A 137,307-nucleotide genomic window follows, 5' to 3' on the forward strand; every position below is an offset into this window, starting at 1 on the left:
CACAAACCCTCCACAAGGACTCCACAGCCTGTTTTGCAGCTGAGCCTGGCTGTGACTCAGCAGCAGGGGGATGAGAGGGCTGTAAGCACAGCACATTCGCTCCGTGAGCATCTCCCAGGGCTGAGACTCCTCCAGCTGAGCTGTGCCACGGAGCTGCTGCAGCACAGCCAGGCACACCTCGTTAATGCTAATGAATTAAGTGTCCAACACCCAGCCAGGAGAGGAAAGCAGAGCTGCTGCTGGGCTGGGGGTGAAACCAGCACACAGAGATGCTCAAGGGAGGGAAGGAGATGGCAGGAGTGGGGATCTCCAGCACCCTCTGCATCCCTCCCAGCCAGGGGCAGCTGCAGCTCTGGCTCCATGACACTGTGGCAGCTCAGACCCTTCCCATGTTTTACATTCCTCCACGATCTCCTGGAAGCAGATTTTCTGCCCATAACCCAGCACAGTGCCAGAACTCCTGCTGCTGAAGGAGTCCTTCCCCTTGTCCTGTCCCACAGGACAGCCCCAGGGACACCTGTGGCCACCTCAGCACCTCGAGCAGCACAAGGAGCTCGATATCATCTCTGGCAAGACAGGAAGACAAATGGGGACAGCTGGCAGGATGCTGTGTGACAATTGCCCCTTGGAGGACACCTCCTCTGCAGCTCTGCCAGCCTGCTGCTCTCCTTCAACACTTCCCAATCATTGTAATGGAGTGAAACCTTATTTACTGCCCTCACCTACCCGTGGGCACACAGCAGGCACCCTTTCCCTCTCTGCTAACAAGAGCCCTAATGGCTCCTCTGCCACAGCACAAAACAGCCCCAAATAAATGTGAGCTCTGGGGGAGGGCTGGAAGGGGGAGCAGAGCTGGGGAAAGGGAAGGCAGGAGTGCTGAAGGGTCCAGCACGGAGCAGGGGACAGGGACCTGGGCAGGGTGGCACAGGGTTGATGTGATGGCACATGCAGCCGTGTGTTAAATGGCTCAGCTGGGAATGAAGGGCAGACACCAGCAGAGATGGGAAGATCACACTGACCAGGCACAGACTCATCACACACAATGGCAATCACTGGCCATTGCTCTGGGGGAGGCTTGGCACAGCACTGTGACCATACCAGGCTCTTGGGAAGCCTTGGGATGTGCTCTGTGTCTCAAGGACGTGCTGGGACACAGGGGCTCTCTGTGGCTGGGGATGCTCACTGGGCAGGAGCTCAGCACCAGGCAGATCAGGAGGGTGGGAAACGTGACAGGCAGCACTGCCTGCACCCAGGACTTCTCCTAAAATGGGACTCCTCAAAGCCTCTTCTCCCAGGATCTCAGAATCTTTTGCGGGTTGCTGTGACCCCGAGATTGTTAAAAGTCTCTTTTCCCAGCCCAGCGCTTGAAGAAGGAGTCAGAACTCTTCGTTTCTCGGTCTCAAGGCTTTTTATTGTGTCTTATCTATAAAAAAGTTTTTCCTGCCCTGCTGAGGTCTGTCCAGCAGGACAGTCCAGGCACTCTGCCTGCCCCCAGGGCAGTGTTATGTCTTTATACTAAAAACTACCTGTACAATGTTTACAATTACCTTCCAATACCCATCACCTGTGTTAGACAGTGAGTTTCTACTCTAAACCAATCCAAAAGTGCCAACATCACCCAGAAGATGGAGGCCAAGAAGAAGAAGGAGAAAGGCTGGACACGCCCAGTTCCCTCCATCTTACCTCCTGAGCCCCATACCAAAAACCCCAAAATCTACTTTTCCACCCCATGATAACTTTACTATTATTCTACCTAAACTGTTGTGGCTTGCTGATCTTCATCTAAGGTTGGTAATTTGCTCCACGGGTCACAATCAAGCCCACAGGTGTTTTGGGCTCTGTGCCAGGGTCTCTGAGCTCCCTGGCAGGGGTCCAAGCTGTCCTGGACAGCAGAGGGATGTTCTGGGTTCCCACACCAGGAGATGTGGATGCAGCAGGGGCAAAGCTGGGAAATCCCACTCTCCCATCCATGCTCTGGTCCTATGTGGGGCCACGCTGATGAGATGGAAGAGTGGGGGTACCCAGGCACCTGTGTGTCACCACAGCAGGGGATGGGGACACACCCCACTGGAGCAGAAACACTGTGCCTTGCAAGAGCATCTCCTGCTGAACTCCTCTGAGGATCTCCTTGGACCAAATCTCCAGAGTGTCAGAAATGCAGGAACATGTCCCTAACCAGCAGCTCTGCCAGCACAGGGGACACCAGCTCTGACACAGCCTCTCCCTTGCCATGCACCAACCAAGGCTCCACTGAGAGTTTCACCAGCAGAGAACCTTCCCGACAGGAGTCAGGGTGGAAACATCCGTGCAGAGAAACACTAATGCCCTGTCAGAGGCAGCACCTCTGGCTCAGCTGTTCTGACACAAAACCGCCCCAGAGAGGATTAGCAAATCGGTGTTCAGAGGGCAGACACACCCTGTGGCCAATCCCCAGCAGGGAACCCCAGCCCAAGCCTGTCTGTCTGTCTGTCTGTCTGTCTGTCCCTGCTGGGGTCAGTGGTTTGCCAGGGCTCATCCCGCGATCCGGGATTCAGCAAGGAGCCGTCTCCGCGGGTTGCCATGGCGATGTGCAGCACTGCCACCTCCCTGCTCTGTCCCTGCGCTGGGACAGGGCCCTGCCAGCAGCACATCTCCCTCCTCGGGGCACCTTTGGGCTCGTCGTGCCTGCTGGGACAGCTCTGGGGTGCACTGCCCACCCTCTGTCCCACCATCAGACACAAACCAGGGCTCAGTGCTAGCCTGGAGAGGGAAGGAGATGCCAGGGTGAGCCATGTGGGTTCCCTCCATTTCCCTTCTGTGCTTTTCTCATCTCCTTTCTTGCCCTGCCCAGGCCTGTGGCTGGAGCAGCTCCTCTCCCACCAGATGTGCATCAGTGGTGGCAGGAGGAGAGTGGGGTTTGCAGAGCTGGGGAAGATAAAACACCGATGCCCCAGAGACTGATTCCTCCCTCCAGCCAGCTAATTCCTCCAGGACTCCCCTCCTCGTGTGCCCCAAATCACAGACACGTTCTGCCCAGGTGTGCTCAGAGGAATGATCCCAGCCTTGGCACTCCATGGGTGCTCTAGAGGGAGTCTGAGATGTACAGCTGCCCCGGGAGGGCTGTCCTGATGCCCCAGGGCTGGAGATGCCCTGGCCAGCAGGGAGGGCAGGTCCTCATTCCCCCTCCAGGGACAGGGACAGCACTCAGCCCGAGGTGACATCCTCCTGCCCCTCTGCCCCGGGAGGGGACACTCTGCTCCGGCAGGGATGAATTATTCAGCAGTGGTCACTCCTCCCTCTGCCGTGCTCTGCATAAATCACATTTCACACGCACCTGAGCTGCTGCCAGGGATGTGATGGGGAAATGGGGAAGCATTGGATGGGTGGAGCCGGTGCAGGACCCTCCTGTAAGGACAGAGCAGCAGATGCTGGTGCCCAGCCTGGTGTCACCAGGTGTGTGTGCAAGAAGCTGGGCTGTCTGGGATGCCACCAGTGCCACCAGGGAGCCCTCCTGCTCAGGCTGGCCTTGCATTGCTTTACCCTTTGCCCACCTGGCCTGTGCTGCCCTGCTCAGGGTGAACCATAAGCTCAGTGGACCTGCATCTGCTCCATGTCTTCTCATCCCTGGACCCTCTTTGCTCCCTCCCCTGCTCTGAAAATCACTTTGAGACCCCATGTGTCCCAGCATATGCCACAGTCAAGACAGCCACAATACAGAGCGCCACCATACAACTTCAGAAGGCTTCAACCCATACAATGTGACACCAAACCTCATCAGAAGGCTTCAGGTGCCTGCCCACACAGAGTGGCATCATCTCACCTCAGAGGGTTTCAAGCATCAGCCCTGCTTGTTCTTTAGCCCAACCCTTTACCCCCCTCATGTTGATGCCCTGCCCCTGTGTGCCCTCTGCTCCCTTTGGTGGTTGCTCAGCACACCTGGGCACCCCATGGCTCATTGCTGTCAGTGCTGCTCACCTGCTGCTCACAGCTGTGCCCACTGGGGATGGGGCTGGGCCAGCCCATCCAGTGACCCCAAACTGTGCCCGCAGCCCCATCCCAGTGACCCCAAACTGTGCCTGCAGCACAGCCCCATCCCAGTGACCCCAAACTGTGCCTGCAGCACAGCCCCATCCCAGTGACCCCAAACTGTGCCTACACCCATGACTAAACCCCTGTGTAAGTGGCCAATGTCCATCACCCTGCAGAAGCTGTACTGCAAAATAGGGCAAAAACGGTTTGGGCTCTGCAGCACGCTCCCAGATTGTGTGAGAAATTATTTCACAATTGTTGAAGATTCAATGCAAACTAGTCACTGAAGGTCAAGGGCTCTTGTAACAAAATAAAGAAAGAAAGCTTTTCTGAAAGCAAGAGCTGATTCATACTGACAGGCATGGCCATCTATTTAGGAAAGCTTAAAACCTCACAAACCACCACTTCTGCTGCATCTAGCAGGGTTATAAGCTCTGCTGCAACCTGTCCCTTCAGTGAAAAGAACACATTTACAGAAGTCTCCCTAGTCCTGGTGTCTAAACAACCATAAATCCACATGCAAAGGAGGTGTGGTGGTGAAAGCAGACAGGATTCAGGCAGGGCTTGACACAGAGTCAGCACAGAGGGGAGCAGGGCCAGCACCATCCTGGGGCAGGGAGCAACAAAACCCTCCCCAAGCAAACCTGCCCATGGCCTGCCTTGCTTTAATCTGCATTGCAATGAATTAAACATGGTTTAATATCAAAAATGAAGGCTCCAGGATCAGCAGCAATAAATGCTCCACACTCATTTTCCATATTAAGCTGGTGTGTAGCCAGGGCAAGTGTGGTAATTAGAGTCACAGTGATTTATTTGGAGGAAGGAACTGGAGGCATTCAGACATTGCCATTCCCAGTCTTGGCACGTGTTTATTCCCCTGTTGCATGATAAATCCCTCCAAGGTGCAGGGCCTGGAAGAGCTGGTGGCAGCAGGATTGGGGCTCTGGGGTGCGCAGGGAGCCTCATGTGTGTAGGGGGATAGAATATAAGAGAATAAAGATAGTGTGGAAAGTAATCTTACCCCTAAGGAGCTGCATCTGGGACAATTATCAAAGATTATGAACAGGCCAGAACTGTACCCAGTGAGAAGAAGATGCTCTTAAAGAGTTGGATGGGTGGTTGAGAGGGGAACTGGAGTCAGGTGGTTGCTCTGTGAGGAAGAAAGAGTCAGTGCTCTGAGGAGCTGTCCATGAGAAACACCAAGAAGGTGTGAAACCTTTGTGATAGGAGATAACAGTGTGCAACCCCTGTGATAAGATGACACCACAAGTGTTGGGTGCTCTCTGCCAGTGAGGATCAAAAGGCACCCAACAGGCTGAAAGAAAGGCTGTGCTGGGGCAGAGAGGCCTTTGCCTGTCCCAGGAGCATTTCAGCTGTAACACCAGCCAGGAAAGCCCCTCCACTAGGGCTGGCTCTGGCAGGAGAGGCCTGAGCTCCTTCAGGCACCTCTGAGACAAGGAGTCATTGGCGTTTTCACTTCTGTGCCCCCTGCCCAGGCACTTTCAGGGACCCCCACCCTGGGCTGAGGACATCACTGTCCCCAGCATCACCCACAGCCAGCAGTGGAACACTTTCCTGGGCATTTCCCAGGCTGTGGCTGCAGCACAGCAGGGCCAGCATCAGGCACCTGCATTTCAGTCATGCAGGTGGTGAGGAAGCCATGGTTACACAGGGTATTTCTATTCTCAGCAGTCATTTTTTGAGTTGCTTTTAACTTTGTCCTGTCTTTTCACCTATTTGGATAGGAGAAGGCTTTCTTCTTTTTTTCTTTTTTTTCTCAGTGTGGCTGCGAATTCTTGTGGGTGCATTGAAGGCTGGAGAGGTCTCTTCTTGCTGGGGAAATGAGGCTGCAGGCTTTGCTCCCCAGCCATTCCAGCCCAGCTGCAGAGGCTGTGGGGTGGGATAGGTGTTCTTTTGGTGGGTTTTTTCTGCTGAAAACCTGAATATTCCCCCAGCATCTTGGTGAGGCTGTGGGCTTGAAAACATAAATTAAGAGGACTTTCAACAGGGCTTGCAAATACCTGGAAGCTTCATGCCAATGATTCCACAGCTCAGGGGCTGCCCCATCCCTTGGCAGCCAGAATCTGCATGTGAAAGGCTTTGCAGATGCCACTGAGATTTCTCCAGGAGGCACAACGCCCTCTGGAAATTTACCCTTGCACTTAGAGGCTTCAAACACTTCATCTTTTCCTTACCCCAAGAAATAATCCATGGACACTCGGGCTATGTGGATCACAAGGAGCCCTTGCCCTGAAGGAAGTTAAGGGAAGGATTTTCTTCTCTTAACACAGGAAAAGGGGGAACTCAGTAGCTGCCCAAAGGCTGTGAAAACCCTCACTCAATCCACCAGATAAATGCCTCAGGCTGTGCATGGCTGTCACTGCCCCAAGGGGACCAGCACAAAACACTGCTGGTTCTGATTGTCTCAGAATGTTTATTTGTTCCTCCAGGCCTCAGCCTCCAAAATCACCGGACTGCACAAGGAATTGAAGTTTTAATGTATTCTTCAAGGATTAAATTTCAAGATCTCATAAACACCCACTGAGGCTTGGGGATATGCACCCAGAAGCAGAGGATGAGAATCCAAGAGCTGGTATTTAAAAGTGAATTAATCTGGGATTTTGAGTCAATCCTGCTATATTTAAAAGCCTCATTCTGGAGGGAACACTGCCACAAAATCACTCTGTCCTCAGTGTTGGCACTAAGTGTGACACCCTTGGTGGAGAGCAGGGCTGGTGCCCCATACCTGTTCTGTAACCTGCCCCAAGCACCAGGAGCCCAAATCTGCTCAGGGATGGGGGCTGCAGCTTCCCCTGGCATGGCACTGAGGGATAACAGCTTGGCACAGCTCCTGCTGAGGGCCAATCACCTCAAAATATCCTGGGGAAAGGCACAATTTATACAAAACATTCCCAAGTCTCATAAAGACCCCAGAGGGGGACGGCAGGACAACCCATCCTCCTGAGCCTTGGAGCACCTGGAGTGTGTCAGATCCTCAATTAAATCCAGATTTTTTCCCTTGCTTGAGGCAGTAGAAAGAAAACAAACCTCTCTTGATCATGGTTTAGTCAATGTCCAAAATCCTTCTACCTAGTGTAAGAAAACACTAGAACTATAATGCTAATTTTTTTTTTTTTGCTAATGACAAAAAGTAGCATTTTCCTTCCTTAGCATCAATGTACTTTCCAAAGGAATACAACTTGTCATATCCTTTTACCCAATACTGTCTTACTTTCTCCTGCATGGAAACAATTTTTTTTAGTTTTAGACTTGCTTTTCTGATATTTTCTGACCAATTCTAGTGAGTCTTTTAATCAAAGAAAGACTAGATTAACATTACTCAGCTAAACTGAGCCGAAAACAGCTGATTTACCAAATACTGTCTGGTCAAATGACACCATTATTAATGTAAGAACAATGACAAAAAACACATATTAAATATTAATGCTTATGGATAGGCTTCAGTGGTGGGCACAAGGCTGCTTCTTCCATAAAGGAGGTGGAGAGAAGCCTTGAATTTTGGGCAGGGCCTGCACAGGTCCCTGTGAGGGTGTCAGGGCAGGGAGATGCTTCCCCTGCCCTCAGAGGATGGGAGAAACCTCCCATGGCTGTCTGTGAGAGACTGGGCTTCTTCCAGGTTTTAAAATCCTCGTGAATCCCCATGACTCCAGCAGCTGGAGCTTACTTCAGCCACAGGATATCACAAACTGATGTTTCTAAGGCTGGCAAAGATGGACATACCTCCTGCCATTAAATCACAGTCTCCTTCAGCTGGTTGTGGCAGGTGCAGGGCACCTGGCCCTGCTGGGAGCCCAGAGAACAGCTCTGCAGAGCACAGAGAGAGAAGAGGAATAACTATTTTAGCCACAGAGCATTTGTTTTTTTTCTATTTGGCAGAGATGGGCTGGAAGCAGTGAGAACCGTCCATGGTACTGAACTCCCCATCTAACACCCGAAGTATTGCCATCAAAGTAGAAATTTATCTGGGATCTGAGGGAAATGGATGGGATTGGGCCTGTCTTCCCAGCACAGCCCTGGGCTGAGCAGAGCTGGGCATGGCAGGGAAGGGGCTGGGCTGCTGCACTTGGAGCAGCTGCCACACTTGGCTGGGAGCATCTCTCTGTGCCTGTTGACACGCTGAAATAAATAGAGATGCCTTTTGATGTTGCCTTTGAATTGCTACTCTCTCTTCCCCCTTGTCCCCAGGGTATTTTACTGGACTTCATAATAAAGCTGGAGGGGAGGGGCAGAAGGGGGAAAGTTCTTTGAATTTATTGTAAATGAGCAGAATTTTATCATACCTCTGCTCCCATTTTAGATTTACCATGTAATCTTATTTACAAGCTGAATACCAAGTGCTGGAGTAATCAGTAGCTGATCAATAACACCAAGAGGGGCTCCTTGAGCTGCAACCATTGAAAGCCAATCTGTTCCCTTGCACACAGGTATGGAAACTGTGTTTTGTGAGAGCCCAGCATGGCCCCCTTTGTGCAGATTGAACCAGGGGTCTGACAAGCCCCAGCCTTCCTCCTGGGAGCCACCAGCTTGGCCACAAAGTGAATGCTCAGCATGAGCCATGGTTTGGAACGGTGTTGTCATCTTATTATAAAAGTTCCATACCTTGGTGACTTCTCATGGACATCTCCTCACAGCACTGACTCCTTCTTCTTCACAGCACAACCAATAAACTCCCACTCTCTCCTCACCCAGCTAACCCCCTCTTTTGTAGCACTCATCCTCACTGGACACAGCTGCGGCCTGTTAATGGCAGGCCTGTTCCTAACCTTTGGGGATTGGCACAGCTGCACCTCCTCAGGGGTGAGATTGCCTTCTGCACTGTTATCTTTATTTCCTTACATTCTATCCCCCCACAGGGTGGGATGCACTCAAACCCTCCCCAGTAGCCATCCCCTTCAGGGCAGGGGCACCACAGGCAGCAGCTCTGCTTGTCCTGACCCCAGTGCAAACCAGGATCAGTGATCCCTCAGCACAGAGATGTGCCTGGGGAGGCAGGACCTGTCCCTAGAGCCACAGGAAGTTTGGGCTGGTGTGCTGGGGAACACATCAACCCCTGTCTGCTGCTAATTAGCACAACTGCCCCCCCTGGGATCACTAATTTTGTTACTTCCTACTGCCCTCTCTTTTGCATTCAGCTTTGTATCAAGATGCTGGCAACCCCAGTGCACTTCTAATTCAAAATTAATAAATATATCTGAGTTTTAAAAAGGGCTGCAGAGAGGACAGAGAGAGGGCTTTTGCCATCTCTTGTTTTACTCTGTAGTCCAGACCTGGCAAGAACCAAGTGCCTAAATTCAGATGTTACCTCTTGTGTGTGCACCCTGAGCAGAGGGGCCAGGACATGGGTACTTGCCCAAACTGCCTGCCCACAGCCTCCCCCTTCCAGCTCCCACACTGCCTGGTGTGAAAAATGCATGGTTTATGATTGGCTTTTTGCAAATATTAAAATGAATATGTGTTATGTTCGAAAGTTATGCTGTATTAATTTTCTTAAGTAGTGTGTTAAATATAGTTTGAGGTTATAACAAAATGTTAAAATAGAAACTATGTATGTGGGATATTTTTTTAAAGAAAGGAATGAGGTGCTCATACTGAGACAGCAGCCACAGGACAGCTAAATCTTTCAGAGAAAGAGAATTTATTGCCCCATTATTAGGAGAAATTAACTTCTTCCTGCCTTGCTCAGCCCTGAAGACCCTGCTAGGATTCACAGGAAGAAGCTGACACTGACCAGACAGAATCCTGTATTTGAATAGGATTTATGCATCATGTATGAGATGTATGAACATACAACAGGCTGTTGCTTTTAAGGGTTAATCCTCCATTAACGTGGGTCCTTTTTTGGGTTTATTTTGCCCAGAAAGAGGTACCTGGACTGTCCATAACTCTTTGTTTCTGTTATCTCATATTGTCCTAATCCAAGTTATCCAAAATATAATTGTCTAATTATATTACTATTTTTATAACCATTTTATTACTATTAAACTTTTAAAATTTTAAAAACAAGCGATTGGCATTTTTCACACAGGGAAAGTGCCTGCTGGGTCCCAGCCTGTTGCTGCCTCCGTCTCCCCTCGCTGCCTCCCCCTTACTCAGCAGCAGCAGCATCTCCCCCAGGCCATCCATCACCCTGGATTAGCCATTAGCACAGTCACCCATTGGCTCCCCTGGATGGTGTTAGCATTCCAGCCACCACGATGAATGGCCTGACACCGGAACCCTTTTGGATCACAGGGAGAAGCCAATCAATTATTTCACTCCCCTGCCTGCTGCCAGCACCCAGGGCTGGAGCATGCTCTGATCCCTTAATGGCGTTTTGAAACACCGTCAAGAGAGTGGTGCATTTCATTTCCCTCCGTGCATGGCCAGTGCCAGGAGGGTGTTGTCACAAACCCTTGGTGGGACAGGCTGTCCCCTGATGCTCCTGACCATCCCTGCACCCTCTGCATCCTCCCAGAGATCACAACCTGCAGCCATGAGAAGCATTGCAGGTACTCCAGCCTCCCAGGCAGGCAGAGGAAAAGGGAGGAATTGTGTGCAAAAAGGAGAGAAAAAGCCTTAATTGGAGTGCCCTGTCTCTCAATTCACCTAAAGCCATCAAGTTCCCAGCAGCAGCGTGGCTCTTGCTCACTTCCCTTCTCTCATGTACAAATATAGCACAATAATTAGATGAGGGCTCTTTGCCCTCTCGTTGGCATCTTGTCCTGCGTGGAGCAGGGTCAGGCAGCTAGCAGGGTGTGTGGGGCTGGGCACAGCATCCTCTGAGCACACAGCCTCACCCCAAACACCCCTCCCTCCTGGGAAGTTGGGGGGATATTCCCCAGGTCTTGGAACCCAGGGCATGGGGAATGTTTCTCTGCCTGTCCTGAGATGTCCCGACGCCCAGGTGAACGCTGCTTTCAGCCTTCACCCATGGAGAACGCTCCCAAGGCTTTGGGATGAACTGGAATCCACGAGTGTGTGAAACAGACAGTGGTAGTGTCCTAGGTTAGAATATAAAGCTGTATTCTATTCCCATCCTCAAGAGCTGCTGAAACCAGGAGGGGCATTGGTTTTTCCTTGTCTCCTGTTAATGGGCCTTTCCATGACTCAGAGATAACTCCTTCCAGAAGCCATTTCTGTTTAATGAACCCACCCCATGGCTCAGAGAATGATACCAGCCCATTGTGAGATGCTCCGCCCAGGGGGAGGAGCTCAGCATTCCCACCTGGATACAATCTGGGGTTTGGGACACAACAGTCAATTTTTCCACTGGATTCCCCAGAGGAACAGCAGCTGCCTTTTCCACTGGGTCTTCAGAGGAAGAATCCATCCTTCTCTACAGGATCCCTGCTCCAGCAGAGCCACCCCTGACACTGCAGGAGGGCTGAGCCACAATTCCAATGGGACTGCTGCCAACACCCTGACCCACAGGGTGTTAGGTTGGGTTCTGACTCTGTCAGTGTTTTTTCTTTTGTATTATTGTATGTATTTTGGTTTTCCTTTTCCTAATAAATTGTATTTCTGACTTGGAGTCTCTCACTGGTTTTGCTTTCGAACCAGAACATATCATTTATCACAGGGTGAAAAACTTTGAGTTTTGGGTTTTTAGTATGGAGGTAGATAGGAGACAAGATGGAGGATTTTGGGTGTTTTCTGATCTCCTTCTCGTTCTTCATCTGCTCCATTTTCTGCAGTGTTGGTGGCACAGGGCGATTGGTTAGAAAGAGCCCCAATGCAGATGTTGCGTGAACAGACAAATAATTAGTTATTGGTAGAAAGGCAGAAATAAAATTCATTCTAAGAGTTAATGGGACAAAATAGTTTTAAAAGACCTTGAACCTGTGCATCTTGTGACTTTTGGTGCCTTTCTCTTTGTGTGCCAAGTCTGGTGTGCAGGCAGCATGCTGAACTGTTAAGAGAAAAAATAAACAACAACCTGAAGACTGAAAAAAGCAAAAGCGCCGTTCATCTCTCAATCCTGGCACAGAACTAATTAGGGGTCTCCACATCAGGGGACCCTAGAGGGGGTTTCTTCATCCAGACACCCCAAGCTCCAAGGGGACACCACACAGCTGGGTTTGGCTGCTGGGTGTGGGTCACTGCACCATGGTGTTTAAAGCACCATGTCCTCCAAAGTCTCCCCAGATAATTATCCCAGAGCCATGATCAGTGAGGTGGGATGAGTGGAAGGACAGTTTCCCTGCCCACTGCCCCATTTCTGCAGGGCTGGTGGGAGCACAGCTCTTGCTGGTGCAGCCAGAGCTCACTGAAGGAAATCCTTGCAGCATTTTCTGCTCCTAGGGCTGTGTGTAAAGGGAAACAACAGGCTGGGGAATGCTGAGGCTACTCCCAGCTCCCTTCAGCCTACATTTCAGGACAAACCATCCCATCTCCTGGTTTACAACACTCACATACAGATGTCTCAAGCCCTTTGGGATCCAGAGCAGATGCTTGGTCCCCTCACTGAGCTCTGCTCCCACCCCCAGGAAAGAGAAGCAGAGCTGCTCTCACACAGTCAGGGGACTCTCAGCTGCTCTCTCCTCTCTGTGGTGGCTGTGAGAGCTTTAATGTCTTTGTACACACTTAGAATGAGTTTTTCACTCTATAAGGATGATCAAAGTGAAGGAATTGCCAAAACTGAGCTCAACATCAAGGCAAGCAGTGTGGGGCCTGATGTCCTCCTGGAGATCACATCCCAGCTGGGCAGCAGAGCATTGCAATCCTCCTGAGAACAGCAGGACAGGGGAGAGCATTGCAATCCTCCTGTGAGCTGCAGGAATGGGGAGAGCATTGCAATCCCCCTATGAACAGCAGGGCTTTTCTCTGAGCAGGTGTGGAGAAGTAGCCTGGATGGAAGGCACCAGCTAAATATAAACTCTGATTTAAAAGATAAGTGATGGTAAGTGGTTTCATTGTTTGGGAGCAAGGACCTCCAAACCATGCGCCGGAAAAGACTCAGCCAGCCTCAGCAGAGCCAGTAATTAAAGGTAACTAGCCCAAAGCAGTCACAGCACAAATAAAGTAAGGAAGGAAGATTGCACTCCTGTGGTGAGCTGACCTTGGTTGGATGCCAGGTGCCCACCAAGCTGCTCTATCCCTCCCCTCCTCAGCAGGAGAGGGAATGGAATAGGATGGGAGGAGAAAATCAGGTGGAAAAACCACTCATGGGTCAAGATGAAGACAGTTTAACAAAGTGAAAGGCTAAAACCAGCAAAGATCTTAAAGATCAAACCTCCTAAAGATCCGTGTGCCCAGGGAGGTCACCCCTGACCATCTCAAGCACCCATGGCAGGGCTCTGTGCAGCTGGCACCACCCTGCCCATGGGCACCCCAAGGGAGGGGGATCCATAATCTTGGTCATGCTCAGCCTTTCCAGGTCCTGCACTGGCCTGCAGTGTTTAAACAAGGTGAAAAAAGAGATTTAAGAGGCAGCAGGAGGCCCCTTGAAGAGGATGAAAGGAATAATCTGTGACGGTGTTCACAGGGGTCTGAGGAGGAGGGAAGAGATGAGGATCTGACTCCATGTTTCAGAAGGCTGATTTATTATTTTATGATATATATTATATTAAAACTATACTAAAAGAATAGAAGAAAGGATTTCACCAGAAGGCTAGCTAAGAATAGAAAAAGATAGAATGAATAACAAAAGCTTGTGTCTGAGACAGAGTCTGAGCCAACTGACTGTGATTGGCCATTAATTAGAAACAACCACATGAGACCAAGCACAGATGCACCTGTTGCATTCCACAGCAGCAGATAATCATTGTTTACATTTTGTTCCTGAGGCCTTTCAGCTTCTCAGGAGGAAAAGTCCTAAGGAAAGGATTTTCCATAAAAGATGTCTGTGACAATAACCGACAGAAATGGAGAGAAGGGAAGGGAAGGGAAGGGAAGGGAAGGGAAGGGAAGGGAAGGGAAGGGAAGGGAAGGGAAGGGAAGGGAAGGGAAGGGAAGGGAAGGGAAGGGAAGGGAAGGGAAGGGAAGGGAAGGGAAGGGAAGGGAAGGGAAGGGAAGGGAAGGGAAGGGGAGATCTGGCTCTGTGAGCCAGTTGGGCACTCACAGCTCAGGGGATGCTGTACATGTTCAGTGTACAGCAGAGCACATCCCCTGAGCTCCTCCCAAAGCTGATTTTTCACCCATCCACTGGTCAGGAGTCCCCACAGGTCCTGGGGTACTTCACTGTCCCTTGAAGCTGCTCTTCAGAGCATCCAATGCCCTTTATCTGAAAGGCAGCTTTGCCACAGGGGGAGCGGGCCAAGGAACACCTCCTGGGTTTCGGCAGGTACAAATCCCCAAGCGTGTGGGACATTAGCACTCACAAAACTGAGCTCTCCAAACCTCTGCCAGCCCTTTTCTGCACAAGGTAGAAGCACTGGGCCAGGGAAACTCAGGTTGTAGCACCTCTCCTGTGGAGGCAGGCTGAGAAAATTTGGATTGCTCAGCCTGGAGAACCCTGGAGAACCTCTTCTATCTGGAATACCCTTCCAGTATCTAAAGGAGCTCCAAGAGAGCTGGAGAGGGACTTTGAACAAGTGCATTGAGGGATAGGAAAGGGGGAATGGCTTTAAACTGACAGAAGACAGGTTTAGATTAGGGAAAAATGGTTTACAGGGAGGGTGAGGCCCTGGCACAGGGTGTCCAGAGCAGCTGTGCCTGCCCCATCCATGGAAATGTCCCAGGCCAGGCTGGATGGGGCTTGGGGCAGTCTGGGACAGGGGAAGTTGTCCCTGCCATGGCAGGGGATGGAGTGAGGTCTTCTTTGAGGTCCCTTCCAACCCAGCCATTCTATGATTTAACAATTTAAGCCTCCTTGAGGCTGTGGGGCTTTGCAGCCCGGTCCCTGTGCTCTCAGCCATGCCTGCCTCCTCTCCCTCCTCTGCACTAAAGCTGGACCCTGACATCAGCAGAACTAAGCACCTGTCCAGGAGAGGAAAGCAAGATTGATTTGACTCCAAATGCTGCCAAGTGCATAAAGCCAACACACTGGGAAAAATAAGGCAGGCAATTTCATCCTGGTTGCCTTCAGCAACAATGACATTAGGTGTTATTTGATACAAGAGAAGAGCCAATATTTCCAGACTGAAGGGCAATTCTTTAAACCTGTGTGTTTAGAGGGTCTGGAAGCTGTTCAGAGCAGGAGCACTGGAAATAGCTTCTGACTTGGGATTGTGTGGGCCCAACATTCTTCTTGATGGCTTCACCCATCCAGAATTCATATTTAAAGCAAACTTGGGGCAAAGTTTCCAAAAGCAATGTTATCTCGATTATTCTCCACCATCCATAGCCATCAGCTGGATCAGCACTAAAAGTCAAGTGCCAGAAGTTTTTGCCAACCCTGTATTTGCAGCTAGGAGCACAGGAAGAACCCTGCTCACCTCGCTGAGCACAGGATCTGCAGCCCCAGCCTCATAATGCCAATGTCAGTGGCTGAACCTCCAGCCAGCCTTTGTCTCTGGCACAGGAATGCATTGCTGGGGCTGGGAAATATTAAATGAGGCATTGGAGTCAAAAAAGAACAAAATTACAAATCCAGAGGCTGTTTTCCAATGCCCCTGGGCTTGGCTGGGGCTGCCTGTGAGGTAACCAGGGATGGATTTATGGCAAAGGCACCAAGCAGGGGCACCAGGGCTGCCAGGGGATGGGGCCCTGCATGATGGTAATAGTGAGGAAATCCCAAGGATGGGTTGGATTATCTAATCTCCAGAGGTCCCCTCCCACCCTAAGAACTCTGTGATTTGGTGATTATGGCAGGATAGGAATCAGAAATAAATTCCAAGCAGTTTTTCTGCTTGCCCAGGTGAATTCCCCACAAGAACTGGAGGAGTTCCCACTGCAGCCCCACCCCAGCCCCTCTCTGAGGGCTGTAAGGAACCCTTAGCAGCTGCCTCACTGACTGTATATTGCCCTACCACAGGCTCATGTTGTGCAACTGCTCCTTTTGATTTCTGCCAAGCGTCTTTTAGGACTGATCCCTTCATTTGCAAAACCTTCACAGGTATTTTTATCACTGACTCTTCAGACAAAGTTATTTCTGCATAAACAGTCCCTGCTCTCTGCTGCAAGCATTGCGCTTGGACTGGAGAAAAGAAGGTCCCTGCAGCCTGGACACCTCTCCTTGAACCTGAGAGCACCATTTCTGACAGTGCCAGGCTTCCCTCAGCCTAACTGGGTCTGAGTGAGTGAAATCAGTCCTTCCCTGTGCAGCCAGATGCTGCATTGTGATGCTAGCCCAGAGACAAAGCAAGCAGCTTAGACTGTACTGACAAAAGTCCTAATGGAATAATTAAACTCAAATAATTCAATTAACACTGCAATTGAGTAATTGCATTTGGAACATGGCTGTAATTGAGCAATATTTGTATTGTCCCAGCCATGAGGATGGGCAGAGTCTCCTTTCAGCAGGCAGAAGGAGACAGATGGTGCTAATAAAGGGCAGGAGATGGATGTGAGGTCACCAGATTAAGTGTGCATCCTTTTTTTGGCCAGAGAAAGAAGTCAAACCACTGTGCTCCCGTTGCCTTTAAAAGCCTAAGTAACAGAAATAGAAGAGACTGCAGGATTGCAGGAGTCTGCTTTACCATTAATTACTTTTTATTGAAAGCTCCCAGCCTGCCTGGCATTGCATCAGCAAGAGGGCAGCCGTGTCCCTGCCCACAGAGCCTGATCTTCATCGAGCTCAGACAGCAGCAGCAGGAGCTGGGACCTGGGGAGGAATGTCTGCTTCCCTTGGCAACTGAGCCAGCCTGCAGAGCCCAGGCCAGGAGGCAGCAGACAGAGCTCAGTGAGATAAAGCAGGGACAGGAAAATAAACCAGAGATTTGGGGCTGCCTCCCTTGTGCTGGTGTGGCTGCATGCTGAGATTGCTCAGAGCAGGGAGCGGCTCTGGGGCAGGTAAATTCCACCCCTGACAGCCCCACTTGCACTGCAGCCCAGTTTGAGGAGTGTCCAGAGAAACTGCTCCACTGCCCACTAACTCTTCTTTCCCTACAAAGCAGCAGCAGGATTCCAGCAAATGAAAAAGCCACTGCCCCCATTTACCTGTGAGTACAGGGGCTGCAGGTGCTGCATGTGGATCTCACACAGAATTCACAGAATCACCATGTTGGAAGAGACCTCCAAGATCATTGAGTCCAGCCCTGCCCCAAAACTATTGTAAAAGCAGATGACCAAAACGTCTGGGAAGAATGATGCATCTGACTCCATTGAAATCAGAAGGCTAATTAATTACTTTATTATACTATATCATATAAAAGAGATACAGACTGTACTGTATTACACTACATCTAAACTGAAACTGCACAAGCACTCAACTGAACAAAATCTTGTGTCTGTCTGCTGACCGACATTCTGCACACGTGTTTGACCCTGACAGGCCAAGGAAACAAAACCCAACCACTCTGGGTAAACAATCTCCATATTGCATTCTACTTTGGCACAACACAGGAGCAGCAAATGAGATAAGAATGGTTTTGATCATTCTTTTCTCTGCTTCTCTCACTGCTTCTCTCAGGTTCAGAGAATGTGAATCGCACACACCTCAGCTAAACCCTGGCAACCAGTGCCACATCCAGGCTTTGTTAAACACACCCAGGGATGGGGACTGCACCACCTCCCTGGGCAGCCATTCCACAACTTTATCACCTGTCTGTAAAAACCTTTTCCTGCTATCCAGCCTGTATTTCCCTTGGCACAGCTCGGGGCTGTGTGCTCTGGCTGTGTCAGTTCCTGCAGACAGAGCCCAGCCCCAGCTGAGCACAGGCACCTTTCAGGAGCTGTGCAGAGCGATGGGGGCACCCCTGAGTCTCCTTTTCTGCAGGCTGAGCACCCCCAGCCCCCTCGGGGGCTCCTCTCAGGGTTTGTGTTCCCAGCCCCTCTCTCTGGATGTGCTCAGTGTCCCAAGGTCCTTCCCAAGCTGAGGGGCCAGAGCTGGGCACAGCACTCGGGGTGTGCCCTCACAGTGCCAGGGACAGGGGCACGATGAGCTCCCTGCCTCTCTGCTCCTGCTGGGCATTCCTTTGAGACTCAGGCCTTGGGGAACACAGGCAGTTGGGCTTTCAAGGATTAGTCTCAGCCAAACCCCAGCTGAAGCTCACAGCCTGCCAATATTTGATGATGGGGTCTTTCCTGGGAACTCAGCTTTATCTGGTAGCCTGAGGTGCTGGGAATGGAAAAGTTAACAGCTTGGTTAACCCCTTCCAGTCTGAGAAGTCACTGCAAGCATGATGTCTATCTTCTCTAGCTATTCTGAGCTAGGCTCTTGGCAGCTTTGTTAGAGTACCACAAATCTGCCTCTCTCTTCCTTCCCCAGAGTAATTACTTTTTTTTTTTTTTTTTTTTAATTTCCAACTCCCAAAGCTTTCTAAGCAATTTAAACTTGTTTGGCAGATTTTTTTTTTTTTTTTTAAGAAAGAGGCAGCTGATGCCAGTATGCTGTTTGCAGCTCATCTCCCCTCCCACTCTCAGCAACATCTGAGCTTGGTGGTTAATGACTGTGAGACCTCTCTGCCTCTGTCAGCATTAGCTGGAATGATGGGTTTACACCATGCATGTCAACAAGCATCTAGATGGAAAATAAACCTACTGATGCTCCCACTGTTGGGGAAACGAGTGTGCTGATTCAGGCATCTCCATCCACGTGGATGACAGGCACATCCTGCTCTGATCACTGAGGGCCCTGTTGGATCCTCCTGTGTGCACTGAGGGACACAGTCATGGAAAACAGGCTTTGGTAACTCGGCTCCTTGCTCTCATTTCACAGAGGTTGTTCACACATGCAAAATTGACTCTGTTGAACTTTTCCCAGGCAGAAAAAGTACGGGACCACCTCTATGTGGGAGAGGGCTAACACTCCCAGTTTCTCTGCCAGCCCGTGCCTCAGGAGGGCATTTTCACAGGATTCACAGAGTGACTGGGTTGGAAAAAACCTTCACAGAATCACAGAATAATGAGGTTGGAAGAGACCTCTAAGATCATTGAGTCCAGCCCAGCCCAAACACCTCAGCTAAACCCTGGCACCCAGTGCCACATCCAGGCTTTGTTAAACACACCCAGGGATGGGGACTGCACCACCTCCCCAGGCAGCCATTCCACAACTTTATCGCCTTTCTGTAAAAAACCTTTTCCTGCTATCCAGCCTGTATTTCCCTTGGCACAGCTCGGGGCTGTGTGCTCTGGCTGTGTCAGTTCCTGCAGACAGAGCCCAGCCCCAGCTGAGCACAGGCACCTTTCAGGAGCTGTGCAGAGCGATGGGGGCACCCCTGAGTCTCCTTTTCTGCAGGCTGAGCACCCCCAGCTCCCTCAGGGGCTCCTCTCAGGGTTTGTGTTCCCAGCCCCTCTCTCTGGATGTGCTCAGTGTCCCAAGGTCCTTCCCAAGCTGAGGGGCCAGAGCTGGGCACAGCACTCGGGGTGTGCCCTCACAGTGCCAGGGACAGCCATGGGCATCTCCATTCCCACACTCCCACTGGGATTTGCAGCAAGAGGAGGCAGAAGCAGGTCAGCTCCTTTGGGCACAGAGTCCTGCTGCAGACCTGGGCAGAGTAGGGCTCAGAGCTGAGCAGGGGCTCCTTTTCCTGGAAGGCACAGGGCAATGCAAGGGGACAAACACGTGCTTGTGACGGGAGAGCCGCGTGATGGTGACGAGTCTGCTGTGACTCACAGCCCAGGAGATGCTGTGATATTGCACCACTGGTCTGCTCTGTCCACCTGCTCTGAGCACTGAGGCACAGCTTTAGCATTCAAGGCCATATTTACTCTAGGATCTCATTTTCCCACCACAAGAGCAATCCCAAATCAAGGGGGAGAGTTGACCTTGCTCACCATAGCGGCTCGTCTTCTAGTTAAGATCCTGCACACAAACTCATTTCCAGCTCTTTTGGAGTTTCTTCAGATGGCTTCAGTCAGGCTCTGTGTGCTTTGGTTTTATCAGGTGTTTGACATCAGCCCCATCTCCAGCTCCTTCCAGTGGGTACCAAAACATTCTGCTTCCAGGTGACAAATTCCATGGAGAATATGCCACACTACCCATATGGGTTTTTCCCCTCTTTGGTAGGGCATTTGAGCAATTTTCTCATTCTTTTTTGATCCATACCAACTTTCTCCTGTTTCTGTGCTGCACTCTCTTCTATTACCCATTTTTATACCAAAAAATACTATATAACAAACATGTATTTAAGCTGGTCCATGATCCTTCCAAGGAAAACAATTTCAACAGAAAGAAATTTAGCTTGACAAATGCTGCCCAAGACCTGCCCTGATCATCCTTATGCTGCACTCCACAGCTTTCATTAACTTATGAATTAATTCCTGTTGTGTCTCATGGCTTCCTTCAGATGTTATTATGCCAGCTCCCAAGGACATAAACAATTCTCTTGATTTAAGAAAGTAGACTGAGATGCTGCTTGGCTGTGGTTTGGAACGGAAACAACATTGGAAAACACATTTTATTCAAGAAAACAAGAATATTAGTTCCAAATAGAAGCAGTGGTCCAATTTAAATAAACTCACTGAGCATAAACTTGGGAACTCATGATGCAAGAGAACAGAAATGGGGTTTTCTATTACTGCAGCCATTCTCTTCATTCAGCATCTGTATCACAGCAAGCAGTTAATCACCTTCAGCCCTCTTATCCACTGGCTCAAGACAACCTTGCAGAATCTTTGTGAAACTTTTCCCTTCATCTGAGGGATGCCCTGCCCCTGGCCTGAAGGTAGCTCCAGAATAAGAACAATTCTAATGCCCTCATTTATCTATTTACCTCCTGATCTTAGAGCAGAACCTTGTGGTATTTATTTGGGTTTATTTCTGTGGGTGGGGTTTTTGTTTGTTTTTATTTTTATTTATTTTTTGAAAAGCATGGGGTGCTCTAAATAGGGAAAAGGACGGAGGCAAGCATGCATATGCATGTAGGCCTAAAACGAGATGTGACATCCCCTGTTCCAGGTCGGGGCACAGCAATCTGTCACCCAGGCACTGCACACACAGCCCTGCTTACCCAGAAATAGGTGCTGCAAGGACAGCACAGAGACTCAGGCTGTTGGGAGCATTTGAGAGGGTTCATGAACTCCCAACACCAATTCCCCTTTCATCTGCTGTTGATAAAAGTAATTGCAATGGGCCACCTTAGTCTGACCCCCAGAGTGAGACAAGGCTCCCAGCCCAATAAATCTCCATGACTCAAGTGTCCAGGCCCTCTTGGAGACCTCATAGCTATTCCAGGCACAGTCCCCTTCCCACAGCTTCCTTTGGCACAGGATTTTCAGTGCTGGTGACATTCTAACAAAGGTGTCTCATCAGCCCTGAGCTCAGGGTGGCTGGCTGCTCTGAACTTCCCTTTCAACACAGTGGCTTTAAAGAAACTTTGATCATGTCTTTCTTCTCCCACTTGTGCTTTTGCCCAGTTCACATCATTCCCTCACTTTCAGCTTCTCAATCCACACCCACCATTTAGTTTGCCCTAAACACAGTTTAAGGCTCATCTAGTTTCTCACAGTGCTGCTCCTCACCATTTACCTCATCCTGGATGGAATCCTTGGGCTCAGCTCAGGTGAGAAAAGGTATGGCTGACTATCCCAGGTGAAGTCAATACCTCATCCCCCTCTATATTTGTCACCAGTGCCCCCCAAGGGCAGTTTTGGGGACATAAGTAGAGGAATCTGGGTCAGGTTCCCAGTCACAGAAATCCCCAGGGGTGTTAAACTCTCATTACCTGGGCCCCTGTCAGGGGTGGAACCCACCCAGAGCTCACAGTATTCAACTCAAGTATTGGTGCTTGCATTTGTACATTTCCTAATCTGTTTGGCAAATGTCTGCCTTGCCCACATCACTTGAGTTAACAAAATCAGCTGTGTCCATCTCCATTCCCATCCTGTTCCTTTTTACACAGCTTTCTGACATGACAAGAGTTTTCCAGAAGAGGTGTGTGGCTCTTTTTCTCTCTGCTCAGCAGCTGCAGGAGACAGTCTGCCAAATAGAATCAGAGAATTGTTTCAGTAAATACAACATAGCACTCTTGGAAGTGTTTGCTGGGTTGTGATACCATCAAGTTAAAATGGCATGGTTAAAAAAAAATATTGATCAGCATCAGAAGTGAGTTTGCAGGCTGCTGAGCTGCACAAAGGAGACACCCAATTAAAGAGAGATGGTCTCTAAGGACTGGAGGTGGACAGTAGCTGCTATCATTCTGGCAGCTTTCTATGATCTTCTCTTCAGAAATGAGTGTGTGGAGGCAGAGAAAAAAGATGAAAGGGAGGCCTTGAGATGAGAAAGCCCCAAATGATCAAAGATTCCCATGGATTGAGAGAAGTACTCCAGAACCAAAGGCATTCCTCTGTTGCCTGTGTCACTGTTGCCCTGGAGTGGATTTCAAAACCTTCTTTAAGCATTCACCTGGGATGTGGGGACACACATCAGGAAGCAGAGAGAAACTTTTCAGGCCTTGGGGAAGGCTGAAATTCTGAATGACTCTGACTTTTTCTGAATTGGTTCATTTCTTTATGACCAGATCCCACTGGGGACGTGTGGCTACCTTTGAAGCAAGGGCTCAAGAGGCCTCTCAATTATGTCAACACTCCTGACAGCCTGCAGCATCTGCTGCTTTTGTACCATGGTCCTTCACTAGAAGTGCCTTAACACCCTCCAGGTTCTGCTGTGGTGCTCCTGCTTGTGTCCCCTTCAGACAGGTGACACATCAAGGGAGGACAGAGCTCTTCACCAGCTCTGATCTGAGTGAAGGGAAATGAATCACACCCTTCACCCACATCCAGCAAGGGTCAGATATGCCAACTGCAACCTGCCAGGAGGCTCTGCTGAGAAATGTCCTAATGGGAGAACAATCAGGGGAGATAAAGCACTCAGGAAAGGAGAGAAGAGATCAGAGTCTCCTGAAAAGAGCACAGAACAAACAATCTGTGATGGGAAGGGAAAAAGAGAGATGCTGCTCACCATCCTCTGATGAATTCATCACAACCTGAAAGTGAATTTTGCCCGAAGGAGAAAACAGAATGAAGAGAAACACCAAGACAGCAAAGACAGATACCAAGAGAAAAATCATCTCCTGTTTGTGAAGATCACAGGAAAAAAACAAACCAGCCCCCAGCATATTCCAGGCACCCTCCCTGGAGCCAGGACCACAGCCTATCTGTAGCAACAGCTCCTGAAGGGGATCCCAGGGAACAAGGAGGAATCCAGGCTGCAGGTGCTGCAGAGCAGAGGGTGAGAGCCCACAGCAACAGCAGCAGGTTGAAAAGGAGCTGCTGCAGCAGGAGGGAGACAGATGTGTCTGTACACGTAGGCACAGCTCAGTCATTTTAGATAAACTCGGTCTGGAGGGAAGGATAAACTGATAAAGCAGTGTTTCACACAGGGCAAGAAGTACACAGAGTTTGGATGCAAACTTCAAACTGAACAGCAGAAAAATGAAGTAGTCTTTTAAGACAAACAGAAGGGGTATGTGATGGTATCAACAGCAGACCTGGAGGAAGATGAGAATGAGAGCTTGCAGGTTTAAGGGAAGAATCTAAATTTAAGTTCTTGCACTATCTCAGGCATTTACATGGAGCAGCTCATCTGGGTTTTCTCTTCCTGCAGCTATAGAATGAGGCAAGTGTCTTGGCCCCAGGGCAGCAAGTGGACAAAGGGGAATATGAAAAGAGGTGAAATTCAGAGAGTGAGTTGGGCCATGTATTTTAGCACACCACCATCATTCTGAGAGAAGGCAGGAACAAGTCTGCGACGGTGTTCACAGGGGTCTCAGTTTGAGGGAAGAGATGAGGATCTGACTCCATGTTTCAGAAGGCTTGATTTAGTATATTATGATATATATTGTATTAAAACTATACTAAAAGAATAGAAGAAAGGATTTCATCAGAAGGCTGGCTAAGAATAGAAAAAGAAAGAATGAATAACAAAAGCTTGTGGCTCGGACTCTCTGTCTGATCCAGCTGACTGTGATTGGCCATTAATTAGAAACAACCACATGAGACCAATCACAGATCCACCTGTTGCATTCCACAGCAGCAGATAACCATTGTTTACATTTTGTTCCTGAGGCCTCTCAGCTCTTCAGGAGAAAAAATCCTAAGGAAAGGATTTTTCATAAAAGATGTCTGTGACACAAGTCAAAATGGGGATGGTGGCTCTGCAACCACAACTGGAGGGCAGAATGTGTGGACAAGGTGAGATGAGAACCTGCAGTTTATTGGGATGCTGCTGCAAACAAGCCTATATCCCAGTTCCACATCTGCAGTGCCCTCCACTTAACTGTAATACGTTTAATCAAGCTGCTTCTTATGGGAACCAAATAAAGCTTGATGATGCTTAATGGCTGGGGCTTAATGGCTGGGTTGTTTAACTGGGCTCATAATTTTGATTAATTAAGATGCTTGCAGGTGTTGGAGAGGCACTTCCACATCAGTGTTCATGTTCAGAGGCAAAGGGGGTTCCCCTCCTGGAGGATTTCTGCCAGTGCTACTTCAGCAAAGCAAAGCTGCCCTCAAACCTGTGCAAAAATGTCAACCCTTTTAGCTGGCAGTAGCCTCCAGATTTCTGGGAATTCTGACAATCTGTGAGTCGTTTTGGGAGGATATATGGAAAAATCCAAACCCCAAAACTCAAACTTTTGCCCAGGGCAGCCTCTTTGTCCTTGACAGGAAGGAAGTGAGGATGTGAGAGGCACTACAGGTGATGGTGGTGCTTTCAGGCAGAGGATCCAACCAGCCCAGCAATCTGCCCACCCCCAGAGCAGTGTCCCTACTCCAGTGAAAAGGGCAGCAGAACTTGTCCTGAGTGGAACACACAAAGCCTGGCTGCTCAGGAGTTTGTGCCCTGTGTTCCTCTATCCTCACTCTGTGATTTCAGCCTCCCCCTGCCAGGACATCACCCTTTCCTATCCACTGTCACCAACCTGCCAGTTCCCCATCATGGGTGACCTACAGGAGCCTGGAGGGGGATGCACAGAGAGAGTGGCCAACAGGTACAAGAAATCACATTACAACCTCCCTCCTAAGCAGTACAAATTTGTATTTCCCTTTTCTATTTCTTACAGAACATACTTACCTCAGGTTTTTGTCTCCTGAATGCTGATAAAATGCCCTCAAGTTAAAAAATATTTGGAGATAAATGATGATATGGATACCAGTGTGGCATATGCTCATTTCCATAAGAAACTAACACTGGAGGGAGGCACAATGAGCCAGACTCATCACTGTTTTCAGTATCAAACACTGACATTAAATTAAGCAGAGCTTGATGATTTAAGGCTTAGTAAATTACTACTGCCAATTATAAAGGCGATATAACCTTGTGGATAGAGCACTGGAGTAGGGCTCAGAAGAGTTGTACCTTGCCATGGATATTCTGAATTAATTTGGACAAATGTTACCCTCACATGCACATCAATACTGGTCAATCTTCCACTTTTCTTGTAATGTGTATAAGAAATGCAAAAATGAAGCGGCATATTGTCTAGGGACCACAAAGACAACCTTTTTCCAAGAAACAGCTTGTTTGGCAAGCACAGGAGGGAAAAACTGAGTCAGGAGGAATGATGTCAGCCTTTTCTCATGCATCCACATTGTCCTGCTCAACCACAGCTTTGGAATAAGAGACATTCAGATCTAATTTATGGAAGCTTAAGCAGATACCAATTGGAGTAGCCCCTGAGTGTTATCAGCATATTTCTTAGCTTGTGATGAATCATAAATGAACTATCTGCTTTCCAGTGCATTAAGGCTACAGCAGAAGTTGATTAGGAGTATTCTGACCCAAGCAATGGTTCACTTTTCAGGGAAGGGGTTGAAATGTCCAGACATCAGCCCAATTTGTCCTGGAGTTATAATGCAGTGGATTACAAACATACAGTGACTGCACCTTTAAACACAGTGTCTGCAGTCCATCATGGAGTTTCCATCTTCTCATTACAGCCTGCCACAAGTTTAGCTGCATGGCTGCTGTCTGCAGCCTAGCTGGTCAATTATTTTCCTCTACTTCACCCCAGAAGAATGCAGGACTCAAAGCCATTTTGCTCTGAAAGTACTCACAGGCTTTTGGTTAAGTGTGCCATTAACATGGGCCTGCTTCTCCCCTCCACTTTGATCATTGAGCAAGTACCTTTGCTTCCTGCAGGACCAACAATGTTAAATTTATATATTTGCCCAGCAGCTACTGAGAGAAACAGCCTGGTTACCCAACTCTGTATCTCCAGATTGGACCTGAAGGCCAAAGAACAGATTTTGCAGCATTTCAGCCCTGTGAGAAAACCTTTGTTATGCAAAATTCCTCTTATCTCAACTTTTATGAGGTCTCTCAGAGCATAATATAGAGAAGGCAGACTCAAAGATAACTGGAACTGTTCCTTAGAACCTATTATTTTATTAATCAAGAAAGATCAGAGAAATAGGTGCAGGGACAGCAGATGACTAGACAACACTGAACCATAAATTGTCAAAAACCTGTTCAAAAGAGCTGAGATGTTCAGCAACTCAACTATAGCTGGTTAACTTGTTCTGCCAGTGTAAAGGAGCCTCAGGTGTGGGTATGGATCCCTGCAGAATGATCTCCTCACCAAGAAATAGGCAAGAGAAGATTCTGAACTGGCCCCAGTCCCAGCACTGGACACCAAGCAAGGACAGTAGCACTTGCAAGGCTTGGAATGGAACCAAAGCAGCAGACATTGTCCTGAGCCTCACTGTGCTACCTCAGCCATGACCACACAAAGGCTTCCTGTGGCTTTTGAATTGAAATCTCCCACTTTCTGACTCACAGGGGCTGTTCCAGACTGCAGGAAGCAGAAAGTTAACCAGAGCAGTGTGAGGGTCAGACAGCATCAGCTGTTAGAAGCTGTGGTGCTGTGCTCCTCCTGACTCATTTCTCCAGAGACATTCCCTGGACTGCTCAAGGGAAGCCATCTACTATTTCAGAACAAGTTGGGTTTCCAAAAGCCTTCAAACTAGAACATTAGTTTTTGCAAACTTTCTCTATCTTTCTACCCATCAGAAAAATTGATGAAATCCAACTTCCTTGACACTCTCAAGGTGACTTCCAAGATCTCCTCTTCAGAGAGAAAACGAGCTCTGCCCTCCTTGCTGTTCACAGGGTAGGGGAGGTGCAGCAGCAGCTTGCTGTAAAACAGGACACAGGGGATGTCAGTGTCTCAGACCAGGTGAGCAGTTGAGAAATCATTGCAATTTACTCCTGCAATTCCTCAGTCAGTATGGCAGGGAATCTTATCCCAATAAATCTCCTTGTTGTGATGGGGTTCCTGCAACACTTCATGCACAGCAAAACTGGATATTGATAGAAATATTGAAATATTTTTATCACTTAAAAGCAGCCTGGCTTAGGAGCAGCCCCAGAACTACAGAGCTGGAAGCAGTTGCTTGGAGTCTTTTTACCCATCTATGGGAGAATAAAGTTTTTCAGTATGTAGAACTTGACATCTTGATTGTTTCCCTCATACTGAGACTTGCACTTATATTTGTGAAAGCAGCACTGGTTCAGGCTGTACCCAAGCAACCATCAGATTTATGGTGAACTTTTTATTTGCTAGGCTTGTGACTAGAGACAGCTGGGTACTGAGAAGATAATGGCAGATCTGAGTCACCAAAAAATAGAATTGCAAAAGGAAAAGGATGCTGAGGTTTTCCTACATCTGCAGCATTGCATTAAGCTCCTTCTTTTACTGCCCATAGGTTCAGCAAGTCATTAGCTGAACAATTATTTCTCCCAATTTTCCAGTTTCAAAACAAACATTCCCAAACCTTCTTCCACTCCTGTTGCATCCTTGGGTTAAAACCAAGCACAGGGTAACTGATTTTGCCTGGTTTTGGCAGAGAAAAAAGGCTTTTCTATAGTTAGTCTGCTGGGGACTTCTTTAGGCCTTAATCCATGGCCTGCTCCTGGAATTCATCTGCAGAAAGCTATTCTCATATAGATCTTCCCACACCCCATTCAGTGCAGCAAGTCAGCCCAGAGAGGATTAAGGTTTCTTATAAAAACAGCCTTTGTGAAGAAGGACTTTGAGCAAAACAGACATGGGAATTATCAGGAAATCTCAGGCAGAGGAATTACACACTGAGGGAGAGATGGAGGAAGACTGAGAAATCCAAGAGTGTATTATCAGTTATCTTTGTAGGCTTGAAATAGCCCTATTAAAAAAATCAAAGGAAAACTCTTTAGAAAACCTTGTAACATTTCCAGCTCTGCATTTTTGCTTGGGTATGTCCATAATTTGGCTTTCAGCTATTGAAAATTATTCTGCACTTTTTTTACCACCTTCAGTCATACGCATTTGTACAAATTAGTGCTTTGGAATACTAGACTAAGTCTTTCAAGATCTTGGGCAGCTTTTTGCCAGGTGTTTTGAGCCCCTGATACTTGTTGTTTAAGTAGCCAAAATCTGTCCCAAAGCTTTTTACTGGACAGCATCACAGATTCAAAGCCAGCAGATTGTGCACCTATGGATGGACTATGAGTGGTTTTTCTGTATTTATTTTTCACAAGCAATTATTAATAGTACAATCTTTAGCTTTGCTTTCCACACAGACTGCAGTTAAAAGCTTGGCTAAACCCCATTTCAAACAGGATATTAACTGGACTTTTATCAGTTGTGCTGCACTTACTTTTTGGGAGTTCGAAGGTCAAGAACCTTGTCCTGGATGTCTAATGTGATGTCTGAGTACTTGGTCTCTGGCAGCTTGATTTTAATCTGAAACGATGGGCAGAGGTAAAGCTGTGATTACATATGTTGCCCTAAAAGCCATAAAAGAGCTCATTTTCATGAATATTTCAATGCTAGTATCAAAGAGCAACGTTTTGAGTAGGTAATTTGTATCAGAGCAAATCCGACAGTGATAATGACTGCTTTCAATAGCTTAGTGATGTGTATTGATATCCTATTCTCTTCCAGTTCCTGAGCTGCTAATGTGCTTGACAGGTGTTCAACACTCAGCAAAGCCTCGGGCTTTGTGCATTGCAGGGACAGTTTGCTTCTGCTAGAAAGATAACACAGCACTTCTACCTGTCCTGGAGCTCAGAAACCAGGGAGGCCTTTGATTATATAATGATGAGGCAGGATCTGATAGCTGGAACTTTAAAGGCTGTCAGTATTGTAGCATTTTGCTAGCCCACACAGCTTGTAAAAAATGCAGGAAGATGAAAAAAAAATCTCCTTCCCAGCTCCTCTCCTCTCCAAAAGTGCGTCCAAGATGAAACTTCATCTTAGAGCTACATTTTATTCTCTTTAAGTTTATATGGGGCATATGCATTTGCAGAGATTGCCTTGAGCACACTTGGTCCTTGAGGAGATACACAAGTTCCTCAGGTTAGCAAGTGTAAATGCCATCTCAAAATGCCTTGAGAACCACGAGATAGTGCTACAGGAGGTCAGTCAAAGGCAGCAGTGGAACTTGGTGTTTACATTCCATCCCTCAGAAAGATGGGGAGGTGGGAAAGGCAGAGAGAGAGCACAGAGAAGGGACCAGAGCTCCAGGCTCAGCTCACCACTATATCTTCACAGCAGGCAGTGGAGGGATCTTTCCCAGTCATCCCAAAGAAGACATCCTCTGTTCCCACGTGCTGCTTGAAGGAAATCTCATACCTGCCAAAGAGAAGCCATTGCCTAGGAATTCTGGAGCAGGAGGCTGAAGGAGACTGTGATTCTCAGAGGACTCTAAATCCTCCTCACACTGCCTCTCCTCCTTTGCAGTCTCCCTTCAAGGCTCCAATCCATCTGCACTGGGTTTCTGTTCAGTGCCATGACTGGGACAGCTGGAAGATAGGTGAAAATCACTCACTCCACCTCCCAAAGCTCTCACTGTGCTGCCTCTGCTTCCCCAACCAGCCTTGGTAGGATCAGGAAATGCTTCCTAATGCTTATCAGCAAGTCAAACAGCACAAACTCCTGGGAATGGATTTGAAAAGGGAGATGCCACAATTACATGTGTTCTGTTCTGTCCTTTAGCATATTCTCGCAGCCTGAGCATTGCACTCTTAAGCCAGACTGTAGCTTTGCATTCAGCTAGCATTTATTTTCTTTTTCTTCACATCTACAAAATGTGGAATCACGTATTCCCTTGCTCTTGGTAATTAATGAATGAGGAAAGGAAAACTGAATTTGTATTTATAACATATGCTACTCCTACTAAATTCAGCAAAATTACTGGGGTGGATCACTTGTCTAAGCTGTTTGAAAATCTTTCACATCTCCAGTGTGCATCTGCATATGTAATAATTCCTAAGTCAGTGACAAATGTGTCTAATAGCTCTGGATGCACCTCTGTGGCCATCTGTTTTCCTTTTAGCACTTTTTCTTTGCTTCATTTGATGAACTATTGTAAAGACTTATATTCTCTCTCTTCATCTGTGCAACAAGGGTCAGAAGTGCTTGAGGCTGGAGAAGCACTGCAGAGGGGAAGGGTCAAAGAACAGCACAAGAAAATCTCTGTGTCCACAATACAGACAGCGTGTTCTGTACCTGACAGTGACCATTTCAGGGACAACTGTGCATGAGGGTGAATTCCAAATTATTTTCAGAAAGGCTGAGTCTCTGCTCAGGTGGGTCTTAAGTCCTGTGTTTAATTGGGAAATTGAAAACCCCATTTTCAGAAAGGCTGAGTCTCTGCTCAGGTGGGTCTCAGGTCCTGTGTTTAGCTGGGAAATTGAAACCCTCATTTTTAGAAAGGTGGGTCTCAGGTCCTGTGTTTAACTGGGAAATTGGACTCCTCATGTCCTGACTTACATGCAGAAAAAAATGAAGATTCTGGTGCACAATGTGCAGCTTCATGGGCTACTGGCCATGTGCTCCAGCATTTAACACTTCAGGACATTGAAACAGTGATTGGAAATGCAAAATCTGCTTTATGGACTGACCCTCAGGGCTTTCTGACCTCTACAAACTCCAACTCACATGCCTAATTTCAAGAATGTTTTTGCTACTGTTTTTCTGTGAGCAAGGGAAAAGCCTCTGGTTTCAAGTTGTGCTTTGACAGGCTAAGATTGAGTGACAAGATTTAAGAGCTCAAAATTGCCTGCACACAGTTTTCCTTCTGCAGTGCTATTTGTCTCTAAAGAGCTTAAATCTTTGAAATGCAAATATACATTGGAGTACTTTATGAATTTATGAGTATGGAAAAATGGATGCAGCTCAGTTGCAGCAGGAAAAAGCAGGTATTTCACACAAATGGCATATTTTAAAGTTAATAAATCGTTTTTCTGACCTACTTCCCCTCCTAATCCCACTTTATACAAGTAACTGACACTGCACATAAACTTATGCTGGAAAAACCAACACTAAGTTTCTGTTCTGAGATCAGAAGATTTCAAGAGAGGGGTTAAAACCATTCTTCACATATTGCTTTAGATGCAACTCTGATATCTTTCTTCTTGCACGACACAATCTTTTCAGATGGCTGCAGATGCTGTTTAAGTCTCATTTCCATTAATGCCATGTGAAGCCCACACAGGCAGTCTCAGCTTTCTTACTCTGGTTTTTCTCTAGGGTCCCATGTGTCATCAAATTCAGATCCTTCTGGGACCTCCTCTGTATTCCAAATGGTTTTCTTGTTTTCAGATTTCACTTGAAAAGTACCTGTGAGTGAGGAGAAAAATCTCAGTGATACATTTTGAAATGTCTCTGTTCCTCAAGTGCTGCTGAAAGCTTAGAATATTTTTCAAGAATTAAAAAAAAAAAAAGAAAGAAAAGCCTTTTCTAAAGCCTGGAAAAGTATTTCTAGGCTTTAGAAAAATCTTTGCATTAAAAGCATTCTAGGTAATGATTACAGTCTTCTTCACCTTACTCTCTTATGAATGAGGATTTGCAGAGGGAGGATGTTTTCCTTTCACTTAAATCTTCTTTACCCAACCTTTATTTCCTGGAAATCCTCCTTTCTGGCATATAATATCTAGCACTTCAAAATCAGTAAAGTGTAGAGGGATGAAATACTAATCTTCCACAAGCCCCCTGACAGGAGATTTTCAGTGAGCAGTCATTCACTAGAGGATCACCTCCTCACACAGAAATCCAGCTCTTCCCATTAATTACTGGGCACAGCCCAGACAAGGTGCTGGATACACGTGAAAGTTTTTGGGCAGAACAGGATGATTTATGTCTGTCCTGCATAGAAAAACATTCTTTTAGTAAGCTGGTAAATGTGAAACTTGAAAGTTTTAGAGTAGAATCTCTGGTTATTGTTGGATAGCAATAAAAGCAAAAATAATCTATTTTATTTGCCACAGTTCCTTTCCTGCAAAACTCACCCTGGCCCTTGTTGGCCTTTCTTAGGGCTCAATAATATGACAACCTCAGCTCTAAAAAAACTTAACACTAACTTTGCCAAGTCTCCACCAAAACTGCCTTCCTGTCTTTCCTGAGTTCTTATATGGAGCTTTTGCTGCTCAGTTATGATCCCTGCAGCCCCTGACCAGGCTGTGCTCTGAACTGCTATCATTTCCACTGGAGGCTGCTCTGGCATTGCCCTTTCTGCTCATCTTTGCATGTTTTAGAGTTAAACTTTCAGGAAAGGAATAATTTTATAGTGTAATTGTAAGGAATGTCATGCTATGCCCATCTCAAACATCACTGACCCTTCTTTTATAGCTGTTACAGCTTGCTGTAACTGAATTGTAAATTCAGCAGAATTTAAAATTTAAATTTTAAATTAAAATTAAAAAAAGGCTGAACTGTAGATGAGACTGAATGCCAAACCACACAAATGCTCCTCCTTACTGGTGGTCTCTTTTTTGACTGGTCCAACACTCCCAGGAGTCATGGCACCAACAGAACAGCGTGGCTGCAAAGAAAGGCAAGAGCATCTTAAATCAGTTTTTATAGAGCCAAGCTTGGTTACAACAATGATGTCAGTAAATACAACACATCATCTAAGGTCAAACAAACCCCTGATAGAACTGAAAACACATTATCCCACAGTTTCATGAGTGAACCACTGGAAATTCTCTTTTCTTCACTCTGACACAGCAGAAAGTGACCTTGACACACTGGGCTGAAGCAGGACTCACAGAAGCCCAGTCACACAGACAGATGTGCTTTGTGAGTTTTGGTTTCCATGGCATTTTGGCAAAATTTCCATGCTTTGCCTGCCATGAAAATATTACAGGAAACCAAGGGTGCTACATGAAAGCCCCATCACAGCACTTGGATTGCTTTTTACTGTAGAGATCATGAGACAAGAACATTTTCTTCTAATTATGAATCAATTTAGTGCTAATAGGCTAAAGTGAGGCATTTCTCTATATATGAAGATTCCTTGGTTCAATAAAAGTGCCTCATATGCACAGAGCATTAAATTAAATCAAAATAAAGATTTCAATTTACCCAGATTGACTCAGACTTAATTGACATCTCTTGTGGCAACTTTCCATTTCTGTCTCTGAAGTGTCATTCATTTTATTAATAAGATGTAAACAAATTCCTTTTAAAATCAGGATGTTTACTGCAGAGATGTACAGCAATAATGCAGGGTTTAAAATGCAGGCATTAAACAGCTGGAGGATAGTTGGGGTGTGAAGGATCACATCTGAAACCACTGAAATAAAACTTCAAGGGATTTGCACCCCTTTTATCCCAAATATCACTTGGATTGCCATTACTGGGGCTGGTCAGCTCTTTGTTGAGGAATGACTTGGAGGAACACTCAGGCATTTCCATTTTTGTTATCTGGTTTTTGGGTTTTCTTTTTTTGGTTATCTGTTTTTGTTTGTTTGTTTGTTTGGGGGTTTTTCTGTTTGTTTTAGGGATTTTTTGTTGATTTTTTGTTTTTCTTTTTGTTTTTTGGGGTTTTTTTTGTTTGTTTTTGTGGGTTTGTTGTGTGTTTGCTTGGTTTTTTGTTTTTTTGTTGTTTTTTTTTTTTGTTTTTTTTTTTTTGTTTTTTTTTTTGTTGTTGTTATCCATGTCATAATATGACCTGTTAAAAATTCTGACTTGGCCAAGTTTGGAGCCTTCACAGAGGCCTTCTACATTGCTGCCACCTTTGGGGCTCCTGGGAATATTTCTTCCCAGCACACAGGCAGGCCTGGATAAAATCAGGTGTTGCATGTTGCAGGAATAATGCATGTTCTCCCAACACTGAGATTTTCATCTGCTCCTGAGAGGAATTGATACAGAAGAACACAATCAGATATTTCTCCAATTATTCATTCAGATTATGCACCTTAGAATGATTGTTCCCCTTTCCCTATTTTACAACCACCAAACACCAGTTGTACTTCAGTGATCAATTATCTCTGCAGCTCTTCAATGCCTGACCTACACAATTAATACACTCAGTTGCCTCTGGATATTCTGGTCCTTACTCAGAAGCTGAGCAGCAAATTTTTCCCCTCATATCTGGTTGTAATTGCCTTCATCTCCAGCAGAGTTCAGGGAAAAGCAGGGGAAATCTGAAGTATCTAAAGCTCTTTCAAGTCCATGTTCTCTTTTCCTTCAGGCTGAAAAACTAAACCTCACTCACATGTGGTGCTCACAATGTCTCCTTGTTTTCCTGGGGCATTTTGCTCATTCTCAAGAGCTTGTTACTCTGAAAGGATCCTTGAGCTGTTTCACTCAGACCAAAACCTTCTAAGGTTTTCTGTCACAGACATATTTTATGAAAAATCCTTTCCTTAGGATTTTTCCTCCTGAGAAGCTGAGAAGCCTCAGGAACAAAATGTAAACAATGGTTATCTGCTGCTGTGGAATGCAACAGGTGCATCTGTGATTGGCTCATGTGGTTGTTTCTAATTAATGGCCAATCACAGTCTGGCTATCTCAGACTCTCTGGTCAGTCACAAGATTTTATTATAATTCTTTTCCATTCTTTTCAAGCCTTCTGATGAAATCCTTTTTTCTGTTCGTTTGTATAGTTTTAGTATGTAATTTTCTTTTAATATAATATATGTAATAAAATTATAAATCAGCCTTCTGAAACATGGAGTCAATATTCTCATCTCTTCCCTCATCCTGGGACCCCTGTGAACACCACCACAGTTTTCATTGTGCTTTTACTCTGAAGAAAAAGAGATTTGCTTCTCCTTGATTAACAACATAAGGCTATGGCACAATATGTAAAAGAAGCAGCAATTCTCATGAAAGGCTCACCACATTATCATCATCATCATCCTCCTCTGGAGCATCACGTAGCAGTTTGGCAAGGCTCTGCAGGGAAGAGCCTGAGAACATGCTGTCCAAATCCATAGTCACTGCTCACCTGTGCAGGGAAAACAAGTGGCAGATGAAGCAGGAACCAAATGTGCTTGGAACAGCCTGCAAAGCACAATTTTGCTGCTGCGTGTTTGGGAAGGAAAAGTTTAGCCAAGTTCCTGTGTGTGTGATGACAAAACATGTAAAATGGAACATAAAATCAAAGAATATGGAACATAAAATCAAAGAATATGCTGAGTGGGATGGGACCCATCAGGATTTCCTGGCCCTGTGCAGGACAGGCCGACCCCAGCACGTGCCTGGGTGTCACCACATTTCCCTTCACAGAGAAAAGCAAGGCACAATTCTTCCCAAGAATATTTCTGGGATTCACATTCTCTGAACCTCAGAGAAAGGGAAAACACAATTCTTATTTGCTGTGCCTGTGTTTCTGCCAAAGCAGAATGCAACAAGGAGATTGTTTACCCACAGTGATGGTGTTTTGTTTCCTTGGCCTGTCAGTGCCAGGTGTGTGTGTGTGTGTGTGTGTCGGGACTGCTGGGGGACAGGCACGAGATTCTGGGCAGCGTGTGCAGGGTTGTGTGCTTGGCAGATTCAGTTTAGATGTAATGTAACACAGTGTAATATAATATAGAATAATATAGTATAATAAAGTAATTAATTACCCTTCTGATAAGATGGAATCAGATACATCATTCTCTCCCCTCATCAGGGGCAGAAAATAATAATAATACAATACCTGGGAGTGCCGTCCAAATGCTCTTCACACTCCGCCAGCCTCGGAAATGTGACCACTATGGGGGATCCTGTTCCCGTGCCCGACCACCTCTGGGGGAAGAATCATCCCAGACACCAACCTAAACCTCCCGAGGGAGCTCCAGCGGCTCCCTCGGCTCCCGATGTCCCCTGTCCGGCACCCCGTGTCCCGCAACCCGGCCCGGTGTCCCTTGTCTCTCACTCCGCTCGGTCTCTCCCCCGTCCCTCACTCCGATCTCTCACTCCGCTCCGTCTCTCCCCCGTCCCTCGCTCCGGTCTCTCCCCCGTCCCTCGCTCCGGTCTCTCCCCCGTCCCTCGCTCCGGTCTCTCCCCCGTCCCTCGCTCCGGTCTCTGCCCCGTCCCTCACTCCGCTACCGCAGCCGCGTCCCTCATCCCCACAGCAACCCCGACACGCCCCGCCCCTCACTCCCTCATAGCCAATCGGAGCCGCCATCGCGCGAGTGGCGGCCGCGCCACCCAATGGGCGCGGAGGCGGGAAGGCGCGGGGGCGGGCGGGGCGGGGCGCGGTGACGACATCGCCAAGCGCGGTCCCGGTGCCGCGGCGCTGCCGGAGCTCGGCCCGCGCCGCCGCCGCCGCCGCCCGGCCATGAGCCAGTTCAGCTTCGGGGCGGCCGCGCCCGGCGGCGCCTTCGGCCTGGGCGCGCCCCGAGCCGCCGCCGCCGCCGCCACCACGGCCACCAGCGGCTTCTCCTTCTCCGCGCCGGCGCCCGCCCCCGCCTCCACCGGCTTCAGCTTCGGCAGCGCGGCGCCGGCGGCGGGCGGCAGCCAGCCCGCCGGGCTCTTCTCCTTCAGCAGGCCGGGCACGGCCGCGCAGCCCTCCGGCTTCAGCTTCGGCTCGGCCAGCGCGGTCCCCGCCGCCACGACAGCCGCCGCCTTCTCAATGGGGTGAGAGCCGGGCCCGGGCGGGACGGACAGAGGGACGGAGGGAGCGGGGTCCCGTGGGTGCCGGGCGAGGGCTCTCCGGGCAAAGCTGCTCGGAGCGAGCCCTGCCCCTTGTGCCGGCTCCTCCCAGCGCCCTGCAGGGCTCGGCGAGCCCCGGCCCCGGCCCCGCTCCGTTCGCACGGGAGCCCCGCGCGTGGGGAAGGGGATGTGCCGCGATCCCGGCCGGAACGGGGCTGCAGACGCCAGCACGCAGAAATGCCGAAGCTCTGCTGCCCAATATCAAACGTCTCGTTCTCTCTGACCCGGATCCGGAGCGCTCTGAATGCTTTCCCGGCACTTTGGGAGGGATTTGCCGATCGGGAGAGGCGGCGAGCTCTGGAGCGGTTCTGCAGAGCTGCTGCTGGCAAAGCTCGCCAGATGGGAGCTGTGGGAAGGGAGCTCAAATGGGGACGAGCAGGAAAAAACAGCCTTGGGTAGAGGGAATGGAAATGGTGAGCTGAGAGAAGGAGCAGCTCCACGTGTACTCCATAAAATGCCCTGTGGTACCTGGGTGGGTGGAGGCCGTGAAGGGACAGGCAGTGGAATGAGCCCTGAGGGGGATGGCAGTGGCAGCAGCTGGATGGAGTCTGTTGGCAGAACTGGGACACAGCCTGGCCAGCTGTGCATTCTCTGAAAGGAGCTTTCTGCTGTCAGCAAATGCTCAGGGAGGAAGCCAGCTGTGCACTTGGGTGGATGTGTGTCTCAAGGAGAATGGCTTCTTTTCTTTTCTTTTCTTTTCTTTTCTTTTCTTTTCTTTTCTTTTCTTTTCTTTTCTTTTCTTCCCCAGGGCAAACACCCCAAAAGTGACCTTTGGAGCCAGCACTGCCACTCCAGCTCCTGCAATCACGGGGGGCTTTTCCTTTGGTGCCCCTGCTGCAACCAGCACCCCCTCGAGCCAGGCAGCAGCCCCGTCTGGCTTTGCCTTTGGCTCTGCTGCCAGCAGCAGCAGCAGCACGGCTGTCTCTGGGACCCCAGGAGGCTTCACCTTCTCCAGTGGCAGCACGAGCCAGGCGGGCACGGCCGGGTTCAGCATCGGCACCGCGGCTGCGCCGGCCACGGCGGCCGGGCTGAGCTTTGGCACGGCCCCTGCGGCTGCTGCCAGCACCAGCACGGCCACCCTGGCAGCTGCCACCCCCACAGCAGCGCCCTTCAGCCTCGGGGGGCAGCCCTCAGGTGGGTGAGCAGCCTGGGGGGCGTGGGGTGTCACACTGGGACACGGGGACACAGTTTGGGGTCACTGGGATGGGGCTGTGCTGTGGGCACAGTTTGGGGTCACTGGGATGGGACTGTGGGCACAGTTTGGGGTCACTGGGATGGGGCTGCAGGCACAGTTTGGGGTCACTGGGATGGGGCTGTGGGCACAGTTTGGGGTCACTGGATGGGCTGGCCCAGCCCCATCCCCAGTGGGCACAGCTGTGAGCAGCAGGTGAGCAGCAATGACAGCAATGAGCCATGGGGTGCCCAGGTGTGCTGAGCAACCACCAAAGGGAGCAGAGGGCACACAGGGGCAGGGCTTCAACATGAGGAGGGTAAAAGATTGGGATAAAAAACAAGCAGGGCAGATGCTTGCAGCCTTCTGCAGTGGTTTGGTCTTACTGTGTGTGGGTTGAGGCTTTCTAAAATTGTATGGTGACACTGTGTGTGTCCTGGCTGTCACAGCTGTGCCCTGTGCTGTGACACAGCCTCGGGGGGCAGCTGGGGGCTGGAGCCTTTGGCATGGGTGTATCTGGGGATGCAGTGGGGGTTTGGCTCTGCAGCCCCTGGCTTGTGCTGGGGCCAGAGGTGTTTCTGACAGGCCTGTCCAGGGGCTGCAGTGCTGGGCAGCACTTGCTCTTTAGCCTGGAGGAAGGAATTCCATCTTTTCCTTTTGCTCCTGGTTCCAGGCCTGACCTTTGGGGCACAGCCTTCAACAGCAGCCGCCAGTACAAGCACAGCAACACTGACCACAAGCACCAGCCAGGCACCCACCCTGAGCTTTGGAGCCAAGCTGGGAGGTAGGGAGCTGTTCCAGAAAACAATTCCTCAAGGCTTTGGGGACTCTGCTCTCCTCCTGGCTGTAGCTGTCTGTTGGAAGCAGACAAATCTCTTATACTGGGGTGTGGGAAGGGGCCACAAGTGTTTGTTCCTGTTGGTTTGCCTTGGCAGTGGGGATCTGTGACAGTTCCCAGAGCCTTTGGACACTGTGTCCTGTGGTTCTGATTGTGTCCCACATGCCAGATTCTGTTCTGTGCTTGTTTGGGGAGCACAGCGGAAGCAGGCACAATCTTAAAGGGGCAGATGGTGCAAGACAAGGAGTGGAGGGAGAATAAGAGGGTAAGGAGGTTGAAATGCTGACATGGCCCAGAACCAGGTGTGGCTGGGCAGTTGGTGTCACCCTCCCAGCAGGGCTGTTGTGCAGGGGGTGGGAGCTCAGTGTGCTCTGCTTGTTCACCTGGAGCTGTTTGTCCCTGCAGTGACATCCACAGCTGCCAGCACGGCCTCCACCACCAGCACCACCTCAGTGCTGGGCTCCACGGGGCCCTCCTTGTTTGCATCTGTGGCAACTTCTTCAGCCCCAGCCTCCTCCAGCACCACGGGCCTCTCACGTGAGTCTCTGCAGGCAGGTTTGGCCCTGGGGCAATGCAGGGGCAGCCAGGGGGCTGGGGGTGCTCCCCTGGGGCTGGGGGTGCTGCTGCTGCTTCCTTAGGGCTGCTGCTGCTCTCCTGGGGCTGGGGCTGTTGCAGGGAGAGAGGAGCAGGCTGGGCACAGCTTCTCCAAGGGCCCCGCATGCCATGGCTCATGCCACCTGGTGATGGTGTCTTCTCTTCACAGTGGGTGCCACCTCCACTGGTTCCACTGGGACAGCCACTCTGGGGACACTTGGCTTTGGATTGAAGGTTCCTGGAACCACAGCTGCCACCACAAGCACTGCCACTGGTAGGAACAGGGTGCTGAAAGGCACCGAAGGGAAGGGACACTGAATTCAGTGCTCTGTACAGGTGTAAAGGGCCATGTTAGAGTAGGAGCAGAGCAGCTGTGATTTCCAAAGCCCTCAAGTAACTGAAAACAGCACAGTCTGTCTTCCTCTGATCCTTTTCCATCTCCTTGTGAAAACACAGAAGTTCTCTCATGCACTCAGAGATGCAGGGGAGGAGCTGGGTGTGCTGGCAGTTCTTGGTTCCAGCAGTAAAACACGGGGATATTGACAAGGGGCTGGGCTGGGCATGTTTGCATTCCCTCCTTGACTGATGTAGGATTTGCTGCTGTTCCCTTCAGAGGGATCTGCTGCAGCTCCTGTAGCCATGGGCACCCTGGAGCTGCTCTGGTTTGAGAGGTGCCAGCTGTGTCCCCTTCTGCTGCCTGACTTGGATCTCTTCCTGCAGGGACAACTTCTGCTTCTGGCTTCCCTTTGAACCTGAAGCCATTGACCACCACAGGTGCCATTGGAGCTGTGACCTCCACAGCTGCCACAACCACAGCCACCACAGCCAGGTGGGAGTTTGCTGCCGTTGACCCTTTCCTGCCTGGGCTGGAGCAGCTGCAGGGCTCAGGCTGGGCTCTGGAGGAGGGAGGGGAGATCAGTGAGAGCTGTGGTGTTTGTCTGTGCTGACCTCGTGTCCTGTGCTGCCCTCCCTCCCCTCAGTGCCCCCCCAGTGATGACTTATGCCCAGCTGGAGAGTTTGATCAACAAGTGGAGCCTGGAGCTGGAGGACCAAGAGAAGCACTTCCTGCACCAGGCCACACAAGTCAATGCCTGGGACCGCATGCTGATCGAGAACGGGGAGAAGGTGAGGAGGCCTCCAGAGCAACCCCCTTCTGCTGGCTTGGCTCCTGCATGGCCCTGCTACAGGGGCAACAGGCATCTAGAACATGGTACAAATAGCTGGGAGCTCCCCTGGGTGCTTCTCACAGTCTCTGTGTGTGTCTGCTCTGGGCTTTAGGCCTTGGAGCTGGGAATTGTGCTGTGCCTTTGCTCTGTGATACCAGGTTCTCTTAGGAGGGATCATCCCAAGCTTATTCCATTATTGGGATGGAATAGGGATGAGGAATAAGGAATAAGCGAGAACCGTTATTCCCTTTTTCTTTCTTGGGTCTATGAATTTTTGTGGCCATCTCTTGTTTCCAGCAGAGCTTGCACAGCACTGTTTTCTCCCTCCCACCTCTCTTCTTTGCAGAGCTGACTTTGTGGTTTTCAAGGTGTAATGAAATGTCTTCTGTTTCCAGATTACTTCATTACACAGAGAAGTAGAGAAGGTGAAGGTTGACCAGAAGAGGTAGGAGACCATGAGAACTTGAAATGATTTTATTTCTTCTCTGCATTGTCCTGCTTGGCTGTGGAACAGCTCTGCCATGTCTGCAACATGAAAGGGAAGCAGTTGGCATTTCTCTTTGCAGACTGGATCAGGAACTGGACTTCATTCTGTCCCAGCAGAAGGAGCTGGAGGACTTGCTGACCCCTCTGGAGGAGTCTGTGAAGGAGCAGAGCGGGACCATCTACCTGCAGCACGCGGATGAGGAGCGGGAGAGGACGTGAGGCACCGACCTGCTGGGGCTGGGATGGGCACTGGGCTGGCTCACAGCAGCCAGTGGGACATGGAGCTGGGATGGGGACAGGAGTGAACAGGCAGTGGCTGCTGTCAGATACTTAATCCTGTTTTATGCATGGCAACTTAGATTTTACTCGTACTCCTCACCTCTCCTGCTTGTCTGTAGATCAAGGAGGACAGGGGTTGGGAATCCCTTCACATGGGTTTGGAGCCTCTCTGGCTGCTGTTCCCAGGTCTCTGCAGATATGGAAGCTCGTTCTGATTGCCCACAGCTGCTGTGACTGCAAGCAGCTCTTCAGAGTTTTCTTTACCCATTCTGATATTGGTTCCTGTGTTCTCTGCAGCTACAAACTGGCTGAAAACATCGATGCTCAGCTGAAGCGCATGGCACAGGATCTGAAGGACATCATTGATCACTTGAACACATCAGGAGGCCCAGTAGACACAAGTGACCCTGTAAGTGCAAGCTTTTATTTTATTTTGCTGAAGAGGCAAAGGATATTGAAATCGCTCTCACTCTTCATTTGTCCCCATGGGGATACTCCACTCGTACTTTATGCTGTTTTTAATATCCTCATAAAACAAGATCTGAATAACCAGCTCCTTCTGATATCTATTAAATTGATTTTGATGCTCCTTATGGCTTTACTGAGAAGCTTTTTTTTCAGTAAAAATTTCCTTTCAGTATTGCAGACTGATTTTTTCCACATTCATTTTGAATTTTGCCTTCTTCAGCCTAAGGTGATCAATGGTTCCTAGGTCTAAATTAAAATATGCCAAAGCCAGAGGCATATAATCTAAACTGTGCAGGCATATCATCTAAACTTTCTTGCTGGTATGGAGCAGCAATGTAGCAGCATTGCTGCACAAACTTCCCTGGCCAAGTGGCTGCTGCCTTAGGGAAGCTGGGCAAGGAGAAACTTGCCTTTGACTCCTCTTACTGCTTATGCAGTCTCACAGCTGACTTGCACCTTCTCTTTCTGCTCAGCTTCAGCAGATCTGTAAAATTCTGAATGCACACATGGATTCCCTGCAGTGGATTGACCAGAATTCAGGTGAGCTTTGTCCTGCAGCCTTTTGGGAATGTGAATGGGAAGCAGGAGCCTGTGTGTGAGTGTTTGCCCATCCCTGAATTCCTGAGGATGCCTGAGGAGTGTTCCTCCTCCCCTTCAGTGGCACTGTCCCTTCTGGGCTTGAATTCTCCTGCTGTGCCTGGTTAGGGGCCTCTGCTCAGAAGTTACTCCTGGCTGCTGGTTTTTTTTACCCAGAAAGCCCTCCTTGAAATGTGTCCGTGCAAAGCAGAGAACCTAAAAACCTTATTGATGCTGTGAAAGTAATGATAAATAGTTCAGCTTCTAAAATAGTGTGGGGTTTGCCTGTGGTGCAGGAAAATTGGTGAGGGGAAGTGTGTGTGTTGAGTGTTATCATCCCTTGAATCTGAAAATGGGAAGCCACATCCAGGTAAGATGGAGCAGCCTGCCTTGATCTGCAGGTGGGGTAACTGGAGGAATAATCTGGGAATTTCACAGTTTCAATATCCTGAGATCCAGTGCTCAGAGGGATGTACTCAGTAGTGAACATTTGACAGTGGAGTCATACTAAAAACAGACAAAAGGAGTTTTTCTCCCTGAGAGTGCCTCCTGGTGAGGGATTCTGGAATTCCGTGCCGTTTGGATTTTAACTTTGAGCAGCCACACGGGGGCACGGCAGAATAAAGCAGCTCTCCTCTCTGCAGCCCGAGTGCACTGCCTGGCTGCAGTGCTGGGAAATGCTCACACCTGGGGTAGCTGCCTGTGTGAAAGCAAACCTGCTGTTCTCCGTGTTCACACAGGATTATTGGCTTAGGGCAGGGTCTAATTGGGTGTTTTCTTTCAAAACATTTCTGCTAAGCTCCACATTCCAAACATGCCTTTTTAGGAAATTTGGTACAGCTCCTGTGCCACCTGAATTCTTTTCAGAATGTGTGTGAAAATAGCTATCTGTTTCCTTTAAATTTTCCTGGAGAGGAGAGCCATTTTTTCCTCTGCCACTCAATAATGAAGTTTTCTTACTGGCAGTGCTTTGGGTTGTATTTTCCTCCTGATTTGTCAAATCTGAGTGACTGTCATCAAGAAAATATTTTCCATTCTGCAGGCAAAACTGTTCAGGGTTGTGTTCTGGGGTGACTGTGACATTAATCCCTTGTTTCTGCCACAGCTGTGCTGCAGAGGAAGGTGGAAGAGGTGACCAAGGTTTGTGAGAGTCGCCGCAAGGAGCAGGAGCGCAGCTTTAGGATCACCTTTGATTGAAACATTACCAAGTTCAAAGGATGGATATAAAACCTCCACAGAAAATAGAGGTGTTTTGGAGCTAAGGACTGAAATGATGACCTGGCTTTTGTTTTCTTTTTTACAATAAAATATGTGGTTTGTTCAGAGCCAATCTGTGGTGTTGGACAGGATTTCACCTGCTCCCATCAGAAACTGGATGAAGTTTGTACTCTTTGTGCTTTAGCTGTGCCTGCAGACTGGTGAGGTAACAAATGTTGCCTTGGAGGGCTCTGTGTGGTTTTGCATGGCCTGGTTTTGGGAGGAGGCTGCAGGGGTGGCTTCTGTGAGAAGCTGCCAGAAGCCATGTCCACCATGTCCAGCAGAGCCAGTCCCTGGTGGCTCCAAAAGATGGACAAATTGCTGGCCAGGGCTGGGCCAGTTAGGGTGGCAATTCCTCTGTGAAATTTAAGAAGAAAGAAAAACAAATTTGTGGCTCAGTTGTAATTGTGGCCAGAGAAGAGTGGGGTGAAAACCTGTGAGGGAAACAAGTCTGCAGTCACCAAGGGAAGGAGGGGAAGAGGTGTTCCAGGCCCTAGGGCTGAGATTGCTCTGCAGCCTGTGGCAGAGGACCATGGTGAAGCCCATGGGGATGCAGAGATCCACCTGCAGCCCATAGAGGAGCCCCAGGGCAGAGCAGAGGCATGCCTGAGAGGAGGCTGTGAGCATCTGGCTGAGGTGCTCTGCTCCCAGGCTGGAGCAGCTGTCCTGGAAGGCAGAGTGACCCACACTGCAGCAGTTTGAGGGGGGCTGTTGCCTGTGGGATGGACTCATGTCAGAAGTTCAGAGAGAACTGTCTCCTATGGGAGGGACCCCAAACCTGGGGTGCTGAACTGACCATGACCCCCAATTCCTGTCTTCTTGACCATGATCCCCATTCCCAACTCCCTGTGTTGCTGGGGTAGGAGGGATGGGTGGGGGAAAGGTGTTTCTAAGGGCTGATTTACTTCCCATTATCCTTCTCTGCTTTGGTTAGCAATATTTTATTTAATATCTCTACTGTGAAAAATGTGTATTGTATGACTGGCGTTTCACAAATATTAAAATGAGTATTATATGTGTGATATGCTGTGATATAAGTAATGCTGTATTAATTTTCTTAAGTAGTGTGTTAAATATAGTTTTAAGTTATAACAAAATGTTAAAATAGAAACTGTGCTGGGTAAGATACTTTAAGTAAGGACTTGCAGCAAGATAGCGGCCACAGGACACCTAAATCTTTTAGCGAAAAAGAATTTATTGCTCCATTATCAGAAGAAACGAACTTCTTCCCGCCTCCTCTGGTTTAACGATGCTCTTAGGATTCAGAGGAAGAAGCTGACACTGACCAGACAGAATCCTTTGTTTGAATGGAATTTATGCATCGTGTATGAGGTGTACGAATATGCAACAGGTTATTGTTTTTAAGGGTTAATCCTCTGTTAACGTGGGTCCTTTTTCGGGCTTATTTTGCCCAGAAAGAGGTACCCGGACTGTCCATAACTCTTTGTTTCTATTGTCTCTTATTGTCCAAAATTATTATTATTTATTTTTTATTTATATTGCTAATTACATTGCTATTTTTATAACCACTTTATTACCATTAAACTGTTAAAATTTCAAACCCAAGCGATTGGCGTTTTTCCCCTCTCCGCTCAGCCCGTTGTGCCCGTGACGCCATCTGACGAGCGATCTCTTCCGGTGCCTCTCTCAGCCCCGCATTCAATATTCCCTCTCCGTTCAGCTGCAGAGGGGTGCGGCTGTTTTTGGGGTGTGCCTGTCCCCTGTCCCCGCTCACCCCACAGCGGGCACCGCTCGGTGCAGCAGCCCCGGGGCCCCGCTCCCTGCCCGGCCCCGCGGCCCCGGCCCGGCCGCTCCTTCCGGGGCGGCTCCCGCCGCTCCCCTCAGGCGCTGGCGGTGCGGAGCGGCGGGGCCATGCGGCGGTGAGCGGGGCAGCCGCAGCTCCCGGGTGCCCAGAGAGCCCACACGGGCTACCGGGCACGGCCTGGGCCCGGTGCCAGCCCCGGTGCTGCGGCCGGAGCGGGGGGAACGGGAGCGCGGCACGGCCCGGGCGGGGCTGGGGCCGAGTCTGGCTGTGGGGTGGATCTGTCTCTGGGCTGGGTTTGGGGTTTGCGGGCTCTCTGCTCCGGAGCAGGTGACCCCGGAAAGGGAAAAGCGCTGCTGAAAGTCTCAGTTTCGTTTCGGCGTCGCGGTTTCGCTTCTTTCTTGCCTGACTCATGTGAAACTAGCCAGACACTGCTAGATGCTGTGTTTGAATGGAAGTTATGCATCATCTTGCATCTAGATGCATATGATTTTGGTCACTAAAAATGATGGCATGCCATTTTAAAGTGAACAAACAACCACCCCACCAACACAAAAACACCCGAAGATTCCTTGGGGTACTTTAATGTTCTCAAAGGAATCCCAAATCTGTTGACTTTTCTAGTAATGTTAAAGGGAGTTTTGGTCAAGTACTTTTGGTTCCTTGTGTTTTTAAATCCCGTAAAAACAGCCCAGGAGGTGGAGGAGCTGTAGCAGGGATGTGTGTTGAGCAGTGTTTCTCCTGTTGCCCGATTTCTCATGCCTGTGCTGTGTTTGTGTGCCCAGGGTGAACAGCAGCCTGTCCAGCGATGAGCTCCTCCTGGAGGACCTGGAGACAGAAGGGGAGAGGCAGCTCAAGAGCCTCCTCCACCACCAGCTGGACACCAGTGTCTCCATCGAGCAGTGAGTCCTGATGTGGTGTGCTTTGGGAGACAGCAGCCCCTTGCTGCCCCCTGTGCCTCAGAGCTCAGCTGTTTGTGCTGTTCCTTTGGCTCACAGGTGCAAGTCCAAGCGGAGATGCTTTGGCCCTGCAGCTTTTTACAAACCCTTTGGGGAAGAGGCTGCGGGGGCTTTGAGCCTGTCCCAGTTCCAGGCCCTGCAGGAGAGTGACAAGGAAACCTCCTCTCTCCGGGAGCTGGGGCTCTCTGACTCAGAGATCCTGCTCTGGAAGAACCAGGATTCAGCAAGGAAGGTGGGTGTGCTGCTTTCTGGGGTCCCAAAGAAGGAGGAATGGAGAATCTGACTCCATGTTCTCAGAAGGATATGATATGATATGATATATTATATGATATTTACAGACATCTTTTATGAAAATTTTTTTTCTTTAGAATTTTTCTTCCTGAGAAGCTGAGAGGCTTCAAGAACAAAATGTAAACAATGGTTGTCTGCTGCTGTGGAATGTAACAAGTGGATCTGTGATTGGTCTCATAGAGTTGTTTCTAATTAATGGCCAATCACAGTCAGCTGGCTTGGACTCTTTGTCCAAGCCACAAGCTTTTGTTATCATTTTTTTTTCTATTCTTAGCTAGCCTTCTGATGAAATCCTTTCTTCTATTGTTTTAGTATAGTTTTAATATAATACATATCATAAAATAATAAATCAAGCCTTCTGAAACATTGAGTCAGATCCTCGTCTCTTCCCTCATCCTTGGACCCCTGTGAACACTGTCACTATTATATTATATTATATTATATTATATTATATTATATTATATTATATTATATTATATTATATTATATTATATTATATTATATTATATTATCTATACTAAAGAAAGAGAAAGAATACAGACAGAAGGCTTAACAAGAATGATAATGAAAAACTCCTGACTGACTCCTCAGAGTCCAGCACAGTTGATGGTGATTGGTGATTAAGTTAAAACAATTCACATGAAACCAATCAAACAATGACCAGTTGATAAACAATCTCCAGACCACATTCCAAAGCAGCAAAGCACAGGAGAAGCAATCAGATAATTATTGTTTTCATTTCTCTCTGAGGCTTCTCAGCTTTCCAGGAGAAGAAATCCTGGCAAAAGGATTTTTCCAGAAAATGTGGCAGTGACAGGTGGGCATGGTCTGCTCTCACCTGAGGGTGGTCAGCTTCCTCTGACCCTGTGGCACTCTGGTAGAAAATTCCAGTCCTTTGTAAGCCATTGGTAAAGAATGGCCACTCCTGTATCCCAGCACTGTCCTACATTTCCTCTGGCCTCTTTTCTTTGGTGGAATGGTTGGTGTTAAAAGCTATGGTGGAGGCAGGACTGGGTCCTTTGGAACCCAGCAGGATGTGAGGATATTCCTGCCTCTACCTTGATCTGAAACAAATAATTTCACCTGTTTATATCTATATATGAAGGATTTAAATGCTAGAAGAGAAGGAGAAAATATTTCAAAACACCTCAACATCCTGCTTTGAGTATCCTGACAGATCCCTGGCTCCCATTGATGATTTGGGATGGCTCTTTGTAGGGAGCGCTCTCCTTAGGGGCTTGCAGGTCCTTCAGGGGCCCTGGGACAGCCACATGAAAATGGTGCAGAGCTCTCAGACCAAGAGTGTGGTGGCACTGCCTGGGCTCCTCCTTGGGTCTCTTCCAGCAGGTTTTTCCTTTTCCCCCACCGTCACCTTTATTTTTTCACATTCCAGACACAAGAGGCTTTTGTGGTTGTCCTATGTCAGGTGCACTGGGGTGTCCTGCTCTTAATTTGCCAAACTAGAAAATGCAAACCAGGACTTGGGCTGATCCTTGGCTTCCCTTTGTCTCCTCTCCCTGAGTGATAGCTGTGTGCAGGAGAAAGTTGTCTGTGGTAAGCAGGGCCTTGCCTCTTTTCAGCTGAAGTCATGACTTGCTTTGGTGTTTAAATGCAAATCCAGCCCTAGTGTGGCCTGATTAAAGCTTGGTGCAGAGAGGAGTGGTGTTAATTTAGCAATGAAAATCAATGTCGTCAGTACCAGCTGTTATATTTAGTATGAAATGTATTCTGGGACGTTCAGAAAAAAATATTTGTATGGAAAACACTCCTCTGACAGAAAAAAAGAGGGTGACATCAGGGTATGTCTTCTACAGGTTCTGAGAGGAGAATATTTATGGATAAAGCCTAAGTCAGGTAGTGATGTGCAGCTTTGGAGGTGGAGGCCCTGAGTGAAATATTCCACCATGAGTGATGAATAATGTCAGCTGAGACAGAACTTCAGATTGCCTGGGGAGCTCTTGGCAGAGTACTGAGTACAGATTTCTGTTATTTTCAGCTGCTAAGTGGCAGCTTTTTTGAAAACAAAGTACAACAAATGATTTCCGGGAATTGCTTTTCCTATAAACAGCTTTTGTGCCTGGGGGAAGCTGTGCAATGGTGAATGGCAGAAGCTGTGCAGATGTGGGGCAGAGCTACCATGGGGAGCTCTGTTGGGCTGTGCTCAGTGCACGGAGAAAGCCTGGTTTGTTGCCTGAGGCAGAAGGATCTGCCACAGTAATTCTCAAAGTGAGTTTGAGAGCAGAAAACGCACCCCCAGCCCCATGAAAGCGTGTTCTGATGGAGCAGAAGTGCCCTTCCAGCAGCTGGAGTGTGCTTTGGCAGCATGAAGTGGCCTCTGCAGTGAGGTTTGTTTGCCCAGGGATGCTCCCTGCTCTCAGCTGTGCTGCAATTCCTCGGTGGTTTCTGGAAGCTGGCTCAGTGGTGCTGGTTGGGGTTTAGTGCTCAGCATAAATCTCCTCTCAGGTGCCAAGCAGCAGCTGGGGGTCCACTTTTCAGCAAATAAGGTTCTCAGGGTCACAGAATAAGAGCTTGGAGATGCTGTAGGTGTGGGGAAGAACTGCCAGAGGATGGTGGTGCAGTGACTGAATTAGCCTTCAAAGAACATGGAGTCAGATTCATTCATTCCTTCCAGCAGTGGGGATCTAAGAAAATACCGGAGTTGCTGCTCCCAGCTGTGCTTGGGATCGGGGCTGTGCCGTTTGGCTGGCTCTGTGGAGGACCCCGTGCTGTCGCTGATGTTGCTGTGCTGTTTTGCAGGGTTGGGGCATTTGGCTGGCTCTGTGGAGGACCCCGTGCTGTCGCTGATGTTGCTGTGCTGTTTTGCAGGGTTGGGGCATTTGGCTGGCTCTGGGGAGGAGCCCGTGCTGTCGCTGATGTTGCTGTGCTGTTTTGCAGGGCTCGGGGCTGGGGGCAGCCCCCGAGGCCACGCAGGAGCGGCTGGATGCCATCCGGGAGAAGCTGGAGGAGCGGCGCCGCATCCTGGCGCTGCCGCAGCGCTTCGCGGGCAGCAAGCAGCTGAGCCGGCGGGAGATGGAGATCGAGCAGGCGCTGTTCCAGGGCACAGACCGCCACTCCTTCCTCAGGGCCCTCTACCACCAAGGTGCCGCCCCCAGCCAGGGCTCCTCCTGCACACACAGCCAGCCCCACACGGTTCTGTCTGGCCTTCTGTCCCCGAGGATGTGGTTCTGCTTTGGTGCTGTGTGGGAGGGGATATTTTCCTCTCTTACAGGAGCAGGCAGAGTTGGTTCTCTTTTAAGAGAAGTTAGAGGGTTTTAAAGTGTATTTCTAGGTCTCCTTGAGGTGTTGCATGTAGTGCAGAGCAGCTCAGGGTGTGGGAGGGGAGCTGGGTGATGCTTTGGTGGAGCCTAGAGGTCTGAGTTAAGCAAAGTGCCTGGTTAAGCAAAGTGCCTGCTTTTAAAGTGGGTCACAGGCATCTTTTCATGAAAATCCTTTCATTAAGATTTTTTTCCTGCTGAGAAGCTAAGAAGCTTCAGGAACAAAATGTAAACAATGGTTATCTGCTGCTGTGGAATGCAACAGGTGCATCTGTGATTGGCCCATCTTAAATGTTTATAATTAATTGCCAGTCACAGCCCAGCTAGCTCAGCTCTCTGTCTGAGCCACAGACCTTTGTTATTCATTCCTTTCTATTCTTAGCTTAGCTAGCCTTCTGAGAACCTTTCCTTCTAATCTTTTAGTATAGTTTTAATGTAATGTATATAATAAAATAATCAAGCCTTCTGAAATAAGGAGTCAAATCCTCATCTCTTCCTTCAACATAAGACCCCTGTGATCACCATCACAAAAGTGCATTTCTGGGTCTCCTTGAGGTGCTGCATGTAGTGCAGAGCAGCTCAGGGTGTGGGAGAGGAGCTGGGTGATGCTTTGGTAGAGCCTGGAGGTCTGAGTTAAGCAAAGTGCCTGGGTGGGACTGGAGATTGTTCCTTATCTGCAGGGGCTGAGGGAAGCAAAGGCACAGAACAGGTAAGAGGAGGAATGACTTGTTAAATCTTCATCCCTGAAGGGGAACTGGGTCCAGTTGAAGGCTGCTCTCACATTTGCCCTCATTTCCACTAAAGAGAATTAAAAGAGATCATTGATGAGTCCATGTCATGGACCTTTTTAAACCCAGGAGCTTAATCTGATGTCCTTGGAAGCTAAATGTTCCTATTCCAGGTAGTGGTACAGGAGGGCAGCATGGCCAATCCTTGCTGCACATGCAGGAGGAAGATGTGTTGAAGGAGTCACTAGAAAGTGTTGTAATGTGCCTGCAGATAGCCAAGTGAGGGCATCTCTGAAAAGGGCTCTGATGTAGCACAGGTGGAGCTGCTGCTCTCTGCAGGTTCATCCTGAGCTGGGGAACCAGCACTTGCTGGGGCTGTTTTAAACAGCCTGCAGGGCCTGGGCACAGAGGCTGGGGTGAAATGGGGTTTCTCCTGTGTCTCTTCTTGCAGTCTGTGTGTTTTCCAGGCTATTGGTGATGGTTACCATGTATCTCTGTTCTGAATTAGATGACACTCAGAAGAGGGGAACAGATGAAAAGGACCCCATGGTTCATCTGGAGAGTGTTTACCAAGAGCTGCTGAGCAAGAAGTGCCCTGAAAAAGTCCAGTCTGCTACAAATGACCCCTGCTCGTCCCCCACCCCACAGGGGTCTAGGACTGAGGAGTCACCACTTCCTGAGCAGGAGGAGCAAGCAGAACAGGCAGCAAGTCCCAGTGTTTCTGCAGCAGAGCCCCAGCAGTCCCCTCCCAGGCCTGTGGTTATCAAAGAGCCAGTTGAGTTTGTCCCAGAAGAGGAGATCCTCAGGAACCGCCTCTCCGAGGAGGAACTGCGGAAAATCCCCAGGTTCTCATCCTACCATCCAGGGGAGCCCAGCAGGGTAAGCTGACATGAACCAGGGTTTATCCCTGCTCAGCAGGATGCCCTGAAGCTGTGTCAGGAGGCAAAGGCTCCTCTTTGCTGTTGCCTTGGAGTTGCTGGGCTGATCCTGCAGGCCAAGGGGGAGAGGAGCCTCCAGTGTGGGGGGAAGAGGGACTTGGGGCTCTGATGGGAAGGCACCAGCCTGGCAAAGAGCTGTACCTGTGAGCCCAGCCTTCCCTGCCTCCAGCAGCTCACCTGTCTATGTGCTCTGTCTGTTTGGGCCTGGCTGAGTCCTGCTGTCACTTTATTCAGACTGTTCCTGTCAGGTAACTGGAGATTATTGCATTTTATAAATAAACAGAGTGAACTGAATAAACTGTTTTATAAATAAACTGAACTGTTTTATAATAAACTGAAACTGTCAATTCTTGATGCAGGCAAGCAGGGTGGTGCCTTGACTTCAGAGCTGCCTTTCTCTGTACACCCACGTGTCCTCTAAATGCCATCATTAGCATGTGGGTGTGAGGGTTGAGCTAATTCACACCTTGAGCTGTGCAGGCTGGAAGGTGTGTTTGCATGGCAAAGGCTGGCTGACCCTGTGTGTGTTCCAGGTGCTGTATTTGAAGAACCTGTGCCCCCGAGTGACAGTGAGGGACCTGGTGTCCCTGTTTGCCCGGTTCCAGAGGGAGGACAGTCCCCTGATCCAGTTCCGCCTCCTGAGCGGCCGCATGAGGGACCAGGCCTTCATCACCTTCCCTGGTGAGTTCCTGCCTTGTGCCTCTCTGTTCTTCCTGACTCCCAAAGGTGCCACATTCTCCTGCAGGGCACTGTGTGCTGCCAAGCCTGCTTTCCAAGGAGAAGCAGGGGACTTCACTCCTTTTATCTTTCTGTTGTGCCATGCTGCTTTCTCTGGGTTGGAAGGGGATTTACCAGGGCAGAAGTGATGCAGTCTGTCATGTGCAGTGTTCATTCAGCATGTCAGAGCAGGCTGAGGGGCCAGCAGATGGGAACACCCATAGGATGACCCTGTTGTCCCCATGCCAGCAGGTGCCTGTACCCACTGTGCCCTTTCCTTGCAGACACAGAGTCAGCCCAGAGAGCCCTGCAGCTGCTGAATGGGTACAAGCTGCAGGGGAAGCCCCTGGTGATTGCCTTTGGGAAAAGCAGGAAACACTTGCCAGAGGCTGACTCTGCCATCCCCAGCTCCTCTGCTGCAGAGAACGCTCCTGCCACGTGAGGGATGGAGAACCAGCAGCCTTGTGGAGTTCAGTGAGCTGTGGGTGAACCTGGGACAATGCAGGACTGCTGGGAGCCCACATGCAGGACCAGACTGGGAGGAGCTGGGCTCTTCTTGAGAGCTAGGCAGTGCCCACACACTATGGCAAAGAGGGAGGGAAGAAGCCAGGTAAATAAATGCACTTATTGTGATATTTCTGTAGTGTGTGCTTATTGCTGTTCATAGTCCTAAGTCATCTAGAGCCAAGTGTGCTGCATTCTGCTGCTGCAGAACTGTGTCCACACCTCAGTCCTGGGAGCCTCCCAGCTCTGCTGGCTCCTCTGGAGACAGAGACTGCCCCAAGCCCTCCAAAGCAGCATTTCTGTATCTCACCAGTCTGCGTGCAGAGCTAAAGCACAGAGACCAGACTTCCCCACAAACGTCAGGCAGCTACTCCTGTCCAGCACAACACAGATCACCTTTGGGAACAAACAACACATTTTATTGCAAGAAAAGGAAACAAAAGCCAGGTCATCATTTTGGATCTCAAAACCTGCACAGAAAACAGAGGTGTTTATGTCCATCCTTTGAACAGGGGAGTGTTTCAATCAAAGGTGATCCTAAAGCTGCGCTCCTGCTCCTTGCGGCGACTCTCACAAACCTTGGTCACCTCTTCCACCTTCCTCTGCAGCACAGCTGTGGCAGAAACAAGGGATTAATGTCACAGTCACCCCAGAACACAACCCAGCACAGTTTTGCTTGCAGGAAAAAGAAAAATATTTTGGGAAGGCTTTTTTGGTAAAACAGCAGCAGTTGGCAGCAGTAACTTCTGAGCAGAGGCCCCTAATCAGGCACAGCAGGAGAATTCAAGCCCAGAAGGGACAGTGGCACTGAAGGGGAGGAGGAACACTCCTCAGACATCCTCAGGAATTCAGGGATGGGCAAACACTCACACACAGGCTCCTGCTTCCCATTCACATTCCCAAAAGACTGCAGGACAAAGCTCACCTGAATTCTGGTCAATCCACTGCAGGGAATCCATGTGTGCATTCAGAATTTTACAGATCTGCTGAAGCTGAGTAGAAAGAGAAGGTGCAAGTCAGCTGTGAGACTACATAAGCAGTAAGAGGAGTCAAAGGCAAGTTTCTCCTTGCCCAACTTCCCTAAGGCAGCAGCCACTTGGCCAGGGAAGTTTGTGCAGCAATGCTGCTACATTGCTGCTCCTTACCAGCAAGAAAACTGCACAGTTTAGATGATATGCCTGTGGCTTTGGCTTATTTTAATTTAGCCCTAGGAACCAGGAGAACATTGATCACCTCAGGCTTGAGTGGCAAAATTCAAAATGAATGTGGAAAAACTCAATCTGCAATACTGAAGTGAAACTTATACTGAAAAAAAAGCTGCTGAGTACAGCCATAAGGAGCATTAAGATCAAATTAATATAAATCATAAAGAAAGAAGCTTGCACTTACAGGGTCACTTGTGTCTGCTGGGCCCCTGGATGTGTTCAGGTGCTCAGTGATGTCCTTCAGATCCTGTGCCATGCGCTTCAGCTGAGCATCGATGTTTTCAGCCAGTTTGTAGCTGCAGAGCACACAGGAAACAAGATCAGAATGGGTAAAGAAAACTCTGAAGAGCTGCTTGCAGTCACAGCAGCTGTGAGCAATCAGAATGAGCTTCCATGTCTGCAGCCAAGGCTGGCAGAGACCTGGGAACAGCAGCCAGAGAGGCTCCACACCCACACGAAGAGACTCCTAGCCCCTCTCTCCCTTGATCTACAAACAAGCAGGAGAGTGGAGGACTTCCTGCAAGGCTTTGTGGGGACTGAAGGAAGGAACAAGCCTGGATTCAAGATGCCTTATCCCTTGAACCAGACAAACACTGCCTTTAATTACCCTGCCATGATGCATCCCTAAAGCCTTACGAGGGGGCTCGTGCCACACAGAATTCTCTGCTCTCACCACTGCTGGCGCTGAGGAACCATTAACTTTCTGAGATTATGCCAATATTAATAACCTCTTCCCAGAGAGCTGATTACACCAACATCCAAAGTGCTTTTCAAGCTGATTCAAGGGCTTCCACTCACTGTTCTGGTTTCTAAAGAGTAAAATCTAATTTGCAATGCATAAAACAGGATTAAGTATCTGACAGCAGCCGCTGCCTGTTCACTCCTGTCCCCATCCCAGCTCCATGTCCCACTGGCTGCTGTGAGCCAGCCCAGTGCCCATCCCAGCCCCAGCAGGTCGGTGCCTCACGTCCTCTCCCGCTCCTCATCCGCGTGCTGCAGGTAGATGGTCCCGCTCTGCTCCTTCACAGACTCCTCCAGAGGGGTCAGCAAGTCCTCCAGCTCCTTCTGCTGGGACAGAATGAAGTCCAGTTCCTGATCCAGTCTGCAAAGAGAAATGCCAACTGCTTCCCTTTCATGTTGCAGACATGGCAGAGCTGTTCCACAGCCAAGCAGGACAATGCAGAGAAGAAATAAAATCATTTCAAGTTCTCATGGTCTCCTACCTCTTCTGGTCAACCTTCACCTTCTCTACTTCTCTGTGTAATGAAGTAATCTGGAAACAGAAGACATTTCATTACACCTTGAAAACCACAAAGTCAGCTCTGCAAAGAGAGGTGGGAGGGAGAAGACAGCACCATGGAAGTTCTGGTAGAAATGAGAGATGGCCACAAAGATTTACAGACCAAAATAAGGAATAAGGGAGGAATGATCCTCCCTTATGCCTTATTTCTCCTCCCTATTCCACTCCAATAATGGAATAAGCTTGGGATGATCCCTCCTAAGAGAACCTGGTATCACAGAGCAAAGGCACAGCACAATTCCCAGCTCCAAGGCCTAAAGCCCAGAGCAGACACACACAGAGACTGTGAGAAGCACCCAGGGGAGCTCCCAGCTATTTGTACCATGTTCTAGATGCCTGTTGCCCCTGTAGCAGGGCCATGCAGGAGCCAAGCCAGCAGAAGGGGGTTGCTCTGGAGGCCTCCTCACCTTCTCCCCGTTCTCGATCAGCATGCGGTCCCAGGCATTGACTTGTGTGGCCTGGTGCAGGAAGTGCTTCTCTTGGTCCTCCAGCTCCAGGCTCCACTTGTTGATCAAACTCTCCAGCTGGGCATAAGTCATCACTGGGGGGGCACTGAGGGGAGGGAGGGCAGCACAGGACACGAGGTCAGCACAGACAAACACCACAGCTCTCACTGATCTCCCCTCCCTCCTCCAGAGCCCAGCCTGAGCCCTGCAGCTGCTCCAGCCCAGGCAGGAAAGGGTCAACGGCAGCAAACTCCCACCTGGCTGTGGTGGCTGTGGTTGTGGCAGCTGTGGAGGTCACAGCTCCAATGGCACCTGTGGTGGTCAATGGCTTCAGGTTCAAAGGGAAGCCAGAAGCAGAAGTTGTCCCTGCAGGAAGAGATCCAAGTCAGGCAGCAGAAGGGGACACAGCTGGCACCTCTCAAACCAGAGCAGCTCCAGGGTGCCCATGGCTACAGGAGCTGCAGCAGATCCCTCTGAAGGGAACAGCAGCAAATCCTACATCAGTCAAGGAGGGAATGCAAACATGCCCAGCCCAGCCCCTTGTCAATATCCCCGTGTTTTACTGCTGGAACCAAGAACTGCCAGCACACCCAGCTCCTCCCCTGCATCTCTGAGTGCATGAGAGAACTTCTGTGTTTTCACAAGGAGATGGAAAAGGATCAGAGAAAGACAGACTGTGCTGTTTTCAGTTACTTGAGGGCTTTGGAAATCACAGCTGCTCTGCTCCTACTCTAACATGGCCCTTTACACCTGTACAGAGCACTGAATTCAGTGTCCCTTCCCTTCGGTGCCTTTCAGCACCCTGTTCCTACCAGTGGCAGTGCTTGTGGTGGCAGCTGTGGTTCCAGGAACCTTCAATCCAAAGCCAAGTGTCCCCAGAGTGGCTGTCCCAGTGGAACCAGTGGAGGTGGCACCCACTGTGAAGAGAAGACACCATCACCAGGTGGCATGAGCCATGGCATGCGGGGCCCTTGGAGAAGCTGTGCCCAGCCTGCTCCTCTCTCCCTGCAACAGCCCCAGCCCCAGGAGAGCAGCAGCAGCCCTAAGGAAGCAGCAGCAGCACCCCCAGCCCCAGGGGAGCACCCCCAGCCCCCTGGCTGCCCCTGCATTGCCCCAGGGCCAAACCTGCCTGCAGAGACTCACGTGAGAGGCCCGTGGTGCTGGAGGAGGCTGGGGCTGAAGAAGTTGCCACAGATGCAAACAAGGAGGGCCCCGTGGAGCCCAGCACTGAGGTGGTGCTGGTGGTGGAGGCCGTGCTGGCAGCTGTGGATGTCACTGCAGGGACAAACAGCTCCAGGTGAACAAGCAGAGCACACTGAGCTCCCACCCCCTGCACAACAGCCCTGCTGGGAGGGTGACACCAACTGCCCAGCCACACCTGGTTCTGGGCCATGTCAGCATTTCAACCTCCTTACCCTCTTATTCTCCCTCCACTCCTTGTCTTGCACCATCTGCCCCTTTAAGATTGTGCCTCCCTTCCGCTGTGCTCCCCAAACAAGCACAGAACAGAATCTGGCATGTGGGACACAATCAGAACCACAGGACACAGTGTCCAAAGGCTCTGGGAACTGTCACAGATCCCCACTGCCAAGGCAAACCAACAGGAACAAACACTTGTGGCCCCTTCCCACACCCCAGTATAAGAGATTTGTCTGCTTCCAACAGACAGCTACAGCCAGGAGGAGAGCAGAGTCCCCAGAGCCTTGAGGAATTGTTTTCTGGAACAGCTCCCTACCTCCCAGCTTGGCTCCAAAGCTCAGGGTGGGTGCCTGGCTGGTGCTTGTGGTCAGTGTTGCTGTGCTTGTACTGGCGGCTGCTGTTGAAGGCTGTGCCCCAAAGGTCAGGCCTGGAACCAGGAGCAAAAGGAAAAGATGGAATTCCTTCCTCCAGGCTAAAGAGCAAGTGCTGCCCAGCACTGCAGCCCCTGGACAGGCCTGTCAGAAACACCTCTGGCCCCAGCACAAGCCAGTGGCTGCAGAGCCAAACCCCCACTGCATCCCCAGATACACCCATGCCAAAGGCTCCAGCCCCCAGCTGCCCCCCGAGGCTGTGTCACAGCACAGGGCACAGCTGTGACAGCCAGGACACACACAGTGTCACCATACAATTTTAGAAAGCCTCAACCCACACACAGTAAGACCAAACCACTGCAGAAGGCTGCAAGCATCTGCCCTGCTTGTTTTTTATCCCAATCTTTTACCCTCCTCATGTTGATGCCCTGCCCCTGTGTGCCATCTGCTCCCTTTGGTGGTTGCTCAGCACACCTGGGCACCCCATGGCTCACTGCTGTCAGTGCTGCTCACCTGCTGCTCACAGCTGTGCCCACTGGGGATGGGGCTGGGCCAGCCCATCCCAGTGACCCCAAACTGTGCCTGCAGCCCCATCCCAGTGACCCCAAACTGTGCCTGCAGCCCCATCCCAGTGACCCCAAACTGTGCCCACAGCCCCATCCCAGTGACCCCAAACTGTGCCTGCAGCACAGCCCCATCCCAGTGACCCCAAACTGTGCCTGCAGCCCCATCCCAGTGACCCCAAACTGTGCCCACAGCACAGCACCATCCCAGTGACCCCAAACTGTGCCTGCAGCCCCATCCCAGTGACCCCAAACTGTGCCTGCAGCCCCATCCCAGTGACCCCAAACTGTGTCCCCGTGTCCCAGTGTGACACCCCACGCCCCCCAGGCTGCTCACCCACCTGAGGGCTGCCCCCCGAGGCTGAAGGGCGCTGCTGTGGGGGTGGCAGCTGCCAGGGTGGCCGTGCTGGTGCTGGCAGCAGCCGCAGGGGCCGTGCCAAAGCTCAGCCCGGCCGCCGTGGCCGGCGCAGCCGCGGTGCCGATGCTGAACCCGGCCGTGCCCGCCTGGCTCGTGCTGCCACTGGAGAAGGTGAAGCCTCCTGGGGTCCCAGAGACAGCCGTGCTGCTGCTGCTGCTGGCAGCAGAGCCAAAGGCAAAGCCAGACGGGGCTGCTGCCTGGCTCGAGGGGGTGCTGGTTGCAGCAGGGGCACCAAAGGAAAAGCCCCCCGTGATTGCAGGAGCTGGAGTGGCAGTGCTGGCTCCAAAGGTCACTTTTGGGGTGTTTGCCCTGGGGAAGAAAAGAAAAGAAAAGAAATGAAGCCATTCTCCTTGAGACACACATCCACCCAAGTGCACAGCTGGCTTCCTCCCTGAGCATTTGCTGACAGCAGAAAGCTCCTTTCAGAGAATGCACAGCTGGCCAGGCTGTGTCCCAGTTCTGCCAACAGACTCCATCCAGCTGCTGCCACTGCCATCCCCCTCAGGGCTCATTCCACTGCCTGTCCCTTCACGGCCTCCACCCACCCAGGTACCACAGGGCATTTTATGGAGTACACGTGGAGCTGCTCCTTCTCTCAGCTCACCATTTCCATTCCCTCTACCCAAGGCTGTTTTTTCCTGCTCGTCCCCATTTGAGCTCCCTTCCCACAGCTCCCATCTGGCGAGCTTTGCCAGCAGCAGCTCTGCAGAACCGCTCCAGAGCTCGCCGCCTCTCCCGATCGGCAAATCCCTCCCAAAGTGCCGGGAAAGCATTCAGAGCGCTCCGGATCCGGGTCAGAGAGAACGAGACGTTTGATATTGGGCAGCAGAGCTTCGGCATTTCTGCGTGCTGGCGTCTGCAGCCCCGTTCCGGCCGGGATCGCGGCACATCCCCTTCCCCACGCGCGGGGCTCCCGTGCGAACGGAGCGGGGCCGGGGCCGGGGCTCGCCGAGCCCTGCAGGGCGCTGGGAGGAGCCGGCACAAGGGGCAGGGCTCGCTCCGAGCAGCTTTGCCCGGAGAGCCCTCGCCCGGCACCCACGGGACCCCGCTCCCTCCGTCCCTCTGTCCGTCCCGCCCGGGCCCGGCTCTCACCCCATTGAGAAGGCGGCGGCTGTCGTGGCGGCGGGGGCCGCGCTGGCCGAGCCGAAGCTGAAGCCGGAGGGCTGCGCGGCCGTGCCCGGCCTGCTGAAGGAGAAGAGCCCGGCGGGCTGGCTGCCGCCCGCCGCCGGCGCCGCGCTGCCGAAGCTGAAGCCGGTGGAGGCGGGGGCGGGCGCCGGCGCGGAGAAGGAGAAGCCGCTGGTGGCCGTGGTGGCGGCGGCGGCGGCGGCTCGGGGCGCGCCCAGGCCGAAGGCGCCGCCGGGCGCGGCCGCCCCGAAGCTGAACTGGCTCATGGCCGGGCGGCGGCGGCGGCGGCGCGGGCCGAGCTCCGGCAGCGCCGCGGCACCGGGACCGCGCTTGGCGATGTCGTCACCGCGCCCCGCCCCGCCCGCCCCCGCGCCTTCCCGCCTCCGCGCCCATTGGGTGGCGCGGCCGCCACTCGCGCGATGGCGGCTCCGATTGGCTATGAGGGAGTGAGGGGCGGGGCGTGTCGGGGTTGCTGTGGGGATGAGGGACGCGGCTGCGGTAGCGGAGTGAGGGACGGGGCAGAGACCGGAGCGAGGGACGGGGGAGAGACCGGAGCGAGGGACGGGGCAGAGACCGGAGCGAGGGACGGGGGAGAGACCGGAGCGAGGGACGGGGGAGAGACCGGAGCGAGGGACGGGGGACAGGGGAGAGAGAGAGCGGAGTGATGAACAGGGGTGCGGGACAGGGGACACCAGGCTGGAATTGCGGGACAGGAACACGTACCTGCCAATACCTGCCTCTCATTCAAAAGGCGACATTAAATCAGGAACTTTCTCCACTGCCTGCTTTCTTTGATCACTGCTTGACCTCTTTTTTCCTGTTTAGAATAACAGCCTTTCATTCCAGAGGAATCCATCGATTTCAATGAGATCATTTCTGGAGAATTGGGTGGGTTTTAGTTTAATGTGCTGATGGAGTTACATTCCAATGGCAAAACATCAATAGAAAAATTATTTCCTGTTGAGAACTCCTGACTTGCTGTAGTACAAGAAGTTTTACTTCCTTACCAAAATTTCAGCTCAAATGCTATGTGGAAAGAACTGCTAGAGTTTGGACAATTATCTGGATATTACTGAAAGAAAATTATTTCTCTGATCAACAAATTCCAGGGTGCAACCAGTTCATATGGCTTAATGGCTGTTAGCTGTTGAAGTTTAGCATTCCATAAAGCCAGATAAGATAGCCTTTATCATTAAGTAGAAAGGAAACCAGCTGGCTCTGGAGGCCAAGAAGTAAATTTTTATAACTTAGAAACCAGATAATAAAGGCACTTTTCAACAGAAGGAAGCAATGTCAAAGTTAGCAGCACTGTCTGAGATGGGGACCTATGAATGTGTTGGAAAGTTCAGTGAAAACACCTTTGTAGTACTTGTGGCTGCCAGAAAAATGATAATTACATTTCTGTTCTAAACCCCTACATGCCAGATTTTTACCTTGTGCTTCAGGATACTGACACAAATGGACAGTGGTGCCCAGAGAGAATTCTCCTAACACTGTTTCCTTGTCACTCCTGACTGTGCTGGTGCCTTCCCCTGGAATCAGCTGTTCCCAGTGCTCTGTGCTGCACAGAAAGGTTAAATTGCATTTCTCTGTGTGCTCCTCTGGGATCACTCCACTTTCTCAGGTGCCCTTGGGTCAGAGATACCAGGCTCTGCAAGTGGAACCAGTGCTGAGGACTGTGCTCCATTGAGGTTGGAGGCATCAACAGGGTTAAGCTGACCTGCATTCCATATCAGAATCACTCCTGTGGAGAGAAAATACAGGTTATTGCCATAGAGACTGATTTCTGGGGGAACAGAAGGCCCAGTGTGTGGACTTTGGAAGCAAGGACAGGTTACACAGGAAAATGAGGGAGATGCTATTCAACAGTTCATGTGGCCAGAGCTTGATCAGTGTTCAAGCTTGCCAGTGCTGTGAAAGACAGCAAAAAGGACTTATTAAAACATATTAACAGCAAAAAGAGGTTCAGAGATCACATCAGTCTGCACTTGATGAGGTCAGACACCTCACAAACAGGGACATGGACAAAGCAGAGATGTTTAATACCTTCTTCCCCTCTGTCATTAACATCAGATGAGCCTTGGAGCTGTGATTAGGGGCAGGATAAACTCCCAGCCCAAACTGGACGTGTTTGAGGCTTGCTGCTCCAACTGGATGCACACAAATCTATGGGGCACAATTCTTAACCCCATAAATCTATGGGGTTCATCCCAGGGTGAAATGAAAATGCTTGGGCCGTCATCACAGGATCTCTCTCCATTATTTTTCAAGTCTTGAGAGCCTGGAGAGGTCCCTGCGCACTGGAAGCTGGCCAAAGTCCTGGTTTTCAAGATGAGCAAGAAGGAAGACCCTGGTATTTACAGTCCTGTCAGTCTCACTCCAGCGCCTGGTAAAAGAGAGTTATTTTTCTGGGCATTATTGAAAATCACTTGAGAGACAACACAGTCTTTTGGCTTCCAGCAAGGAGCAGGTTTCTGGCTGAGAAAATTTCTCTGGATAAATCTCTCATTCTTTTCAAGTTTTGGGACAGGGGGAGGGTGAGAGCTGCGTTTATTTATAGATGTATGTGTTTGTGTTTCCAATTTCTCTCTCTCACGGTGCAGAGCGCGCTGCCCGTGTCCTGCAGAGGGAGGTGACCCGCTCCCACACGGTGGCACTGCTGGCCTGCCTGTGTCCCGCACGTGTCCCCTGCAAGGGTCCTCAGAATGGCCCTGTGGACGCTGGCATCTCACAGAAGCCCAGCGTCGCGGCCCTGTGCAGCTGGCTGGTGAATCACAGAGCGATCTGGGTCACCTTCTGCTCCTCCCTGCAGCATTTTGGGGAAGGGGAAAGGCTGGGTTACAGCAGCACTGAATGGTGTGGTGAGAACAGTCCTGCTCATCCTGCTCATCCCTCGCTGCCTCGGGGCACTCATGGGGCCAAACCCCTCCTGCTGCTCCTGCTTTCCCTGCCTCAGCTTCCCCCAGACCCCTCTTGTTTCTCCTCACTGCTGCCATGCTGAGCCACTTTTCCAACATAAGCTCCATCAATGCCTTTTCCCTCAAAGCCTGCTCATCTCTCCCAGCACCCCTATAACTCCTCTGTAGCCCCATATTTCTCTTCACAGAGAAAAGCAAGGCACAATTCTTCCCAAGAATATTTCTGGGATTTGCAAGGCACAATTCTTCCCAAGAATATTTCTCTGAACCTCAGAGAAAGAAAACACAATTCTTGCCTTATTTGCTGTGCCTGTGTTGTGCCAAAGTAGAATGCAATATGGAGATTGTTTACCCAGAGTGATGGTGTTTTGTTTCCTTGGCCTGTCAGGGCCAGGTGTGTGTGTGTGTTGGGACTGTTGGGTGACAGTCACAAGATTCTGGGCAGTGTGTGCAGGGTTGGGTGCTTGGCACATCCAGTTTTAGATGTATAGAATAATACAGTAAAATAAAGTAATTAATTCAGAACTGGCTGGATGGCCGGGCCCAGAGAGTGGTGGTGAATGGTGTCACATCCAGCTGGCGACCAGTCACCAGTGGTGTCCCTCAGGGGTCTGTGTTGGGGCCAGTTTTGTTCAACATTTTTATTGACGATATGGATGAGGGCTTAGAGTCTTTTATTAGTAAATTCGCTGATGACACTAAATTGGGAAAGAGTGTAGATCTGCAAGAGGGGTGTAGGGCTCTCCAGAGAGATTTGGAAAGGTTAGATGCATGGGCAGAATCAAACGGGATGAACTTCAATAAATCCAAGTGCCGAGTATTGCACTTCGGCCACAATAACCCCCTGCACCGATATAAGCTGGGGACGGAATGGCTGGATAGTGCCCAGGTGGAAAGGGACCTGGGGGTGCTGGTTGACAGTCGATTAAATATGAGCCAGCAGTGTGCCCAGGTAGCCAAGAGGGCCAATGCCATCCTGGCCAGTATCAGAAATGGAGTGGCCAGCAGGAGCAGAGAGGTCATTCTTCCCCTGTACTCGGCACTGGTGAGGCCTCACTTGGAGTACTGTATCCAGTTCTGGGCCCCTCACTTTAGGAGGGACGTTGAGTTACTTGAGTGTGTCCAGAGGAGGGCAACGAGACTAATAAGGGGCTTGGAACACAAGCCATACGAAGAGCGACTGAGGGAGCTGGGGTTGTTCAGCCTGGAGAAAAGGAGACTAAGGGGCGACCTCATCGCTCTCTACAACTTCCTGAAGGGTGGCTGTGGTGAGCTGGGGGTCGGCCTCTTTCTCCGGGCGATAACAGATAGAACAAGAGGACACAGTCTCAAGTTGCGTCAAGCGAGATGTAAGTTAGAATTAAGAAGGAAATATTTCGCAGTAAGAGTGGTCAGATACTGGAATCATTTACCCAGTGAGGTGGTGGAGTCATCATCCCTTGAAGAATTCAAAAAAAGACTGGATGTGGCACTTGCTGCCATGATCTAGTGAACAGTTAGAACATCGACTGGACTTGATGATCTTATAGGTCTCTTCCAGTCTTGAACTTCTGTGATTCTGTGATTCTGTAATTAGCCTTTGATATCCATGGAGTCAGATGCATCATTCTTTCTCCCCTCATCACAGCACTGCAATACTCCTCCATGCTCTTTTTCCCTCCTGTGCTTTCCTTTGTGCCCACATCCCTTTCCTCTTTGCTGCCTTTGAGGCCTGGCCAGAGCACAGACTGGCAGGTGGGGAGGCCTTTCTTTTCCTGCAGTCAGGCTTTGGATTCTTTCATAAACAGCTCAGGCACCCAGGGCTGTGTAAGGTGCAGGGTCTGGCTGTGTTTCTGGACAAGCAGCTGTGGCTTGCAGGACCAGCATGGCTCTGCTGTGGCCACACTGGACTCTGCTTGTGGCTAACACCCTGCCAGGCTCGGGCTGAGCTGGATTTTGGCCTTTCCATGCCATGAGGGCATCCATCCGTCTGTCCAGCCCACGCAGCTGCTAAACTGGGTCCCGCCTGTGTTTTCCTTGGAGCGTGACAGTCTGTTTGTTAAATAATGTAGCGACACGAGGTTCCTTGAACTCAATTTATCTTCCCGGGTAGCCATGGGAACAGCCGGCGGTGCTGAGCCGGGCTTGCCTCAGATCTGCTGCGAGGAAGGCTCTGGTGAGCCCTGCTCCCTCCATCTCCAGCCGATGCTGTCCTGCCTGGCAGCTGCCCTCATTCAGCCTTGTCTTCTTAAACTCTTCTTACTCTTCTTCAGACAGCAGCATGGCTGTGGTCACCAATTGTTGTGGTGTTGTGAGGGTCCCCAGGATGGGGTGAGAGAGGAGAATTGACTCCAAGTTCTAAGAAGGCTGATATATTATATTATATTATATTATATTATATTATATTATATTATATTATATTATATTATATTATATTATATTATATTATATTATATTATATCATATCATATCATATCATATCATATCATATCATATCCTAAAACTATGCTGCAGAAAGAGAAAGGAGACATCGGAAGGCTAGACAAGAATAAATAATATTTATTATTTATTACTCAGAGAGTCTGACACAGCTGGCTGTGATTGGTCGTTAATTAAAAACAGTTCACATGCTGGGTAAACAATTCTCCAATCACATTCCAGAGGAGCATTATACCAAATCACATTTAGTATAGTCAAGAAAATGATATACTAAAACTATACTAAAGAAAGAGAGACATCAGAAGGCTAGACAAGAATGAATAATAAAACTCATGACAGACTCAGAGAGTCCGACACATCTGGCTGTGATTGGCCATTAATGAAAAACAATTCACATGCTGGGTAAACAATTCTCCAAATCACATTCCAAAGGAGCAAAACATGGAGAAGCTGAGGCTTCTTATCTTGCCAGGAGCAGAAATCCCGGTGAAGTGATTTTTCATAAAATATCACAGTACACATGACTGTATTTTAAACTTGGAAATGTTGAGGATGATGGGGAGTTTGAGGAAGATGAGGGTTTGGGAGCAGCCAGATGTGACAAAGGGAAGAGGTTGCACCCAAAAGATGCTCCAGCTCCCTGTGCTGCCTGCAGTATATGGTTCATGGGAAGAAAACAAGGGCAAGTGCAAGTAGTTCAATGTTGTTCAAACCTGAGGTGGTTTCCATCTTGAAACCTGATTTCCTCCTTCATACCTTAAATGACTGGCTCCAGGGAGCTGAGGAGAGCCCACCCTTACAGTCACACATTCCCTGTCCCTCCTGAAGTGCATTCTTTCACCCAGGCCGTGGGTGTGGAGGAGGGGATGTGTGGGTGGCCAGCCAGCATCACCCCTTTGACTGAAACTCGTCATTTTACCTGGAAAGCCATGAGGCATGTGACAGAAACCAGTGCTTAGGTGATATCACCAAACGTGTGCTGTGTGCATTTCCTGAGAATCAGAGTTGAGCAATGCAGTGATGAGGACAGAGATCCCCATGCTGCATGGTGAGGGTTGTGCCACATCATTTCCTCCTGGAAAGGGCTGCATTTATAACTCACAACTTACCAGAAGGAACTTTCTCTCTTGCTATTGCAGGCAGAAAGGACATGTCTATACAGCCGTGGGGTTTTTTGCAGTTTGTAGGACCTGTGTCTGTCTCTACTATTCCTGATCTCCTGCTTGGTTGAATCCTGTTTCACTTCCAGCTCATCTTTTGAGATTTCAGAGCTGTTTCTGTGACCTCTCCTGACTTTTTCAGATTGTGTTGTTTACTGTGTTTCCAGGTCAGTGCTGCAGGTGGGAACACTTGAGACTGAAGGTATGCCCCTTGTCTCCCTCCATTCATGGTTTGAGAGTAGCATTTCTTATCTTCATTCATTGTTTGGTGTTTTGCTTCTGACATCTCTCCAGCCAGTCCTCAAACCACAGGCCTACACCCCAATCATATTCAATTTTCAATAGAGCTGTTGAGAAGATTGAATCTGTACCAGGATATTGCAATGAGCTGAAGTTTTACTTTAGCAGTGTTTGGGATGCTTGCACCAGTTATTATGGTTGCATGAAATACATTTTCAGAAGTACAAAACAGCCAATGATCTTGGGAGCATCCATGCTTCTGACCATTCTGGGAAGTTTTATCCCCAAAGCCAATCATGCTTTGAAGCATCAGCCCTGGGTGGGTGAAAAGACAGACCTTTATTTTCTTCTCCAAAGCTGCTTCTAAAGCAGGAAATGTCCACACCTCCCTCAGACTTGATCTCAATGTTCTTCACGGCACATATGCGTAATCTTAGCTGCTGCTGCTCCTCCTCTTTGCATCTTTTTTTATTCCCTCCCATTTAAGTAGCTCTGTGATCTGAACTTTATCCCTAACATACTTGACCTTGTTTTTCAGCAGATTATTCACAGACATCCCCGGAGTTTTTCATGGCGTGTGTCAAGCCCTTGGGCTAAAACCTGTCTCCTGGTTTATTCCTGCCTCCCAGGGAAAGGAGAGCATGGCTGAGTGATTGTCGTGGTTTAACCCCAGCTGGCAACTCAGCCCCACGCAGCCGCTCACTCCCTCCCCACTGGTGGGATGGGGGAGAGAATTGGGAAAGTAAAAGTGAGAAAACCTGTGGGTTGAGATAAAGACAGTTTAATAACTAAAGCAAAAGTCATGTATGCAAGCAAAGCAAAACAGGGAATTCATGCACTGCCTCCCATGGCAGGCAGGTGCTCCAGGAAGGCAGGGCTCCATCGATTACTTGGGAAGACAAACCCAGAATGTTCCCCTTCCTCCTTCTCCCCAGCTCTGTGTGCTGAGGGTGATGCCATCAGGTCTGGGGTGTCCCTGGGGTCAGCTGGGATCAGCTGTGCTGGCTGTGCCCCCCAGCTCCTCTCTGGTGAGGGTGAGGAGCAGGACAGGCCCTGGCTGTGTGCAAGCCCTGCTCAGGGAGAGCTCAAACACCCCTGGCTTACCAGCACAAAACCAAACCCAGCTGCTGTGAAGGAAATTCAGTGTGCCCAGCCAAGCCCAGCATGGTGATGTGCAGAAAACAGACACTGAGGAGTCAGTGAGAGGAAGGGGCTGTGCTCAATGAGGAGGTGGTGAGCAAAGGGCAGCTTTGATGCAAGCATCCATCAGCAGAGAGCCGTGAGCCTGCGGAAGCGTTCAGCAGCCTGTGAACAGCCAGCAGGCTTCATATTCTCACCTCTCTGTGTCTGACATCAGCAGCAAGATAAAAATATATGCTCCTTACAGCAATACATGGGTCTTTTGGCATTTCTTGAGCTGATTTGTTTTCCCCAGTGTGAGGAAATAACACACGAAGTAGTTCTGTGATGGAGCGTTTCCTAAATGGATGTAGCTTGGCAAGCTGCAGCTATTAATTTTCCTTGGATAAGCTGGTATCAGAGTAGCTGGGCTTGAAACTTGGCACTTCTCTTCTGCATCTTTCAAAACTCTCTCGAGGATGCCAGCGCCAGGATTTGCTGCCAGAGTAGTTTGGGGGATTAAATTGTGTAGTGGAGATAAACACATATTGGAGGTGAGGAGGTCAGAAAGGCATCTTCAGAGATAAGGATGTTTGGTAAAGCCTTCTCCTCCCAGTGCACACTGTGCCAGTACCGTGCTGTGCCCCATGAAGTCCTTGGCTGCAGCCAGCAGCCCTGGCAAGGCTGTGGGGACCCAGCCTGTCCTGCCCTTGGTCCCAGCATGGCATGGGGGTGTGCAGGAGCAGGCAGGGGTGCAAGGAGCCAGGGAAGAGCAGTGGTGTATTTCCCCTCAGCTCAGTCTGCTGAAGGCACTGTGGCTCTCTTCATCCCATCACTGAGCTGGAGCTTTAGTCCTGCATTTCCTGGGCAGCCTCCCTCTGCTCTGCAAAGATCTTGCATGGGAAAGGGCAGCTGCACTCAGGGACAGCTGAGGGAACCTTGTCTCCTCACACAGGACTGGGCTGCCTTTGCACTGTGTTTTGCACTGATTATTCCCTTTTATTCCCCATGAGGATTTTTCTCAGTGCTGAAGTTGGCTGGATTAGCTGCACCTGTGGCCTGTGAGGTAAAAGAGTTTCCAGCTGCAGAACCCCAAGGCAGGAATCAGCCCTTGGCACGCTGATCACCCAGCACAGCAGAGAGATGGGGCTCCCTGAGCTTTGGGAATGAGGCCATAACCCCCAGCAAGACCCTTGTTTGTGAGCAGGCCCTGAGGTGTCAGCTGCAGGCACAGGTCTGCCCAGGCAGGTGGAAATTTATTGTGCACTAGTAGGGTCCTGGCAGCTCCCTGGCTGGGCTATGGGGACTTTGTTCTGGGAGCCACTTCCAGGGGCTTTGCCTTGCAACAGGGGGGACCTTCCCCTTACCAAGAATATCCCTGGACCCAAAGCCTGCTCTCCTTGCTTTGAAACAAGGAGCTAATTGTTTGTCTCCCTGATATCTCTCCCCTGCCACCTCCCCAGCAGCACGGAGGTGGAGTGAGCCTTGCCCTGCCAGCAGCCAGGCCTGGGGTGAGACATCATGCCAGTTCACCATCTGGAAACATTAAAATAAATGGTGTTTGGGAAGGGCAGGAGGCTGAGGAGGAGGTGCTCATTTGTGGGAGGATCAGAGGCTCCAGTGATCAGTGAGATGTGTGCCTGGCTCCTGTGGCAGTGGGGAAGAACAGAGACAAAGAGCAGTGCCCTCGTTCCTGTAAAAGTGTGCTGGAATTGTTCAAAGGGCATGTCAGCATCACAGTGGTGCATCCAGGGATAGCTGAGGTCAGCCCTTAGCTCTGTAATTGCTTTTCTATGCCCTGAAAAATACTGAAGGCTGAAACTGTGCCCACTGCCTCAAAAGGAAAGGGCTAAAAATTTGAGTAATGAAAATGCATCTGTTGGAGAAATCTTGGGAGCACCTGCCAGGCAGAGCTGGTGCTGTGGGACTTTGCTCCAGTGACCTGAGAAACCTAGAGAGACAGCTTTTCTGGGAAAGCAAGTTCGAGGCAATCGTGCTGCTTGTGACGTGAGTCTTGTTCTGCTCTCAGCCCTTTCTAGCAGGCTGGACATCCCAGAAATAGAGGGTGTTGTAAGTTCTGTGTAAAAAGACACCTGACTTAGGGAAAGATTAGCTTGCCAGTGAGGGAAAAACTTCATTCAAAGCACACCCTGAAATCCTGAGTGGAGATAAAAGGCAACCCCAAAGCTGACTGATTTCTCTGCTTATGGGGAGATCTGTTCCTTCCAGACTCGTGGTGCTCAGCAGAGACCCTGGAGGGGCTCAGCTGTGCCTGGTGTCTGAGCATCTTCTAGGCATGAACCTTTGTTAGCAGCTGCCAAAATGTTGGTGCCCTTGGGCATGGAGGTGCCAGGATGGCAGGGATTGCTTGGGGTGATTCTCTAGACTTGCTAAGAGGGTTGCAGCTCTGTTTGTCCATGCAAAGGTGTTTGGGATTCTCTGCTCTTCCTCTCTTCTGTCCAGCATGATGCTGTGGAACCATTACCACTTATCTGCAATTCTCTAAACCAGTTCTCCAAAGTAGATTTTGGCAGATTATGGAGATGGACTATGTTTTTCCCAATACTTCTGTAAAATCTGTAGAAGACCTTATCTTTTACCGCTATAAAAGTATGCCTTGCTCACTGAATTGGTGTGGGTTCTACTACAAAGCCTTTTTTTTTGCTGCTACAGATTGCAGGTACACGAGGCTTGCTGAGATCACTAACCTGAAGCTCCTCCAGTAGCGATTAGCCTCCAATTATTATGGAACAATCTGATTGTGATGTTAATGCAACGCCTGGAAGATCAAACATCCGTGTCCTCTCCACGGGTATCAGCTTTTCTGAGATAAACACCTTTTATAACCCTCCTGATTGATTTCTGAGCTGCTGTTCAAACAGGAAGGTGCTTTCTAGCAATCCCCAAAGGCCTCTGTCCCCTGCAGTGTCATGGGGTTCATTCTGCCCTCATATCTTTCCTCCAAGACTGGAGGATCCTTTAAGGTGCCTTTAAACAGGTCTCACCTGGGAGGCTGTGCACAGCCATGAGTTTGTGCATCAGTTTTTCCCCTGATAGGAGGTGTTTTCCAAAGAGGAGCTTGTTCCTCACGCTCAGTGCCAGGTGTCCCAGCAGGACCAGAAGAGCTGGGCACCAACAGCCCATGCTTGCTGTGTGCCCTGACTCCATTCAGGGCCATCCCCACAGCCCCAGGAGGGCAGGCAGCCTCTGGAGGTGAAATGTGAGTGCAATTGCCAGCTGAGCACCACAGATACCAGCGCTGAATCCATCAGGCTCTTTCCTGGGCTCAGGGGCATGGCTGGAGCAGGGAATGCCTCTCCCATTCTGTCGGAACTCAGTGCATCCCTCCAGGTGTCCAGAGTTGCTGGGACCCTGCCCGGGGGGCTCAGAGACCCTGGCACACAGCCCAGAACACCTGCGGGTTTGATTTTGACCCTTGGAGCAAGTTGCCAGCTTTGTATGAGGACATGAAAGTCACAGAGGTTTGAATGGTGTAATAACAAAATGATCACAGGGTGAAAATGTAGATTTTAGGATTTTTGGTATGGGGGTTATGGGGACAAGATGGAGGAACTTGGGCATGTCCAGCCTTTCTTCTTCTTCTTGTTCTCCATTTTCTGCAGTGATGTTGGCACTTTGGGATTGGTTTAGAGTAGAAGTGCACTGTCTAACATAGGTGATGGGTATTGGGAATTAAGTGTAAATATGTTATATGTAGTTTGTAGTATAAAAGGACAACACCACCTCAGGGGCGGTCAGAGTGCCTGTGGCTGCCCTGCTGAGCAGATCTCAGCTGGGCAGAAAGAAAATTTTATAGATAAGAATTAATAAACAACCTCAAGACCAAAAAGTGAAGAGTCCAGATTCGTTCTTCAGTTGTATGGGCTGAAGCAGAGACATCCTGCACATCTCGGGCAACAATTAACAACAGCAACCCGAGACCATTCCTGCCAGTGTGTGACTTGAGCCCAGCCTGGCAGTCAGGATCTGGGGTGTCCAGAGCAGCCCCTTTTGGTTGTGTATCCTCTGCTGCTCCGGAGAGGCTGCTGCAGAGCCATGGGCATTGTTCCATATCAGTCCTGGCCTGCTGAGGGGCCAGGAGGCTCTGGCATGGCGTGGGAGGCAGCTGGGTGTGTGCTGTGGCTGGGGAGAGGGTGGAGGAATGTGCTGGTCCTTTCCAAGTGCCCCAGCCCATCAGGAACCTGGCCTGAACCTCCTTCCCCCTCCCTTCTCTCCTATCTGAGCAATTCCTGGGGGTGGTGGGCAGAGATGGGCCCTCCCAGAGAGCTTGCATGGATTGTTTGCTGCTGCTCCAGGTCAGCTGTGCCAGGCAGAGATAAGCAGCAGGTTGGGAATGCCAGAATGAGCTCTGCTTGTCTGGAGGGCTCCAGGGAGGCAGGAGATGTGTGATCCTGGTGGCTCTAGGGCAAACCTGTGCCCTTTTCAACCTGGGCATCCCTGCCCAGTGCTCTGCATGAGAAGAGGCTCTGCTTGCCCCTGGGGCAGTGTTTGGTGGGCAAGGGCTGGGTGCAGGGCCCTTGCAGATGGGCTGGGCTGTTCCCTCTTTGGAAGAAGAAGTTGTGACTTTCTGCACATTTCTCGTGACCAGCTGATGAGGTTGCAGTCCCTGATCCTGGGTTGGGGTGTACTGAGTGTTTATAGTGCCTCTATCACTTCTGAAGATAAGGGCACATTATTTTATTGCTCCTTCCATCAAGGCATCATCCAGAGGGGAGAGAGGGGAAAGACTCATTTCCTTATGGCAGGGGATTAGTCACTGCAGCCTGGCCCTCCAGAGAGGGCTGCAAGGCTCCCCATTCCACCACACCATCCTGTGAGATGGGGGCTTGAGATGGAGAGAGCCCTTCCCCACCCAGCCCTCTCCCCACCCAGCCCTCTCTCCAGCCCTGCTTCCCCATCTAGTCCTGAACTTGGCTGTGCCCTCCTGTGCCTTTCCTGCAGGAATCCTGGAGCACCCTCAGCTTTTGCCACGGAGCTGGTGAGGGGCAGGAGCCTGCAAGGTGCTGGTTCTGTGCTGGCTGTCAGAGCTCCATCCCTTACCTCACACTGTCCACCAGCAGAGCTGCCCCTGGGGCAGTCTGGGCTCCTGTTCTCTCTGTCCCTATGCTGGGCCACATCCAGGTTGCCCTCAAGAACCTGCTTTATCAATAATGAGAACATGGTTATTGCAGGATGCAGAGATAACCATTGCCACCACAGCTGTGCACCCAGTGTCCTCCCCTCCCTTTCCCCATCCTCCTACTCAAGTGGAAAATCTATGTCACTGTGCCTTGCCCTGTAGCCAGGTTTCACATCTTTGGGTGCATTCACATTGAAGGCCAGGAAAGCTGGAGGGGAAAAATGTTCCCTTCCCCGAACCCACCCAGTGCTTGATGCAGGGGCTCCCCTGTGGCAGGGCTGGTGGCCCAGGGGCCTGGGGACCTGGTCCCTGTTCAGTGTGATGGTGTTTCTGTACCCCAGCTGTGAGCTCTGCCTGTGCCAGCTGCCTTTTTCCTTCTGGGGGAAGCTTCCCTTCTGCTCCTTGAATTAAAGCATTAATAAGCCCAGCACCAATCAAGCTCTGAGCGTTTCAAACGCCCCTTTGTTTAATTAGCACAGCCTTTGCCTGCAGACAGCAGTGGGAGGCGAGGGGCAAGGACTCAGTGCCCAGGAATTCCTCCTCTTTAAGGTGTGACGTTTTGTGCCAACTATTTGCTCTCCCACTCTCTCCACCAGCTGCCCAGAAAAAATAATAAATTAAAATTTATAGCCAAAGCACCCTCAGAACTTGCAGCATCTCCTGGGGAGCTGCACCAGCAGGTTAAGCCTCTTGCATACCCCAGGGCATTCTTTTCCTCAGGGCAGGAATAAATAACCCAGCTGGTCCAGAGTTGATGCTGTGCTTTGTCTCTTGGCCATGGAAATGGGGTCACTGGCCTTTGCCTGGAGATCCACCTTGGTCCCTTCAGTGACTGTCACCCCAGGGTGGGTCCCTGGTATCTCCTTGCCCTCTGAGGAGGGGAGAAAGCGTGACCCAATGTTATCAGGAGCGTGCTAACCCCACAGCAAACACGGTTTCACTGGTGCAAGGGTGACGCTGGTGACGTTTGAGTGTGCAACATGGTCCCCTCCTCTCCATGGCCTAATCTAAATTGCTTTATGAGGGGTCAGCAGGTAGACCAAGGCCTGCTGCTCCCTGGGGTGGTCTCTGGGTGGCCCTGAGCTGTGGCACAGCAGGGCAGGGGTTCTCTCACTGGGTTAGTGGTACAGCACATGGATTCAAATGTTCTTGCTCCCTGGTGGGCTGTGGGGCTGGTCTGCCTGCACCTCCTCTCCTGCCATGGCCTGGCATGTGCCAGCACCCCCCAGTGCCACCAGCAGCCTGTGTGGATGTTCCTGTGCAGGGCTACAGCCACACAGCCTGTCCCTCCACACCATTGCCTCCTGCCTGCCCATCCCTTGCAGCTTTCCAGTGTCTCACTGGTGGCATTTTCTCCCAAAACAGACCCTTCAAGGACCTCGGGGCTCAGGACCTGCCTGTGAGGCCTCTCTGCAGCTGAGCTGGGCTGCTCAGACTCCACCATAGCCAGGAGCTGCCCCTGGTCCTTGGGACCATGTGTGCCCAGGGTGCCAGTGCTCATTGGGGTGGGGATGTGGGAATGCCAGGGCTGCCCAGCACCTGGGGACTGGGGTGTGCCACACACAGGGGCAATGAATCCCCAGCCTCATAACACCTGCACTCCCAGAAGCAAGAAGCGCTGAGGGAACAGAGGGAAGGTGTTATTATCCCACAGGGAGCTCTGCATGTCCCTGCTGGCACCTTGGCAGTAGTGGTGCATGGCAACGTCCCAGCGTGGTGCCCAGGGACAAACTGTGCCAGGGAGTGGCCCTCCTCCCCCTCAGCAGGGCTCCCACCTGCCGGGGCTCCCGGGTGACAAAGCCATCAGCCGTGGGGTGGGGGAGGCAGCCAGAGCAAGGGCCAGGGGCACCTTTCACATCCTGCCCCCCTCCACAGCCCCTCGGTGCCGGAGAAAAGCTCGGATACAGTGTGGCTAGAAAGACGTATTTATTGCGACATCGGTTTGCAACCAGCACTCACCCCCAACCCCCGGCAGCACCTGCAGACCCACGCACATGCCCTTGACCCTGCTGCGGTGCCTCCATGGCCAGCGGGCCGCCCCCTGAGGCCACGAGCCCGCTCCCCTCTGCAGGCAGGGTCATTGGGGCTGCGGGCTGGGGTCCCGCCGCGCCAGGAGTTGCACGGAGGAAGGAACAGGAGGCGGGTTCAGGGTCCTTCAGCAGTGTAAGCCACCGGCTGGGATCTCCGAGCAGACACAGGCTCTCAGAATGCCGGGGAGAGAGCGGGGCCAACCCCCCCAAGCACACGGCGATGCCCGTGCCCTCTGCTCTTACCGCGCTCCCTCGGTGCCAGCCCGGCTGCCCTGGGAGCCGGGAGAGGTGCCAGCCTGCTTCCCCCTGCAGCCACTACACGTATCCTGTCAGGTTGTAGGAATTGACTTCACTCTTGGTCTTGTGCACCTGGCTGACGGAGGGCTGGGGGCTCTTGCTCGCCAGCAGCTGGGGCTGGTAGGCGCTGGAGTAGGCGGTGGTGGTGTCCCGGGCAGGGCAGGACGTGCAGAGGATGCAGCCGCCGACGAGGGAGAGGAGGGAGGAGATGATGCCGACGTAAAGAGCCTCGCCGAGCTCGAACTTCATGCTGTCGGGGATGACGGGGTTGCGGAAATCCCGCAGCACCACGTGGATGTTCCACACCAGCGGGATGAAGCACAGCAGCCCCCCGAGCACGAAGACAGCGCCGCCCGCCACCGCCACGCGGTCCTTGCCCGGCGATCCCTGGCTGAACACGGTGCACCTCATGCCGAACACGGAGAGCAGGCAGGCCAGCGAGGACACGGCGCAGGAGCTCACCATGAGCGCCTGGGCCGCCTGGATGTCGGCGGGCAGGTTGAGCAGGGAGCTGTAGATGTCGCACTGGGTGATGCCCGTGCTGTACGTGGCGCACTCCATCCACAGCCCCTTGGTGAAGCTGATGGCTGTCACGATGCTGGAGCCGATGTAGGAGCTGGTTTTCCAGCTGGGCAGCAGCGTGGCCGTCAGCGTGCCGATGTAGCCCAGGAAGGCCACGGTGTAGCCCAGCAGCTGGAGCCCCATGGACACCATGGTGGCGGCTGGCTGTCACCTCTGTCGCTGGCCGAGGCTCGCAGCTTGTCGCCCAGGTCCCTGCCGTGTGCTCACGTTCCCATGGCCCTGCGAGAGGCTCCGCTCGCAGCGCTGCAGCTCCACCCCGCTGCCGGGGGTGCCGGTTTTGTGCGGGGTGGGAGCCCGGGGAGTTACCTGCGGGAGCGGAAAGCAATCCCTCCCGATTAACGATTGACCCGAGCCCGTGCAGGAGCGCCAGGCGCCCTTTCACCCCCGCTATCTCCCCGGGCAGGCTCCAGAGGCAGCGCTGCCCAGGACGGACGCCAAAGCCCTCCCCTGCACTGACGCCGCGGGCAGGGATGGAGAGCCAGCTGCTGCTGGGGGGAAAGTGCCCACTGCCTTCCTCGAGCAGTCTTCCCTGTCTGCTGTGATGCCTCGAGCTGAGGAAGCCAAAAAAGCCATGGCTGCACCATCATATTTGGGACTGCTGGAGGTGACTGCAGGTGGTGAAGGAAAAGCTCCCCCAGCTGAGGAAAGGGGATGGCACCTTGTCCCCATCTGCATGGGGCTCACCCGAGGCATCTGCAGCCACCCACGACCCACCCCGAGCTGCTGAGGCTCCTTTGGCATAAAGGGACACGGCCACCTGAGATTGAACCATGGATATCTGCCTTTCTGAGCTGCTGGGGACAAGGATGGAGAGGGACGCATGTGACAGTGACACCTGCATCTCCAGGAGAGGCTGGAGGCCCACAGAGGGCAGAATTACATCAGGGCTGGCATCTCCTTTGGGATACTTTGTGGAAGCATGCCAGTCAAGCGGGGTGACCTGTCCTGTGGAGGGGTGACCTGTCCTGTGGAGGGGTGAGCAGTTCGGGGTGCAGCTCCTCTGGGATTTTGAGTCAGTGCCACCTCCCGCCCACAGCCCTGTACACAGGCAGGGGAGGTTGGCAGAGGTGGTGGAGAGGCTTGGTTTGTTTTCCCTCTGCTTTGTTTAAAAATTCCTCCTCCTGTGGTGCCTTGCGAAACCGGGCTGAGCCCGGCATCGCGGCCAGTGGCCTCCCTCCCCCGGGAGTGCTCCTGGCTGAGCGTGCTGCCACCACCCGGGCCTGCCCCTGCTCCCGTCCCCCCCGCTGCCACCTCAAATGCTCGGCACCAAAGCTTGCCAGCTTTCTGTCTGCTCTCCTGTGCTCTCACCAAGTCCTCCCACACCTAGAAAAGAAAAACCTGGGTGCTCTGGGTGCTCTGGGTGCCGGCAGAAGGCGAGGGAGGGGGCTCTGAGGTACTTACGGAGGTGGCTGGAGGTGCAGGGTGGGACCCGGGGTGGCTGCAGCCGGGGGTCACCCAGGACTGGCGGCGGCTGCTCGGGACAGGGTGAGCAGCCAGGGCCCCAGCCCAGGGGATCAGGGGCTGCAGTTGTTCAGCTCCAGCTTTGCACAATCCACCTGCAAATCTCCTGGATCAGAGGCTTATTGCAGATCAGAATTAAACCCTTTGGGTGTCGGAAAGGATTGGGGAGCTTGCTTTGCTGGTTGTCTATGAATTATTGGGGTAGGTTCACCTAATGGGTTCAGCTTTGAGGCTTGCTGTCATCCTTCTGGACAGCCTTAGTGGCTGGCAGGTGACTGTGCCACCATCCATGTGTCCACTCTGGGCTGTGCTGCCTGTTTTGGGGTTCGAGGGGCAGTGAAACACCAGCAGGTTGAGCTCCCCACTCCTCAGAGCCAGCCTGAACTTTTGGTTTACTCTTCCTGGCCCTGCTTGTCCTCCACGGGGTTTGTTGTTGTAAGACTGCTGGCCCAAATGAGGAGCAAATGGGGAAGGTAATGAGAGCCGTGCTGGCCCCGTGCCCCCTCCTGCTCACCGGCTGCCACAGATGGACAGGGGCAGGCAGGGCCTCTGGTGACAAATTGTGCTCAGAGCTGAGCAGGGTCTGGCTGGAGTTTGTACAGCAGTGTTTGGATGCTGATAGCAGAGCTACAGAAGGGACCATTTGCTATTTTCTTTCCTTGTCCCAAACTGAAACTCTCCCAGGAGCTGCCAGTGGCATTTTCTTCAAGTGCTTGGGTAGGAGCAGTGGGCAGGGACGGGATGAGCGGCCCTGCTGGAACCAGGGGCTGCATCAGCCTTGCACCCTCACTTTGAGGAGCTCTTCTGTCCCTCCTGATGTGGTCCACATCTCAAAAACTCACAGGAGAGGGCAGGGAACACTGGCAAGTGCTTGCTCTCCCATCTGTGGGGATCAATGGGATCTGGCAGCTCCCTGGGGTGATGGGCCATGGGTGCCTGAGCAAGACCGTTGACCTGACAGTGCCTGGGGTCGATCCCTGCAATGTGTCCTCGCTCCCTGTCTGCCCTTGAGCCTCTCTGGAGCCATCAGCTGCCTCCTGGTGGCTCTGTGCTTGTCACCACTGTAGCCCATCACTGTCCTCCTCGTGCCCTCTGTGCTGTCCCCAACACAAAGCCACCACACTGTGCCCATGGTATGCCAAACACGCAGTCCCATCCCATGCCCACTGCACTGTCCCAATCCCATGCTCATCATACTGCCCCACCATTTCTCATCCCTTTCCCATCTCCCTTGCCTCCCTTATGCAAATGGCTACAAAGAGCACTTAATCATCCTTGTTAATTGTCTCTACCCTCCCCTGTTCCCCCCCGGGGATTTTCTCACAAATGGTGTCCAAATTTTCCCTTTTGTGTTTTGCTTTTCCACCAGAGATCGCAGCCCCTCCGCCCCCAGCCTCCCCCCGGCCCTCTGTTTACACAACTGGGACAAATTTCACACCGCTGTCCCCACAGCCCCAAAGAATTTGTGAGTCACGGCCCAGGCAGAGCTATAAATGTGTCCCCACCGAGGGTCTGCAGTGTCACAAGGGACAGCATCTCCTGCCACCATGCAAGCTGCTGCCTGCTGCCTGACTGCCCACGGGCTCCGGGTGCCGGTGCCCAGTGCCTGCCCAGCCCCGGGGCTGGAACAAGGGACAAGGTACCAGGGGAACGGGGCTGGCAGGAGGGATGAGGGAGCTCCAGCTGGGTTTGGGTGAAGGCTGCGGTGCTGGGGACACTGATGCCATCAGCCATGGATGGCATGGAGGGTGCTGGAGACACCTCTGATGCCAGTGGCCGTGGGTGGCACAGAGGTGCTGGCAGTCAGGCAGGACTGGCCGGGCGGGTCGGGCTGTGGGGCTGCCTCACCCGAGCAAGGCAAAGGGAGCAGGTCAGGGTGGGTGGCTGTGGCGCTGAAGTTCCTCTCTCTCTCTCCCCCTTAGAGCCCTTCCTCTCTGGAGACCGTGGCTGCCCCGAGCCCAGGAGGGACACGCGCCGCGGCGGGAGGAGATGGACGCTGTGAGTTTGGCAATGTCCCCATGCCCCTGGGGTCCCTGCTGGCACCAAACCAGCCTCTCGGTCACTTTGTCCCATGGAGTCCTTTGTCCCAGGGCCGTGCCGTGCCCAGCTCCCTTGGAGCACCGGCCGGACCAGGCTGAGCCCCTGAGGAAACAGGGCCACAGCAGCCCTGAGGGAGCCGCCTGTTCCCAGCCGGGCGGGCATTCCTCAGGGCGTTAGCGGCATGCCTGGGCACCTGCTCTGGAGCACGGGGCAGAGATTACACTGGCAAAAAGCCCGTCGGGAGGGTGTGGGGGTAGATGCCAGCTTCCCCGCGGGGCTGTGAGCGCCTCAGCTCGGGGGCAGGGGAGGGGGGAGTCGCTGTGTGTGTGGCACCCCGGTGCCAGCCCGGGCAGCGGGAGCGCGGTACCACCCGGCTGTGTCTCCTCAGGCTCGGGCAGCGGAGGGGCACGGCGGTCCCGGCAAAGTGTTGGCGTCCTTCCAGCACCCGGTCAGGTACGTGCCCTGGCCCGGGGCCGCGGGCGGGCGCGGGGGCGCGGCGGGCGGGGGCTCACCCCGGCTCTCCCCACACAGGCTCCTCTGGCCCAAGTCCAAGGCCTTTGACCACCTGTACAGCGTGGGGGAGAAGCTACTGGAGAACTTCCCGGTGCAGGCCACCCTCTGCTTTTATGAGGACTCGGGCAGCGAGGAGGAGGATGATGAGGAGGAGGAGGAGGAGGAGGAGGAAGAAGAAAAGGATGATGAAGAAGAGGAGGCGACAGGGGATGTGACCGCGGGACACCCGCGGAATGCTGGCAGCCCTGACCCCAGCAGGCCGGCGTGAGGCAACAGGCAGGGGAAGGCACACAGCGCTGAGTGCGGCAGCGGGGCCAGACCCGCCCGGAGCCTCGGCCAACCCCCGGGGCCGCCCCCGGGCCGCGCCCGCGCTCCGCGGAAACACGGAGGGGCTCAGGACTACAGCTCCCAGCGGCCACCGCGGCACCGCCCGGCAGCCGCAGCGCGCTCTGATTGGCTGCCGATCCATCCCCGAGCTGGGGGAGGAGCGCGTGGCCACGCCCACTCTCCCGCCCCGCATCCCCATTGCAAGAGGAAGGCGGCGCGCGCGGGCCGCGGAGGGACGCGATTGGTGGAGGGGCGGGACGGGGCGTGTCGGGGGCGGGGCCTGCCCTCCCCTGCCCGTCGGCGGGAGGGAGCGGCTGCGGCGGGCGCGGGGCCGCCATGAGGTACCGGCGGGGCGCGGGTGCGGCCGCGGGCCGGGGGGAGGACAGCGGAGCCCTGGGACTGCGGCTGCGGGGCTGGAGCGGGGATGAAGGGGCTGCTGCCGCGGAGAGGGGAGACGGGAGCCCTGGGACTGGCGCGGCGTGTCCGGGTGCGCGGCGAACAGCAGAGCGGCGGAGACGAGGAGGACGTGTCGGTGGGGCGGAGGGTGGGGCTGGAAGGACCCCGCACAGCCCGGGAGGTGGGGCTGGGAGACCCTGCTGTGGGGTGACAGGGGACATGGGGGTCTCTGTTGTAGGGTGACAGGTGAGATAGGGGACCCCGCTATGGGGTGGCAGGTGAGGAAGGGGACCCCGCTATGGGGTGGCAGTTGAGCTAGGGGACCCCGCTATAGGGGGGCAGGTGAGCTAGGGGACCCCGCTGTGGGGTGACAGGTAGGCAAGGGGGATCTGCCATGGGGTAGCAGATGAGCTGGTGGTCCCTGTTGTGGGGTGACAGGTGAGCTGAGGGTCCCTGTTGTGGGGTGACAGGTGAGCTGGGAGTCTCAGCTGTGGGGTGGCACTTGGGCTTGAGGGCGCTGCCGTGGGGTGGCAATGAAGGCTGAGGGGGGACTGGAAAGCCCCTGCACACCTGGGCAGGTGGGCTGGGGGTTCCAGCCGTGGGGTGACAGGTAGGCTGGGGGTCCCTGCTGCAGGGTGACAGGTGGGCTGGGGGTCCCAGCCGTGGGGTGGCTCGATAAGCTGAGCACAGTGGGGATCATTGGAGCTGGGTTTGGGCACAGAGGGGCCGGGCTGGCACTGCCAGGGCAGCGTGAGCAGCAGGCAGGGAGCAGGCTGGGGTGTGACGGCTGTTTTGGGAGGGCGAGGCTTCCTGCCCTGTCAGGCGTAGCCGGCGTAGCCTCTTCTCCTCGCCGTGGATGTTGGCACGGAAAAGCCCCAATATTGCTGGCATCCAGCTGGCACCGCGGCTACGTGATGCTGGCACTGCCAGCACCCTCCCTGCGTGCATGGCGCGGCACTGGGGGCTCGGGGGGACTGGGCCGCCCCCAGGCTGTCGAGGAGGTGCCACCTGCCATTGTGGACCCCCATGTCCCCTCGGGGCCCGCGGGGAGCCGGCTCCAGGCGCGCTCCGTGTTTTCCCGGCACGATTTCCTCCTTTGGCAGCAGTGACGGGAGCGGGGGCGGGGATGGGGGGAGCCTGGGGGGGACACAAATGTGCGACTGCAGCATCCTCACTCCCATGGCTGCATCCCCCGCGCCTCCCCACGGTTGCCTTAGCAACCTCCTATCGATGGGGTATTTATAGAGGATGGGAAGCCGGAGGGGGGGCATCGGGAATGGGTGGGCGTCTGCTAGGTCAGCCTCCAGCTTCAGGCTTCTCTCGGCTTGCGTGGGGGCAGGAGGGATGCTGCTCCCCTCGGCGTCAGCGTGTGCGCTGCTCCCGCTTTTCCTGCTCGCTGGAGCCAGGGGAGGTGGCCAGGAATTTGCGTGTGGAAATAAAAATAAGTGGCTGGGACGTCTGCCCTTCTCACCGGCATTGTTTGTGCTTGGAGGCTTGTGTGCAGCTCCCTGGTTGTGGCACTGGGTGCACTGACACAGATACGTGGAACAAAGTAAAAGAGTGTAAATGAAATTAAACAGCATTAAATTTGTTTTCTGGTGTGTGATGTGAGAACATCCTTCTTTCTGTGTCTTTGTTCTCCTGTCCATCAGAGCGGGAGGATGTCTGTAACAAGGAGGGTTTGTGTGGAAATTGTGGCATGTGCTCTGTGCTGTGCTTTCTTTTTTATCCTGGGGCTTTGGGTCTCTGTTAGAACTGATGACAGCAGAAGTGGGTCAGGTGGTCCCTGCCCAGAGCCTGTGGGGGAATTCATGGATCCAGAGGCCTCTTACATCCCCCAGAAGGGCTCAGAGAAGCAGGGTTGGGCTGTGGGGCACTGGAATTAGCAGAACTCTCCTGTGTACTTCTGGTGCTGCTTTCCTTTGCTTTTGCTTCAACTCCAGCCTGAGGTTTGCAATCTGAGCTTCCCACACTGTTGGGAAGAAGCTGCTTTCTCTCTCTGGACACAGCTCCAGGCTTGCATGCCCTCTTGGCACTTTGAGGTGTAGGAGCCTTGGAAAGCACAGCAAACCTGATGCTGGCAGGGAGAGGGGCTGCATTTACTGGAAGGTGGCTGTTGTGAGATGTGCTGCTGTGCAGCATCTGCCCTTCTGGGTGCCTGCCTTTCGTGTGAAAGGAGAAGTGTGTTTCCAGCCCTGCTGACCCTGTGAGCAGCTCTGTGCTGTCCCTCACCTCACCCCAGCAGAGCAGATCCAAGTGTTTTGGGAATAACTGGATATCTGAAGTCCTGGGCCTGACACCGGCGTGTGGTTTAGTTCCTGCTGTTTGCAACCATGCCTGCTCCTTCATCTGCAATAAATCCCTGCAGGAGCTGGGCACTCCTGTCCCCTCTGTCTCCTGACAGAGTTGTGGCTTTGCCACAGCAAGTGTCACACACAGCAATAGCCAGCCCAGTGCACTCTGATCCATGGGGCATTGAGCACAGGGAAAAGACAAAGCATGGAAAACAAGCAGATATCCTCTGCTTCTGCAGGGCTTAGTTTGACTTCTGTGGGGTTTTGTTTAGTTCAGATTTGCTTTTGAAGCACAAAAATTGCTTGTCCAGCTGGAGAGCTGCTGTCCTGGCTGTGCAGGCAGCTCTGTCACTCTGTTGCTGCCCTTAGCTTGGCCCAGCAACCAGATTGTGGGTAGGAGTTGCAGAAGTGAGAACTGGCACGTCTGTGAAGTTGCTCTAAAATAAGATGATTGCTTCACCTGTATCCATCAATCTCTTGTGGAAGGGAAGAGCACCAGGCTGCTCCCAGCAGTCTGTGGCATGCAGGTCATCTTGTCTGCTGGTGAGACATGGGGTCTATCCTTCATCCAGTTTTTCCCTTCCTCCTTTTCCCCTCTGCAAGGGCCCTGCTTCTCCCTGGGAGCTGAGGGTGCCCTGAGCCCCTCCAGCCCCTCCAGGCAGGTGAGGAGCAGGGAGGCAGCTGGAATCCTTGGCTCTCTGCAGGGGCACTGCTGGGCTGGATCTGCCATGGGTGCACTGCTCAGCACTATGCTTTCTGCATCAATCTGATCCTGGGTGATGGAGGCTTGGGCTTTGAAACTGGGGTGGAAATGTAAGCTGTCAGTGACTCTGTTTTCTTTCCCTGCAGGTAGGCAGGAGCCCCCCTGGCCGAGTGAGGCAGCATGGCAAGTAAGTGCTCCCAGGCAAGGCGGAGAGGGGCTGGTGGTGCTGGAGAGAAGGGGATGTTTGACAGCCATCTCTCAACAAAGGGGTGCCTGTGCATTTTGGGGGGTGTTATTGTCTCTGGGGAGCAGCTACCATCAGCTGTTGGCCCTGGGTGAGGTCTGAGGTCCGGCCTGACTTGTGCTTCTCTCTCCCCTCTGCAAGGTGGGAGTCGAGAGGAGGTGCTGAAGGTCTGACCCCTGCAGCATTTCTGTCTCTGTGTGCTGCTTGCTGTGCAGGAAGGGCCTCCCCAGGGCTCTCTGGGCTGCCTGTCTGCTCTGACATCTCTCATCAGCACTGCTCCTGGTGCCCATGGCTGGCACCCTGGCAGTGCCCACCCTGGGGGCCACACTGCCCTGTGTGCCCGGTGGCACCGGGGCTCTGTGTTCTGTGCATGCTGCCGAGCCCAGCCCCACCCCGAGCTCGCTGTGCCACACCCAGAGCACTGCTGGGCCAGCACTAAAGATGGGCTGAGCCTGGCAGGGCTGCAGAGGGGTGTGTGGCCTGTCCAGAGCTGGGCTCAAGCCTCCCTCTGGCTCTCCTGGGCAGCCTGCATGGAGGCTGCATGCCCTGGTGTGATGGGAGTGTGAGGAGGAGATGGAGAGATCTGTCTGGGATCTCAGGATTTGCTTGGAGTGCCACCAGAGCCAGCTGTGAAGGTGGAGGCAGTAGCCACGCTGGGGAGGAGGAGGAGGAGGACCTCAGGGATGACAGGTATGCCTTCTTTCATTATCTCTGCTGTGCTGGTGCGGGAGGGAGCAGAGATCTTCAGGCAGTGCTTTTAAAAGGCTGCTTTAATCTTCAGTTAATGAGGAGGATGCCCAGCTGGGTCCCTGCCTTCCTCCACTGCTGCCTTTTCTCCTTCCCAGAGCTCAGTGCTGGCTCACCAGCATGTCCTTGTGGTGAAAAGTGTCCCCTGTGGTGGCAGCGTCCCCTTCATGGTGACCCTGATGTGCAGGGGGGATGTGGTGATGGGCAGGTTCTCCATCCCATGCTCCCTGCCATCCCTGGTTGTCCCTCTGCAGGCACAGCCACAGTCCTTCCCCAGAGAAGCAGCCCGAGGGTGTCTCCCCCAAGCAGAGCAGCTGAGACATGGGGTGGTGTCCACCAGGGACCAGCAGCACCTCAGGAAAGCCAGCAGGAAAGGGCTGAGGTGAACCCAGCCCTTGCTCCTGCTTCCCCTGCCTAAAAGCTCTGATCTTTCCTGAGCACCGGTTCTCCAGCTGGTGTGGGGAGGCTTGGAGAGGCACAGGGGATCAGCACTGGGGCTGCTGGGCACTGGCAGGTCCCCTCAGCCCCCTGGGTTGGGGACAGGACTGGCTGCTCTTCATGTCAGCTGGGGATCCAGCAGAGATGAGAGGTTTCCTGAGGGCCACTGGTTTTCCTGCTCTGGTCCTGAGCCACTTGGCACTTTCAGGGGGAGGGTGCAGTGACTCAGTTTCTGCTCTCCTGCCATTTCTATGTCCCTGAGGGAAATTGCATGTGGGGAAAAACACACACCTCTGTCACAGCATGCTTGCAGTTGGGACAGTGCTTTTGATACCTGCCTGCCTGTGTGTCTGTTTTTATTTCCTACCTTAGTGGCCAGCTCAGCATGGCAAGCAGGGAAAGGGTCCAGTGACTGCTTTCTGCAGGGATGGATGGAAAACCCTGACAGTGAGATCTGCAGCCAAGCCTGTTGCTCTAGCATGTGCTGAGGAAGTTGAAATCCAAGTCTCAGGCTTAAGTGCCAAGGAGGGGAGAGTTTATACCACGGCCTGATCAAGGTGGGAGGCAAAGGAGGTGAGGCCAGACTTCTCCAGCAAAGTACAGGACATTTGCAGAGTGAATGTTGTCTTTGTAAAATTTCATCTCCTTCTGGAAAGGCTCAAGACAAGGTCAGCCTGCCAGCCTGTTCCCTCTGCAGCCAGCATAGCCCGCAACTGTGAAAGCCAAGGCAAGCTGATCCCTGCCCTTCTGCAAGAAGCCTTCTGTGCCTCTTGAAAATGCTTTTTCGGTTGTCCTTGTAAAAAAAAAAAAATGGTTTGCATAATAAAGTCGATTCTGAGGGAAGATCTGTGACTCACATCATTCATGCTGCTCTTCATTCACACCTCAGTGGTTCAGCCCTCTGCAAACTCTCACAGAAGCAAGGCATTAATAAATCACAAGGGGAAAATGCACCTACACAGCACAAAAGCAGCTCAGTGCCTCCAAGCCCAGGCTGGTGTAGCACAGTAGTAGTTGTTTCTTTCACCATGATCTTGTCCCTGTTGATATTTCCAAATACTCCCACAAATACCTTGCTGTATTGTTTCAGCAGCAGGATACATGGAAGGCAAAGCAGAAGGAAACTTGCCTTTCTCCCTGGCAAAAGGCTCCTAAGGAGAGAAGTTGGTGGCTTTTCACTGACTGTTTTGCTTGTGGAGCCAGTATTTTGTTAGCACCAAGCTGGTCAGATGGGAGATTGTGTCCCCCTGCCTCCTCTGATACTCCTGCTGCTGTGTGAATGGGTTCACCGTGTTGATCCAGTGGAAGACTGAGCCTGAGGGTGAAGGAGGTCAGTATGTTCCTGTGGATCACCCAGCTGAACTGATTCGTCTTCCCAAGGGAAGCAGCAGGATTTTGTGGCTTGGTGGGAAGAGCTGGAAGCAGCCTAGAGCCAAGTGTGCTGAACTGCATTGTGGAAACACTCATTCATGAAATGCGTGTTTGGATCCTGGAAGGATCATGTTCTGCGTGAAGTTTCTGCTCTCTGAGCAAACAGCTTCTTTGCCTCCTGTGCTGCTGCAGGTCCTGGCAGGTGCTGGCCTCCTGCACCCCCTGGAGGTGTCCCTCCTGCAGGATATGGAGAGAGGCTTTGGTGTCCCTCTTGCAGGCAGGAAGGTGCTGTTCCTGCTCCTGGCTTCAGGACTGCATGCACTATGGGAGGACTTGAGGAGTCTCCCAGGCTTTGGGAGCAGAGGAGAGTTTGTGAGGCCTCTGCACCAAAACATAGTGGGGAGGAGAATGTGCTGCTGTGTGAGGAGAGGTTGCTCAGGCCCCTGACTCACATCCCCCTGTGCTGTCCCTCTGTTTTGGGGATATTTGCCCTTGTTCTCCTGGGCCTGGGAGAAGACAGTGGTTTTTCTGGGGCCTGGACAGAGTCCTTGATGCCACCTGAGCTTGCATGACGCTGAGCAGCTGGCAGCAGGGACACCAGCTCCTAGCAGGCTGTCATGTTGAACTGTGGGCTCTGAGTCCCTCTTGGTGCTGGCCCCATGTCCTGGCACAGCTCTGTGTCCCAGTCTTGCTCTCCTGGTGGGATCTCCCTTGCCTGCAGCAAAGGGGCAGAAAGATGAAATCCATCAGGGGCAGAAGGTTGAAAACCAATATTTTTGGAGCCTTTTGTCTATACCTCAGTTGCTCTGTGTGGCTGCAGCTGCCGCTTCTGGTGTCTCTAGCATCTCAGCCCTGACAGGAGGGCTCCTGGTGCCATGTCTCTGTGCAGACCCCAAGAGTGCTGTGCCCCTTTGGCTGTCCCACCTGCTGTCCTACCTGATCATAGTCCTGGGTTTTTGGTGTGGCATCAGGAAGCTGGGTTGGAAAGCTTGGCTGGGCAGAGGCCAGCTATGGGGTATGGGTATCTGTCCCTGCTCACAATGTCTGTGCCTTGTGTGTTGCAGTGTTCTTGGGGGCCAGGAATGCCCACTCGCTGCTGAAACGCTTTCCCAGAGCCAATGGCTTCCTGGAGGAGATCCGGCAGGGCACCATCGAGCGGGAGTGCATCGAGGAGGTCTGCAGCTATGAGGAGGTCAAGGAGGTGTTTGAGAACAAGGAGAAGACGGTGCGTGTGTCCTGCATGTGTGTCCCAGGGCGTGTGGGAGGGCTCACCCTCAGTAGGCTGCAGACAGAGGGAGAGCACAAGGGGAACAGCCTCTCCTGTCCCTTTTGTCCTCTTCTGGCTGCAGGCAGCATGTCGTGGCCTCACTTCCCAGCACGGCTTTCCCTTCTCAGGCATTGCTTTTGCAGGACTCCCTGCCCACAGCTGCAGGTTGAGCTGGTGCTCCCATGGCACATGTGGCAAATCTTGGCTGTTGTCCATGATTCTCTAGGCTGGGCTTGGTGGGGAATAAATTTTTCCCTGCTTGCTCTGGGATACTGAGGGATGTTCCCAGGACCTTCTGTGTTGGTCCCACAGCACCTTAAATTGAAAGGGTAGCAGACATTCAAAACACTGCTCCGTTTGTGGGCCTGGGGAGAGCAGTGGTTATTGCTGGTGGTGGGTGGGGTCCTTCTGTCACCTGCAGCACGTGATGGTTGTTTGGTGGTTATTTGATGGTTGTTTCTCTGTTCCCGTCACAGATGGAGTTCTGGAAAGGCTACACCAGCTCTGTGTACTCTGTCAAGGACCCCGGGCACAGCACGGAGCGCTCTGACGCTATGTACGTGGTGGTGCCCCTCTTGGGAGTGGCTCTCCTCATAGTCATCGCCCTGTTCATCATCTGGAGGTGCCAGCTGCAGAAGGCCACCCGCCACCGCCCCTCCTACGCCCAGAACCGGTACCTGGCCAGCCGGACGGGCCGCAGCCTGCCCAGGGTCATGGTGTACCGGGAGCGCTCGCAGAGCCAGGGGGAGACCCAGTACCAGCGGGAAGCCAGCGGCCGCGGGGCTGGGGATGCCCGGGCCGGGGGCACCCCCCAGGCAGACAGCACCCTGTGCCCGCCCGAGCATTCCGTGTCCGTCCTCTCCAGACTGTCCAGCGCCACTCCCCCGCCCTCCTACGAGGAGGTGACGGGCCACCCGGAGAGCAGCAGCAGCGGCGAGGAGACCAGCGTCTCCTACAACGAGCCTCCGCCCAAGTACGAGGAGATCGTGGCCACGGCCCCCGCCGCGGGCAAATAGCGGGTGTGCCTCCCTGCTGCCTCTTCACACTGTCACACTCACCCAGCCACCCTCCCTTCGCCGTGCCTGGCACCCCCTTCAGGTGTTCGTCAGGCCCCCATCTCACCTGTACAATCTGGTGCCATCACACAATAGCCTTACCCTCCTAACCAAAAATGGCTGTCCCCAGGTGGGGTGAGGCAGGGCTGGCTGTGGGATGGCTCTGGAGCCGTCTCCTGCCCCTCACTCCCCACTCACGTAAGTGCTGTAGCAGCCAGAGCAGAGCAGCAGCTTGTTCCTGGCTCAATGTGGGGGTCTCCCCATGGTGCATTTGATTTCCTCACTTCCCCCTCCAACAGACATAACATTTCCCATGATTAGAGCAGCCTTGCTGCCTCCCTGGGCTGCTGCTCAGCCTCACCCCATGTTCCGGGCCCTGTTCTTCTCAGGGCTCTGATTAGGTGATGGAGATGCAGGATTGGTGTGGCAAATTTTTGTCCATCCCTGCAGTTGGTGGGGCCAGCTCTGTGGGGAGATGGTGATTCCCCCACGTGGATTTGTTGCCGAGTGGGAGTGGGGAGCCCGGGCCACACTGTGGTACCTGTAGGGATATTTGCTGTGTGGAGACCAGGGAGGAGCAGCTAGAAGGTGCTCTCTGATCTCCTGGATCTCTTTGGAAAGGGAGAAAGGGCTCGTGGTGGTCTTGTACTTGAGGTAAGTGACTTTGGAGTAGCAGGGCCTTTTCCTGATGCTCTCTGCTCTCCCCCTGTGGGTGCTGAGCAGCTGGAGGTGTGGCTGCTGCAGAGCTGGCCAAGGGGGTCCTCTCTGACCCCGAGCCAACTGTGGTCTCATGGCTTTAAGTGATGGGGATTCAGCTCTCTCCTGGAGCGTGGCCTGTCTGGTGTCTGCTCCAGAGGTGAGAGCCTGCAGACAGGCCAAACCTCCCCTCTCCCTATCCCACACCTCTCTGCCCTGCCTGGCTCCTCTCTTTGGGGCTCTTTGTCCTCCAGAGCAGGTACAGTGGGATGAGGGACCCCACTCTCCTCCTGACCTCTCGGGTGGGCTGTGCCCAGGGCTGTGGCCTGGAAGTCGTGCAGACAGGGGCAGGAGCCACAGGACCCTGCCTTGACAGTCAGGAGCAGGGCCAAACCCTGCTCAGGTGGTTGTGTTGCCAGGGCAGGGCAGAGCAGGGAGCTTTGCTGTAGGATCAGTGTCCCCTTTCCCTGGGCAGCTGCCTGTAGGGTCCAGGCAACGGGGCTGCCCTTCCCCAGTCACATCTGATGGATTAATCCAAGGGTTGTCCTCCAACCCCCCAGAAGCAGCCCAGAAGCTCCCAGCACTGCCACCACCCGCTGTTCACCCAGCAGCAGCCTCTCCACCAGCACCAAAAGGCTATTGTCCATCCATCAGTGGCCTGCACCCCGCCCGGCCCCAGTGATGCCCTCCAGCTGGTGCCCTCAGCCCAGAGCTGGGGCTTGCCCAGCCTGGCTGCTCCTGGGGCAGGACATGCTGGCACCTCGTCTGTCCCCTCCCCAGCCTTAGCAGGGTGGGGTTATGGGGAGAGCTGGCAGCTCAGGGCCAGAGATAGAGAACAGCAGAGGGAGACACAAGGGTGCTCTGCATCCTCTGTCTTTGATGCTCGGTCATTACCCCTGCAGTTTGTATTCTGTAAAACTTGGTATATTTCTGTGCAAAAAAAAAAAAAAAAAAAAAAAAGGTATTTATTAAAAAACCCTCACTGTCTGAGTGGCACAGGGTGGCTTTTTCCCACAAAGGGTGTTGTGGGGGAGAGTGATACCAATAACCCCCACCACGGCCGCTGGACTGTCCCCAGTGAGGATGGGAGCGTCCAGGAGCAAACCCCAGACACCCAACTGGAGCCCTGAACTTCACCTGGCCGTGTGGTGAGGTCTGAGAAACCTGAAGGGTGTCCTGCGTGCCCCGAGCTGCCGGCAGGTGAGATGCAGAAAGGTTTTCTGAGGGTCTTTGAGGGGATTGAGGTGCACAGGTTGTCCTGCCGTCCTCTGTGCGCTCCTAAACCCCTTAGATAATCCCCTTTAAATAGCAAGACTAGGGCAGCGGGGGATTTAATTTAAGTCCTTTCAAACCCAGATTTTACGGTCAGGTCCTGGACCCTGTCCGCATTCAGAAAGTGTTTAAAAGTGCCGTTAATCCCGAGGGGATCATTTATCGCTGCGGAGGGCAGAGATAAGCTCCGGCACGGGGCGGCCCGGGGCTTTGCTGGCCCGGGGGCTGCGGGGACTGCGGGGAGCGGGGCTGGGGACATGGGGAAGGTCCTGGCGACAGCAATCCCTGTGTTCTGCGCAGGGCTGGGGACAGGAGGGCTCCCGGGGGAGGTGGCACCAGCATGAGTCGCAACGCGTTAACCACCGGCTGCGGCTTTAAGCGAGGGGGGTAGCGGCGGGACACCGGGGGCAGGGCTGGACACCGCGGGGGCCGGGCTCATTACCGGGGGCTGAGCTCATTACCGGGGCCGGGCTGGATACCGGGGGCCGGGTTGGATACCGGAGGCCGAGCTCATTACCAGGGGGCCGGGCTGCCCCCACTGGCACCGCCCCATCCCGTCCCGGCTGTTTACAGGTCCGACAAGTCGCGGCGGTGTGCGCTACACAGTAAGTGTCCCGTGTCCCTCCCCGGTCCGCAGTGTCCCCTTGTCCGCTCCCACGGGGCTCTGCGGGCCGCTACAGCCACCCCGCGCCAGGGCCGGGATGTCCCCAGGGCCGGGAGGGCGAGGGACCCCCCTGTGCTGTGTGTGTCCCCGGAGCCATGCCGGGGCAGAGGGCTCACCCCGAGCCAGACGAGAGCCCTGCCGTGTCAGGGGTGTGACCGTGTTCACGGGGGTTTTAGGATGAGGGAATAGATGAGGATTTGACTCCATGTTTCAGAAGGCTTGATTTATTATTTTATGATATATATTATATTAAAACTGTACTAAAAGAATAGAAGAAAGGATTTCATCAGAAGGCTAGCTAAGAAGAGAAAAAGAAAGAATGATAACAAAAGCTTGTGGCTCGAACAGAGAGTCCAAGCCAGCTGACTGTGATTGGCCATTAATTAGAAACAACCACATGAGACCAATCACAGATGCACCTGTTGCATTCCACAGCAGCAGATAATCATTGTTTACATTTTGTTCCTGAAGCCTCTCAGCTTCTCAGGAGGAAAAATCCTAAAGAAAAGGTTTTTCATAAAAGATGTCCGTGACACAGGGGTGCCCCCGAGCCGCAGGGCAGAGCTGGGAGCAATCCCACTGCCCCCTCCAGCTCCTCACCCTGAACGGGGTGTGCTGCACCAGGCCTGCCTCGTTTGGGGTGTCCTGGGCTGGAGAGGGACACAGAGAGGGAGGTTGTGGAGTTTCCCTCCCCAGGGCAGGTTTTCCTGGCTTGCAGGACTTAAAGCCACTCTGGTTTAGTGAGCCGGAAATTCCCTGTCGCTGCAAATCCAAGGAGAAGTGCCAAAGCAGAGCTGAGCCTCTCCAGGAGAGTGGGGGGTGCTTGGCAAGAGCTCGAAAAAGCCCTAAAGAAAGTTAAAGGAGGAAATCCAGCCACTTAAGCATTTTGTTTTTATGCGTTTTGACAGCTGATTTTTTTTCCTCCTTTCTTAATAGCTCAGTCTCAGAGCCTGCTTCTCACCCCCTCCCATCCCTCTGTTCCTTGGGAGCTGCAGTGGTTTCACAGGTGATTAGAAAATGAACAGCTCTGCCCTCTCCAGATTTACTGTTATTAATATAAGCTGGTTTCCCGGAGAACATGCTGGGAAAGCAGCACAGGCTCCTCTGCAGCACCACAGATGTGAAAGGGAATCCTGGTGCTCTCCAAGGCTCTCTACCCTGCCTGGGGTCGGAGGCAGGTTCCTCCTGTTGGGCTGACACATCTGGGACCATTCCAGGAGTTACTCTCCTGTTTCTGAGTAGGGGGTGCCTGCAAAAATCCAGTTTCTTTGGGGTTTTGGGAGAAGAAAAAACAGTTTCTTTGGAGTTTTGGGAGTGTGTGTGTGTGTGTGTGTGTGTGATGAGACCCCTGGGTTGGGGCTGGGCAAGGTGGTGGGAATGGTGTGGGGCCCCTCTGTGTCCCCACAGTGCCTCCAGGACAGACCCAACACAGGACAGGGATTCTGTCTGCAAGCAGGGAATCACCACTGCTGCTGCTGGGCAAATCTCTGGGAAATTAAAAGGTTTTTAATGGCAGAGGAGGAGGGAGCAGCACGAGGTGAGTGATCACTGGAAGTGCTGGTTGTGGCAGTGCAGAGCTGGTTCTGCCACCCTCCTGTACTCAGAGTGTCAAGGCCTGGCAGCTGCAGGGGACAGGTCCCATGGTCCTTCCCCAGGGATTTCCTAAAGGGTTGCAGGGGGCTGGGGAAGGTGAGGGAGTCCAAAGTGCCCTCTTAGGGTGGAGAATTTTTTCTAGAAGCAAAGAAGGACCTTTTTGGGCACACTGATCCCAGCCCTCCAGAAAACATTACTTCTGGATGGAAGATAATTTTTTCCACTAGCACTGAGCTGTGTGCTGAGCCCTGTCCTTGCTGTCAGTTGAGACAGTGGGTGCTAAGCTCATCCATGGCTCTCAGGACACCTGCAGCCTTGTCCCTGTGGGACATCCCCTTGTCCCAGGCCACTCCTGCAGGGTCTGTCTTTTGGCTGTTTCTGCCTGTGTTTCAGCTGTCTTACAGCATGTTGTGTTGTCCCTGTGCAGGTGTAGGAAGAGCTGTCTCTGTTGTCACTTTCAGAAGTGCTGCTCCTGTTGCCACTTCGCAGCTTTCTTTCCCTCTGTATGAAACCCCAGGACACCTGAGGACATCTCCAAAGATGTGTGATGGAGCAGACCTCTCCTTAGGGGTAGAAACGAGCCAAGGCACAGACTCTCATTTAAACAACATGAAAAGGGGCCCTCTTTATTCTTCTTCACAGCTCAGCCATCCTGAGTGACTACAGCAAACTCCTGCTGTTGGCTTCTCTGACAGACTCTGCTGGCTGTTCCTGCTGGAGTATGACTGCAAATGTTTCCTTGGTATGACCAGAGGCTTTTACCTTGTTTGACTGTGGCTGCAGGCTCTAATTTTATGAGACCCAGACTGACCTCACAGCAGATCTTTTGTAGCAGCAACTCTTTTCCTTGTTTCATTCTTCTTTGTATCTCTCTGGATTATTCCTTCTTCCTCAGGATCCTCTTCCTCCAGGCTCTGCCTAACCACCCAACCCATCCTTTTATCACCCTTACCTTCATTATTCACAGCTGTGGCCCATTCAGGACAAGGCTGTTCTTTGGTAATTATTCCAGCTGTGACTTTCCAGTGGTCAGTCCCTTGTAATCTCTCCTGTTTCACCCCCAGATGTGGCCGCTTTGGGGACTGGACCTGCACCGGGCGCGCTGTGACCTGCTCTTCACAGAGGCCATCAACCAGAGGATGCAGGTTCCCCCCAGGCTGAAGGTGGCAGAGAGCTGCAGCCCTGGGGACAGGGACACAGTGGCAGAGGATGTCCCTGCGTCCTTTAGGATGTACATCCCTGAGAGGATTTCTCTGGCAGGTAAAGCCCTGGGTTGTCTTTTGGGGTGGGGTAAACATCCTAGGGAGTAGAACCCTTTTATAAACCCCCTTTTTGTGTGCTTTGCTAGAGGAGAGGATGGGGGCAGATAGTGCAGAGCAGGACGCTGGATGGTTTGGGAAGAAATGGGAAAATGTCACCAGCAGAGGTTTGGAGGAGCCTTAATGTTGTCATTATATTGCAAGAGTTCTATTGTCATTACATTGCAAGGGTTCCATATTGCTAGTTTCATACCTCCTTGATATTTCTTGTAGGCAGCTCCTCTAGACACTGACTCTTCCTCATCCTCACAGCAGCCAACTGACTCCAGATCCCCCCCAATTCCTCTCTTTTATAACACTCTTCTTATTTGCTACAGGTGTGGCCTGTTAACATCAGGCCTGCTCCTAATCTTTAATAATTAATCCAGCTGCAACTCTTTAGGGGGTAAGATTACTTTCTAGAGTACTTTTATTTACTTATATTCTATCCCCCTACACCTTAATTCCAACAGGTGAGGAGCAAAATGTGGCAGCATCTCCCTCCATGTCTCCTGCAGTTCCCTCTTGGCCTTTGGGAAGGTCCCTGCTTTGGGATGCAGGATGTAGGATGTTTGGCCCTGTCTTTGACAAATAGCTCTGAAACCTTGCTGTCCTGAAGCAGTGGCTCTGCCTCTCTGGGCTGCCCAAAAAGCCCAGGGCATGGTGTTCATCTGGCACTAACCACAGGCTTGACTCTGCTTGTGTGTGCATCTCTCTTCCCTCTCCTGAGGCCGTTCAGGTTGGTGTAATTCTTCCCTCTCTCCTTCCTGCAGAGGTACCAGACACGGGTTTGAGGCCAGTGCTGCTGACCCAGCCAAGGAAGGTGCCCTCTGTGGTGGTGCATGTGTCCCCAGAGCCCTGTGGGGACGTCCTTTTCCTGCCCCCAGCCAGCAGAGCCAGCGCCCAGCGACGCAAGCGAGCGGTACCGTGGGGTCAGGGAGGGGTGCTGGGGTGGGGAAGGGGAGCAATCCCAAATTCGGGGTTCTCCAGATAGCTGTTACCACCCCAAGGCAGGATTCATCCTCCAGGAGGCCCTAGAGTGAGGGGGTGGGGATGGTGGGGTCTCTTTCTGCCCCAGAGTCAGTGCACACCTGTGTGCTGTGGGACCTTGATCACATCTCCTGCTGCATTTTGTGGGCAGGGGGCAGGCTAAGGTAGCTGCAGTCCCACCACTGGCTGCTGCTGCTGCTGCTTTTTAAGTCCTGTTTTCCTCCTTGATGAAGTATGTGGCAGAGCTGGTTCATTACAGCAGTGTAAAGGGTTCTGGGGTCAGAGCCAAAAGCAGATTTTAGCCTTGTGTGAGAACCTTTCAAAGAGAGGTCCCAGGCATGGGCAGGCAAAGACTTGATTTGGCTGCTGGAGCTGCTGGTCTGCCTCCTCAAGTGCTTCAAACTCCCTGAAATTGGAGAGCTGATCCTGGGTGGGTTAGGTTCAGGGTTTTTGATCTGAAGTTGGAGAGCTGATCCTGGGTGGGTTAGGTTCAGGATTTTTGATCTGAAATTGGAGAGCTGATCCTGGGTGGGTTAGGTTCAGGGTTTTTGATCTGAAATTGGAGAAATTGGAGAGCTGATCCTGGGTGGGTTAGGTTCAGGGTTTTTGATCTGAAATTGGAGAAATTGGAGAGCTGATCCTGGGTGGGTTAGGTTCAGGGTTTTTGATCTGAAATTGGAGAAATTGGAGAGCTGATCCTGGGTGGGTTAGGTTCAGGATTTTGGATCTGAAATTGGAGAAATTGGAGAGCTGATCCTGGGTGGGTTAGGTTCAGGGTTTTTGATCTGAAATTGGAGAAATTGGAGAGCTGATCCTGGGTGGGTTAGGTTCAGGATTTTGGATCTGAAATTGGAGAAATTGGAGAGCTGATCCTGGGTGGGTTAGGTTCAGGGTTTTGGATCTGGCTAGAGCTCAGCTCAGCAGGCTCCTGCTGGGGACCCTCTGTCTGCTCTGGGCACATCTCCCCACCTGCAGCAGCATCACCAGCCTGGGGCTCCTGCAGAGCTCCCCTGAGTGCTCTCCCTGTGTTGATGGGCCCCTGCAGCCCACCCAGGGCACTCAGCCCTGTGCTGACGTGGTTCTCTTCCATTCCCACAGGGCCACCACAGCAGCAGGACACGGAGGGACAGGATCCCGAGTGACAGTGCCCAGCTGGCCTTGCACAGCCCAGGACAGCACCACGAGGGGTGAGCAGGGGCCCAGAGCACCCAGGGTGGGTGGGGAGCAGCATCTGCTCTCACTGGGCTGTTTTGGAGCTGTTTTGGTGTTCTGGGAGGGACAGGGGGGATCTAAATCAGAGCAGTGCAGTGCCTGGCAGGTCCTGCTCATCCATGGATGAGAGAGGAACGTGGCCTTTGCTGCCAGGGATGTTTGTGGTGGGCAGCTGTGAAGGCAGCTGTGTTGTTCCCCAGAGTCTCTGCAGTGGGGAATTTGTCTCTGAGCTGGTCCTGGAGCAGGGACTGCTGTCCCCCTTGAAGGCCAGAGCTGCCCTGGGTGGCAGGAGAGCAGCATGGCACACAGCTGTGCTTGGCTTTGGAGCAATCAGGTGTCCCTCTGAGCCTGGGGGCTGCTGGAGAGGGTTCTCCCAGTGATGCCATCTGGGTGCCAGTGGCATTGCCCAGAGATTTGGAGCTGCTGGAGGGATGAGGGGCAGTGCCTCATGCCAGGCTGTGTGAGACAGGGAGTAACAGGAATGATTCTGTGTGCACCCAGGCCAGGCTCCTGTGCCCTGCCTGCTCCCAGTGCCCCACTGCCCCTCTGCACAGAGGCAGGCAGGATCTACTCCATGCAGAACATCTTCCAGACCATGTACCTGCTGGGCCAGGTGCTGTTCCACCATGTCCAGGACTCTCTGTGGGACCCAAGGCCGTGCAGGTGACGTGTCCTGAGCCAGCTCTGTGTCACCCTGCAGGGAGTGGGCTGGGCCTTGCTGGGGCACGAGCTCTGTGAGCTCTGGGCTGCAGGATGCTCCTGCATGGCTGCCTTGGGCTGCCTCTCTCACTGTGCCAGCTCTGGGTGCCAGGCCTGGGCGAGCCTCACTAACCCAGCCTTGAGTCTGCTGCTCAGCTTAACACCAGTCCTGGGCACCTGAGTGCCCTGTGCTGCTCTGCCATTGCTGGGGGGTTGCTGCTAAGCAAAGATAAATTTTTCTGTGTGATTTTGCAGCTTGTTGAAGAGGGTTGTATGAAGGGAATGAAATCCAGAGCAGATGGCCTGACCCAGGGGCTGTCCCTGAGACAAGACACATCTTTGGCTGTGCCTTGGTCACTCTTAATCAGCCTTTCCATGAACTCACCCCACAGCCAGTGCCCTGGCCAGGCTGTGGTGTCCCTGGAGCAGGTGTGCAGTGCCCTCAGTCCCTCCAGATGTGCTGGAGGAACCATCTCCACCACCCTCACCTGTGCACCTGCAGTGAATTCTCTTTGCTCAAAGATGTCCTTGCAGCCTTAAGGTGTCCCCACTGCTCTGAGGCTGCTGAGCACCTGCAGGAGCAGCTAAATACTCCTCATTCTCCTTGAGCAAAGCCTCCAGGCAGAAAGGGAGGAGAAGCAGCATCCATCATCACATCCATCATGAGGGCACATCCTGCCTTCCCTCCCCAGCTGCCTGCTGCTTGTTGAGGATCCAGTGATGTCTCTGCTCTTAAAAACTGGAGGCTGAGGCTGTCTTCGAACATCATTTTAATTTCTTAATGGCCAAGAGATCTGGTTAGTGGCTGCAAAGGACCTTCTCCCTCCTCCCTGTGGCAGTGCAGGGCATGCAGGCCATGGTAGCCTGCAGAGCTGCTGTGATGCACTGGGGTCACTCTGGGGCTTCTCCCCAGGCACTGATCTCCCTTTGGAAGCAGCCACCTTCAAACACCTCTTCTTAGTGCTTTACATCCCTTCAGATACAAACATCCCCTCAGTATGACAGCTTTGTACCCCTGTGCAACAGTAAAAAACCCGAAAGGACTGTGCTGACTTGTTTGTCCTGAAATTTTAGCAAAGTCTGGTCTCAGACAGAGCCTGGAATATCTGGCTGACAGTGACCTCTTGAAGGGTATGAGTCACCAGAAGGCAATTTCCAGTCTCCACTTTAAAGGGTGTCTACCTGTATCAACTGGGATTTTGAGTGAAAAGCTGCAGGATGTGTCCTTTTTTCATGCTTCTCTACTGGGGAAAATTGCATTTTCTTTCTGTTGTGGCTGTCATTTTACACTGCAGCTACATTTTGTGCAGGTATTATCTCACAAATGGAGTTTCAGACAGGGATTCAGTGAATCTCGGGGTTGTCTTCAGTGAGATCAGCATCATGTGGCAGAGATAAACACCCTTTCCTCCCCAGGGAGGGCTCCAACGAGTGGGGTTAGGGGCTTGGTAACCCCCAGGGCATCAGTAAGTGCCTATGTGAGTTATTGGTGATAGAATAGCTGGCTTTGGGCTAGCCTAGGATGACAGGAATTTATATTTTTCTCACTGTAGATCTGCTTTATTTTGTGATTCAGTGGTGTGGACCCTGCAGTGAGACTGTGCCTCCAGGGGCTGCCCTGGACATCAGTGGTCTGTGCTGCCTCTGCCAGGGCAGCAGCTCATTCCCTGGGTTTCCAGGGAGGGAAGAAAGTGCTGAACATTTGGGTTGCTTGTTTATGTTTCAAATTGCAGATAAAATGTGCTACAAGAGCAAAAAGTGATAGTTCCCTCCAGCTGGTGGCAGATGCAGACAGGATCACCCCTCCATTCCAGCACTGTCCTGTCACACCTGCTTACCTGGCTGGCCCTAAAGATGTTTTACCCAGCCCTCAGTGAATTCCTGGCACTACAGAGGGTGGATGCTTAGTAGAAATGTTTTCTCTCTGTTGCACCTCTAAAGAAATACAAGCCTGTGTTTCCTGTTACCTGTCCTGGCACGTGCTGTCTGTCTGTCTGTCCCCTTTGGGTGCATGCTGGAGGGGTACCAATGTGCATGGGGGGGTTCAGGAGAGATGAGTGCATGCTGTGCAGGGGCTCTTTGCCTTCTCCTGGTGCAGCACAGCCTGGGCACACATTCCCTGCACTGTGGTGTTGTGAGGGTCCCCAGGATGAGGTGAGAGGTGAGAATTTGACTGCATGTTCTCAGAAGGCTGATATATGATATTATAGTATATAATATTATATATTATTATATATTATTCTATTCTAGAATATATAATATATTAAAATACATTATATATTATATTAATTATATATTATAATATATATTATATAATATGTATATTATATATTATACTCTATTATATATTATGCATTACATGTAATATATATTATATATTACATATAAATTATATTACATTATATTACATTATCTATATTATTTATTATATTAGAAATGTTAAACTATACTAAAGAAAGAAAAGGATACATCAGAAGGCTAGAAAAGAATGATAATGAAAGCTTGTGACTGACTCCTCAGAGTCTGACACAGCTGGCTGTGATTTGTATTTAATTTAAAACAATTCACATTGTTTTTAATTAATGGAACCAATCAAAGCTGCACCTGTTGGGAAACCATCTCCAGACCACATTCCCAAGCAATTAGGTAATTATTGTTTTCATTCTTTTCTGAGGCCTCTCAGCTTCCCAGGAGAAGAAATCCTGGTGATGGGATTTTTCAGAAAATACCACAGTGACACTGCATGGCTCAGCTCCCTGGGGCAGCGCTGCATTTGTGGGGGTCAGCTGCACCCCTCGAGCAGTTCTGGCCCCCCTGCATCTCTGCTTTCCTTCCCCAGCTCCCAGGAGCCCGTGCCAGCTGCAGAGAGCACCTCGGAGGAGGCGGGGGTGACCGAGGTGGCAGCAATGAGAAGGCAGGTGAGATGGGCCAAAGGGCTGCAAGTGCTGTTTGCTGGGAAAGCCACAGGGGATGGGTGAGGAGGCTGCTGGGACAGCTGCTCAGTCCTGGTGGGCTAGTGCTGTCAGATTGGTCCTGCCTACATGTGTGTTATCCATGGAGCTCCTACCCCGAGGGGCTGCAGGACCCAGCCAGACCCCTCTGGTGGCACTGAGAGGGCTCAGATGCTCTCTGAAGGGAAGAATCCTCCTGAAGCACCCGCTGCAGACCCGAGGTGCTGCTGACACTCCTCCCTCACAAAGGTGGCTTCTGCTTTAGAGAAGGAGGACCTGAAGTGTTGGGGAAGATGGAACAGGAAAGCCTTATAAATGTGATTGCCTGGCAAAAAATTCTGAGAATATGAAAACTATAAGCAAGATGGAAATGAAAGCAAGCTTTGAGATCCCTCAGTTACTGAACAACTGGAAAACAATGGTGTGGCCAGCTGAAGGTAATCCCCTTTTGATGGAACAACACCCTCTGCTTGCAGACAGGCCCAAGGGTCAGAGCAGACCCTGCCAGCTTGGCAGAAGGGGCCCAAAGAGGAGTTTTTAGGGTTTAAAATATAACACAGTATGGTAATGTAGTGATTCTTATAGGCTGTATGGAAATGCTGTAGGATTTGTATTTTGTGTTAGATTGGCTAGTGAGAATTAGAATAATCAGCACAGAAGAAGACTTACGGTATTGGAATGGGAACTTCTCTCTCTTTTACTCTTTTGCTCTCTTATCCTCTTCACCACTCTCTTGCCTTCTTTCTCTTTACCTCTCTCTCCCTCTTTGGGCCTGCTCTGAGCTGTGTTTGGCAGCTCCCAGCAGGGCCCTGCACCCAGGCCCTTTGCAATAAATGCAATAAACCCCAAATTCCAAGCCCTGGCTTCAGAGATCTCTGTCCATCCTGACCATCCTACCCCTGGCACTCCTACACTGAAGGAGCAGAGCTCCCTCTGTGCCTCCCTCCTGTGCCATGGGTGCTGACATGGGAGGTGACAGTGCTCCTGTGCTTCCCTTGCAGCTGGCCAGGATCTCGGGGAGGCTGCGTGTGCTGGAGGAGCAGTGCCACGCCTGGAGGCAGAAGGAGGCCCTGGTGTACTCTGTGATGATCTCTGCTTGCCTCATCAACACCTGGCTCTGGCTCAGAAGATGACAGCCCGTGCCCAGCCTTCCCTGCTCACCTGGCAGGGTGGGTGAGGGCAGGCAGAGGAGCATTTCTCATGTACTTGCCAGCAGTGAAACTCTTTTTTCTTGCCTAGGACTGCTTTCTGCACTGTGGGCCCTCAAGAGTGTGTGTCCTTCAGGCCTTGGTGACAGTGAGGGTGTGAGAAGCTGCTGTGAAGAGCTGAGGTCTCTGAAGAGCTGGTGGCTGGCACAGGAGGTGTCTGTCCTGTGCAGGTGCCCTCAGGCTGCCAGAGGAGATGCAAACCCGAGGAACTGAGTGTTTGTAGGTGTGGGGTCCTGTTACAGTCACAGTCTGGCCACATCCCACCTTGGAGATCTCAACTCTGACCTCATAAAGTTCTCAGCTAACTGCTGTGGTCTGTTCCTCACTGAGTGTTTCTAAACTTCTGCTGGGTTTCCTTTTCTTCCTTTTTCTTCCTTTGCTGGAGGAGGTGCTGCCAGTCTCCTGTGCCACAGACCCCCTTGCAGGAGTGGAGCGGCAGGGGCCAGGAGCTCCATCCCTGCAGCCACAGCAGGTTTGCAGATGTTCACATGGGAGAGCCTTGCTGACATCTGGGCTTATCCAGGGGCTTAGCTCTTTCCCAGAGAGATTTACATGGGAAACGTCCCCATGGTGACTCTCTGGATTATAAAACCTCAGAGCAACAGCAATAGCACCAAACAGGGCAGGGAAAATAGATATTTGTTAGGCTCCCCTGGCAGAGGGGAGTGGAGGAGTGTCTCTCCCAGGTCTTGCTGCCAAGCTGTAACTTCAGAGATGGTGCAAGAGCATGGGTGAGGGAAATTCCTGACCCAGATGCTCTTTAGCTGTGAACAAGCTCACTTTAACAGCTTTTCTGTTTGTTCCCTTCTCCAGAGTTTATTAACACTTGATTCTGAGGTGACTTTGAGATGTTTTTGGTGGCTCATCCAGCACATCTGCTGGAGGTGTGCACGCAGGCCCTGGGGGCAGGTTTTGGCAAGGCTTAACAGGACCTCTCTGTGTCACCTGTACCTAATTATAGCTGGATCTACATGTCATCCAGATGTCCCAATAGCTTATTTACAGACATCAGAGCTCGGGTGTTTTCTGCTTGACACCGCACCAAGCGGCCGTGACTGCAAATCTGGCAGCTGGACAGGGACTGATGAATAACTGATAAATAACTGTCCCCAGGAAATTGCAGCTCTGAGCCTGGGGCTGATTGCTGAGCTGGGGACAGTGCTGGGATTCACTGCACACCAGAGCCAGGGTGGTGTGCTGGGTGCTATGGCAGGGGGATGTGCTGGATGGTGTCCTGTGGAAGGGTCACCAGGGGACCTTGCACAGCTATTCTGCGTAAGGGGGTATGACTGGGGCCAGGAAATGAGGGAAATTGTCTATTTTCTCTCCTTTGAGAGGTGTTAATGTGTTGTGGAGGAAGCTTGTGTTTGGGGTTTATTCTAAGGATGACTTTGGGAAGGCACACCACCTTCAAAGTGTGGCTGGAAGGTGTTTGGAGGAGAGGTGGCCAAACTGGATGTGTTCTCATGGGCAGGTTGTGGAAAATGACTTCTATGTAAGGCACAAATGCTGGTGTAAATCTGGAAACACTGACCCCAAAATGCATATTTAATAAAGTCTTTGTGTTCTGGATGTGTTTGTTTTCTGTGGAGTCTGGTCCTGATGTCCAGTCAGTGGGAGCAGGTGAGGTTCATTCCCTTGGCAGCAGGACTGTCACCTGCTCATGGGTGTCTCAGCTGCCCTGGCTGAGGGAGAATCCCGAGTAGGAAAGCTTCTGGTTAATGCTGCCCCTGATGGAGTGTGATGCTTTTATTTCCTTTTTTCCCCTCCTTTCCTCCTCCTGGCTGCTTTGTCCCAAGGCAGCACACGTGGCAGGGCTGGGTGTCCCCAAGGGCCACTGCCACGACAACTGCACAGCAAATAAAGTGTTTGTGCATGATGGGGCTCGAGGGAGCAGCTCTGGAGCTCCCATGTTCCTTTTGGAGGCAGCTGCAGGCAGGGAGCAAACAGAGAATTGGAATGGGGGCACATTGCTGCCAGTGCTGCTGGTGAGCTGTCACCTGGAGTGTGTGATGTGGGGACAAGAGCAGGGGGACATCCTGTGCTGCTGGGTGCTCGCCCAGGAGCCCCAGCCCCAGCCAAGGCTGGGAAATTCTGTTTGTTCCCTTGGACTGCCTGCTGCGTGGGTGCTCAGGGAGATCAGAACAAGTGGAATTCAAGGCTTTGAAGGGGAAAGGAGAAGGTAAACCTTTGATAGCAAAGATAAAAGAGACTCCAGGCGCCGGTGCTTTCAGATCAGCCCTGCACAAGGTGCAGGACTCCGTGTGCCTGTCGGGGATGGATCCTCAGCCACTGCTAATGGTTACATCCTGAGGGGGAGGAGAGAAGCTGACCTCTTCCTGGCTGCCTTGGGGATGCAGAGTTTTTGCTAACTGGGCACTAGAATGACTTCCTGAGCGAAACAAGAGGGCAGAAATTGGTGAAAGGTGCACTTCATGATCACCTTCAAACTCTGCAGCTCTCCTTGCTGGGACTCCAGAGCAGCATTTTGGTCCCCTGCTCTGCCAGCAGGCAAAGAGGTAAGTGAATGTGAGTGTGCTAAATGTGTCTGCTTTTCCCAGTTTTCCATCCTAGCAGTAGCTGTGCCACACCTCTGAAGCAGGGACAGAATCACCATTTTGCCCTTCCCCAGGGCAGGGCTGGGAGGGGAGTGGGAGCAGAACCCTGGGCAGCAATCCAGGTGCATCCCCTGGTGTGGCAGCACCTGAGCCCAGCTGGGGCTGCTGGCTGTGCCTGTCCCTGGCTGCACAGTGACCCGGGACACAGAGCAGCTCAGCAGGGCTGGGAACTCCAGCATGGCTGGCATCTCCAGGACACAGAGCAGCTCAGCGGGGCTGGCATCTCCAGGACACAGAGCAGCTCAGCAGGGCTGGCATCTCCAGTGGGCTCCCTCTGGAGTCCCTCCTGCCCCCCAGGAGCTGATGGCTGGGGGGAGAAGGGAACACGTGCACAGGGAAATGGAACATGCCTGAGCAGCACATCTCTCTCCTCCCCTTTTATCCCCAGGCACAGCTGCCAGCTCCTCAGAGTGTGCCTTGCTGCTCAGGGCACCGGGGCGGTGGCAGCCACACGGGGTGGGCACTGTCCCCGCTGTCACAGTGCTGGTACACTACTGCTCCTGCCCTGCCTTTGTGTTTGAAAAGTCCGAGGGAGCTCCTGGGGCAGGGATGTGACCCAGCCAGCTCTGCCAGCCCGCCTGAGGCAGCGCTCCAGGATATGGGGGACACCAGGCTCGAAAGTGAATGATGGTGGTGGCACTGGTGGCACCAGTGCCAAAGGAAAGGAAAGGAAAGGAGACAAGGCAAGGAAAGGCAAGGCAAGGGGAGGCAAGGCAAGACAAGACAAGGGGTGGAAAGGAAAGAGAAGGCAAAGCATAGAGAAGCCAGGCAAGCAACCCAAAGCAAGGCAAAGGAGGAGGCAGGCAAGGCAAGGGAGGGGTAGGAAGGACAAGGCAAATAAAGGCAAGGTAAGGGAGAGGAAAGCAAGCAGGGTAAAAGAGGGGTTGGAGTGGGAAAGACAAGGCAAGGGAGAGGCAGGGAAAAGGAGGAGAGCACAAGGCAAGGAATGGGAAGCGGAGGGGCAGGCAAGGCCAGGTAACAGAGGGCAACGAGAGCAGGAAAGGCAAAGGGGAGGTGGGCGAAACCAGGGAAGAGAAGGAAACAGAGGTGTTCCTCTGGCAGTGAATGAGGAGCCTGAATGATGAGGAGAGTGTCTCTCATGGCTCCAGGCAGCTGTGGGATCTCTTGGGGAGAACAAAACAACCTGCAGGACGCCTGGGGAACATGGTGTGGGCTCCTGCCATGGTGTGGGACCCTCTCTTTCCACGCTGTGCTGGATTCCTGCGTTCAAACCTGTGGTGTGTCCTGCCTGTGTTTCCTGTGGCTGTTCTGTGCTCGTTGCAGGTCCCTGGGGCAGGGTGTGTGCCCCTGGTCCCCTCTCCCTGAGGATGCCAGCCAGGAGCAATGGTGTGCACAGCTCCCCAGCCAACCACCAGCCCCAGGGTGGCACGGAGGGCACCAGCAGGTCAGCAGCTCCCTGCTTTGGGCAGGGGAGGGAAAGGCCTGGCATGGGCACTGTCACAGACATATTTTATGAAAAAAAATCATTTTGCTGGGATTTTTTCTCCAGAGAAGCTGAGAGGCCTCATAAACTAAATGTAAACAACAATTATCTGCTGCTGTGGAATGCAACAGGTGCATCTGGGATTGGTCTCATGTGGTTGTTTGTAATTACTGGCCAATCACAGCCAGCTGGCTCAGACTCTCTGGTCAGCCACAAGATTTTATTATCGTTCTATTCTTTTTCTATTCCTTGCAAGCCTTCTGATGAAATCCTTTCTTCTGTTCTTTCAGTATAGTTTTAATGATATAATATAATATAATATAATATAATATAATATAATATAATATAATATAATATAATATAATATAATATAATATAATATAATATAATATAATATAATATAATATAATATCAGCCTTCTGAAACATGGAGTCAATATTCTCATCTCTTCCCTCATCCTGGGACCCCTGTGAACACCACCACAGGGCAGGGCTGTGGTGCCCAATCTCTGCTGCCAGCTTCCTCCAGTGTGCCTGTGTGTGTGGTGGCACAGGGTGGGTGTGGTCCCCCGTGGTATCACATAACAGAGAGACACAGACTTTACCAGGATTTTCTGGGAGGGGCTGTGGGAAAACTCAGAGAGAAGAAAAACAATTATTATCTTCACTTGCTACATCTGCTGTTTGACACATGTGGAATGTGTTATGGAGATTATTTACCAAAAGGGATTTCTTAATTAGACTTTGGTGATAGTGTTTTAATTTATTAACCATTTAGGTCAAAACTGTGTTGTGACTGTCTGTAAGGGTCACAGGTTTTTCTTTTTAGTATGATATAGTATAGTGTTAATATATTATAACTCAATAAAACATTTAACCAGCCTTCTACAATCATGGAGCCAATACCCATTATTCTGGTGTTCACCACTACAATAATCTCCTTTTTCCCCATGGCAGGACCTGTTCAACCCAGGATGGCACCAGCTCAGAGCTGCAGAGAGGAGCCAGCCTGCCTGGGGGGGAGCAGAGGGCTGACCATGCTTTCCAAGGCCAGGGAGCCTTGGCCAGGTATTTGTGTGTGCCCTGGGGTGGGGTGAGCCCTTTGTGTTCTGGGGCCTTCTGTGGGGTGAGAATCCCCTTCTGCTGTATGGAATTCATGGGATGAGCATCTGTGAATGCTGCCCTTGGTGCCCCAGTGCCCCTGGAGAGGGTTTTGGTGTGGGATGGCTTCAACCCCAGTGTGCTCAGAGGCTCCTTTCCCTGCAGGCAGCCTCCCTCTGCCTCAGTGCCCCACAGGTCCCTCATATTCCTGTGGGAGTGACAGCAGGAGTGGGGTAGAAGTTGTGGGACTCTGTCAGGGTGGTCTCTACTGCTTGTGTATTTTTGGTCCCACATCATCACTAAAAGGGGTAAACCACAAATTCTAGTGCTGGAGTGTCACAGACACCTTTTATGAAAAATCCTTTTGTTAGGATTTTTCCTCCTGAGAAGCTGAGAGGCCTCAGGAACAAAATGTAAACAATGGTTATCTGCTGCTGTGGAATGCAACAGGTGCATCTGTGATTGGTCTCATGTGGTTGTTTTTAATTAATGGCCAATCACAGTCAGCTGGCTCGGACTCTCTGGTCAGTCGCAAGATTTTATTATCATTCTTTTCTATTCCTTTCAAGCCTTCTGATGAAATCCTTTATTCTATTCTTTAGTATAGTTTTAGTATATAATTTTCTTTTAATATAATATATATCATAAAATAATAAATCAGCCTTCTGAAACACGGAGTCAGATCCTCCTCTCTTCCCACTTCCTGGGACCCCTGTGAACACCACCACACTTGAGAGGGAGCTGTGAGAGTTTTCTCCCCAGCTGCAGCTCCCCTGATGTCTCTGTTGAAGCTTTCCCTGTCCTTGCTGTGTGTTGTTAACCCCTGGTGTGCCTGTGTCCCTGTGCAGGATAGTGCGGCTGGTTCTGGTGCTCAGGGACTGGGCCAACAAGAGCCTGCACGAGGAGCAGCAGAGGCCAGACCCCTTCCTGGAGCGATTCCAAGGCCATGAGCTCCTGACAGTGCCTGCAGGAGCTGCTGATGAGCTCGAGGATGAGGAGACTGAGAAGTTAAACAAAAAGTAGGGTCCCTTTGCTCTGGTCCCTGCCGTCCTCGGCTGGGGATCAGCTGTGTGTGGAGATCGGGTGGGAAAGAAGGAACTGGGGTGGGGTGGTGGGAAGGGTCCCTCCTGCTCTCTCCACCCCATCTTGGCACCAGCCTGGCTCTGCTGGGCTGTTTTGCTGACACACAGGAGCTGGTGGAGTGTCACTGTGGAAATCTTAGACCTGGCCTGTCCCTCAGCCCTGGGGGACCATCCCTCCTGCTCCATACCCATCAGACCTCCCCAATTCATACCAGCCCCGCACTAAGGTTGTTTTTGGAGTCATGGGTCTGTAATAAGATGCAGCTTGTGCATGTGAGGGGCTGGACACAAGGCAAGGGATGCAGGACTGCACACAGCAGCCACTTCATCCCACCCAGGAGCCACCAACCTGGGATTTGCCACTCTCATTCATCATCTGCAGCATGAAGGGAATGTGTTTGCTGCCTGTGTCCCCACAAAGAGCAGCTTTGTGAAAAGGCTCTTTCAGATCCAGCCCTTTCATCTCCTCAGCTCACACTCCTGGTGAGAAGCAATAACCTGGCTTTTCTTCTGCTGGCTAATTAGAGGGCAAAGCTCACAGCCTACCCTGGACCCTGCCATTATACATGGTAATTAAAACACCAAGAAATAATTGTTTTCTGTAGGAGAAAAATAATCTGAGCCTTGTATCTGGGTCTTTACTAGTAATGGAAGAAAAGGCTGTTCTGCCCTGTGAGACTGAGGGGAGCTTGTTCATGGCTAGGAGGAGCTGAGGTGTGCTGGGAAAGGGCTGCTCAGTGCCTGGGGGTTCTGGGGGTCCAGTGGGAACTGCTGGGGTTTTCTAGGCCCTCATTTCCACAGTAAGCAGAGCCCCAAGTCTGGTAATCCCACACATGAGCTGCTCATGGCTGTGGCAGGCTCCAAAGCCTTTGGGAAGAGGCAGATTATTCCCTCCTCCTGGGTTAACGCTGTTTTTCCAGCCGTGGCCCTGCTGCCCAGAGTCAGTGATTCTGGCCTCCTGTCATGGCAGCACTGGTGATTTAAAGCTGAAATTACCAACCCCATGAATGAACAGCATTGCTGAGGTTTTGGTGGTGGTGGGTGCTGGCTGCAGGTGAGTCCTTCCCCCGTGGCACTGCTGTCTGTCCCAGGGAGCAGAGCCCCTTTCTCAAAAAACAACTGTTCAAGCTGCACTTTCTGGTTAAAAATAAGCCCTTTTTATGGGGAGGCTGGATCACCACTTATCTGTGGGTGCACAGAGGGTGAACATGAGGGACTGGGGCTGGCTTTGAGCTGAGTGCCAGGGCCCACACTCTGGGCACTGCCTGTACTCCAGGGAAAGGAGACTTCCAAGCAGGGGTGCTGCCTTTGAAGCTGCCACAGTAATGGGGTGGGCATGGGGAATCTGTTGGCAAGTGGGTTGGGTTTTCTGCCTGTCACTGGAGGGAGTTTTGTGTTCAAAAGCAGGGAAGGAGGGAAGGAGGGAGAGGGTGTTTTGCCCCACCAGGCTGCTACAAGCCTATCAACCCAGCCACAGAGTTTCTCTTGCCCAGCCTCTCTGGTGAATCTGGCAAGTGGAGCACACACTCCTTATCTCAGCGTCGCAGGGCGAGCAGGATCAAACACTTGGGAGCAGTTCAAAGGCTGGAGCCGGGCTGTGCAGCCTGCAGGAGGCACAGGAGGCAGCCCTGCCGTGCCAGCTACCCCCAGGACACTGCTCTGGGCCTTGGGCAGCCCTCCTGTGCTACCACTGATCTGCAGCACACTTTGCTCCCTGTTCCAATCACTCTTCTCTTCAGATGTGCCTGGCACCGGTCCCTGCCTCACCTGGGAGAAGCAATGCCATGTACATCAGGAGAACTTTTCTGATCCCCCCCTTCCATACATCTGTTCCTGGCTGTGCCACAGGGGTGCTGTGGCATGTGGGCCATGTGCTTCGCCTCACCATCCCACAGGTTCCTCTTTTGCTGCATTCTCAGCTCAGTTTTAGGGATAAAGGAACCTGAACAGTGCTGGGATTTGGCACTGCTGGCATCTGGCACTGCTGGGATGGTCCTGGCTCAAGGCTGGCCCCCAAGCTGCAGCTCTGCTGGAGACACCGTGCTGCAAGGCATGAAGGATGTGGCTCACATGCTTTGTTCCAACCCTGTTTTCCACATTTCCAGGAGGAAATGGCTGTTCTTTGTGGTGGACCCTTCGGGGGACCGCTATTACCACTGGCTGGCTGTGATTGCAGTTCCTGTCCTCTACAACTGGTGCCTGCTGGTAGCCAGGTGAGCTGGGAGGTTGTTCCTGCCTCCTGTCACCCTCCTGATCACCTGCTGGTTGTGGTCAGCCAGGACCAAACTGACACTGCTGGGCACTGAAAGGAAAGAGACCCTTCCCATCACTGTCAATTCTGGCCCAGATGGAAAGGGCCTTGGTTTCAGGGTCATTTGGGAGATGGTTTCAAAGGAGGGCAGATTTTTCAGAGCAGAGAGTTTTAATTCCTGGAAGAGGAGCACCCAGTGGCCAAGCTCTGTTGCAGAGCTGGGTGCCTCAGGATCAGCCAACATTCAGCTGTAATAGTTAGAGATGTGGGGATTTGTGGTCTCACACCCTGTTTGATGACCTTCCTCCACCAGGGCTTGCTTCACTGACCTGCAGAAGACCTATTTAGTGCTGTGGCTGGTGTTGGATTACATCTCAGATGCTCTCTACCTCGGGGACACAGTGATCCGCCTGCACACAGGTGAGGAGGAGCATCATCCTGGCTTTCCTTTAATCCCTTACAAGTGCAGATGAGCTGCAAGGGACAGGCCCAATCCCCAGGTCCATTAGAAGGAGGGTTTTGCCTACCTCGGTGTTCACTAGTATAAAACAGTCTCCAGAGAAAGAATCTAATTAGAAGATCTGAGAAATGGAGCAAGTTTCAATATGAAAGATTAATCATGCCAGCTTTCAACTTCACCTTTGAAAAATTGTACAAAATTACCTGCATTACTATTAGTATTCGGGTACAGTTGAAGGTCTGTATCTCTGATTTTGCATCAGTTCAGCTCATGAATTATCTGCATGGAAAAATGGTAGAATTTAATGTTCTCGGAAGGCAGCACTTGGCTCTACATTTTCTGTCAGAACTGCAATAATTAATGATCTGGAGGATGGAAACCTTTGTGTTCTTTTTCTTCGTGGCAAGAGACTAAATCCCTGACTTATATCTTTGGGTGGCTTTTGCCAGATGAAGGCCTTGAGTGACAACAAACTGAGTAGAGCAGGTGTGACCGTGTTCACAGGGGTTTTTGGACCGGGGAAGAGATGAGGATCTGACTCCATTTTTCAGAAGGCTGATTTATTATTTTATGATATATATTATATTAAAACTATACTAAAAGAATAGAAGAAAAGGTTTCATCAGAAGGCTAGCTAAGAATAGAATAGGAAAGAATGATAACAAAGGTTTGTGGCCTGGCTCTCTGAGCTAGCTGGGTTGTGATTGGTCATTAATTACAAACATCCAACATGGGCCAATCAAAGATGCACCTGTTGCATTCCACAGTAGCAGATAATGTTTACATTTTGTTCTTGAGGCCTCTCAGGAGGAAAAATCCTAAGGAAAGGATTAATCCTAAGGAAAGGATTTTTCATAAAAGATGCCTGTGAAAAGCAGGAACTGGTAATATTTGGGTGACCCTGAGTATTTATGCACACAAATCCATGGCATACCATAGACTATTGCCCAAGTGCTCACAAAACCTGCAGAAAAATCAAACCTCAGCCGAGATAATCCTGTGATTTGCTTCTCTTCAGGGTTCTTGGAACAGGGCCTCCTGGTCAAGGACCTGAAGAAGCTGCGGGATAACTACATCCCCACACTGCAGTTCAAGCTGGATGTTCTCTCCATCGTGCCCACAGACCTGGCCTATGTTTGGCTGGGGTTGCACTGCCCCGAGCTGCGTTTCAACAGGCTGCTGCGCTTCTCCCGCATGTTCGAGTTCTTCGACAGGACCGAGACCAGGACCAGCCACCCCAACATCTTCCGCATCAGCAACCTGGTTCTCTACATCCTGGTCATCATCCACTGGAACGCCTGCATCTACTACGCCATCTCCAAGGCCATCGGCTTCGGGGAGGACAGCTGGGTGTACCCCAACATCACAGAGCCTGAGTACGGCTCTCTGACCCGCGAGTACGTCTACTGTCTCTACTGGTCCACACTGACGCTGACCACCATTGGGGAGACCCCTCCTCCCGTGCGGGATGAAGAGTACCTCTTCGTCATCTTCGACTTCCTCATCGGCGTCCTCATCTTCGCCACCATCGTGGGCAACGTGGGCTCCATGATCTCCAACATGAACGCCACCAGGGCGGAGTTCCAGGCCAGGATCGATGCCGTCAAACACTACATGCAGTTCCGCAAGGTGAGCAAGGACCTGGAAACCAAAGTCATCAAGTGGTTCGACTACCTGTGGACCAACAAGAAGGCGGTGGACGAACGGGAGGTCCTCAAGAACCTCCCTGATAAGTTAAGGGCAGAGATTGCCATCAACGTTCACCTGGAGACGCTGAAGAAGGTGAGGATTTTCCAGAATTGCGAGGCGGGGCTGCTGGTGGAGCTGGTGCTGAAGCTTCGCCCTCAGGTGTTCAGCCCGGGGGATTTCGTGTGCCGGAAAGGGGACATTGGGAAGGAGATGTACATCATCAAGGAGGGCAAGCTGGCCGTGGTGGGGGAGGATGGCACCACACAGTATGCTCTGCTCACTGCAGGGGGCTGCTTTGGTGAGATCAGCATCCTCAACATCAAAGGCAGCAAGATGGGCAACAGGCGCACGGCCAACATCATCAGCTTGGGCTACTCTGATCTCTTCTGCCTGTCCAAGGAAGATCTCATGGAAGCAGTCACAGAGTACCCTGATGCCAAAAGGATCTTGGAGGAGCGTGGCAGGGAGATCCTGATGAAGGAAGGGCTGCTGGATGAGTCAGCTGCAGAGGAAAGCACAGAAGGGAAGAGCGTGGAGGAGAGGCTGGACAGGGTGGCCTCAAGCCTGGACACGCTGCACACGCGCTTTGGCCGGCTCTTGACCGAGTACAACGATGCCCAGATGAAGCTCAAGCAGCGCATCACTGCTCTGGAGGCCAGGATGAGGCAGGAGGAACTGGAGGATTTCTTCTCTGACAGCTCAGACAGTCTGTTTGAGGATGAGGAGAAAGCTTCACCTGGGGCTGGGATGCAGTGAGGGGAACAGAGTCAGCTGGACCATGTCTGACCCGGTGCTGAGGCAGTGTTTGCTGTTTCACAAGGCACACCCTGTGGCTGCCTTGCCCAGGGCCTTTTCTCAGGTCCTTAGCACTGCTGCTGTGGCACTGCCTTGATGGCAGCCCCTGAGGTGGCTCCAAATCAGGGGATTCTCCCAGCTCCTCCTCTGTCCTGTCACTTTTTTCATGTCTTTTGGGTTCAGCCTTTATAACTCACTCCAGGTTGTCAGTCCTCAGTGAGTGTCTGCAAACACTGCCCAGAAACTTTACCCACGATTCCCAAACTCAGCTAGACAGGCCAAACTGTGCTTCTGTCATATGCAAGAGAGAGAGGCTGGTCTGGGTCACTGTCACTGCCCTGGGCACGGAGCTGGCAGGGCCTGCAGCTGCTGCCCCTCTCTTCTGTTGTTTGGTGCTGCCAGGGGGCACCTGGGGCAGGTGGTTTGGTGCCCTGAGCACTGCCCCTGCCTGGGGACAGCGTTCCCAGCCCTGCTGCTGTGGAAGCAGCATGATCCCACTGGGGCTGTGGGTGCCTTGCATGACAAGTGCAATGCAGAGGTGCAGTGCTAAAGTCAGAGAGCAGCAATCAGACTGAGAGCATCTCTCTCCTCCATCTAATGACATTCAGATGTGCCAGGACAGGTCTGACTGAAAGGACGTGTTTTAAAAGGATAAAACCATGGTGGGAGCCAACTGTGCCCATATTTGCCTGGCTGTGGGTAGCTCAGGGAGAGCACAGAACACATTTATTTTCTTAGGCAGGGGGTTTTCTTGTACTCAGTGGGAGTTTTGAGGCTTTGCAGGCTGCATGGGCCTCCCCTGCCTTCTGGAGGAGAGATGAGTGGCAGAGCCACAGGGACACGTGTGAGGGTGGAAATGTGGCACCACTGTGAGAGCCAGCAAAGCTCTGCCAGGCTGTGCTGCAGCCATGGGGGCTCCATGGTGTGAGCAGCTTGATGGAGAGAAGGGGAACCATGCAGGGACAGCCCCAAACTCCTGCAAGCAGCAGCAGCACCAGCGCCAGCAGCAGTGTCACCCCTGCCTCAGGGCACAGGACAGTGCTGGCACTGGAGGATGACACCTCATTTCTTGGTGATGGACCTGTGAGCCCACTGCACCCATGGGGTGGGCCTGGGCTGGTTTCCAAGCAGGGAAATATTTGGTGCAGAAGGGAATTCATGTTCTGGGTCAAATTCAGCCAAGAATTTGGTTAAAATGATGGGGGGATACACGGGGAAATACCAACCCAGATGGGCTCATAATGGAAAACTGAGAGTGTTTCCTTTGTTCTTTTTTTTCCTCCAATCAAAAACTGCCTCTCTGCATTTCTTATTAATGTTTTCCATTTAAAAAAACGGCCTAGCTTTTTGGTATTGTAGCAGTAGGAACAGTTACATTACCAAAATTAGAAGTTGAAGCAAGAATAAACATTTTTCATCATCTCTGAGTTAAATTGTGGCGCTTCTAGGTTTGTTGTTTTTATTTTTTTCCTTTTATGATCAAGATGCTCTTGGCTGAAGTCAGTGTAGTTGCAGTCTTACTCCTCATAATGCCACGAACCACGGCTCCCAAATTCCCCCTCTCCTGGGAGGATCGGTCACGGATTTGCAGCTGGAACTTTGCAGAACCCGCCCTGCACTGCCCCTTACCCTGCACCACCCGTTCTCCCCCGCACCGCCCGCTCCCCGTTCCCGTTCCCGTTCCCCGCTCCCCGTTCCCCGCTCCCCGTTCCCGTTCCCCGCTCCCCGTTCCCCGCTCCCCGTTCCCGTTCCCCGCTCCCCGTTCCCCGCTCCCCGTTCCCCGTTCCCCGCTCCCCGTTCCCCGCTCCCCGCTCCCCGTTCCCCGTTCCCCGTTCCCCGCTCCCCGTCCCCGTTCCCCGCTCCCCGCTCCCCGTTCCCCGTTCCCCGTTCCCCGCTCCCCGTTCCCCGTTCCCCGCTCCCCGTTCCCCGTTCCCCGCTCCCCGTTCCCCGCTCCCCGTTCTCCGTTCCCGTTCCCCGTTCCCCGCTCCCCGTCCCCGTTCCCCGCTCCCCGCTCCCCGTTTCCCGTTCCCCGCTCCCCGTCCCCGTTCCCCGTTCCCCGCTCCCCGTTCCCCGCTCCCCGTTCCCCGCTCCCCGTTCCCCGCTCCCCGTTCCCGTTCCCCGCTCCCCGTTCCCCGTTCCCCGTTCCCCGTTCCCCGTTCCCCGCTCCCCGTTCCCCGTTCCCGTTCCCCGCTCCCCGTTCCCCGCTCCCCGTTCCCCGCTCCCCGTCCCCGCTCCCCGTTCCCCGCTCCCCGTCCCCGCTCCCCGTCCCCGCTCCCCGTTCCCCGCTCCCCGTTCTCCGTTCCCCGTTCCCGTTCCCCGCTCCCCGTTCCCCGCTCCCCGTTCCCCGCTCCCCGTTCCCGTTCCCCGCTCCCCGTTCCCCGCTCCCCGTTCCCGTTCCCCGCTCCCCGTTCCCCGTTCCCCGCTCCCCGTTCCCCGCTCCCCGTTCCCCGCTCCCCGTCCCCGCTCCCCGTTCCCCGTTCCCCGTTCCCCGTTCCCCGTTCCCCGCTCCCCGTTCCCGTTCCCCGTTCCCCGTTCCCCGCTCCCCGTTCCCCGTTCCCCGCTCCCCGTTCCCGTTCCCCGTTCCCCGTTCCCCGCTCCCCGTTCCCCGTTCCCCGCTCCCCGTTCCCGTTCCCCGCTCCCCGTTCCCCGCTCCCCGCTCCCCGTTCCCCGCTCCCCGCTCCCCGTTCCCGTTCCCCGCTCCCCGTTCTCCGTTCTCCGTTCCCGTTCTCCGTTCCCGTTCCCCAGCCGGCGCTGCGGTGCCGCGGGCGGGCGGCAGAGGGCGCTGTGGGCCGCGGAACGGCCGCGCCCGCGCGGGACCTCCGGACCCGACCGTGCGGGATGGGGACAGTGAGTGCGGGAAAAGGGACACTGAGCGAGACAGAGGGACACTGAGTGAGACATCCCCGAGCAGAATAGGGGACCCTCAGTGCAACAGAGGGGATCCTGAGTGAGACTGCGTCGTGAGGGAGAGCAGGGACCCTCAGTGCGACATCCCCGTGCGGGATGGGGACCTTCAGTGCGACATCGCCGTTGGGGATAGGGGAGACCCTCAGTTCGACACAGGGGACCCTCAGTGCGACATCCTCGTACGGGATGGGGACCCTCAGTGCTACATCCCCGGGTGGGGGAGGGGACCCTCAGTGCGACATCCTCAGGGCGGGATGGGGGGGACCCTCAGTGCGACATCCTCCGTACGGGATAGGGGACCCTCAATGCGACAGCCTCGTGCAGGAAGGGACCCTCAGTGCGACACAGGGGACCCTCATCTGTGCAACATCCTCGTGCATGATTGGGTCCCTCAATGCGACATCCTCAGGGCGGGATGTGGGAGGCCCTCAGTGCGACATCCCCGTGCAGGATGGGGCACCCTCAGTGCGACATCCTCGGGCGGGAGGGGGGACTCTCTGCGGGACCCTCCTTGCGGGCAGCAGGACCATCCAGACGGGACGCTCCATGCAGGCGAGAGAGCCCCCTGTGCGGGACCCTCCTTGCGAGCGGGCGGGGACACTGCCTGCAGGACCCTCCATGAGGGTAGGGAGACCCTAAATGCGAGACCCTCTGTGTGGGACGCTGCCTGCAGGACCCTCGGTGCGGCCTTTGGCAACGCCACCACGGCTGTTTCTCGATGTCCCCTCCTTCCACCGCCCTGCCCGTTGGCTCTGCTCCATCCGTGCCCCTGTCTGAGGGCTCTGCCCCGTCCGTGCCCCTGCTCCTGGGCTCTGTTCCGTCTGTGCCCCTGTCCGAGGGCTCTGCCCCATCTTTACCCCTGCCCGGGTAGGAGCAGGGGCACGGATGGAGCGGGGCAGCTCCTGCCGCGGCTCGGGAGCTGCTGGAGGTTGAGGGAGCTCTGTTTTTACTCCGGGGATGGGCAGAAAAACCAATCAAGGCCCCTCCCTCCCCCAGTTTTAATCCGAGATAATAATGCACTCGGGAAATTTTAAGCCTTCAGACAAATGACCCCAGGGGATGGCTTTGTGAATTCAGAGCAGATCCTGCTTGTTTCCTCAGGGCGGCAAGCCAGGAAATCATGGATTGATGAACCGCTTGACGGGCCTGCTAATGAAATTAGCAGCAGCTCCGTGGCTTTTTCAGTGAGCAGGACAGGCAGATGTTGGAGGAAGCACACAGTGGCACAGCTGCACTCGCAGGCTGCCTCAATTCCCGGCAGAGCAGACACGGGGCTCAGCACATCCAGCTTTGGCTGCTGCCCGTTTCACAGGTGGCTTCCCTAAGGCTGTGCTGGAGATGGGGAGCAGAGAGCTGGCAAGGGCATCCAGGAGGAAAACCCCACTGGAAGGGTCTGCTTGGCGCCCTGCAGAGACACAGAGCATTGAGCTGCCTTGTCCATATATTACTAATCATTTCCTCCTCTTAGCTCTCTCCAAAGATAGCTTCTGTTGTACAGAGGGGTGGTTCTCAGTGTGTTGTGGATGGGAGACATCAAATGTGCAGCAAATATATTGACTTTGGGAGAAGTTGAGAAATGTGTACTTCACCAGGCAGCCACCCATCACCCCCTGACATCTGCAGCAGATGTTTTCTGCTATCAAAAGATCTTCACAGCTGGCCTGCCTGCCAGAGCTGCAGGAAAAGGCCTGGGATGCTCAGGTGAATCACCCATAACTGTGTTGTGCCATGCTGGGTTTCCCTCCCCATCACTTCCAGGAATGGAATGGATGTCACTGGATGATACCAGAAAAAGCTCTCACTGACCTCTGGGAGTGCAGGTGCCCATTTCACAGCTGGGGAAAGGAGGGAGCCTGCAGGACACCACAGTGATAACTGCTGCCTCCCAGCTGCCTGCTTGCTGTTCTTAATGTATTCATGAAAAGGCCACTTGGTGTTAGTGAGCAAACCCCAAAACAACCTCTGCTCAGGCTGTGGGCAGCAGGGCTGCAGCACTGGAGCCCATCTGGCTTTGCCCCTTCTCCAGAGCCCAGTGAGCTCAGCAAGCTGCACACCAGGCTGGAGCAGTGGACTGGGGATTGCAGAGAGGGTCTGGCATGAAGCCTGAGGCACAGCAAACCCAGCCTGGTGAGCAGATGTGTGTGCCAGGGGTATGGTGTGAGGCTCAGGGGCAAGCTCCCATCTTGCTCTGTCATCCTGACCATGCTGGGCTGGTTGCACCCAAATCTCTCGAAAATCAGGAAAGTTTGGAGGCAACTCCAGCATGGGCTTCTTTTAGAGCTCCCTAGACAGCTTTTCTCCCCCCAGCTCCTGCCTCCTCTGCACCCAGGGGAGCCAGGGCTGCTGCAAGCAGAGATTCCACCCCTTCCCAAGGGGCTGGCACTGGAGGTGGTGGAGGTGGTCCCATGCAGCTGGTTCCTGCAAGGGAAATATCCTGCTCAGGCTCCTGTGGGTTCAGAGCTCTGAGATCAAAGCCCTGCCTGCTTCTCCTGCAGGGAGAGGGAGGCCCCAGAGGAAAGGCTCTGCCCTCAGCTTGTTCTCGTGGTCCTTGGGTGGTGCTGGATGTGCCCTGTGCTGGGGCTGCTCTTGGGAATTAAATGGCTGGAGAATAAATGGAAGGAGCCCCTGCCAGAGCCCTGGTGGGGCTGCTGTGACGGTGTTCACAGGGGTCTCAGGTTGGGGGAAGAGATGAAGATCTGACTCCATGTTTCAGAAGGCTGATTTATTATTTTATGATATATATTACATTAAAACTATACCAAAAGAATAGAAGAAAAGGTTTCATCAGAAGGCTGGCTAAGAATAGAAAAAGAAAGAATGATAACAAAGCTTCTGTCTCGGACAGAGAGTCTGAGCCAGCTGACTGTGATCGGCCATTAATTAAAAACAACCACATGAGAGCAATCCCAGATGCACCTGTTGCATTCCACAGCAGCAGATAACCATTGTTTACATTTTGTTCCTGAGGCCTCTCAGCTTCTTGGGAGGAAAAATCCCAAGGATTTTTCATGAACAGATGCCTGTGACATGCTGCAATCTGGGTTTTCTTTGAGCACTAAAGGACCTTTCTGAGGTGTGGTCCCCCCTCAGGAGGGCAAGGCTGGTGCTGAGTGCCCAGCATGTCCCAGTTTTGTTCCTGTGCAGTTAAACCCTCTATCAGCCCCTGTTCATGTGGGGTCCCAGTGAGGTGTGGGCACTGTCACCACCCCCCTGAGCACATCCCCAGCCATGAGCAGCAGGACCAGGGTGGATGGAGGCTGCACCCCTCTTGTAGAGGCTGCAGAGTGCACACCAGGCAGGTCCAGCTGTGTGAGCTCCCTGCTGGCTCACCCCCCTCCTTCCCTCCTGCTCTGAACACCAGGATGCTGCCTCCTTCTTGGGTAAACAAGCTGAAGTACCTGTTCCTTCCTGAATCCAAGCCTGTGTTGCCATGACAGCAGCTCAGGGTGATGGGTGAGCAGGAGGTGAAGCCATCCCAACCACCTCCCTTGGAGGGATGGAATGGGAGATCCTGGGGTGCCTTCCAACAGCCCATCTCCCCCTGACCCAGCACCCTGGGGCTCCTGAGGGTGAAGGTTTCCTTTTCCCATCATAGAGCTCTCCCTGGTGCTCTCCTCAGCCCAGCCCTGCCTGGTCCTAAACTTTGCCTTTTGGTCTGGGCCAGGTGTCACATTTCATCTGCTGGACTGGAGAGTGGAAATACAGGAGAGGATTTGGGTTTATCCTTCTGGGAGGCAGATAAAATCTGTCACAGAGAGTGAATCCCTGTTCTGCTTGCCTGGACGGGTTCCTCGGCAGGATCCTTGATCTCCTGCAGGGCTGTGATGCCCAGGTGTGGGGTGGGATGGGGGCAGGCAGCTGTGAGTGGCACTGGCCCTCTCTGTGTCTGGCTGTCACTGTAGGGCACAAAACAACACAAGCTCACACCGCTGCTCTCAAGGTGAAAAAAGGGAAGTTTATTTTCTGACTCCAACATTTATAGTTTTCCAAAAGTGACAGTGGATTGGAGGGTGACAGTGCCACCTCTCCAATGACACTGGACTGTGACAGTGTTCTCAGGGGTTCTTGGATGAGGGAAGAGACGAGGATCTGACTCCATGTTTCAGAAGGCTCGATTTATTATTTTATGATATATATTATATTGAAACTATACTAAAAGAATAGAAAAAAGGATTTCATCAGAAGGCTAGCTAAGAAGAGAAGAAGAAAGAAGAATGATAACAAAGGCTTGTGGCTCAGGCTCTGTGTCCGAGCCAGCTGACTGTGATTGGCCATTAATTAGAAACAACCACATGAGACCAAGCACAGATGCACCTGTTGCATTCCACAGCAGCAGATAACCATTGTTTACATTTTGTTCCTGAGGCCTCTCAGATTCCTAGGAGGAAAAATTCTAAGGAAAGGATTTTTCATAAAAGATGTCTGTGACACTGGACAAACCAACAGTCCATCAAATTTCTCTTCCTCCATAAAAGAATGCAAAACAATTAGTTATTTACAGAAAGTGTGTGAGGAAGTTCGTTACAAGAATGTCAACATCAAAAGGCTTAGAAAATCTTAAAGAATCAGGGTGAGAGCTGTGCTCTGGGAAGAGCTGCCAGGGAGCTTGGCAAGGCAGGAGGGTCTGCCATGGCCTGGTGGAGCAGGCTGCTGGATGGGGATGCAGGAGAGGAGGCAGAGCAGGAGCCTGAGCTGTGCCTGCAGTCCCCCAGAGCTCAGAGGGAGCTGTGCTGTGACACCACCACAGGCAGAGGATGGACACCCCCCCTGGGTCCATGCCCATGATTTGGGTGCAAACCTCACTGAGGAGGCTGCCAGGGCAGTGTTAATAATGAGAAGGTACTGTGTCACTTCTCTGAGAAGCTTTTGGAGCGTATTCAGAGCAGGAGTCCTTTCCTGCAGGTTCCTCTTTGCTTCTAAGCCCTGGGATGGGGATGATGCACTTGGGGACTCTTGGGGACTCCCTTCGTACTCCAGCCCATGGTGACATCTGCTTGCTGTGTGAGGCCAGAGAGACAGGGAGCAAGCTCTCAGGCAGAGTTTCTGGCTCTTTAGTGATGCCATGAGCAGAGCTGTTGGTAGCTGTGCCACACAGAGAGATGGGGAGACGATGGGATGGGATGGGATGGGATGGGATGGGATGGGATGGGATGGGATGGGATGGGATGGGATGGGATGGGTGGTGCAGAGCAAGAAGAGAGTGACAATTTCTTACCCCATGAGTGGCTGTGGATGCTCCTGAGCCTGTTCCCAGCTCTGTCTCTGGCACAGCACTCTATGGATCCTCCTCATCTGGCTCGTCTCTTGAGATTTTTACTTTTTACTCTTGTGGGAAGTGAGGATTCAGCAGCATCTTCCCCTCCAGACAGACCCACCCTGGCCAGGCTTAGGCAACCCCAGCTCCTGTCTTGTCATCAGCATCTTCCTCTTCACAGAACTGCAGGATGGCCTGTTTGACCTTAAAGATTACCTGGTTCCAACCCACAGGGACACCTTCCCTTAGACCAGGCTGCTCAGAGCTCCATCCAGCCTGGACTTGAGCACTTCCAGGGATGGGGCAGCCACAGCTTCTCTGGTGCCAGTGCCTCACCACCCTCACAGAAAAATATCTTGCTAATAGCTAATCTAAACCTACTCTCAGTTTGAATCCATTCCTATCAACTCTCTGCTAAGAGACACCTGAGACCCTGGTGCTGGCCCCCATCTCTCCCACCCCCATGTGAGTGACAGACACTGGCTTTAAAAACCACCCTGTGCAATGGTGAGCAGAGCAGGTGAGCTGGAAGTTGTCTGGATTTTCTGTCCCCAGGCACGCCGTGAGTCCTGCCTGTACCTGAGTCGCAGAGACAAACATCTCCTGTGTGCTCTCTGCTGATGTGAAGGGCAGAGGGCTCTGCCAGCGGTGACCTTTGAGAGCCTCGCTGCAGAGACACATCCTGACTGTGCTCCCCCCATTTCTGGGTGCCTGCCTGCCTGCCTGCCGTCAGCCAGCCTTAAAAATACACAGGGCAAGTCAAACGGGGATGCACAGGGAGCTGAGGGAGTGGGAACCTTGGAGATTGCTCTGGGAAAATAGGGGGCTCCTCCAGCCAGGATCTATTCACACCCAAGATAGCTCAGCTACCTTAGAAGGCTTAAAATCAGCAGGATGGCTTCTATGGTAGTGTTGGAAACCAAAAGTTTTAATAAAAGGCAACATAACAAAACTCTTTACAGAGAAAAACCGAGCCAGGTGCAAGAGGTTCTTGCTCCTGGTAAAACACCTCACAAAAGCAATTAGTTCCTTTGTTCTTTTTCTAGTGAATTGCACTAGGGGGACTTTTTGGCTCCTATCCAATTGGCCATCCTTAAGTTTGAGGTGAAGTCCCCCAGGCCTATGAGGTGTCTTTTCACCTAATTGAGGAGAGAAACTTCTGGGCTTTTTTCCTTTTTGAAGAGACAAAGGATTATTTTGTCACTCCATCAATAGGGGATACAGTCCTACACTCTGGTAAGGAAAAGACCCAGTGTCTCAGGCATGGAGCCATGCAGGAGAGGGTTGTTAGAGCAGAGTTTTCCTCATGCAGGAAACCCCAGGGAGCAAGAATAGACCTGACTGCAGCCCTGCTGTGCCCTGTTCTGTTCCAGGCTCCCATCCCTCCTTCCCCTGCCCCACCCTGCCTCGGTCCGGGTGCTTTGAATGCCTCATGAATCGATACTTTTAATTAGCTGCCAGCCCTCATTTCTGCTTTATTGCTTGGACAAGCACATTGAAAGGGAGCACGCTGTGGTGAGCTGGTACCCTGGGCGGGCTGTGAGCATGGGCTGTCTCTGGCCCCTGGGAGCCCCGAGATGCTGCCAGTCACTGGGACAGGGGGGCAGAGGATGGCAAGGGAGGGCGTGCAGGGGAGATGGAGAGATGCCTGGATTATTTGGGAGAATAGAGAAATGCCTGGATTATTTGGGAGATGGGGAAAATGCCTGGATTATTTGGGAGATGGAGAAATATCTGCATTATTTCAGAGATGAAGAGATGCGTGGTTTATTTGGGAGATGGGGAAATGCCCAGCTTATTTGGGAAATGGGGAAATGCCTGGTTTATCTCAGAGATGAAGAAATGCCTGGTTTATTTGGGAGAATAGAGAAATGCCTGGATTATTTGGGAGATGGGGAAATGCCTCGTTTATTTGGGAGATGGAGACATGCCTGGCATATTTGGAAGATGGAGAAATGCCTGAATTATCTGGGAAATGGAGAAATGCCTGAATTATCTGGGAGATGGAGAAATGCCTGGATTATCTGGGAGATGGAGAAATGCCTGGATTATTTGGGCTGCTGGGGGAAGCTGGGTGAAGTCTCCATTGAGCTGAGGGACCTGGGGCTCAGCAGCTCTGTGCTGTTTGTCCAATCTCCTCTGTGCCTCCATGGTGGGAACCCTCAGGACGGAGAAGGTGAAGCTGCCATGGGCACTCAGAGGGGCTTTGCCAGCCCCACACTGGGGCAGCATTTGGGGCTGTTGGGCTCGTGCCCACTTTCAGGATGGTGCCTGGCACATCTGTCCCCAGGAGCGGCCTGGGGAAGGGTGCAGGGGATGAAGCAGACAGGGATGGACCCTGCAGCAGGTGGGTGTGGGGCTGAGCTTTTCCTTGCAGTTAAATACCCTGAACTCATCCCCCTGGGGCAGGGCAGGACTGAGATGTGATGTGTTAGCCCAGCTGGGGGCTGTTACCTACCAAAAGCCAAACACACCACCTTATGCCAAGCCAAAAATTCATTGCTTGTCTAATCAAAAGTTTTAACAATATAACCAAAAATGCAATAAACAGTTGTTGTTATTATTATTCCAGTTAAAATGCTACGAACACTGACAGCCCATCGATTGTGCAATCAATGCCTAACAAATGCCATCAGCAGTGCGGCTGTGCAGTCAGAGCCAGGATTTCCCCCGAGCCCCTGGCTCTGGGCTCCCCCAGGTGCCCTGGGGTGCAGAAGGGACCAGAAGCCATGCCCCTCCTCAGCTCTGTGCCAGGAACTCTGTGCCACTCACCATGGGGGCTCCTTCTTCCTCCTGGAATCTACTTGGGACAGGTTTTATGGATTTTCCAACAGGATTTGTGCTCATCTCACTCTTCACTGGTCTGCAGGTTCCTGTGGCATCTCACTGAAGCTGTTCCCTGCACATCCAGGGGACAGCCCCTGCCCCATGCTCCTGTTACCCTGAATTCTGCTCAGCTCTCAAGTGTGCACTGCCCTCCCTGAGATGGTGGGATCTCAGCCCACCATCTCTGCCCACATCTTCAAGGCTCAGCTCACAATGCTGCCTCTGCAGCTTTTTCTGGGGCTTAGGGGGTTCACCCTACCCCAGATTTACATCATTTATTTATAGCATGATTTTGAGCTATATGAACTCCACAGTGAGGCCATTGTCTCTCCCACCAGGTCCAGGTCGCTGTCCTGAGGTACCCAGAGCCACCCTTCACACCCTCAGTGAAATAAATCTGGGCTGCTGTGGGCCCTGGCATGGCTCACACCTGCCACCAGCACTGTCACTGTCACATTTTCTGAAAAATCCCTTCACCAGGATTCTTCTCCTGGGAAGCTGAGATGCCTCGGAGAGAAATGAAAACAATAATTATCTGATTGCTTCTCCTGTGCTTTGCTGCTTTGCTATGTGGTCTGGAGATTGTTTATCAACTGGTCATTGTTTGATTGGTTTCATGTGAATTGTTTTAATTTAATGACCAATCACAGCCAGCTGTCGAGGCTCTGGAGAGTCACAAGTTTTTCGTTATCATTCTTGTTAAACCTTCTGTCTATATCCTTCCTGTATTCTATAGTATAGTTTTAGTATATATAGTGTAATATGTAATATAATGTAATATAAATATATATTATATGTTATATGTAATATATCATGTAATATATATGATTGATATGATATGATATGATATGATATGATATGATATGATATTATATTATGCCTTCTAAGAACATGGAGTCAGATTCACTCATCTCTCACCTCGTCCTGGGGACCCCTGCAAATACCACACAGCACCTCACCAAAAGGGAGCAGAAATTATTCCATTTAATGCTGTGTGCTGACACAGCTCTTCTTGGAGTGGGTGCTGCCACATGTGTGGTTTTTGTCCATCCAGCTGCAGCCCCTGCTGGGGTGCTGCCCTCCAGAAGCACTGGCAGGAGCAGGACAAGTCTCTTGTGGAGTTCCTTCACCATTCCACACCCTGTGGCAGGGTCTCTGCCAGCTCTGCAGTGATACAGAGGCATGTCCTGCTCCAGACAAGGCTTTGCCATCTCCTGGTGCTTTCCCAGCCTGCTCACCTGGGACACACAGAGTCTGGCTCCTCTTCAAGCTGCTGGGATCCCTGTGCATCTCACCTTTACCTGGATGCTCCCAAATTTGGGGCTGTTCTGTGCCCTCACACCCAAAGTCTGCTTTGAGCTGTCCTGCTGTGGCAGCCTGCATTTCCCTGGCAGTAATGTGCATTTTAAGAGTTCTCCTGTGCCAGCTCCTGCCTTCTGATAGTGTGCTAGTCTTGAAGGGAAAGCTCCATTAGGGGAATTAAAAATGTTGAATGTAAAACCTTGAGTGTAGCTGGGAGGCAAACTGTGGTCTGACAGATCTGGCTTGTCAGAGCCTCTGACTGATGGGAGCCAGTGGGCTGCTGTCTGTGAGAATGACCTTTAGGGAAAGACAAATTGGGACAAAATGGCTCATGAAAAGAACAACCAAACCAGCAGTTTATGGAAATCTTTCTACTGCAAAGCAGTGGCAAAGGTTGCCTGTAAGCTGGCCTTGGCTTGATTGCTTTCTGTCAGACACAGAGAGCTTGTGCTTGTGGGAGAGCTCAGCCTGACAGCCCTGTTTGCATGGAGGCTGTTCCTGTTCCCTTCCCCAGTTTTGGCCAGGAGGATGGTGGGGCTGAGGTGTTTCTACCACCACAGGTTGTGCTTTCTCCTGAGCTCAGAAAATTTCTCAGCTGCCAGCTCCAAACCCAGATCTGGCCTGGACTGGGGAGTGCAGGTGCTGATGGAGCTCTGGGCACTGACCCACTGGACCCATCCTCTGGCTCCAGCCAGGATGCTCTGCACTGCCTTCTGCCATGGCAGCCCACGACTGTGCTGTGCAGCAAACGGGCTGTATTGATGCTGCTAACATTCTCTGTAAATTCAGAGAAATTACCAGATGAACTAAGGCCGAGTCCCTTCCCTTCCCTTCCCTTCCCTTCCCTTCCCTTCCCTTCCCTTCCCTTCCCTTCCCTTCCCTTCCCTTCCCTTCCCTTCCCTTCCCTTCCCTTCCCTTCCCTTCCCTTCCCTTCCCTTCCCTTCCCTTCCCTTCCCTTCCCTTCCCTTCCCTTCCCTTCCCTTCCCTTCCCTTCCCTTCCCTTCCCTTCCCTTCCCTTCCCTTCCCTATCAGTGTTGGAATCCAAAATGCAAGGAACTCTCAGAACTTTTAAGCCAAAGCTTGTACTTAAACACAGGATTTGATCTGAAGCCTTGGAAGATGCTTCCAAACTTAGGTGCAAGGAGTGAGAATGTGGATTTATAGTTTAAAGCGGAGACATGGTAAGATAAATAAAGGAAAGTTTAGAGTGCAAACCCCTAAGCTTTGATGGCCCTGAGGTGTATCTGTTTTCACTGAGAGGGGTCAGGTTTGTCAGTTCCATTATTTTCATGGCCATAATTTCATGGAGCTGTCTGTTCCCCCTCAGCCCTTCTTGCTGCTCCATGCTGTACTCTTGGTGAGTTCAGGATTTGGGGATTCCCTGAGATTTTCTGAGGCCTCAGTGTCATTCAGACTGAAGCACTGGGCGCCCAGCTGGTTTTCACACTCTCTGTGTGTGTCCCTGCTTGCAGGGCAGGGTGTTTTTTAGTTACACACCATCCTTAGGGAAGCTGGGTTTCCCCTGTGAGGGTCTCAGCCCTGCCAAGCCCTGGGGAGGGGTCTCTGCACAGTCTGGGCATCCTCAGCTCAAACCCTCTGAAAAGTGGCTGTCTGCTGAGCAGGGAGGGGCTTCATTTCCCTGCTCTGAGGCAGAAAACCCTTCTCCTTCACCTTGTCCTGCCTGCCACAGCATGGCACACCTCAGGGATAATGAGTTAACCAGCCAGGCTAAGTGACAGCGCTTTGTTCTTGGCCTCTCTTTTCCCCAGCTCACCTTTCCAGACATGAAAGGTGATAACAAAACCAGAGCAGCTCTGAGGGCACACCTTCATCCTCCCCCTTTTCTCAGCCTTTTTCTCCCCTCCATTCCCTGCCTTTCTCTGCTCCTTGCTCTGCTGTGATCCAGCACTGAGGCTGCTGACACTGATGCCCTTATCTCCAAGGGTAAGGCTGGTGTTTGGGATTCAGAGGCAGCTTTAGGACAGGGCTCTGACTAATCTCCTCAGATAAGGAGTGTCACAGCAGGAGTTGCAGGCCAGAAGGTCTGGCACCACAGCTCTGCTGCTTGGTTTATATTTAACTCCCTCCCAGGAGAGATCGAGGGGTTGTTCCAGCCCTGCCAAAGGGGGCTGCTCCTGCACACAAAACACTCTGTGTGCTCATCTCCCAGCTGGTCCCTGCCTCATGGGTCTCCTCACCAGGGAAGGGGAAATGTGGAAAAAAAGGGGCTGGAATGAGCTGCACATTGTAAACCAGGACAGGCGTCCTGCAGTAAATGGAGTGACAGGCAGGAATGAGCACAAAAGAATGAGATGGATAGATAGGAATGAGGGATCAATAAACTGAGCCTAAAGATAGCAGGAGAGATGCACTGAGGGCTGTTGACAGAGAAATGGATGTTGGAGCCAGAAAGATCCTCGAATAAGAGAAACATCAAATGAGAGAAGGGTCATTTTGAGTGCACTTCACTGCTGGGCCAGGATTAGCCCACACAATAAGTTTTAATGCTTCTTTTTTTCCTCTCCTAGGTTTAAACCTCCTAAATGGTGGCATGGGAGCAGCTCCAGTCATGCCAGTGGGTTCAGACTTGTGTGGCAGTCAGTTAATTGAATATTTTGGAATAATCCTTTCTCAGGCACCACCACAGCCAGGGAAAGAAAAGCCCAATTTTATGGGGCCAGGCTGCAAAACTGCTGCTCTTACAGTTATACATATCTGAGCACAGACATATATATCTTGATCAAATCTATGTGCTCTGTATCATATTAATATAATATAATATAATATAATATAATATAATATAATATAATATAATATAATATAATATAATATAATATAATATAATATAATATAATATAATATAATATAATATAATATAATATAATATAATATAATATAATATCTCTTGATCAAATCTATGTGCTCTGTATCATGTATTGGATTTAAATCAATTTAGCTGTAATTGGGACCAGCTTTTCTCTGGACCCTGCCACTGTCATCCATAAGGAGTGGCAGTTTTGGGAAAAAAGGAATAAAAGGTGTAAACTTTTTTCTAAACTAAAAGGGGAAAAAAGGGAAAGAAGGTGTAAACCCAGCAGGATTGGGGTGCTGAGAGTGTCCTGGAGGACCCAGCCTGACAGAGGGAAGTTAAAGGGAGGGGATTTTGGGGATTTTGGTGGGGTAAGGAATATCAGCATCCAGGTGTTGATCCCTGGCAGCTTGGTTTGTTTTTCACCACCCTGCTGACCAGTGAGTTTGTTACAGAGTGCCTGTGGTGTCCTGTAGTACCTGTCCTTATGGGATCTGCTCCCCAGGCTCCCAGCACAGCTCTCTGCCTAAAAGCCTGCTCAGTTTGAGAATCCTCAGACTCTGGAATTGCTTTGCTTCTTAAGGGCTGGTCTGGGCAATGAGCAAAAGACTTCAGCAGCTTCAGAGCAGCTGTTGATTTCCTCTTGTTTTGTTAATCAGGCAGGCTATTCCCCATCTCCCTCCTTTGCAGGCAATTGATTAAAACCTGTGAAGCCACCAAGGCAGAGGATCCCACCCCTTCTCTGCAGGGTCCTGGGAGCCCAGGCAGGGTGGGCATCTCTCGGGTTGCTGTTGATGATTGCTTTCCCGAGATGTGCAGGATGTCTCTGTTTCAGCCCATGCAACTGAAGAAATAGTCAGAACTCTTCACTTTTTGGTCTTGAGGTTGTTTATTAATTCTTATCTATAAAATTTTCTTTCTGCCCAGCCGAGGTCTGCTCAGCAGGGCAGCCACAGGCACTCTGACCGCCCCTGAGGTGGTGTTGTCCTTTTATACTACAAACTACGTATAACGTATTTACACTTAATTCCCAATACCCATCACCTGTGTTAGACAGTGCCCTTCTACTCTAAACCAATCCCAAAGTGCCAACATCGCTCCAGAAAATGGAGAACAAGAAGAAGAAGGAAGGCTGGACACGCCCAAGCTCCTCCATCTTGTCCCCATAACCCCCATACCAAAAATCCTAAAATCTACATTTTCACTCTGTGATCATTTTGTTATTACACCATTCAAACCTCTGTGACTTTCATGTCCTCATACAAAGCTGGCAACTTGCTCCAGGGGTCAAAATCAAACCCACAGGTGTTCTGGGCTGTGTGCCAGGGTCTCTGAGCCCCCCGGGCAGGGTCCCAGCAACTCCTGGACCAGAGGGATGCACTGAGTTCTGACAGGGATCTCCCTCTGGCTCGGTGTCCCTGGAGCCCTGCAGCCCAGCTGGCATCTCTGAACAGCCAGGAGGACTTGCAGGGGCTCATCCTTCCCAAACCTGACCTGAAAACAGAGGGGCCAGGACGAATCCAGAGCCTGAGGGCAGGGATGTGTCTGAGGATGGCTCAGATCCCACCCCAGGAAGGTGTCTCTGCCCACGGATGAGCTGCAGGAGGGGTGAGCAGGGCTCCATGGAGCTGCCTCCCTCCCCTGCCACCCCCAGCTCATCCAGCCCTTCCCAAGGGAGGTGTCCATGCCCAGGGCACTGTGCTGGATCCCAGCCTGGCAGGGATCAGGAGCTGGAGCCATCTATCAGCCCCAATGCATATTTAATGCCCCAGTGGTGAGCAGGGTTGGTGTTTGCTGCCAGGGGAGCTCTGCCACGGCCCTGCTCAGTCCTGCATTAATTATGACAGGATAAATAATTCACAGGGCTAATAACAAAGGCTTGTTTTTAATGGTTATGGAAATCCCAGCTTGCTCCTAGAAGCAGGGGTGAGGAAGCAATGTCTGGCTGAGCCAGGAGGGCAGCAGAGCACAGGGGTGTGCTGGGGCTGCTGTGTGGGGACATTTTGGGGGGTCTGTACCCCTTGCTGGCCTGTGGGGTGTAAGGACTCCTGCAAGCACCTGCCAAGTGTGTGTGGAAAGCCTGGGGGATGAGAGGATGAAGCTCCAGCCCCTCCTGTGGGCCCAGGCAGGTGTTTTCCTGCTGCTCAAGTTGAGGAGCAGTTTGGCAATCACCTTCTTCCCCAGTGTCTGGGTTTGAACAGCCAGGTGTGTGCTAGGGAAGGCAGGAGCCTCCCTTGAAATGGAAAATGTAAACCTCCTCCCTCCAAATTGTTATAATTTTGAAATTAAGGGGCTTTCAGGCAAAGATATGGGAATAGGAATAACAGTTCTTCATTAGGAAAAATAAAAAAAATTACAAATGTTGTAATACAAATTAAAAAAAAAAAAAAAAAAACAAAATCCCCAAAAATCCCAAAAATAAACCCCAAAAAAACCCCAAACTGCCAGAATCAGACCATGCCCTGCCCCCTGTGTGCAGGGCGGTGTCCCAGCCCCATGCCATGGGGGCTCAGCCCTCCTGCAGTGCCAGCTGTGGCTCTGCTGCAGCAGGGATCCTGCACAAGGGGGGAGTTTTCCTCTGCAGCTCCAGGGCTGCTGCAGATGGGCCTGGGCTCCCTCTGGCCATGCAGGGCAGCAGAAAGCTGCTCCTCTGGCAATGCAGGGGGCAAAGGCTGCTGTGCTGTGCCAGGCTCAGATTGGATCCAGGTAGGAATGCTTGGCTCCTCCCCTGGGCGGAGCAGCTCCCCATGGGATGCTGGGATTGGCTCAGCCCTGCAGGGACACTCAGTGGCCATGGACAGAAGATAATTAATAATTAATAGCCCATTATCAGAAGAGATCTCCTGAGGATTGGTTGTGGGAGAGATAAAGAAAAACTGCCCAATGGACAGCAGAGAACTGCCCCGGCTCTGACAGATGGGGACAGAACACACACCCAGATAAACACCCAGGGCTCCCTGATGTTCAGACATCTCTTCCTGTCCTCCCCAGCCCCGCTCCTGCTTCCTCTCCCTTCTCCCACCTGGTGCCCTGTCTAATCCTGCAGGAAGGGTGAGGACCCTGAGCTCTGCAAGGCCATTGATCCCACAGGAATCCTCCTCTGGGAGAGGCAGCTCCGGCCTGGCCCCTGCCTGCATCTCCTCTGCCTACCCTTCAGGCCATTCATTTCTCCCTTCCCTCTCCCTATAACTTGCTCTTTCACTTCCTCAGGCATAAATATGGATGTTTTCATGTGCCACTATCGTCCTTCAGCTTAAATAGCTTCCCCCCCTCCCTGTTGTTTGGCCTCCAGGTGTATTTATAGAGAAAAAAAAATCACATCACTGCCAGTTTGCTTTATCAAGGCTGAGCAAGCTCTGTTCTTCCACAGAGCTTTTATACCATGTGTCCTCCACTCACCAGCTCACTCAGGTGCCCTTCTCTGCTCCTTTTGAACCCTCCTGAATGTGCACAGCCTTCTGATTAGTGAACCTTGGAAAGTAATTTTGCTTTTCTTGCCTTGGCTTCCCTACCTATATAGAGAGACAGTGTCCCATCCTGTGGCATGGGGTGAGTTGGGTGCTATAGGAGGTACAGGAGATTTCCCCTTCCCAGCCCAGCTCATCCATGTGAGCTGATTTCAGTATTCTGTGCAATTCCATCTCAACAGAAACATAAACAGCAGGGATATGGGACTACCAGTCCTGCCCCAGACCACTGCAGGCAGCTCAGAATAGCTGAGCAACCCAGCTGAACCTCCAGAGTGGGCTGGGTGGGGACATCTGCTGATAACTGCTATTGAATGTCACTGCATGGCTGATAAGAACTACAGCAGCCCATTGGGAGATGTGAGCCCAGAGGGAGGAGCCAAGCATTGCTACCCAGATATAATCCAGAGGTTTTGAGACACCAGCACGGCTTCTCCACTGGATTGCCCAGAGGAACAGCAGCTGCCTCTCCTCCCACTGGATCTTCAGAGGAAGAATCCCTCCTTCTCTCCAGGATCCTGCTCCAGCAGAACCACCCCTGACACTGCAGCAGGGCTGAGCCACAATTCCAATGGGACTGCTGCCAACACCCTGACCCACAGGGTGTCAGGTTGGGTTCTGACTCTGTCAGTGTTGTTCTAGTGCACTGCATTGTTTATTTTATCCTTTTATTTTTCCTTCCCTATTAAAGAACTGTTATTTCCTGCTCCCATATTTTTGCCTGAGAGCCCCTTAATTTAAAATTTATAGCAATTGGGAGGGGTGGGGAGGGTTTCCATTCTCCATGTCAGGGGAGGCTCCTGCCTTCCTTAGCAGACTCCTGTCTTTCCAAACCAAGACACCATGCAAGACAAGAGGCATTTCAGGGGAGCCGAGCACAGCCTGGAGCCCTGACTCTGCTGACACAGGAGAGAGCAGCAGATTTCATGTGCAAAGTGGCTGTTTCCAGAGGGGAGTGCAGCACAGCTCAGAAGTGCTTATGTCTGAGGAGCTGCTGTTTACACAGGGGAATAGCACACTCACCTTGCTGATAGAGCACAAAACAAATGTTTGCCCAGGTAAGTGCAGATCCCAGGCTCAGCTTTGGCTCTGAGGAGCACACACACACAGGGAGGCACTGTCTGAGTGAGTGCTGCAGGTTCCTTGTCCTGCTATGGGGGTCTGAGAACAATCCAGAAGTGGGGAGCTGCTCCCAGTGTGTCCCTGAGCAATCCAGGAGCTGCTCCCAGTGTGTCCCTGGGCAATCCAGCAAGATGTGAAATGAGATGAACTTTAAAGTCCCTTCCAGCCCAAACCATTCTGTGATTTCAGGCTGCTGACAGGAAGGGAATCAGCTCTTTTTTGTCATGGGAGCAACAAAAGGCACCAAACAGCTCCATGAGAACTGGGTGGTGTCACGAGGCATCTCCTTGGTCCTAAATGTGGCAGCCACTGAATGTTGCAGACATCTTTTATGAAAAATCCTTTCCTTAGGATTTTTCCTCCTGAGAAGCTGAGAAGCCTCAGGAACAAAATGTAAACAATGGTTATCTGCTGCTGTGGAATGCAACAGGTGGATCTGTGATTGGCCCATGTGGTTGTTTCTAATTAATGACCAAACACAGTCAGCTGGCTCAGACTCTCTGTCCGAGTCACAAGCCTTTGTTATCATTCCTTCCTATTCTGTTCTTAGCTAGCCTTCTGATGAATTCTTTATTCTATTCTTTTAGTATAGTTTTAATGTAATATATATCATAAAATAATAAATCAGCCTTCTGAAACATGGAGTCAGATCCTCATCTCTTCCCTCATCCTCAGACCCCTGTGAGCACAATCACAACTGAGGTTCTTTGGGAATCAGCACCTTGCAGGCACTGAAAGCCCCATGTCACTGTGCCAGCAGCCTCTCAGCTTGGTGGCAGTGCCTGGGAGGCACGTGGGCAGGCAGGTCAGTGTGTGTGGGCTTTTGTTGCAGCACACATTGGGAGCTGTGGGGATCAGCCTCTTGCCAGGCTGCTCTGCTGCTGTGCTTCCTGTGCTGCAGCCCGTGGGCTGCCGAGGAGGAGGCAAACCAAAATATTTATACCATCAAATGTGCACTTTTTTTTCGAGCTGAAGCTTGGGCAGCATCCCAGCCCGTCCATATGGGCTCGTAGACATTGCTTACCTGATTTCTCTCTCTCTTGGGGACAGATGAGAAGGCTGCAGAGGGGGAGGCAGGCAGCTCCCCTGGCCTCTCTCTGTGGGTGTGGGGGCTGCAGGGGCTGTGATTGCTCTCCCCGTGTCCCCTGTACCCCCATGTCCCATGGGAGGTGGCAGTGACCCGTGTCCCCAGGCTGGGGAGAGCCCCCTGTCATTATAGGACATGAAATAACACGGACATGCTGCTCTGTCACAGATATCTTTTATGAAAAATCCTTTCCTTAGGATTTTTCCTGCTGAGAAGCCTCAGGAACAAAATGTAAACAATGGTTATCTGCTGCTGTGGGATGCAACAGGTGCATCTGGGATTGGCTCATGTGGTTGTTTCTAATTAATGGCCAATCACAGTCAGCTGGCTCAGACTCTCTGTCCGCGACACGAGCCTTTGTTATTCATTCTTCTTTCTTTTTCTATTTTTAGCTAGCCTTCTGATGAATTCTTTATTCTATTCTTTTAGTATAGTTTTAATATATATATATATATAAAATAAAATAATAAATCAGCCTTCTGAAACATGGAGTCAGATCCTCGTCTCTTCCCTCATCCTCGGACCCCTATGAACATGGTCACACTGCTCTTTTCAAGGTAAAAGAGACTTTTTAATTTCTGACTCCAACATTTATAGATTTCCAAAAGTGACAGTGCCACCTCTCCAATGACACTGGACAAACCAACAGTCCATCAAATTTCTCCTCCTCCACAAAAGAATGCAAAACAATGAATTACTTACAGAAAGTGTGTGAGAAGTTTCGTTACAAGAATGTGAACATCAGAAAGCTTAGAAAATCTTAAAAAATCAGTGTGACAGCCCTGGGTTCTCTCTGCTGCTGGCTGGGTTCACATTTCCCAAGGCCTTGCTGTGCAATCTCAGCCTGCTGGGCATTGCTGCTGGTGTGAGAGCTGTGCCAGGAGCTGAGGGCTGGGTGAGAGCAGGGCACGTGTGGAGGGCAGGCAGAGCAGTGTGAGTGCCCCAGCACAGGCTCTCAGCGATGGGAGCCACACACAGGAGCAGCTCTGAGAGTTCTGTTGTCCCCACCTCCAGTGCCACTGACTGCTGTGCCCTTGGTGTCCCGTCCCTTCTGTTCCTCCTGCAGCAGGGTCACTCCCAGTGCTGGCTGGGCAGTTTCCCCTCTTGCTGCTCCTGTGGTTTCCATCATTCCCCAGCTTTCCATATGATGCCCAAAGCTCAGGGATTCCCTGGTCCCAGAGCTCCCAGACTGCCAGGGCTGCTCAGCCAGGCAGGGCAGGACTCAGCCCTTTGGCACACCCTGGGGTTCTGAGTGACAGCTGCTCCTTTCTTTGAATTCCCAGCTCACTTTTGACATGTCTTTGGCTCTGGCTGCCCAGCAGTATTGATCAGACTTTTTATGGAGTGAGTGTTCTTTCTGCCTTTAGTTGTCATGGAAGACAAATTTCTGTGGTACAGGAGGTACTGTAATTAAAACAAACTGAGAGAAAGGAAAGGAAAAGGAAAGGAAAAGGAAAGGAAAGGAAAGGAAAGGAAAGGAAAGGAAAGGAAAGGAAAGGAAAGGAAAGGAAAGGAAAGGAAAGGAAAGGAAAGGAAAGGAAAGGAAAGGAAAGGAAAGGAAAGGAAAGGAAAGGAAAGGAAAGGAAAGGAAAGGAAAGGAAAGGAAAGGAAGGAAAGGAAAGGAAAGGAAAGGAAAGGAAAGGAAAGGAAAGGAAAGGAAAGGAAAGGAAAGGAAAGGAAAGGAAAGGAAAGGAAAGGAAAGGAAAGGGAAAAGGAAAAGAAAGAAGGAAACCCCTCCACATAAAACCAGACCTCATGTCCTGCTCCTCTAATTTTCTGTGAGCAGAGATAGCAAATAAAAATTCTTCAAGGCTTCTTATTTCATTTTTAAGAGCGTGGCTTTTTGCAGACCTCTGGCCCAAAACACAGGCTGATAAGGGTTGCTTTTGGGTTTATAGAGAAGACCACAATGGTTTCATCATCCCTTGAGAGCATGGTAACCCCACTCCTTTCTTTTCTCTAGGAAGGCACTAGTATGGATTAGTGATGGAGTTTTAGTGCCACAGGCACTGGCTGTGTGCAAGGAATATTACAGATTTCTGTAGGGAAAGACTGGTTTCAGTTCCTGGGCCTTGGGAATTGAAGATAGCAGTGAAACCCCTGTAGCCATTCCAAGAGCCTCCATGTCCTCCTCCATCCACAGAGAGGGTGTGAAGGAGGCACTGAAGGGGTAGAATTGAAAATCATCACTTAGAAAACACCAGAAAATATCCAGAGCTTTATGAAAATAACCAGGGGTTGACTGCACTGGCTGCTCCCTACAGATCACAGCAGGGCCCTGGAGCTGAGGAGGAAAGGACACATCAAAGAGAATGGTTTCAAAGGGAGACCAGAAGGGGAAATGCAGATTTCTACAGCCAATACTTTGGGATACTGCTCTGAGAGCGAGAACAACCCTAGCAGAAAGTGTGGATGTCCAAAATGCAGCTGAGGAGGAGCCTGTGAAGGCTCCTGAGCATCAGATTTGGTGTCTCCAGGTGAGGAAATCCCAAGGGCTGCTGTGGGGCAGACCTCCCTCCCTGGCTTTGAAGGGAAACAGAGTCTCATCCGCTGGGCTCACAGCCACTCCAGCCCAAATGTTTGCATTTGGGGTCTGGACACCTGCCAGCCCAATTCAGCTCTCTGTAGTGGCCAGAGAGCCCCAGGGGATGGAGCTGGGCTGGCTCTCCATCTGTCTGAGCTGGTGGCAGGGCTCTGATGCCAGCCCAAAGGGAGCTGAGCCTTGTGCCTGCACTGGGCAGCAGGGACAGTGCCCCCAGTCAGCTGTGCCAGGCCACAGGGACACCCAGGGACACAGCAGGGACACCCTGGCACACAGCAGGGACACCCTGTGCCACCCTCTGCAGCCTGGGCACAGAGCCCCTGGCAGTGCTGCTGTCCCTGGCCGTGCCCATCTGGCCATGCCAGGAGAGGAGTCCTGCCTTCCGTGGGTGCCAGTTTGGAAGGAAAGCACTGATCCTGGGCCAGTTTTCCAGTCCATTTGGTTTCTCTGTGCCTTGATGGGGACATTAAATAGCAGGCAGCATGTGCTGAGCCTGGGCATCTCGTGCCTGTGTGATGAGCAGTTCCCAGGCACAGACACAGGGATGGCCATTGGCACACCTGACTGTGGCTGTACAGAGGAGTCTCCCTGCAGGACAAGCAGGGCCACTGTTCCCTGCAGGAGTTCGTGGTCCAGCCCTTCCCCAGCTGTGGGCTTGAGGCTGGGGATTGGATTTGTGGAGTGCAGCAGTCAGGGAATGAAATGAATGAAATTCTGCAGCCAGGCTGTGCCAAGCCCTGTGTGAGCCATACAGCCCCAGGGTGCTGGGGAGAGCCCAGGGACTGCACAGGTCTGTGAGAGCCACAGCCCAGAAAGAAATGAGAAAAAAAGAAAAGGAAGAAAGGAAAGGAAAAAGGAAGGAAGGAAGGAAGGAAGGAAGGAAGGAAGGAAGGAAGGAAGGAAGGAAGGAAGGAAGGAAGGAAGGAAGGAAGGAAGGAAGGAAGGAAGGAAGGAAGGAAGGAAGGAAGGAAGGAAGGAAGGAAGGAAGGAAGGAAGGAAGGAAGGAAGGAAGGAAGGAAGGAAGGAAGGAAGGAAGGAAGGAAGGAAGGAAGGAAGGAAGGAAGGAAGGAAGGAAGGAAGGAAGGAAGGAAGGAAGGAAGGAAGGAAGGAAGGAAGGAAGGAAGGAAGGAAGGAAGGAAGGAAGGAAGGAAGGAAGGAAGGAAGGAAGGAAGGAAGGAAGGAAGGAAGGAAGGAAGGAAGGAAGGAAGGAAGGAAGGAAGGAAGGAAGGAAGGAAGGAAGGAAGGAAGGAAGGAAGGAAGGAAGGAAGGAAGGAAGGAAGGAAGGAAAAGAAAGAAATAGAAAGACCCCAGCATCTGTCTGCTCCCAGCAACTGAACCTGAAACAGGGGATGTTTTTCCCCTCCACTTGCCTGTTCATTGACTAAATTTCAAATAAGATCACCACGGGTCTTAAGCAGAGTTTCCTAAATTAATCTCCTGAACATAATCATCAGAGAAAG

At 52.1% G+C, this 137,307-nt stretch overlaps 8 protein-coding genes across 9 annotated transcripts; 5 read left to right on the forward strand and 3 right to left on the reverse strand.

Moving 5' to 3' along the window:
- Positions 1-26,977: 26,977 nt before the first annotated feature.
- On the reverse strand, positions 26,978-36,129 carry DNAAF6 (dynein axonemal assembly factor 6). Its single transcript, XM_059483211.1, has 7 exons — positions 35,896-36,129; positions 35,094-35,202; positions 32,727-32,790; positions 31,484-31,589; positions 29,504-29,600; positions 28,624-28,709; positions 26,978-27,123 (listed from the first exon to the last, which is right to left on the reverse strand). The coding sequence occupies exons 2-7, from the start codon at positions 35,187-35,189 to the stop codon at positions 26,988-26,990; spliced, it is 585 nt and encodes a 194-aa protein (XP_059339194.1). The 5' UTR covers positions 35,190-35,202; positions 35,896-36,129; the 3' UTR covers positions 26,978-26,987.
- A 390-nt stretch (positions 36,130-36,519) lies between these two features.
- On the forward strand, positions 36,520-43,796 carry LOC132079991 (nuclear pore glycoprotein p62-like). Its single transcript, XM_059482931.1, has 12 exons — positions 36,520-36,818; positions 37,642-38,027; positions 38,738-38,848; positions 39,308-39,439; positions 39,666-39,770; positions 40,217-40,325; positions 40,477-40,621; positions 41,058-41,107; positions 41,229-41,363; positions 41,725-41,836; positions 42,369-42,435; positions 43,577-43,796. Exons 1-12 carry the CDS (start codon positions 36,520-36,522, stop codon positions 43,666-43,668), a joined length of 1,743 nt encoding a protein of 580 aa, XP_059338914.1. The 3' UTR covers positions 43,669-43,796.
- Positions 43,797-45,589: 1,793 nt separating this feature from the next.
- RBM41 (RNA binding motif protein 41) lies at positions 45,590-53,013 on the forward strand. Its single transcript, XM_059482984.1, has 7 exons — positions 45,590-45,608; positions 46,276-46,392; positions 46,489-46,681; positions 49,636-49,840; positions 51,252-51,622; positions 52,215-52,362; positions 52,683-53,013. The coding sequence occupies exons 1-7, from the start codon at positions 45,601-45,603 to the stop codon at positions 52,838-52,840; spliced, it is 1,200 nt and encodes a 399-aa protein (XP_059338967.1). The 5' UTR covers positions 45,590-45,600; the 3' UTR covers positions 52,841-53,013.
- Positions 53,014-53,299: 286 nt separating this feature from the next.
- Positions 53,300-60,508, reverse strand: LOC132080007 (nuclear pore glycoprotein p62-like). Its single transcript, XM_059482962.1, has 13 exons — positions 60,473-60,508; positions 59,717-60,221; positions 58,548-58,933; positions 57,589-57,699; positions 56,997-57,128; positions 56,666-56,770; positions 56,111-56,219; positions 55,815-55,959; positions 55,331-55,380; positions 55,075-55,209; positions 54,292-54,403; positions 53,828-53,894; positions 53,300-53,515 (listed from the first exon to the last, which is right to left on the reverse strand). The coding sequence occupies exons 2-13, from the start codon at positions 60,013-60,015 to the stop codon at positions 53,424-53,426; spliced, it is 1,743 nt and encodes a 580-aa protein (XP_059338945.1). The 5' UTR covers positions 60,016-60,221; positions 60,473-60,508; the 3' UTR covers positions 53,300-53,423.
- Positions 60,509-74,653: 14,145 nt separating this feature from the next.
- Positions 74,654-75,973, reverse strand: CLDN2 (claudin 2). Its single transcript, XM_059483049.1, has one exon. The coding sequence runs from the start codon at positions 75,783-75,785 to the stop codon at positions 75,090-75,092; it is 696 nt and encodes a 231-aa protein (XP_059339032.1). The 5' UTR covers positions 75,786-75,973; the 3' UTR covers positions 74,654-75,089.
- Positions 75,974-80,269: 4,296 nt separating this feature from the next.
- PRRG3 (proline rich and Gla domain 3) lies at positions 80,270-90,086 on the forward strand. 2 transcript variants are annotated; one of them, XM_059483201.1, is made up of 4 exons: positions 80,270-80,335; positions 83,534-83,574; positions 87,252-87,412; positions 87,931-90,086. In XM_059483201.1, the coding sequence occupies exons 2-4, from the start codon at positions 83,568-83,570 to the stop codon at positions 88,468-88,470; spliced, it is 708 nt and encodes a 235-aa protein (XP_059339184.1). In that variant the 5' UTR covers positions 80,270-80,335; positions 83,534-83,567; the 3' UTR covers positions 88,471-90,086. The 2 variants fall into 2 exon arrangements, with proteins under 2 accessions (XP_059339184.1, XP_059339185.1); XM_059483202.1 differs by lacking the exon at positions 80,270-80,335 and adding an exon at positions 83,077-83,227.
- Positions 90,087-91,043: 957 nt separating this feature from the next.
- On the forward strand, positions 91,044-102,664 carry LOC132080171 (mitochondrial fission factor homolog A-like). The gene is made up of 8 exons (XM_059483200.1): positions 91,044-91,082; positions 93,377-93,476; positions 93,799-93,994; positions 94,806-94,954; positions 96,121-96,209; positions 96,736-96,897; positions 99,773-99,851; positions 100,886-102,664. The coding sequence occupies exons 2-8, from the start codon at positions 93,456-93,458 to the stop codon at positions 101,015-101,017; spliced, it is 828 nt and encodes a 275-aa protein (XP_059339183.1). The 5' UTR covers positions 91,044-91,082; positions 93,377-93,455; the 3' UTR covers positions 101,018-102,664.
- An 863-nt stretch (positions 102,665-103,527) lies between these two features.
- On the forward strand, positions 103,528-112,492 carry LOC132080170 (cyclic nucleotide-gated olfactory channel-like). The gene is given in 8 exon segments (XM_059483199.1): positions 103,528-103,576; positions 103,579-103,611; positions 104,995-105,115; positions 106,111-106,221; positions 107,103-107,273; positions 109,442-109,549; positions 109,901-110,007; positions 111,066-112,492. Coding segments are annotated over 8 exon segments (2,127 nt in total).
- Positions 112,493-137,307: the final 24,815 nt, after the last annotated feature.

This window comes from Ammospiza nelsoni, chromosome 15, assembly GCF_027579445.1.
Source record: "Ammospiza nelsoni isolate bAmmNel1 chromosome 15, bAmmNel1.pri, whole genome shotgun sequence".
Taxonomy (NCBI): domain Eukaryota; kingdom Metazoa; phylum Chordata; class Aves; order Passeriformes; family Passerellidae; genus Ammospiza; species Ammospiza nelsoni.

What these genes read in the sequence shown, in the direction of transcription:
- DNAAF6 (XM_059483211.1), bottom strand. Translation starts at nt 35,189, where the DNA reads ATGGATTTGGACAGCATGTTCTCAGGCTCTTCCCTGCAGAGCCTTGCC. An exon ending in CCTGCTGTGAAGATATAGTG is followed by an intron (nt 28,710 to 29,503) that starts GTGAGCTGAGCC and finishes CCATCGTTTCAG; the next exon opens with ATTAAAATCAAGCTGCCAGA. An exon ending in GACCTTCGAACTCCCAAAAA is followed by an intron (nt 27,124 to 28,623) that starts GTAAGTGCAGCA and finishes CCTGTTTTACAG; the next exon opens with CAAGCTGCTGCTGCACCTCC.
- LOC132079991 (XM_059482931.1), top strand. Translation starts at nt 36,520, where the DNA reads ATGAGCCAGTTCAGCTTCGGGGCGGCCGCGCCCGGCGGCGCCTTCGGC. An exon ending in CTTTGGAGCCAAGCTGGGAG is followed by an intron (nt 38,849 to 39,307) that starts GTAGGGAGCTGT and finishes TTGTCCCTGCAG; the next exon opens with TGACATCCACAGCTGCCAGC. An exon ending in CAGTAGACACAAGTGACCCT is followed by an intron (nt 41,837 to 42,368) that starts GTAAGTGCAAGC and finishes CTTTCTGCTCAG; the next exon opens with CTTCAGCAGATCTGTAAAAT.
- RBM41 (XM_059482984.1), top strand. An exon ending in ACCAGTGTCTCCATCGAGCA is followed by an intron (nt 46,393 to 46,488) that starts GTGAGTCCTGAT and finishes TTTGGCTCACAG; the next exon opens with GTGCAAGTCCAAGCGGAGAT. An exon ending in GGCCTTCATCACCTTCCCTG is followed by an intron (nt 52,363 to 52,682) that starts GTGAGTTCCTGC and finishes CTTTCCTTGCAG; the next exon opens with ACACAGAGTCAGCCCAGAGA.
- LOC132080007 (XM_059482962.1), bottom strand. Translation starts at nt 60,015, where the DNA reads ATGAGCCAGTTCAGCTTCGGGGCGGCCGCGCCCGGCGGCGCCTTCGGC. An exon ending in CACCACAAGCACTGCCACTG is followed by an intron (nt 56,220 to 56,665) that starts GTAGGAACAGGG and finishes CTCTTCCTGCAG; the next exon opens with GGACAACTTCTGCTTCTGGC. An exon ending in CAGCAGACACAAGTGACCCT is followed by an intron (nt 53,895 to 54,291) that starts GTAAGTGCAAGC and finishes CTTTCTACTCAG; the next exon opens with CTTCAGCAGATCTGTAAAAT.
- CLDN2 (XM_059483049.1), bottom strand. Translation starts at nt 75,785, where the DNA reads ATGGTGTCCATGGGGCTCCAGCTGCTGGGCTACACCGTGGCCTTCCTG.
- PRRG3 (XM_059483201.1), top strand. An exon ending in TTGAGAACAAGGAGAAGACG is followed by an intron (nt 87,413 to 87,930) that starts GTGCGTGTGTCC and finishes TTCCCGTCACAG; the next exon opens with ATGGAGTTCTGGAAAGGCTA.
- LOC132080171 (XM_059483200.1), top strand. Translation starts at nt 93,456, where the DNA reads ATGACTGCAAATGTTTCCTTG. An exon ending in TGAGAGGATTTCTCTGGCAG is followed by an intron (nt 93,995 to 94,805) that starts GTAAAGCCCTGG and finishes TCCTTCCTGCAG; the next exon opens with AGGTACCAGACACGGGTTTG. An exon ending in TGGGACCCAAGGCCGTGCAG is followed by an intron (nt 96,898 to 99,772) that starts GTGACGTGTCCT and finishes TTCCTTCCCCAG; the next exon opens with CTCCCAGGAGCCCGTGCCAG.